At 38.7% G+C, this 144,179-nt stretch overlaps 1 protein-coding gene across 4 annotated transcripts; it reads right to left on the reverse strand.

Moving 5' to 3' along the window:
- Window positions 1-6,429: 6,429 nt before the first annotated feature.
- LOC131036681 (uncharacterized) lies at window positions 6,430-113,233 on the reverse strand. Of its 4 annotated transcripts, none has more exons than XM_057968629.2 (7): window positions 112,774-113,231; window positions 112,411-112,555; window positions 110,014-110,125; window positions 107,721-107,871; window positions 105,963-106,148; window positions 12,432-12,512; window positions 6,432-7,147 (listed from the first exon to the last, which is right to left on the reverse strand). In XM_057968629.2, exons 1-7 carry the CDS (start codon window positions 113,121-113,123, stop codon window positions 7,078-7,080), a joined length of 1,095 nt encoding a protein of 364 aa, XP_057824612.1. In that variant the 5' UTR covers window positions 113,124-113,231; the 3' UTR covers window positions 6,432-7,077. The 4 variants fall into 4 exon arrangements, with proteins under 4 accessions (XP_057824614.1, XP_057824612.1, XP_057824613.1 ...); XM_057968630.2 differs by lacking the exon at window positions 6,432-7,147 and adding an exon at window positions 7,787-8,344 and having other exon boundaries at window positions 112,774-113,232; XM_057968631.2 differs by lacking the exon at window positions 110,014-110,125 and having other exon boundaries at window positions 6,430-7,147; window positions 112,428-112,555; window positions 112,774-113,232.
- Window positions 113,234-144,179: the final 30,946 nt, after the last annotated feature.

Raw genomic sequence — 144,179 nt, forward strand, 5'->3', positions numbered from 1 at the left:
TTCCAAGAATCAATCACCCAATGATGAAGGTGTTACCATAATTTTTTATTTTCCTTTTGAGTGGCTTTTTTCCATCGGATTCAATGCTTTGAATCGGCAAATTTTCAAATTTTTGAACTCAATCTTTGCAGTGCCCAAGCACATCAAAGTATCGTTCACCCGATCTATCCTTGTTCTCGAAAAGTCATGCTATCCATAAAGTGTCTCCCTCCATAGTCAGCTAATTATGGAACCTCGACACTTCTTCAAAAGGTGTTCTCGAGTTCCTAAAATTATAAAAAAACCTAACTACTCCTCGAAGACCTCATATCACCGGAAGCTGGGTGTGGCCAGTCAGTGTTTGAGATCGATATGTCGGGCGATTTTAGAACTTAGAACATCTTTCATTTAACATACTCTTCAGTTCAAAAGGTCATTAGTCACCTAACTTTGTTGGAGTTTACATTTCCCAAGGCACAATCTTTTAGAGGATCTAGAAAGTACGACTTCTTTATGACAGATTGGACATAAAAAGACATGCAAGGGTGTTGGTGCAGTTTTTGAAAATAGGTGATATTACTCCTCATAAGCCAACATTTAATGAAAATGGTAGTATTCCTAGGCTCATTATTACTTAAGTTAGTTGGAGTAACATGTTAGTGCTCACGTGAAGAAAATAGAGAATTGTCAGTCCCTTAATCCCTAATTCTGGTCAATATTTGGTATGGGTTATTCTCTTATTTTAAGTCAAAATGGTGTTACCTCAGGAAAACCAATTTCCTGTAACTCCACTTGATTTAAATTGGCCGCAAAGTGAGCAAAGTGACATCATTTCAAGGTTGAGTGCATTGGCTTGGAAAGAACAAACTGATTTCACTGAATATAGGAGGGTAATTGGTACCTTAAGATAAGAGGCGAGACAAGCAAAAAATCACAATCAAAACCTACAAGAAGAAATTATCACAGCAAGAAATATAGTTTGAAGCAAATTGTTTTGATATTTGGTCGGCAACATATTGTCGAGATAAGAATACCTCCTATCATTGAAAGAAAATTCAATCCTGAAAGATGGTTTTGTTAGGAGACAACATTGCCCCATTTGTTCAACTTATTTATGGAAGACCCACAAGAGGCCATCCTCTCTGGATTAACAACTTTGGCGTGGGACAACAAAACAAGTTTTGTCGAGTATATGAGAGTGATTCTGGTTTTAGAAAAGGAAGAGGAGAACGTTGAATTGCATGATGCGCAACTCCAACTAGTACTTGAAGCTGAAAGGAATCCCGCTTCCATTGATGATTAGTGTCATTAATTTTGAATTATAGTAAATAGCATGGGATCATAGAATTAGTGTTTTGAAACTATGAGCTCTGGTCGGCCATGCATGGTTTAATGAGTTTCAATTTTCTTTGTGGAAACAATTATTTTCAAGAAATCCTTACTTTCTGAGGTAGTTATGATTAATTGCCTATATATGCTAAAAAATTAGTAGTGATGGACACCTTTTTTAACCTTTGGAAGTATCTTTCTCTAAGGAAAGAATTTTGCTAATTTGATAGATATAAATAAAGTTATCTGATCACAATTATGTGAGTCATAAACTTTGTGTTATGATTGATGGGTGTTTATTCTTCTTATGTTGAATATGTTGTTGTTTGGGTGATTCTTTTTTATATCTATTGAAAACTCCTTTCTTTAAATAAATTGTGTATTGATGTGGAAAAGTTGGCTCTGAACAAATAATACAGTAATATTATCACTTGAAAGGAATTTGATGTATAAATGGGAGAACCTTTGTATTTTTCTATTTATTTATGTTATGTTTTCCCCTTTTAAGCTTTCTGGTTAAAAGCTCTGCCTTATTTGCTTTCTAGTTAAAAGCATCCATGGTTTTAAATTCCCTATTAATTATCAGAAGGTACTTGTGCCTTGTAAAATAAGTCGAGAGTTGATGCAAAATACCATTGCATTAGGCTCAATTGGTGGTTACAGTTGTCACTTGTATGGGTGGCAGAATACAGAGTTAAGTGACAAAATCTATCAACCAATAGAAGGTAAGGAAGAGAATGCCAAAATGTAGCAAATCCACACACCAAACTGCAACGTTGATAGAAATTCAAATTTTCTGCCACATCTTGGCTACAAACGACAGTAGCCCAAGGTCTTGGCACAAGTAAAAGGACGAGATTTCCCCTTGGGAGGAAGTGCAATAACACGAGCCAAGCTCTATCCACCAGTAGTAGAATGCCTTGGGGGAGGAACCCCAACACCAGAGGACAAAACACCCTCACAAGTAGTAGCAGCACCCACCACCAAACCGGTAGGAGTCGCATTGACCCAACAACACCACTAGAGGGCACAAACCCAACATGAGAGGCAAAGCACAACAATCCAAATGAAACCAAGGCAGTAGCCACTGGTACAAGAGACATTGAGGGTAACACCAACCTAGCAGTAGCATCGAAAGGCAAAGGCACAATCCTAGCACAAGAGGAGCACGTAAGGGGCGAAGCAATCATTGCAATAGTTGTTATTTTTAAACCAGACCCAAGGGCGAGAGTTGGGTTCAAAACGGATACATTTTCTTCAGCATGAACGAGAGCCTTTTTTTTCTAATTCTTTATAGATGTTTTTGATATTAAAGCAACAAGACAAGGCTATTGACCCAAAATACAACACTCCAGAGGGCGTAAAGTCAACTCGATAACTAGTAGCAACACATTAACAACATATTAATCACAAACTATGAAAATCAAGACTAGCCATAATGACACTTCCACAAGAAACTAACAAGCTGACAAACAAAAAGAAAAAAACATGTCAAGCCAACAACCCAAACCCAACTACAACAAACAAATTTTATTTTATGAATGTGTATATGAAAGTTGAAATAAAGATTTTAAAAAAAAATTTATTCCCATATTGTTGATTGGATGGCATGTTAAGTTTGCAAGATTGGGTAGATTGATAAGACCCCCCAATCTTGACTACATCAATTCATTCCATCATATTTTGTAAAAAGAATATAATCATTACTTATTATTTTGTTAATTATTAATTGTATAAAATGAAGTTGTTATACTTAAAATTATTTAAATATTTAAAAGTGTCATATATATTTTTAGTTGAACTTGCAACTTTGACAAACAAGGATTTGAAGCTCAAATTTGGTGAACAAGTTTTTTTTGAGGCATTTTTAGCTCAAATTGAGTTCGCTATAGCATTCAAGAGGCCTAGTAGGTGAATTTTGATTATAAATTCGATTATTTTCAATTAAGTTTTTGAGACTTTTTTTTAAAATATACTATTAATAGTTAAATTTTATAATATGTTACTATATAATAATATTAGATGGATATTTATTTAATTAATAGATATATTTATTAATATTAAAAATATAATATTATATTTATATTATAATAAAATTTATTTTATTTTCACCATAAGTCTTACAAATGGTTGAAGATTATGTGGCTTAAAAGCAATTATACGAAGCAATGTGAATTTGTATTTATTATCGTTTCAAGCAATTAAACAACAAGATTTGAGGACATACAAATCAAATCTTATAACAGTTTTGCTAGTGGTTGGTGCTTTTAAAAAAAAAATTTCTCGATGGTGCCTTTTTATTCACTATTCTCCAATAACCTTATTTGCCTAAAAATTTGCATGTGTTCCAATTCGACATGTATTAATGTGGTTGAAGGCCTGTAGATTTAACTGTGTTATCTTTTTGAATCAACATTTCGGTTCACGCTCCATGATCCATCGTCAAGATCAATGTTTTTGGATTTATTAATATGGCTAAGACATGCACATGGAGAACACACATATGGGGAAGTTTGGTCCTTGCTAGGATATAAAAAATAATTCACATCCACATATATACATATATAATCCGAGTAAACGCAAACCCCTTGTCTATGTTTTGCATTAATTTATCCACTATACATTAAAAATTTCACTAATAGCTATAATTAAATTTATTTAACAAGATTCAAGGACTAGTTTTCATGTATGCAAATTGCTAAGGTGTTATATTCCTTCAATTGTACTTACACCTCTTGGCATAATTATAATAATAATATAATATTAGATTACAATAGTATATATAATCATAAATCATTTTTAATATTTGTGTGAATATATGAACGTTTTAAATATAATTTAATTTTTAATGCAAAATTACATGTGAAATATGTTTTTTTAGGGAGAGACTTGAATGGTTATGTCCAAACATTTTTCATGGAAAATATTTTACAAATATAAAATGTTAGAAAACATTCATTATCTTGGTGGATATGAAATTTTATAGCATAAAAAATTAGAGATAAAAAGTTCTCATCCAAAGAAGATTTAATGGTATTGGCCCTCATAGCTATGGCACACTTAAGAGAACCTATGTAAAAAATGCACGACATGATTACACACCATGCAAATGCATCAAATTCTTGGCCAGGACATTCCCAAGTATACTTTGTACCTCGAATTGGACACACTGTGTGTCCACTCCTCTAATACCCATAGCTCACCAAACCACCTTCTTCCTTGAGTGATCTTCGTGCTTTTCAAGTCTCACGTAAATGATTTATATAGGCCTCAAGGGTTGGATTTCAAACCATCACACCCATTCACAAAGGTTGCCTTTAATTATCATTTAAAAAATACAATTATTCCAATCTTTTAAAAGACTTTTCAAATATATTATTAATCTTAATTTTAACCAAAGGATCATATTATCCTTTATTTTTATATTTCCTTTTAACACTAACATAATTTTATTTTCATTTGGGGGAAAAATCAGTCCACAAAAAGATGATAAATATATATTTAAATTTTATTTTCTCTAATCTACTAGACCCATATTACAATCAAACTCACAAAAGGAGAAATGAAGCATTGCATATTTCTTATTATGCAAGTCTACATTATAAAATGTTGCACAATGGCTACCATTAATATCAAACACAATGCTTTCAATATGACCACCTACAACTTGAATAGACAATGCACCATTAAGATTTCCGCCACCACTAAAGCTCCAATACAAACTTAAGGTGAGACCATTCCTTCAACCAAGAGGGTTTATATCCTTTGGCAAATGAGATCTTTGGGTTTCTATCTTTTGACCTCTAAGAGATCTATGGGTTTTCATTCTCAAACCTAGATGCTTAAACATTAGGGTTCATAGTGAATTTTGGCTATGGCTTTTGTGTATTTTTTCATAGTAATTATTCCATGAAGCCTCTAAATCCTTAATACACCGAAAAGGGGCATCAAAATCTACAACAATGGCTTCCTACTTAAGGCCAGTATGCAACAAGGTTACCTATACCTATGGAGTGTCTTTTTCCTTCAATCATTGGGATCATGCATACATGAAAAAATGTACTTGGGAAACATGGTGGAATGTCCCTTGTGAGCTACAATAGTCCTCAACACTATTAACAAGTCCTTTTGGGTTTGAAACCTTAATTACCACATTAATGGTAGGTGAACCCATCTTCCCTCTTCGCACAAATAAAGCTACACAAGATCTACATCCTCAACCTTGAATGCCATGTATGTGTTGGTTGGTGCCCTTCTAGAAGACATCACATTACTCTAGGCATTAATGAAGCTCCAAACACATAGTGAGGTAGGTGAAGATGATAGTGGAAAGATGCAAGAGAGTAAAAGTTTGGGTGTTGGTGTTCAAAGATAAGCTATGGTAGAGTGGGGAAGACCAACTTCCCAACAAAGGTTTGTGAAGGAGCCAGTTTTTGGTAGAGGGGTAAGGTGGTATAGGAAACTCCAAAGCCCTAATGGAAGAGAGAATGAAGGTAGGGAATAAGAAAAAAGTATAACTAGATGAAAAATTCCAATACCTTAATGGAGCTAGATAGAAAGTGGACTTGGGAGGAGGCACATCTTGAGGATGGGAACTCTACAACTCCAACAACTTACACAAACTTGAGAGATTTTCTATGCCTTTCATACTTGGAAATTTTGGGGATCTTAGGCAAACACATGATGAATGAAGGTGTAAAAACATACACACAAAATGGGATAAGAGAAGCAATAAAGTTTTTAAATGGGCACTTTGGTACATCACATTAATTATAGAAAAAGGGAACATGGCATGATCCAAGGTGTCCTTTTCATGGAAAACCTAAAAATCCTTTTCCACCTTTTTTTGGTATTGTGCTTGTGTACAAGATACTTGGTTCTATATTCATTAGTTCTTCTTTTTCCTTTAATCGGCTAAATTGTTCGTTTGATAAAATGTCATTCTAGTAAATGGGTCAAATTTTCCTAGCAATCCCATGCTTATAGATTGATGTTTTTTTTGTTTTTTTGCATTTGAAAATATAGAATTTTTTTTATTCTTGCTAATTCTACTATAAAAATTAGTTTTTCTTTTCAATCCAAATCCTTGGTTATCCCTAATATGCTCACATAGATCCAAGCTCACGCTACCAAATTACACAACTTTAACATCTCCAAACTTTGATAAACCATTGAGCAAACACCCCTTGCACAATGGCCAAGGTGCAACTTTTGTTGATCTATAAAAGATCCCCCCACCAAGACGAGATGCAACCACTCAAAGACTTCACACCACCATAAATTTTTTGTCAAAGATCCACCACTCCACCTCCACCATTGCCTATGTGACAACATTTTGGTTAGACCCCTCCACCTCAACTTTTTGTCCATCAAAGTGGATGACTGAAACCTTTCCTTTCCAGGTTAAAGATAAGATGTCCAACAAAAATCATTATTATAAAAGATGCATCCACTTTTTGAATGGTATAAAGGTTGTATAAAGTATTTAAGGCCTTGACCGCTACAACTTTTCCCGTCCTCTGAATTCTAAAGCTATTCCACTGATTAAATCTTTTAGAAAATACTGATTGTTTGACGACACCAAAGCTATTAAAGTTTTCAACAATTTACCTTATTATACAAAATCAGAACTACACAGAATGATTCCTGAATTGGACTCTGAAACTGCATGCTTCAAGAATTACTCTCAACTTCAACAAATTATGGATGAAATATCTCATCTTGCAGTCCCCAAAGCAACTCTGCAAAAGGAGATAATACCAATTTAACTCATTGCAACCAACTCTGTTCTATTAGCCACTGATTTTGGTCCACTGCTTTACCATGAACATATAGGCCCCTGCAACATAAATTACTCAAAAGTTAATGCTTATTTTGAATGTTTAGCACGCTGTAATAGTTGTTAGAAATTAATTACATTATCACCATCATAACATTATTAGGGTGAACGTTCCATAAAAGTAACATGCCCAATAACTATTTGATAACTTGGTGCAGAGTTACTGTCATCATCAGTATCCAATAAGAGAAATGCAACCCAGTTTTGGGAAACTTAAGATAGATAAACAAATCTGCAGGTGGATATTTAAGGTTCAAAATGCTCATTTTAAGACTTTTATTTACAATTAGATTAGAAGACAGAAATTGCTATAGAGTAAAGGTTATTCTCTAATGAAAGCTTTAAAACATAAAAAAATGGCCCTATAAACTTTTGGCTCCTTTTTGCTTTCACACCTTTCCAAAGGTCCGCATAAAGTGATTTAGTTTATTTCCAAGTGACTTGTTTCACAAAAATGAAAAATCCTAATTATTTACTGCTAATGCTATTAACGGGTGAGGCACTTTCTGCTCCATATATGTAAGATTACAGACAGAAATTTTAATATATAGGCTTGATTATCATAAAATAAGGAGTCAAAAGAGAGTCACCATTCTGATATTGCATACTGTTAATTACTGCCCCACCTGAAACTACGGCTACCAAAAATAGTTGTCTGGTTGTCATTCATTCTAAAACAACCAAACATGCAGCAGAAAAGTATTTTGCAAATGAACATGAACAAAAGTGTGTTCCTAAATAAATATAATCCTGTCCGAAAAAAACGTAATACGATAAGATGCATAACTGTTTTAATTCCTGAAAGATTATAATAATAAAATCAAATCACACCTTCCTGGATGATCGTAAATCTTCTGTGGTACATTCTTTTGATTGCTTTTGAACAGTTGAATTTAAACAAAAACAACAGGGCATTTCTTTTCATCTTTTCCTTGAGCTTTCTTTGTCTTGAGTCTTGACCATCTTCTTTTATTTCCCTCCATCACTTCTGTTCTTATTGCCATCCTCATTCATCTTCATTAATCTTTTTTTGATAATCGATGTGCCATCAAGCTGAAGAATTAAATGAAAGTTTCAAATTTGATTTATCGGGGTGGAAGGTTGCCTACAATTCTTTTTGTTTTCTCATATTGAAATGCCATGGAAGACCACCGCTGTCACTTCACCGGATCAACTAAGGATGGTGGCAGCACTTACCTAACCATGCATGAGCTATTATTGGCTTTCTACGAACAAGCATAATTCACAAGGACTAATCTGTAACAATAATAAAAACGAGGAATTTAACGATTCCGGAATTCCACCCTAGTAAATAACTACATAAACCACTGAACAAAGAAGAAAAAAACATGCATCCACTCAAAAGATGCAAATAATCTACACAGAAAAACCCTGTGGGGCAGAAGACATGGCATAATAAATCTGAGGCTGATTTTTTTAATTCTAAAACTATTTATGACACAGTTATGACCATAACTTTGAATGAATTACTGTAATCCGCCAATACAGAATTCACCTCAATGGTCTCCTTTGTTCCTTTACTTATCTCCTCTGTCCCTTACAATGACCTGTTGTATACTGAATAACAATACAGGAGAATAGAATAAAATATTCTGAACAGCTTGTGAACAGGGTGAAAGGCAAGTTGATATAAAATACAGATCAAGGATGCATATGATCTGTCATGTCTCTATGAGGCAACTATTGGTTATTAATGATGCTGATTAGATATATACAACTAACCACTTGGACATGACATCCCAACTGATACATTCAATTACTTTGGACTTCTTGGAACAAGATGAGTAAGTAACCTAATTGAATCCAAAAGATAGACAATTAGTTTTAGATCTTGACTAATTTCCAATCGACTTAACATAATTTGTGTCTGACAAAAACCAAAGCATATTCAGCCAATCTTCTGTTTGAAACTCTTCATTGTTGATGATCATTCCTTCATTGTGGGAATCGCACAGGTGAAAGAGAGAAGAGGATGTATAGCTCTGGCCCAACATACAACGAAGAAGCTTCTAAATTGAATTTGCCACCTAATCCAATTATGATCTGTTCCTATTGGGCAATCTTTTCTATTTTATTACTTAAAATTTTCAGAATGATGTGAAATTGGATCTCATTGTATTGAATTACCCGCTTTAACCTGTATTATACCCTTGTGGATGTACAGAAGGTAGGGCATGATAAATGTGGCAGCATTGGCTGAGAGAAGAATTGAGTCACGTGAACAAGATAGAATTTGATTTTCTCCCTATGGACAGGCATTACCCATGTAGATGATCCACAAAAATGCCAACATTTGAATGGAATATCTTAATAAGAAATTGCTTTTCACAGTTTGATCCATCGATTGAAAGTGGATAGTCTTTTCAGAGGCATTTCAAAGCCTAAACTAACACAAACCCAACAATTTGTATCCATAATATTCTAAGTTGCAGGGTTTGTGGGTTGCAAGGCCCGGTACCGGTCCGGTTCATACCGGGTACAGGTCCTGTTACGGTATGCCTGCGGCTCTGGCCAGGGTCCGTGCCCAGGCGAGCCAATTCATTTGGGGAGAACCCAGATGGCTGCGCACCCAAAACAATTTTTTTTTTGCAAAATTTAATAAAATTTTGACATATGCCACTTGAAAAAAAGAGTAAAAACCCTAAAAGCAAAACAAGCAACATGACTACAAGCAAGGGGAGTCGAAGATGTGGGATAAAAGAGCCAGAGCATACTGCCTTGGATGCTTCCACTTCTCAGATTGTTGCATTTGAGGACTCGGAAAGCGAGAACACTAATAGTGCAAATGCAAGTGGCATTGGTTCATCTAATGTCAATGTCAATGATGAGGATGATGAGAATGATGATGTTGATGATTTAGAGAATCCATTTGATGATTAAGCTTGTAAACTAAAGTTCCAATTGTTGAAAGTTGAAACAATGATATTTGAATTCGATATTAATTTTTTGATATTGAACTTGATGTATATGATGCTATGATGCTATGATTACAAGTTTATGGTGGTTATATATATATAACCTTGTTTTTGTACTAACGAACCCAAAGCCCTTTTCAAAATTTTGCCGAACCGGTGAACCGGGTTCTCGAACCCAAACCCAAACCGGCATTTTAGATAGTATTTAAACATGAGGCCTTTTAAAATTGGAGACATAAGGAGATTTAAAATATTAAATTAATAACAAAAGGCAAAAGGAGCATAGCTTTTGGGGAGATATAAAAGTGAGTTTAATGAGCTCATTTCACATGGCTGATTTGATATTTTGGAAATCTTCTTTGCTGGTTGAACTTGTTCATCATGTGGCTTTGTGAAGACGGCAACCCTTGCAATAAGCATCTTCCACGTTGCTGAGAGACCCAATCTGGAGGATTACTTAGTGATTTCACACAGGAATCATAGTTGGACTTATTTATGAAGCTTCATACACAGTTTTGCCAAAGAATATTGCATATCAGAATGGTAAGGATCAATTTGAAGGGAGTGGGAGATTTTTTGTTGATTATTGCTGGCCGTACTTGCCTAGAGGTGGCATAAGGGATTGGAGAGGAGGTCGACTGGGGTTTGAGGGCAGATTGCTGTTGTTTGGAGGTGCTTTAGAACTGCACGATCAGATTTATCCCTATCGTGGCTGGAGGTGATTCTGGAGAGTGGCGCCCAAGTTTTCTATTGCCAGTTTACAGATTTTAGTGCCAGATGAGACTTATGCACTGCTGGAGTTTATGGGTATGCTTCAAATGTATTTGTAAATCGTTTTAGTTATCTGGGTATTGCCCATTTGGATGATATATTGTACTATCCATTCTGAAAATAAATCTGAGCTATATCATTCTGTGGAGTTTTCTGAATATTGTCATTTCCTGAGTTATTTTATTGCTGCAAGTTTTATTATTGTATATCAAATATTCTGCATATCTCTCTTCTTCAACAAACACATCAAAAACAGAAAACAAAAATGAAAAAAAAACAAGAGTGTATGTTATAGCTGAAAACAAATAAATCTTCACTAGAGTCCAAGATTGTAGTTCTTGATTAGGAATCAGAATCCAAACTTGAAGTAGGGTACCTCCACCATGGTCCCTGTCAACCTTTTTTTCAAAAGATGCCCTTTACCAAAAAATAATGCAATGACTAATAACTACGATCTTTGGATCACTCTCCTACTTCCCAAAAATTTGTAGGGCACCTTGGATATAGTTGTGTTACTAAAAGCTTTACCGTTACCAGATATCATATGGAAAGTTGATTATCAAGATTCTAAACAACCTAAATAGGTTTCATAGTCGTGGAGAAATATCGTGATGCTTTTGAGCAAAAGCTCAAGAATTTTACACCATGTTCCATGGGCGTCTGTTCTCACCAATCAATTTCCTATTTCCATTCACATATTGCTATTTTCCTACTTAAATATCACTCCTAATTTTGAGGGTGCTCTATATGTCCATTTTCACATTCTTGTGTTTACTCCACATGATTGGCATATTCAGGAGAATTACTTGGCTATGCCAAAGCTTTTCATTGGTAGTCTAGGTGACTCAAGGCCAACAAATAATAAATGCTTTGTAATAAAGATACTTATTGATTAATCGTTGAAGGTCCAAAACTCAAGATACTCGTAAGCACCAATAGTCATATTCTAAGTGTATGGCAATCATTAGAGTCTCCAATTGAACTATTTTCCCTCAATGAATGCTTTTGTGTCACTTGAAGCTGATATAACTGACCCAAGAAACACTGCACTCTTCTACAATGGCATACTTGCTTCTGCAGACCATTTGGATATTGTTTCAAGTTTATGAGCAGACAACATCAAAGCCTAGCCATTAGCCATCTCCTGCTGCCAATACATACTCTCAAAAGAAGAGGTTAGTCAGTTCTAAGTCAGCTCTAGGCACAGTTTATCATGGCATTCCTGTACTGAGGGCTCAGCACAGTATGTTAACCTTGTTTATATCAGATGATGGCCATAAATTGTTGTCATGTGGCCTTATGATTGTTATGTCTTCTATAGAATGTGTAATTATGCATTTTATCTGTTTACTTATTTTTGACATACTGTCATTCTGTAGTGATATTCATGCAAACTTGAGATGTGAGGAACAGTTAACATCTTTGTAGAAAGGATTTTGATTAGGCTAGCCAAGAATCAACATAAGATTTATCCGAAAATTCAGAGAAAACCACTAAGCTAAGCATATCTAGAATTCTTTTGAGAACTCAAGCACCAAAATCTTGAACAAAGTAAAAAACAAGTATAAGAGACATACCAATGTAGATGTGGACCTGTAGCTAAACCTGTGTCACCAACTGTCCCCAGAAGGTCTCCAGCTTGAACAACCATTCCATTTCTGCTCACAGTAGATTGCCCAAAATATAAAGGGATGACATTAGAACCAGATTTGGTACTATAAATAATGTTAAAATCAAAATATGTGTAACACTTTTGCTGAAATTTTGACCCATTCTAACCAGAATACAGCTCATATTTAACTTCGTTAGGCTGAACTAGTACAACATAAGAGCAGTAGGACTTTATGTATAATGTTCTCTTTGTTGCATTTACTTCAAGTTTGCAAACTGCTAAAAAATAAAGACCTAATTATTGAAGGGCAAAGAACAATCCTTGTCCAAATTACTAGTTTTGTTGCAATATCTTGACCTCAAAGATTGGATATGTTCTCATGCAAACATCTCTCTTATTACATATTTGTGGCTTATGCGGACATGAGAAAATATACCAAAATCGGTGCTGTAATTTACCAGTTTTGCAAAAATGTAGGTAATGATGATATTATTTAGTTACTCATCCCAAGCTATTAATAGTTCACACCCAAAATTACTCCTGAAAGACATGCAACCTTGGTTAAAATTGCTATGTGGTTGGTACGCATCAAATTTCATTTATTTTACTATTTGGATGAGAAAACACATAATCTCCTCCAAACACATAAAAGTTTCTTGCGTGCCGATTCAGTCATGCAAAGAGGGGTTTAATTAAACACCATCTATTCATACAGCCCAAAGACAGAAATTAGGAACTCACTACAAGAGGACATAACAGAAGCAGATTTCTTAAAAAGAATATTCATAAGAGAATTGACACAAAATCAGTATTTCGTATACATAACACTCTTATAACAGAAGTCTACAAAATTCAGGAACAAGAGCGCCTGCTGCAATGTTACATACCAATAGAATATTGACCAATATTACAATATTTCGGAATTTAGATTGTCTGAAAATTACATTCCTTACTCTCTGCTCTACCTTCTAAAATGGATTAGTTGTTTACTTGCCTCTCTAGACATAAAATTACTTAAGCATAGTAAACTGGTTTATACATTTACGAGTGGTTCATATTAAATAACAGTATATTTCAGAACATTAACAGTTGTTTCTTTATTCATACAATGCTTCAATGCTATTATACAAAAATGAGGAAGGGAATAATTTTCCAACAAAACGGTGCCTTTTCCCGACTACAAAGAAATTATATAAATTTGTCATCGGTTGCCAAGGAATTCCAACTGTCAGTAACTACCCAAAACTGTTGGAAATATTGTCATTGATGTCAAGGGTATATAGACGATTGGAAGTTGTCATTTGTCAAGTGTATGAGCGAAATTGTTGGACTGATTGCCAATGATGTCAAAGAGTTCATAGAGCAAAGATTGATAGATGAAATAGTTGCCATCATTATCATTGGTGTCAAATGAGATTGATGTCAAACGAGAATTAATATCATTTGGATTTAATGAGAGATTACAGTTTACAAGTGTAATGTCCCCTACTCGTAGTAAATCTGTTTCCCATAATTAAACCGTATATCACCACACTTATCATGCCTTCAATCAGATTATTAAAACTAGAGAACAATTAATTATTCATAATACACTCAATAATTATTATATTTAGGCCCCATCATTACTTCTTTCCTAACTCTACTGGAGAACGAGGATTTAATGTCATAGGGTGCTTGGAAACTAGTCTACAAGTAAGCTCCCTAAAGGTTTCAGGACTCCAGAGCAAAATTCCCCATAAACACTATTTTCTTCCTTGTTTAGACTAAAAACCTTGTTCCTTGGACATAGTGGGGGTAAATGGACATGTTCTTGCCTTAGGAAGCGAATGAAAGCATTGAAAAGTGAGGAATTTGTCCAAGATTGGGAATTTCGCTCTTGACCCTTCCAAAGGCTCCAAAGCGAAATTCTCCATAAACCTCATTTTCTTCCTAGTTTAGGCCAACATTTTAGTTCCTTGGGCATATTTGGAAGTGGATTGACATGTTTTTGCCTTAGGAAGTGATTAGAAGTGAAGGAGTGAAGAGTTTTGTCCTAAATCATGAAATTTCACTCTTGACCCTTCCAAAGGGTCCAAAGCGAAATTCTTGAAAAGAACTATTTTCCCTTTAGATGAGGTCAAATCCTTGGTTTCTATGGCGTGGTTGAAGGTGGATTGGTTTATACTAGCTTTGCAATGGAGATTGGAGTTCAAGAGATGAAGAGTCAAGCCTAGAATGTGAATTTCGCTCTTGACCCTTCCAAAGGGTCCAGAGCAAATTCCCAAAATCTCCTTTTTCTCTCAATTTTGTGTCAAGCCAAGTGTGGATCAGGGTGAATTAAGATTGAAGGTGTCCTTAAGCATGCCTTTGAATGGCTTGTGACCACCAAAAATGAAGGTTTTTGAGATAAATATTGAATTTCGCTCCTGACCCTTCCAAAGGGTCCAGAGCAAAATCCTAAATAGGTCATGTCCCTGGCCATGGTTTTGAGCGAATTTCTCCTTTCAAGCCATTTTGAGGTCAAACAAGTGTTGTCTTCGTGAGAGGGGGATCCAAAGTTGAGAGTCAAAGGAAAGCAAGGTATGAAGAATGAATCTAGGTGAAGGAAAACAAGCAAATCTTGGATTTCGCTCTTGACCCTTCCAGAGGGTCCAAAGCGAAATTCTCAAAAACACCTAATTTGCTCATGAAGGCCAAAATGTGAATTCCTAAGCATTGGTGGAGCAAAGATTAATGTATACTTACCTTGAGAAGCAATTTGGAGCAAGGAAGGGATGGAATTGTGTCTTAATCATGAATTTCGCTCCTGACCCTTCCAGAGGGTCCAAAGCGAAATCCTTTGAAACTCCTATTTTTCACCTTGTTTGAGCTAGGCAAAGGGCTAATTTTGAGATCATGATGAGACGAGGTTTGAAGGCTAGGCCTAAGATTATAAAATGATGAAATGAGGTCTAAATTGAGCAAAATAGCAAATTTTGCTCCCGACCCTTCCAAAGGGTCCTAGGCGAATTTTGTTATAGGGCCTATCCCTGGAGAGGATCTTGAGCGAATTTCATTCTAATGCCTCTTGTTGATGATTTAAGGTAGGAAATGCTATGTTAGAATGAATTTATTATTTGTACTTAATCACCTTTTGGTTTGTTTTGTAGATGGAAGAAAATCAGGCCAGGACAAGGACGACCTATTCTAAGCCCATCATTATCAAGGACGTTCCAAATGCATGGAGGAGGACTCAAGGTGCTTCTAAAGTGTTGGAAGACTTCAAGTGTTCGAAGAGTTCCAAGCTATCCTCATAAGACTCCATTCTACCACACAAAGGACCCACATGATGACAGAGAAGAATGACCTTACCAACACTTCAAGGCGAGACATGCCACCAGAGAAAGAACACTTGACAGTGATGAAGCCTCATCAAGCACATGGAAGTCAAGGACGTACATCATTTTTCGCATCAAGGACAAAGGAGGATCAACCAAGATACAAACGTCAAACAAGGTGGCATCCCAGTCACTTTTCCTCCAATCGGATTGGTCCACCTCAGCATGTCCAAATTCAATGTACCTCATTTATTAGGGACGACACAAACTTCGGTGTACCTACCCCTGCTTCCTATTGGTCCACACTCATTGAATGTAATTTTCTCATTGGCTAAGGAAGTTTGTTATAACAAACCCTAATTAGGGTTTCTATCTTGTAATCCTAGCCATTGATTCTAAGTCGATCAGAGCCATCAATTTGTAAAGGGCTATTTATATAAAGCCCTGGTTCTTCATTTGTAAAGGTCAATAGTTGGTGAATAGTTAGAGATAGTCAATAGTCAGTAGTGGTAGTTCAAGAGCAATTAGTTTTTAGGGTAGAGTCAAAAGAGAAGGCAAAGATTGTTGTCAAGACATTGTTGCAAAAGACATGTAAACTTCATTGAAGAAATGGTGAATTCTATGTGTTGATTCAACAATTTGCATGGTCTCTATACTTCTCAAATTTAATTTCATGTTATTAGATGAATGGAAGGAATTTGTATGATCAATGGTGAAATTTGTATATCCATACTACTAGCGGTTTGTTGATTGCAAACTTGCCTTGCGTAGTCAACTGGAATCATTCAGCTTAAGCTTAACTTCAATTATTGCTTCTTCATCGATATGCATCAACTTGGCGGTGTATATGCTTGTAGCGGTGATTTGAACATCATAAAGCTATCCTTAGAAGATCGCACTAGCATTGTGGAGATGATCATAGCATGTCAAAGCAAGACTTAGTTAGAGTTTCATCAAAGGTTATCCATTACTCCTACATTCTTAGTGTTAGAATTAGATTCCTCTCCAATCCTTATCCTTTTTTCCCTTTTTAAAAAAATCAAGGATCAGTAAAGACCCATGTTCCAGTGATATCCAAAGTAAACCAGATGCTCAGGTCATCAAATGTAAGTCCCCTTGTGATTCTAGCAAAATCACATCATACCACAAGAGCTTATCCACACGTAGAGACTCTACATATCAGAACCTTGGAGTTGCTCCGATTGATTCTTCGGCGAGATCTTCAGCGGTCGGGGAAGCTTTGTTCAAGAGAGGATAAGATACCTTGGTATTTTATTCTCTGTTTGGTCGTGTACAAAAGACACATCAACACAATATTATGAGGATTTACTCTACCTCTCCCTACACACACCAACCTATCCTCATGAGGGGCAATAGTGAATGATTAAGGACTAGGCTGTGAGTATACTAACTTCTCATGTACTATGAATATATATGCAAACAATTGAAATTAAGCAAATTGTTATATAAATCTAATTGATAAATATTGATCTTATTTTTCTGTTATATGTATAAATAGGAATAAATGTAACAGCTATACTATTATAGGCCATAGATCTGCCCTTATTCGTAATAGAATTCAGATATAATATGACTATAAATAAATATTTGATTCGTAAGTAAGACACAGCATACCAATCTGTTGTAATAGCAATGATTGCCAGTAATTTTATATTATCTGACTGCAAATTAATACGATCTGCAGAGCGTATTATCTGCCAGTACTTAATAATGATCAGCTCCTTTCCAAATGCTGATCGCTTGATGCTTCCTTGAGATATTGTCCTGGCCTATGTATCCCTCAAGAGGGCATGAAAGGTTGTGCCTCTTGATAGGTCTTACCTTCCCAGAAGTGATTCTTTCCTAAGTGTCCTTTGCCCCTTCATTTTTTAATTTATGTTTGTTATCTTGATTCTTAACAGCACATGCCCTTGTTAATCTTAATCAGAGATCCATTGAGATATTGTCCTGGCTTATGTATCCCTCAAGAGGGCATGAAAGGTTGTGCCTCTTGATCGGTCTTACCTTCCCAGAAGTGGTGATTCTTTCCTAAGTGCCCTTTGCCCCTTCATTTCTTAATTTATGTTTGTTATCTTGATTCTTAACAGCGCATGCCCTTGTTAATCTTAATCAGAGTTCCATTGAGATATTGTCCTGGCCTATGTATCCCACAAGAGGGCATGAAAGGTTGTGCCTCTTGATTGGTCTTACCTTCCAAGAAGTGGTGATTCTTTCCTAAGTGTCCTTTGCCCCTTCATTTCTTAATTTATGTTTGTTATCTTGATTCTTAACAGCACATGCCCTTGTTAATCTTAATCAGAGTTCCCAAACTCGCCGCGAGTCAGGCGAGTTTGCCAAGTTGGCGAGTTTTGCCAACTCGTGACTCAGGCTCAGTGAGTTTTGCTCATAACTCGCCGAGTCCGAGCTCCAGGACTCGTGCCGTGGCATGTCAATGATTTGACTTGCAAAAAAAAAAAAAAAAAAAAGTTTTTTGACATGTTTTTTTTTAATTTCTTTTTCATTTTACCCTAAAGGGTCTTCTAATTGCTAGTTGTGAGAAGAAGAGAGGAAAAGTGACAGAGAGGAAGGAAAACAAGAGGCCATAGGTTTGCAACCAGCAAGGAAGAAGAGCATCAAGGAGACCACAAAGCACATTGGGGAGGCCATAGGCTTGCATTGAGAGCATCAAGGAGTCCATAGCAACACTTCTCAACTCATTTGATAGAGGTAAGTGTTAAACTTTGTAGATTTTGATGGTTTTTTTTGGTATGTTAATGGATTTTTTTCATTTGTTTGTTAAATTTTTTTAATTTAACAGTTAACTTTCCAAATCTTGAATGTTTTTATTTTTTTAGTTTAACTTCAATGAGAGAAGTAGAATAATGATTTCATAATTGACAAAGAACAAGCGCGCTGCAACTAGGGTATGCACATTAGCCCTTGTTGCAGACTGGAGCATGAGCGGGGGCTCCCCAAATTCTTTGGGGAGTCCCCACATTTATTACTCTTCCTGAAGTGTTAAATAGCCGAGGGCGTTTCTATTTGCTCTGAGAAACAAGGGAATTCGAGAGACTCAGCTCCTGGAAGTCTAGGCTCGAAGGAGGCATAACAGAAAACTTTTAAGCAAGCCCTTGAGGGCTGCACAGTCAATCTCCCTCCGGAAGCCTGGTTCGTTGCAGAAGAAGACAACCATGCTACGGCCGACCCCGTTGAGGAAGAAGGTAAGATTCCTTCTACCAGGAAACTCATCGTTTCTCCTAATGCTTCTATGTCTACATCTATTTCTATGAAAATTGATAGGCTTAGGGATTCAACAGTTTTCTTGCAGCCCTAGATGTAGATAGGATTCCATCTAGGCAGTTTATGAACAAATGGTTACAAGATGTCTGGTCTAAGAAGTTAGGGCTTCATTTTACATATTGTCGGATGATTCAAAAGGGACTCTTTTTAATTTTCTTCAGTGACCCGGTTAGCTAGAAAAAAGCCCTAAACAAACAGTTTTGGGTTATAGGGAAATCGAGTTTTAGAAGCATCAAATGGGCCCTTGAGAGCTGTAATGAGGAAATCATAGCCCTCTCGAACCCTAAGTGGATTATTGTCAAAAACGTGCCCCCATTCCTATGGTTGTGTGTCTCTAAAATTGTGGAACCCCTTGGTAAAGTTATTAAAATTGATTCCTGCTCGACCCTTCTTCCCCATTTAGATGTGCGGGTCCTTGTTACCTTTAACTCTGATGCGGGATTCCTTGATGAAATTGTCATTGATTTAGAACACTCCTCGCATTCTTGCCTTGTGGAGTACCTAGGGGATATCAATGCATGCCATATTTGCAAAAGAAGCAGACATTACAAAAAGGATTGTCCGGTTGTCAAAAGAAGAACTGTTCGCCCTACTAAGGATCCCCCGCCTGCCTCTCATAAACCTTCCCCCCCCCCCCCCCCTTTACATTTTGATGCTGCGGCTGTTGGTCCTCTCCAATCCAAGATCGAAACCACTGTTGCTCCAATCATTCCCGATCCTCCCACCCAATCTTGGGCCCCTCTATCCACAAGAGCATCTTAAAATCTCAATCTATTCTTGATGAAGCTTGGAGGGCTTCAGACCCTCCTCGTAGATCTATATTTGATGGTCTGAATAAATCTAGTTCTAACAAGGGGCTGACGTCTCAGAATGCTCAGCAAATTGTATTGGATAAATTGAAGGAAGTGGTTGCAGCTAGAAAACAACTTTAAGTTGCACTGTGTCTAAATAAAGGTGACTCTAATGGTTTCACTCCTATGCCCTCTAATGTGGACTTGAATGAGGATGTTCAGGTTGTGGCCATTGGCCCCAACAGTGCCATTATGGGTGTACCTGGAATTGGTGAGGCTTCATCCTTGGGTTTGGCCGACTTGAGCTTTAGTGGTCAAAATTGTGACCTCGAGATGGTTTTTGTTACTAGCATAGGTAAGGAAGAGGAACATGTTTTGTGCCCCATCAAGACTTCCCCGGAAACATATGATGACTCTGATGGCCCCCAATTGGTTGTGGACACCCCTAGGTCATTACATGGTGACACTGGTGGGGTCAAGGACCCCCTCTTGACCTCCCACACTCCAGCCCACATTAGTGGGCATGATGGCCCCGGTGTCCCTGAAGGAGAAATCAATATGACTTTGGAATCCCCAATTTTTACACCAGGTACAAATGAAAAAGGGGATGGTTTTATTGGAGTTAAATCTAAGAAAGCTAGGAAAAATAGATCCCCTAGAACTGTTAGAGATAGTTCTGGTAGAAAAGACTCCATTGGAACAGACCAATTGTCTGAATCGAGAAGAAAAAGAGGCAGACCCAACTCAATGGTTGCTTTTGATGCTAGCAATCTCAACAATAAGGAAGATTGGCCTAAGTGTTTTGATGGGTTTAAACCATCCATGGATTCTTCCAAATAAATCCTCTAATGATCTTAAATACTATATCTTGGAAAATAAGGGGCTTGGAATCCCCAGATAGGAAATATATTGTAAAGAGGTTCTTGAATATGCATAGAAATATTGACTACCTCATACTCCAAGAATTGAAATCTGTTGGATTCTCCCTAGAAATCGGATTGTAATGGATATGGAGAGATGCTACTTGTGTTTATACTAATCATTCTAAGGGCAAAGGGGGAAGTGCTATCCTACTCAGTCCCAAATGGTCTAAATGTGTGGTTAAATGGGGGCAGTCCCCCTGTGCTAGGGCTATCTGGGTTATACTCAAAGTTGAGGAAAATATTTTTGGAATTTGTTCAGTCTATGCGTCTAATAACTACAGAGAGAGGCTAGCCTTATGGGACTGGATTTCTCAGTTGGATGATGTCCCGTGGTTCATTGGGGGAGATTTCAATATGGCTGAGAGCGCTCGGGATAAAGAGGAGGATCTAAGTTTGAATGGAAAGGCCTTGAAAGAATGCATTGGGATAGAATGATTAATAAACTGCTACTTGTTGATCCAATAGCTGGTCGGAAGGATGAACTAGGCACCGTCTGGTTCAGAGTGTAATCACCAACAACATACTAAGAGAGTGTATTGCAGACTGGATAGATTCTACTCTAACAAAGGCTTTATTGAATTGTTGAAGTATGATAAAGGGGACAATTATTCGGTTATACCTTACACATTATCTAATCATCATCCTATTCACATCTCTTTGAATCTTGCTAGAGACGACCCAATTCTGCCACCTAAGGGTGATTGTTTCATTCTAAATACAAGGCTCCTAGAGGATGAGGACCTCAGATGTGCCATAGGTTTTATCAAGGTTTACAATAAGGTTTGTAATGCTTCTCTTTCATGTTGTGAGAGGTGGAATCTAAATATTAGGAGTTGGAAGAATTTGTGCCAGGCAGTGGGTAAGAAGAAGGCTAAGGATCATAGGAAATCTGAATTATATTGGCAAGGGGCTCTATCCAAGGCTGAGTTTGAGCTACAAGCTAACCCCAAGGATGAGCAACTTAACCATAATCTGATCTATACTAAGGACAAGCTGAAAAAGATTCAAAATGTCAAGGTAATGGGGTGTAGAACTAGGGCCAAACTCAATTGGCTTGATGCAGGGGATAAAGGTTCTAATTTCTTTTTCCAATTGCTTAAAATGAAGGAGGCCAAAGATAGGATTTGCAGTATATGGGAGGAGGATAGAAGTATCACAGATCCTCAAGATATCCTCAACCATTTTGCCCAGTTTTACAAATCGCTCTTTACATCTGAAACTTTGGGGGAAGATCAAAGTAATGCTAGAGACATTATTAAACAATTGCTCCCTAAAAAATTGGGAGAGGAGGACTGTGTTCTTCTAGGGAAACCTATCTCCAAGGAAGAAATTGCACATGCCATCTCCTCCCTGAGTAATGACAAATCCTCGGGCCCGGAAGGTTTCCCAGTGGAATTCTATAAGGCCAATGTTGATTGGATTGTTAATGATCTGCTAGATCTATACGTGGAAGCCATTGGTAGAGGAACACTTGGTAGGGATATCAATCAAGGTCTCATCAAGCTCATTCCAAAGGAAGGTGATAAAACACTTATCAGGAATTGGCGCTCAATTACCCTCCTCAACGTCTCATATAAGATTCTGGACAAGGTTGCAGCTGGTAAGCTGGAGGATATCCTTCCTAAAATTATTAGCCCCACCCAAACAGGATTTGTGAAGGGTAGGTACATCTTAGAAAATCTTCACCTGTTGGGAATCTTTGCTTTGGGCAAACGCTTCAAGGCAAAATAGTGCTATGCTATTGATTGACTTTGAGAAGGCCTACGATAGGATTGAATGGGATTTCATACTTCAGATGCTCCACAGCTTGGGATTCCCAGAGGCATATTGCAGGTTGGTTAAGACTTTACTGTGTGATGCTAATGCAAAAATTGAGGTGAATGGCATGAGGTCAAACAACTTCTCACTATCTAGGTCTATTAGGCAAGGGTGTCCTCTTGCCCCTGCCTTGTATGTTATTGTTGTTGATGCTCTGCATTATCTGATTAAGTGCAATGAACTCACCCCCAAGGTTTAAGGAATTGGTCTCCCCAATAATGAAGAATTGACTAATGTACAGTTTGCTGATGACACAACAATTATGATGTCCCTTGAGGAAAATAACTTGTCTACTCTGCTAGAAAACATCAATATTTTTTGCAAAGCTTCTAGTACTAAGGTGCCTCTACATAAATCTTCTTTGCTTGGCTGAACTCACTCCCCCCTACATGGCTGTCCTGATTCTCAATAAAATGGGAGGCCCCAATCAAATAGTTAGACATTTGGGTATCCCCTTTTCTGTTTCCCCTAATCTAAAAGAAATGTGGGAGTGGATCAGGAATAAGATTGATAAGAAACTTTCTAAATGGAACAAGAATTTACTCTCATTGGCTGGCAGGTATCAAGTTTGCCAGAAGATACTCTCCTCATATAATATATACTTCTCCTTTGCGTGGCTGTTTTGCAATTACCAATTTAATCATATCCAGAAGCAAATTAGGAATTTTATGTGGTTTGATGGAAAGGGCAATCGGAAGCAACATGTTGTCAGATGGGGTTGATGTGTCTTAAACAAAGATATTGGAGGGATGGGGCTGAAAGATCTTAGAATTCAGGGGATTAACTTGGCTTCCAAGTGAATTTGTAGGGCAGTTTCGGGAAATGAGCCTTGGAAAGTGCTTTTAAGACAGAACATCTTGATGTCGACCCCGAAGAGAGCGAAGAAGTGGAGGGATTTACCTTTTTGTGATCTAATTGGAGGTAAGTTTGAAGTCTCCCCCAATGGTTTTGTGATCTTTAAATCCTTATGGAAGGCATGGGAGATGGTGACTCAGTTCATTAGAAGAAATGAATGTTTTAAAGATGATAATTGCATCAGTGCTACCAGATCCATATGGTGGAATTTAATGCATTAGGATAAGCCCCTTGCCATAATTCAAGGTTGCTCTGCTCTAAAATGGCATAACTGTGGTATAAGAACCTTTGCTGATGTGGTTCATAATGGTTCCTTGATTTCTTGGGAAACGCTATCATGCAAGTTTAAAGTGCCTCCCTCTCAATTTAGAACCTATATCCTTCTAAAAGATGCTCTCTCCCCCTGGACCTCCTCACTTCCTATCTCCCTAACCCCTTCCTGCTGTTCTTCCTTTGGCTAGTTAGATGATACCCCCCTCCCAAGCATCAAGTCTAAAACTATCTATAATGCCCTGATAGACTCCTCTGTTGTTGAACATCTAAATGTTGTGTTGAATCTGGATTGGAGTAAGGTGCAGTGGGGTAAAGCTCATAATAGGAGATGGTCTGGGTTTTCTGAACCTAAGAAGAAGTTTTTTGCCTGGAGAGTGCTCTTAAATAGACTTTCCTTTAAAGATCCCAATGGAAATGTCACCCTTTGTCATTCCTATCACCTCCCTGAATCTATCCAACATGTCTTCTTTGATTGTCTATTTGCTAAAGAAGTCTGGAGCCTGTTTGGTCTTCATTTTGACAGATTTAAGGTTGCACGCATTGATGTTATCCTAGGCTTCATTAAGGGCTGTAAGATATCTGCTAACTCCTTTTGGTCTTATCTTTCTTTGGAAATCTTATGGTTGATATGGAAGTTTCGAAATGATGAATTTTTTAATGGTAGAAGTAGGAATCTTACTGAGTCTCTGAGGAGACTCATTTTTCATCTTGTCTCTTTGCAGATTTCAATGGTGATAAAGTTGGATGAAGAAAAATTTGATAAATGGCTAGATGATGGCTCCATTCCTGTTCACATTAGAGAGATTTCTCATGGATTCACATGGGAACAGAGTGATGTTCAGAAGACTCCGCTAGAACAGGCACTGATGAAATTCATGCACCACCTCGAGGCGCGGCAGACTATGGAGAATTTGATCAACAAGGAGGAGGAGCAGCTTTGGGAGAGGGCCTCGCACCCTCACAAGGAACAAATCCTAGATGGCTTGGTGGAAGTTTGGATCATGGCTCCACATAGTGTCGTGACCCCTGTGTGGAGCCATGATCCTCTACATTGGCATTCATTACTTTAACCAAACTTAAACGTTTGCAAAGCGAATTTGTTAGTTAATACTAACTAAATTCCAATGTTAATTAAATCGTAAATAACAAAATTAGTATTCTGTGCACTGATACAAATAGATTTAGTTTTTTGTGTTACGACTGAGACTATAATTTAACACTCCCTCTTAGTCTTAGGAGTATAGGCCTAAAACTTTAATTGAGCTCATCACTAATCTCATAAGAATCACATCACCTAGGTGTGAAGTATCAACGTGTGATACTAAGGATATACTCAAAATATCCAAGTTTAAGTATCAGCCTATGATACTAAGGATATACTCACTTTGATATCCCTGTTATAGTATGTGCACTGACATTAATCCTCTTACATAATGTCTACTATAACTTATCATATTACTGATATTCAAATTGTCTAATTTTCAGTTTATATGATCTTCCAAACATTTATAAGATCGTCACCTTACAATGTTAAAATACAAGTGTTCATTAACTAAAGAATCGTCATCCTTTAGGAATGAACACAAGGAAAGGTTACATACTTCATATACTCAAATATATGACCAAGAAGTTTTCATAATTTTAGACATCAATTACATTTTAGCCATACCAAGATACCTCCTGAAGTGATCGATTTTCACTCTTGCTAGGGGTTTGGTGAAAATGTCAGCTGTTTGATCTCCTGTATTGGCATATTCCAGTCTTATTACCTTTCTCTCTGTCATGTCTCTTACATAGTGACATGGGATCTCAATGTGCTTGGATCTATCATGAAAAACTGGATTCACTGAAAGTTTAATGCAACTTTGATTGTCACAATGAATGATAGTAGGCTTCAGACTTTCACCAAATAGTCCTACTATCAATTTCCTCAACCATACGGCTTCCTTAGCTGCCATGGATGCAGCTATATATTCAGCTTCTGTGGAGCTCTGAGCTACGGATGATTGTTTTCTGCAGATCCAAGATACCATAGCTGATCCTAAGCTAAAACAGCACCCTGAAGTGCTCTTCCTATCTATCACGCTTCCAGCCCAGTCTGAATCAGAGTATCCATGTAAGTTCAATGCAGTGTGTTCATAATGCAGTCCATAGTCCAAGGTACCTTGTAGATATCTCAATATATGCTTTACTGCAACCAAATGTATTTCTTTGGGTTCAACCATGTGTTGGCTAAGTGCATTTACTGCATAACATATATCAAGTCTGGTATTGACTAGGTACATTAATGATCCAATAATCTGTCTGTATAATGTTGGATCTGCAAATTTGGAATCTGCTATAGCTTCTTTTAGTTTATGTAGTTTGTTTCCATAGGAGATGACATTGGCTTATAATTCATCATTCCAAATCTCTTCAGAATGTCAATGGTGTATTTACCTTGATTTAGATAAATACCATCTGGTTTTTGCCATACTTCTAATCCTAGGAAATAATGGAGTAGACCTAAATCCTTCATCTCAAACTCTGAAGCTAGTTCCTGTGTGCATTTTGCAATGAGATGATCTTCGCCTGTAATTAATAAGTCATCTACATATAATATGAGTATCAACATTTCACCTTTGATTATTTTGAAATACAGATTTGGATAAGCAATGTTCTTAGAGAAACCTAACTCTAATAAGTAACTGTCAATTCTTTCGCACCATGCTCTGGGAGCTTGTTTTAATCCATACAGTGCTTTCTCTAACTTGCATACATGTGTTTTAGCATTATTTACCTCAAATCCCTCAGGTTGCTCTAGATATACTTCTTCTTCAATTGTTCCATTCAAAAATGCAGTTTTTACATCCATTTGATGAACATTCCATCCTTTAGATGCTGCAATAGCCAAGATTGTTCTGACAAAAGTGTATCTTGCAACAGGTGCAAATGTTTCTTCATAGTCAATTCCTTCCTTCTATGAGAAGCCTCGAGCAACAAATCTTGCCTTATGTTTTTCTATACTGCCATCAACAACATGCTTAATTTTAAAGAGCCATTTAGAAGATACAACTGATTTTCCTTTAGGTCTAGGCACAATTTTCCACACATCATTCTTTAAGATAGATTGATATTCCTCTATCATGGTATCCTTCCATACTTGTTGTTTAAGAGCCTCTCCGACACTTGAAGGTTCAACATTTATGAGGTCTATCATTAGAGTAACATAGCTAGAAAACTTTGAAGGTCTTTTCCTTTCTCTAAATGTTCCTCTAGGTGCTGCAAAGGATTCTACTTCTTGTACTGTTTTAGTGGCCCATAGTAGTCTCTTCCTGGGATTCTTTGTTGTAGTGTTCTCAAGTTCAAAGGTGTTATCCTCGGGATGCTCCCTCTGAGTTTCAGAAATAGAATTTTCTTCCAAGTTAATGGAATTAGTTGGGATTTCAGGTGTGATGGAACTCCTTGTTTTGTTAATAGCTATATCTTCCTCAAATATGACATCTCTGCTTAGTTCTATTTGTCTTTGACCAGGGATGAATATTCGGTAGGCTTTAGATGTTTCACTATATCCTACAAAAATCCCTTTCTGTCCAGTAGGTTCTAATTTAGTTCTTTCTCCTTAGGTACATGAATATAAATAGGACATCCAAATATTTTGAGATGGCTAATATCAAGTTTAATTCCAGTAAAGACTTCTTCAGGAGTTTTATCACCAATATGAGAGTGAGGACATCTATTTTGAATGTATATAGCGGTATTAGTGGCTTCTCCCCAAAGTGCAGTTTCTAGGTTTTGATCTAACAACATAGCCCTTGCTGGTTCTACTATTGTTCTATTTTTTCTTTCAGCAACCCCGTTTTGTTGAGGATTGTAGGGTACAGTGAACTCCCTCTTAATCCCAACATCTTTGCAAAACTCTTTAAATACTTCTGATGTGTATTCCCTACCATTGTCAGTCCTAAGAGTTTTGATTTTCCTACCAGAGTGATTTTCTGTAATAGATTTGAACTCTTTAAATTTCCTAAGAATATCTTCAGACTCTTTACTTTTAAGGAAATAAATCCAAGTTTTCCTAGAAAAATCGTCTACAAAGATTACATAGTATAATGCGTTTCCTAGTGATGGTTCAGACATAGGCCCACATAAGTCAGAGTGAACTAGTTCTAGAATTTCTTTAGTTTTTCTAGAACTGCAAGGAAAAGAGCTTTTAGTGTTTTTCCCTAGTACACATCCTTTACAAACATCTGAATGAATTGGCTTTAGTTTAGGTAGTCCTATGACTAATTTCTCCATAGAGGGTGGAGCACGAAAATGTAAATGCCCTAGTCTTCTATGCCAAATTTCCGCTTGGTCTATGACTTCATGAAGTAAGGTTTGATTTGGCTCATTACACAATTCATATAGGTGTCCTTGTCTGTAACCAATCACTTGTGCTCTTTTGAAGGTGAATGTTTTTGGCCATGCCATTACCTTTCCTTCTATGAATGAGACTCTATATCTGTCATCCTCAAGTGCAGAGATAGAGACTAAGTTCCTTTTGATGCCTAGTACAAATAGTACCCCGGTGAGTTGGATTGAGATTCCAGACTTCAGTCTGACTGTACATGTCCCGACACCTTTTACAGGATGTGCAGAGTCATCCCCTATTGTTACCTCTTCATTTGATCCCTCTTCCATTGAGTCTAGTAATTCTCTGAATCCGGTGACATGTCTTGACAATCCACTGTCTATCACCCAAGTGTTAGACTTGTTTGAAGCTTGACTTGATAGTGCTGAATATAATACAAATTTCTCATATTCAAGTTCTGTGTTCCTCTCTACTTTGGCGAATGATGCCTGCTGTTTTACTTTTTCAGGACAATTAAATGACATGTGTCCATACTGATCACATCTATGACATTGGATTTTTGACATGTCTTTCTTATGCAAGCTTTTCCCATGATGGGATTTTCTCTTCTTGAAGTTTCTCTTCTTGCCTTTCTTACGGGAGTCGGTATTCAGAATGTGGAGGTCCTCATCTTTTGTTTTGTGATTTCCCCCTTTCATTTGCCTTGACTCTTCAAGAAGGCAGTCATCCCTTAGTCGATCAAATTCTGTAAATTTATCCCTTGCATTTATGCCTTGTTTGAATGATTCCAAAGATTCAGGTAATCCATCTAGAGTAATCATTGATAGTTCTTGCTTCTTCACATGATAATCAAGTTTTTGCAGTTGATCTCTGAGTGAACCTATCCTCATGAAGTATGAGTTTATTGTTTCAACTTTATTTATACTTAGGTGGTTCAACTGTCTTTTTAGAGCTAGGATTTTGCTCAGATTGTTTATCTCATACGTCCTTTCAAGGGTTTTGAACATTTCATAAGCGTTGTCATATTTTAATATAAGTGGTATTAGGTGATCCCTTACTGCATCTATCACGATTTTTACAGCTTTATCATTGCTTTCATTCCACACAGTTTTCTCAGGTTCGTCTGTAGGTTCGGGCTTGTCTTCTTTTATGAATTTGATTACTTTATTCTCTTTTAATACTATCATAATTCTGACTTTCCAAGCCACAAAATTTGTTGCTTCTTTGAGTCTGTCCTCGAATCTGATTGTGCTCGCCATTTTAGAAATCTTCAATTTGCAATGTAACTTCGCTTTTAGTCTATTCGGATCTTAAATAGTTAGGCTCTGATACCATGTAAATGTAAAATAGACTGTTATTGTTTCTGTGCAATCAGATTTGTTGTAGCTTCAATATCTGGTATGTTAGAGTCAGATTGAAGAAATGAAAATCGATTATGTCTCTTATCGATTTGCCTCTGTAGGTACGAAGGCAAATGTATATATATATGTCACCGATATCTTTCTGTTTTTTGTTATCCACATCGAACACTAAGTTCAATAGGGAGGATGGCGTATATATGCGATTGTCTTCATGGAATCGTGCCCCCACAGGGGGTCGCGATCCTATGTGGAACCACGTGGTTCCACATAGGGTCGTGACCCCTGTGTGGAGCCACGATCCTCTACACTGGCATTCATTACTTTAACCAAACTTAAACGTTTGCAAAGCGAATTTGTTAGTTAATACTAACTAAATTCCAATGTTAATTAAATCGTAAATAACGGAATTAGTATTCTGTGCACTGATACAAACAGATTTAATTTTCTGTGTTACGACTGAGACTATAATTTAACACACCTGCATCCGCATCCACATCCGGAGGCTGTGTTGGAGAGGGTTCTTCCATGCCCCTCCCTTTTGTCCTAGTGCTTTTGCTAGTGCTAGTGCTTTTGCTTCTACTCCTAGTGGCACTATTACCTTTGGCCCTAGAGTCAGGAAATCCAAGTTGGATAGTTATTTTGTGCCACGGAGTACTCCTGGGACACAACCCTCGCTTGAGAGCATGGGTTGGAACAAGGAGGTTCATGATGCTGCAAGAAAACAAATTTGCAAGTTTTGGGACTTTTGCAACATTCTATTTATTGCAGTCAGGTAATTCTTTTTGATTTGATTGCTATAAGTTTAAAAGTAAATTTATAGTTTGAAGTTGAACTCTACTTTGTCTAATCATAATCTATTTGTGACAGGTCTCCTTATTGGCAAGGCATGGTAGATGCCATAACCATTTGTGTTGTAGGGTTTAAAGCCCCTACTGATGCTGAGTTAAGTGGCCCCCTCTTGTTAGAAATGGTTGAGGATATGAAAGTTGAGCTAGAGGACCACCGACAGTCTTGGAGCTAAAAGAGTTGCACCATCATGACAGATGGTTGGACGAATAGGAGGAATAGAACACTCCTAAATTTTCTTGTTTCCTACAGAGGTGATTGATCATTCTAATTTCTACTTCCCTAAATGCATTGAATAAATTAAATTTTGATTTGTTGAAACTTGATTGATACGTGATAATTGATAATTATTTTGCTCTATTTTCAGGATCCACCATGTTCTTGAAGTCTATTGATGCTTCCTCACATGTAAAAAATGCCACATACTTATGTGAGGCTATTGAGAAAGTCATACAAGAGGTGGGGGAAGAAAATGTGGTGCAGGTGGTGACAGATAATGCAGCAAGTTATGTTGCTACAGGTAAACTTTGAACTTTTCAAGTCTTGATGGAGAGGCATCTATGATTATTGAAAATTTTCTTAACACATCAAAATTTCTAATTAATTTAAAATTTCTGCAGGTAAACTTTTGATGGAGAGGCACCCGAAAAAATTTTGGTCTCCATGTACGGGCCCATTGCCTTGACCTCATGTTGGAGGATATTGGTAAGCTTGAATGGGTGAAATCAATACTTGAAAGGGCCAAAAATATCAACAAGTTTATCTACAATCATGCATTGGTCCTTAGCATTATGAGGCAATACACGAGGGCAAAAGGAGTTGGCTCGTCCTGGTATCACGACGTTTGCCTCAAACTTCCTCACACTGAAATCCTTGATGAAATCAAAGGCGGCTTTGAGGCGTATGTTTGTTGGTGAGGGGTGGACTTCCTCATCCTATGCTACGACCACTGCAGGGATAGATGTGGTAAATTGCATTTTTGATGAGCCAGATTTTTGGACCCCTTGTGGAGAAATCGTGCAGGTAAACTTATTACAATTTAACATTTAGTATCTACTATTTAGTAATTTACTTTTAATTTATTAACAATTTAACTTTGCAATTTTTCTTTTTCTTATTTAATTTGTGACTTAATTGTTTTTGTTTAACATTATGTGTAGGTCACTGAGCCCCTCGTAGTTCTCCTACAAGTTGTTGATGGGGAGAAGCCCTCTATGGGCTATATATATGAGGGTATGGATAGGGCCAAGGAGGCCAGTAGATCCATAAATGCAGGGGATGAGGATAAGTATGGCCCCATTTGAGAGATTATTGATAGGAGATGGTAGAACCAGCTTCAAAGGCCCATCAATGCAGCAGCCTATTACCTCAATCCGGCATTTCGATTCCGCGATGACTTCAAGGTGGACGAGGAGGTTCTTAGTGGCCTGTATACAACGGTACAAAAGTTGTGCATTGATGGCATAGCCTCAAATTCAACGCTCCAGCTGGATAAATATAATAATCAAGAAGGGGCAATCTTCACAAGCAGCATGTGCATAGAGGCTCGGACACAATTGCAGCCAAGTAGAAATATATATAAACTTAAGATTCTTAAGTTTAAGGCTTATGCATTTTAATTTTTGATTTTATAATCTAGCCTTAAAGTTGGAAATGAGATTGATTTTTTTTTCTTTTCGTTATCTTAGATAGATGGTGGCAAATGTTTGGGCCCTCAACCCCAAACCTTCAAAAAATTGCCATCTGTATTTTGAGTCAGCCATGCAACGCTTCAAGATGTGAGCGCAATTGGTCCATGTTTGAGCACATCCACTCGAAGAGGTGTAATAGATTGTCTGTGCAGAGGTTGAATGATCTTGTTTTTGTTCATTACAACCTCCGTCTTAGGACCAGATAGATTTTGGACACTGACTCCTCTCCGATCACTCTAGTGAAGATCGATCCAGAGTTTGAGTGGATCACTGAGTCTACCGATCCCGTCTTCACTGAGGAGGACCATGAGTGGGTTGACCAGGCAGACAGAGAGGCTAAGGTTGTGGCTATGGTAGAGGAGGATAGAGCACGATCCGACACAAGCACAACTAATGTTGATCATTGTGGCACCTCACAAGTGAAGACTATGGCTACTCAGTCATCCAGGACCTACCTTAGATGCCTTTGTAGGAGGCAGACAGACTACTCTAATGCTGAGGTTGAGGATGAGCTAGAGCCTGAGCCATAGATTTGTTTTTGTTTACAATTACATATATGTTTGGGAACATTTGATGTTATGGATTTTATATACATTTGACAACATTTATAACTCTATATATCTATGTTTTCTATTTCCTGCAGCTACAATTTACAATTCTACGCATGTGATGGATGTATGTTTATGTATGTGATCAAATTAGCTTCTATTTGATGATGTTATAGTGTCTTTAATCTTTAATCAATAATGGGCGCATGAAACAAGTTTTAAATCGTTAAAAATCTCTAAATTTCAAGGGTTTTTTTAATTTTGCCGAGTCATAGCCGAGTCACGAGTTGAGTCGGTCTTGCCGAGTCTGAGCTGAGTCCAAATTTGGGAACTTTGATCTTAATAATCCACGCCTTAATCAATGGTATGAAGTGTTGCACATGGTCTAGTCTTTAGTGATGGGAAGTACTCACTTTTATTTGATTATGCTATCATTCCATGGTCGGCCATAACAACCACAAGTGTGACTTATTCCTTGGGTTCGGCAGTGTTGGTGTGTTTTTTATGACCTAATGCAACACAAAATAAAATACTCAGTATTCTATCCTCTCTTGAACAAAGACGTCTTGGATGCTGAACTATGTGATCAAACAAGACAACTCCAAGGTTCCAATAGTCAGGTCTTGACTTTTTTCGTGGATAGACTCAATGAATAGATGTGATTTTGCTAGAATCACAAGGGGATTCACGTTTTACTTGAAATTGTTGGAACGTGGGATCTCAAATTTACTTGAAAAAAAGGCAAAAGGATAAAGGATTGAGAAAGACTACACATCTCTAAGAATGTAAGAAATGAATGTTGATTAGATGCAACCAAACCAAGCTTTGCTTCGCCATGCTGGAACAACTACACAAAGAAGGTGTAATCTTCTAAGGATAAACGAATGATTTTCATACTGTCCCATGCACACCAACATTAAGAACAATGAGCATACAATGATTGAAGTTAATCTTTTAATCAAGTTCACTTTGACCACGCACTGCAATTTGCAATCAACAAACTCCAAGTGGTATGAACATAGGTTTCACCATTTATCAACAATAAGATCTTCCATCCATCTAATCAACATTAAAACAAATGAGAAGTAGAGGACATGCAAAATGTTGAATCAACACATGAAATTCACCATATCTTCAATGAAAATAATATGTTTCTTGCAACAAAGTCTTGACAACAATCTCCTTTTCTCCTACTCTACTCTATTTCTAACTGCTTCTGCCATCTCATTACTAACTATTATCTATTAACCTTTACAATGAGAGATTCAAGCCTTATATAAAGAGCTTATTACATTCCAACAGCTCAAATTGATTCTCAAATCGATGGTCAAGATTTTACAATAAAACCCTAATTAGGGTTTGCTACAACAAACTCTACTCTAGCCAATGAAATAATTACATTGAATTGAACACATGTCCATATTTGATTGCTCAACCAATAGGAATTGAGGTTAGGTACATAAAATAATATCTGATAAAGTGGCATGTGTCAATTGGTCCTTCCTTGGATAAATTAGGTTCAATGCATCTAGACGTGCTGATGTGGTGATGTCCTTCTTGATCCTTTTGTTAAGTCCTCATTCTCTTTGCCTTCCTTAACGAATTTCTTGAGCTTGTTTTTTTCTTAGCTGAGCAATTTTCCATATGATTGAAGTCTTTATGAATCTGTTAGAATTCATATTTCTCTCCTTGATGCTCCTTGGTTCTTGAAATGTAGAATACGTCTTTCATGCTGATCTTTCTTCATCCCTCGCCATTTTGTCGAATAATCCTTGCATAGCCTTCTTAGCAAGTAGTGAAGTTCTTTGCCTTAGGCATCTCCCCTTGAATGGTGGAATATATCTTTGATGTTTGTCCTTGGAATGTAGACCCATACTTCAATGTGCTGATCATAAATTCTGCATTGATGAATCCTTTCATCCTTCATCAGTCGCCATCATTCCACACCCCTCTCCTTGCATCGAAACCTGAAAAGAGAAGGAAAACACCTTAAATTATTAAAGAAAGGTAAATACGTATGAACATTATTATCAATCATAAGACTTAGTCTACTGATAAACTCACTTAGGTCTGATTTCTGCTTGTGAATCTTGAATTTAAGTCTTAAAATCAGAATGAGTACTTTAAATGATAATTCTAGGATTAGTATCATCAACTTTGCAACATTTGGATATAAAACTCCTCACAAATTATGCCAAAATCAGGCATCTCATACTTGACAAAGATCTGATCTTAAATCTGAAATTCGATTGCTCCCCCTTGGCAACAAAAATGATTAGGCTTTGATCTATGATCAGCCCTCTTTCTCTTCCTTCTTCCTACGATTTTTCCCTCAACTTCACCTTTCAATGTTGGAAAAACTTGATTGAATTTCGACTTTTACTTGCTGACTGAATGCACACTTAGGGAATATCTCCTTAATGCAAATTTGAAATGAATGTCTTGGTGCGAACTTACTTAGCAGATTTGAATTTTCTTTTGAATGAATAGTGCTTCCTTCCTTGTCTTATAGGCATTGAATCCAAAGGACGCATCTATTCCTTGTTTACCTAGCCAACTTTGCCTTAAATCTTTTTTTTCTTTCAATTAATTCAAGTTCACACCTCCTTTTACCTTGCAAAGCTGACTTTACTTTGATGTTTTTGCTTGCAATTAAATTAAAATTCGCCTCCCTTTCATGCTTGCTAAGTCAACACTCTTCCATAAGATTTGTACTCGCAAATGTGGTGCGCTAAAATGGGAACTCCATATTTCATAGTCTTTGTTTTAACTTGATCTCGACTTACTTGTTTGTGGAGGTTGATGTGAACATGGGCTTGAAATCTTCCATGTTTTTGAAGGTAGATTCACACCCTTCCATGTTTGTGAAGGTAAATTTGCACAAGGTGAACTTCCACATTTTTGGAGGTTGATTTTCTTCCTTGTTTGTGAAGGTAAATTCGTACCCTTCCATGTTTGCCATAGTGATCGGTCATGCTCCAACCAGCCATTCCAACCAAGGGAATTCGCAAATCTCTTACAACCAGCCATTTAGTGATTGGTGATTGGGCCCTATCTATTGATTGGGTCCCATTCATTCTCAACTTGCCATTCATTCTTCATGGTTTAAGCACCCTGGGGTGGGTGGGAGGCTAATGTTCATTCATTCTTCCTAGTTTAGGTCATCAACCATTCATTCTCAACCAGTAGAAGCACTTCCCCGACCCATCCCTAATATAGATAGGGGGCCCTCTCCCCCCCTCCCTAAAGATGGGGTGGCATGCTTGCCTTCCTATAGAACAGGGGCATAGGGGCCCTCTCCCAATCACCAAACAATAGGTTGGTGGTTGGTCGAGTGGTCTCCCTCGCCCCTCTAGATAATGTAGAGTAATTCGATGGTTGAGAAGGTTGAGCATAGCTATCTCCCTCAACCAACGGGAAGGTAAATTGATACTTTCACTTAACACTTAGCCGCTTATGAGAGGAAATTTAAATCTTCCTTGATTTTGAAGGAAGACGCTTGATAAGGGAGGTCTAATCTTCCTTGATTTTTGAGGAAGAATTTTCTAATAATTTCACCCAAACTTAACTTCTCAAAATTGCTCCTCCTAGAGATGAAAATTGAAATGCACAAGAGAGATTTCATTTCCTCATTATACAAGGAAGATTTGAATTTCCTTCAAAATTGACCTCTCAATCATTCTTCAATTGCTAAGAGTAAAAACGCACATGATAAGGAAGTTTGTGGGAAAACGCAAGGTTGAAGGCTTAAATTTCCTTGTTTTACTTCTCAATTTCGTACCATATTTTGCCTCCTAAATTTTCCTTAAGAGTGGAAAGTCGATCTTACAAGGATATCTCAAATTTCTTTCTCACATATCATTTATTCTCCGAGGGTGGACAATCGAACCTTAGAAGGAAATTACCAACTTTTCGCTCAATTTGACTTCTTCCTTGACAACCTTGCAACATGACAACATTTGACAATCGTTACATTTTAAATAACGCTTTGCATCTTGACAAAAATGACCTCAACCTACACACCTCTTCCTCACTAGCAAAGGTTAACAATTAAAGAAACTACAGCCAAGCTAAGCAAGCTAACAAAACAACTACCCTAAAAAGCGAAAAGTGGGGGGTCCCCATTTGCAATGGGGCGATGTGTGAACACATCACAACAGGCAATACAGAAAATTGTTGTCTTAAATGTCTCATTTATCTGTTATGTATTTGTTTCCCTTTCAAGGTAGGTTTGAGAAGCATCATGACGGGGACATGACAACAAGGGCAGTGAATATGTTTTAATTATTTTTAACCAGGAAAAGATTAATATGATTGATCACCAAAGCAATACCAAAGACAGAAATAGTATATTGTGTGAAGAGAAGGAACAATTATCATTAATATAAACAAACAAAGATATGTTAATAGGCAGCAATCAAGCAAAGTCAAATTAATAAAGGAAAGCGATCAAAAGAAAACTATACAAGACAAAAACCCGATAAAATAAATTAAGAGAAATACAAAAAAACTAAGGGCAGCGATTAAGTTAATCAACAATTAACTAAGTTGCAAGGTTTGCCGTGTTTAGGACCTGGTACTAGTCCAGTCCGGTTCAGGTACAGGTCTTGGTCCAGTTCATCTTTGGATTCAGCCAGGGTTCGTGCTCAGGCGAGCTGGTTCGTTTGGGGTGAACCTGGACGCCTAGGCACCCAAATTTACTATTATTTTGCAAAATTTTATAAAATTATTAATGAGGATTTCTTGTTTGTAGAGATATGTTTTTCAGATTTGCAGATTTGCGTAATTGTTCTGCAAGTTATCATGCAGGTTTAAGACTTAAAATTATTAAGAACAGCAATAGACAATTGATCGATTTATTCAAATTTTGTTTATGTCTGAAGCAAGATAAAACAGAGCAGCAAACAATTGAGTTCTGACCTCCCACTTGTCAACCTTATACAATGTACTGAAGCAGTGTTCAATCACAACAGCAGAATACCCATGCATTAGCTCATTCTGATTTACAATCCTCGGCTTATGAACAGCAACAAAAATATTCAGTTTCCTGAGCTCACTTATGATTTACACACTTAAGCAATTGGACTAATTGAATACAAAAATCCTTGAACTTGTATCAAACCTTACAATCTGAGATATACACAATACTTTTAATAGAATAGCTGATCTCCACACAGATTTAGAGTCACAATCTTCTCCTAGAGTAAACATAAGCTAAATTGCAATTAGCTTCTTATTCCCATGCCACTATCATGATCATCAGTAATCTAATATGATTTGTATACATTCAACACTTCTTAAGTTGTAAGTCACTGACAAGATCTAACAAGTTTATGGTGGTTTTGTTGTTTATATGATGCTATGTGACATTCTAATCTCAATATATAATTTTTACATTGTTTTTGTACTAACGAACCCAAACCCCTTTTCAAAATTTTGCCAAACCAGCAAACCGGGTTCTTGAACCCAAACTGGTGCCTGAACCCGAACCGGCAACTTAGACAATTAATATCAAAGGAGATTGTAGAAGGCAGTAATTCCTTACAAGGCAGAAAAGTAGCAAGTATTAAAGCTCATAAAAGGCAGCGATTAAGGTAATTTGAAAGGGTGCAAAGGTGACAATTATCTTTGAGATAGCATTTGAAAATAAATAAAAGTATCAACGATTTGTTAACAAAGGTAATGACTTTTGAAAGGGTCATCTCTATTCAAAGGGATGCCTCTCTTCATAGAGGCAAGAAGGTATAAATAGAAATTGTTAATTGTGAGAAGAATATGAGTAGTGTGGAATACAATGGAATATCATTCAATTTTAGCAGATCTTAAGAGCAGATTTATATGTGAAAGATTTGCAGTCAGATTTGTGAAAGAGAGCGTTTGTGTGAAAATGTTGGATCATCTACATGCAGATTTGTGAAAGAGAGTAAATGAAGATTTGAGAAGAGTTCATGCAGATATAAAGAAGTTTATTCAGAAATTAAAGAGGGGTTTATGGCAGATTCGAAAAAGTATATGCATTACATCTGCAAGATCTTAAATGAAGGCAAATTTATTGATCATCATTCATTGAAGAAGTTATCTTCTAGAAGAAACTTTGTTAAGTTAGAGGTTGGTGCCTCGTATTGGAAAGATTGGTGTCTCTCACTAAGCTGGTGCCTAGCAGTGGGTGTTGGTGCCTACAGATTGGGGGGATTGGTGTCTCTAGTGAGTTGGTGCCTACAAAGATAAGTGGGGGTGTAATGGCACCCCCTGTTCTGGTCTAATTCTTTGACTTTACATTCAATGGAATTTTGTTGAACAGTTTGCATGCATGCTCTGATACCACTGTAATGGCCCCTAACTAATCTGTCCTCAATTTTCAGTATTGTCTCATAAGCATTTGGTCAAACAGTTGGTATGTAGAATAGATTAATATTTCTGATTTTTTCTTTGTGCCAAAAACACATTATCAAACACAAACACCTTGTAAAGGAATTTAGTCAAATATTTGTATAACAGTAGAAATCTGAAGCTAGTAAGAAAACATGAACCAAACATGTAGCATTTAAGCATAAACTTCGTCAAAATAGCACAGCTTAATACATCAGCATTTTACCAAACACTTAGAATGAAACTAGTTTCAGACCTCGGTCATCATTTAGTCAAACACGTGACTGATAAATTTCAGATTACCAGTGCATAATAACAGCATATAACAAACAGTTGGCATGGAAAATTACTTCAAAACCTTTCCATTTTATTGTGACATTTCATCGAACATGTAGCCGACCTCTTTCAAACTCAGAGTTTAAACACTAGATTACTTCAGATTTCCATGTAATTGCAGATTTGTCACCAATACATTTCAATATCAAACTTCATGAGTTTCGAGATTTTTAAATACCTCAACACTGTGAACTCTTAGATGACTAACTAATCCAATGATATGTGTTGTCCTCATTTTTGTATTTCAAAAATGAAGGTAACTCTTCAAAAATTCATGTCTTTGGTTTTGGATGCACGCTTTTCGAGGACAATGTCCATTTTGATTAATGTCCAATTTAAACATGCATCTTCTTTTTTATTTTCTCAGTTAATTTTCTCTTGTTTTGAGTCTTGTTTTTACTCTTCTTTGTTCAAAATTGGGTTTTAAAGGTCTCAATGCAAGTTGGGGATCTTTCCTTCTAAATAACAAGTAACTTTATTTACTTGTAATCAATCTTATGAAACCCAATTTTTGGAGTTATAGGCTTTTTGTTATGACTTAACTTGTAATCGGGGGTTCAAAGCCCGATTACAAGTGTTTCTTTGCATTGCCAATTAAAAAGTGCTTTACTTGTAGTTGGGTCTTTAAGACCCGATTACAAGTTAAGTCACTTTTTTTTTGAACAAGAAGCTTTTACATGCACTTGTATCGGGTCATTCATAACCTGATTATGGTATCCTCTCTTTAAAGTTTCGCCTTCATTTACTTGTAGTTGGGAGTTCATGACCTAACCACAAGATCAATGGAAGAAAGCCTTATTTTTTGTTGCATTGTTTGGCGTGAGTGTTTGCCCTCTCGGGTGAATACTTAAAGCATGAAGTACGTAATGCAGAACAATGTCATAGATATTAGACAAGTATCAGATGTGTTATTCCATTCATAATTCGTGTCCTTTACAAGTTACAATGAGGAGTATATAAAGATACCGAGGGGGTGCGAGCACCAACCCTCGCATCACAACTACCATCCCTCGGGTGCCAACTAACAAACCCAATTACGACTTAATTAACTATTCGTATTCCCGTATACAATAATGCGACTAACATCATCCCCCCCAAAAAGAAAAGTCGTCTCCAAGTGACTTACAACAAAATGGAGAATACATGGAGCGCGCAAAATCCAGAAGAAGAAAAAACTAAGGAAGTGCAGAAGGCGTCCCTGATGAAGAAGGCGTCGGTGGTGGTGTAGCAGTGGACGCCAAACGCCCATGGAGCTCGTACACCTGCTCCGTCCTCCTCTTGAGATCCCGTTCCGCGACCATCTGCCGCTCCATAGCAATCTTTACCATGTAGGCTGCCTCGAGCACCTCCTTATCCTTCTTGTCCACATTTTCCAGGGCACTGACCAACCAAGTCTCCAACAGCTCCCTTGAGGCCCTCTCCTCCTCCAACTGTATCAACAAGGCAGACTTCTCTGCTACTAAAATGTCCACCGTTGCCTGGTTCTGTGCCATGGTAGCCTCTAGCTCGCGAAACCTGGTAGCTAGCTCCTCCCGAGCTGTTACGGCTGCCACCCTCAAAGCCTCAACTATAGTTGTCGTCTGTTGTGACCTCCGAAGCTCCACATAACCTTCACGAAAGGCCTTCTCTACCTCTCTCACCAACGACTGCATCTGGGTCTCGCCAACCCCCTCAGTGAGGCGCCAAGCCTCCAGCATCGCCAGGCTCTCCGTGTTCGGCCACCCAGCACACTCAAAACACCTCTCAAACTCAGCTCGGCATCCCGTGCGGGCAAAGGTCAACAACCCTTCCATCCGCTCAACCATGGTCGCATCGGCCTGGAGCGTGGCAGATGACACAAGCCGCTGTGCTCCCAGAGTCATCTCAGTAATAAACTGCTCCAACTCTCCACCCTGCTGACTTCCCATGGGTACCTCCTCTGCTCTGTACGGATTGGTTACTACCACCACAGGGGGTGAAGCAACCCTCTGAACTGCCCTGCTGCTCGGGGAACTCCCTTCCTCGAGATCAATGACATCCAAGGAATACGTGGTCCACCCCGGGGATAGAGTGGCCTCTCCCGGTGCCACGAGTGCCATCTGGTAACGGCTCAACCAGCTAGTGAGGTCATCATGAAGAGTGCCTGCTGTTGTCATTGCCTCCTACATATATCCGGGTAACCCTGGCACATTCTGTCTTGTCACATCCGGCACCTCGTGCACCATGGAAGCCTTTGCACTCGCCAAGGTCTCCATCCGTGGTGGTGTCATGACTATCGTCGCCCGAGGCTGCTCGAAACTAGGAACTGGTACCGTGATAACTACACTCACTGTCCCGAAGGACCGCGGCACCACCAACTGACAAGTCTTTGGTAAGCGGGCTGGTGTAAAGTGGACCTGCACCTGTGATGCTACAGTAGACCCTACTGTACCTGCAGACTCCACTACCCCTTCTTCAGGCAACTGGTCGCCCCTTCTCCCTGTCAGTCGGAAACTCCCTCCACTTACCTGGGAGGTGTCTGCGGATTCCTTCCTGCCACTTTCTGCATCCTCAGCCTCGGACTCTTCCTTGTCGGACTCCGTATCAGACATGGCGGCCTTCTTTCGTTTTGTGCCCAAACGTGCCTCCGTGCCATGTGCCAAGATGTCTAAGTGTGACCAATAGAATATGGGCGGCTGGTCTAGTGCAACACGGCTCTGTGGCTCCAATGGCTGTGAGCCCAGGGTGATCTATGTGCGGACTGCGTCCAAGAATAATCCAATGGCATGATGCGGCATGTAGAACTTCTTGTATTGCAGCGTCATGAACTCGTCTATCCTATCCGCCAATAGTGACGCCCAATCGTATACCACTCCATTGTGCAGCTCGTTCATCAGTACAATCTCTGCAATGGCTATGTCCGGCGCACGGGTGGCACCTGTGAGGCGACTCTTCACCACCGACAACAGGCATCACCATACTCCCTTGGCAAAAAATTGTTTCCTCACTCCCCGACTCTTGCCTGCACTCTTGAGGCTATCTTTCTCGCCTTGGGTAAGGTTATCGCGCAACATCAACTGGAGCAGTGTGGCACGATTCTCTGGGGATATTTTCTGTGAAGTGTCTATTTTCTTTCCTTTTATCCCTGGTATGCCAAATACCCTAGTGAACTCGCCTGCCGTGAATGACACTGTTATCCTCTGATGTTGATAATCAAATACCGATTGGTGGCGATGTCTGTCATAGCTGCCAATCATGGCACGCAAAACCACCTCAAAGTCCTTTATCGAAAAAACGGGCATCTGGACGGCCCAGTGTACCTGTGCCTGGCGAAGGCTTTTCTTTATTAAATCATCCTGAGGTGTCTTTGCCCACCAGTTCCGACAGTCGATTCCATTCAAACCCTCGAACATAATATTATCTGTCGTTATTCCATCTTTGTCCTTTGTCGCCAAGGGTTTGGGACGATGCTTCTTGCTTTTTTGACTGGTGCTCATACCGAGAATACCTGCAATGCGCACCCCAGATGGTAAAATCCGTTTGCCTGTGTCTGCACTGGTTCCTTTTTGCCCTCCCTGCAACTTGTCTTCTAATGGCTGCAACCGTTTCCGCCAATCTGCCTTGTTCCTGTTTATGTCCATGAGTACCAGATTGCTTCTTCAATCCTGCTTTTATAATCCTTTTTTCCCAAAACTAAAACTCGGCTGCCGTAGTGGCACAGACTTGTGCGGCTTGGTGCGTGGGGGCTTGTGCCAGCTGCGCGTGTGGGCTGTGCAGTTGTGTGTGTGGGGTTGCGCGGCTGCAGCTGCGGGAGTGTGCGGCACGTAAGTTGTGCGGCTGCGGGAGTGTTCAACGCGTGAGTGTGCGGGGGGGAGTTTTATTTTTTGTTTGCCATTGTCGCGGGGTTTTATTGTGCGGTTGGCGGTGACCACCGCACGGTGGTTCCACCGTCGGTGGTCCCATCGTACGGTGGGCCCACTTTTTTTAAGTCTTTTAAGCATCCGTCATGGTCCGGGCTCCCTCCGTTCGTGGTAAATTTTTAATTTTGACCCGTTGATGGCATCTGGTATCTCTTCCCCGTCCAGCGTCCACAACTTAATTGCCCCGTTGGTATTGACCTCGCGTACCTTGAATGGTCCTAGCCAACGCACTTTGAATTTCCCAAGTTTGATTTCGTTCCTTCCGTTGAATTTCAATACCAACTGCCCAGGAGTAAACTTCATTCGCTGGAGATGCTTCTTGTGCCAAACCTTCCGTCTTTGTTGGGCTGTCTCTGTCGCCCATTGCGCCATCATCCTTCGTTCGTCCAATTTTTTCAAAGCGTACAGTCTCTCCCTCAGGCTTTCCATGTCGCCAAGTCGATTATCGATGGCGATTCGGAGACTCGGCACCATGAATTCAACTGGTACCACGGCTTCTTGTCCATACATTAGCTGGAAGGGAGTCTGTCCAGTAGTTACCTTGTAAGTTGTTCAGTATGCCCAAAGTACTGACGGTAGGCGCTCCTCCCAGTCATCCTTCTCCACTCCGCAAGACTTATATATCACCGACATTATTATTTTATTGGTCGCCTCGGCCTGCTCGTTCGCCCGTGGATAGTAGGGGCTTGATAAGGAGTGGAAGATTTTAAACTCCGTTGTTAGCAATCGGATTATGTGATTTACAAAATGGCCTCCTCTGTCACTCGTCAGTTGGATTGGAATCCCATACCGTGTAATGACGTGTTCATAGATGAATTTTGCTGTATTGACCGCCGAATTGTCGGGTAAGGCCCGTGTCTCCACCCACTTGGTCAAGTATTATGTTGCCACTACAATGTATCTGCATCGTCGGGCTCTACTTGGTTTTAATGGTCCGACGAAATCCAATCCCCATCTCTCAAACAGTTCCTGGGCATTCGATGGGTTGAGGGGCATAAAATCCCTTTTTAATGGCCGTCCGGCCCGTTGGCATGTATCACAGCTTGTTACCCACTCCCTGGCGTCATTATGTAGTGTCGGCCACCACAGTCCTGCCAACAGAACTTTCCTCGCCGTGCCCCATGTGTCCACCTGCGGGCCCTTCATGTGCTTCCCTTAGGATGCCCGGAATTTCCTCTTCTAGGACGCATCGCCGTAGGATTTGATCGGGCCCCATTTTATACAATAGGCCATTAATGAGTTGGAATGTCCTACTCCTCAGTACCAGTTTCCTTCTTTCCCCTGGTGGCATCTCCCTCGAGAACCGTGATGTCGACAAATATTCCCCCACGCTTGCATACCAGGCGGGGAGAACTGCGATGTGAAATAAGTGAGCGTCTGGAAAATCTTCATTCACTCCTTCGGCTGGTTCTCCTGACTGGATTCTCGACAGCTGGTCAACTATCACATGGCTCTTCCCAGGTCTTACTATAATGTTGAATGTAAATTCCTGCAACAATAGCAGCCATCAGCTGATTCGTCCTTGGATAATTGGCTTGTTTACCAAATACATTAAAGCTTGGTGGTCCACATAAAATGTGAACGGGGGTGGCGAGCAAGTAATGTCGAAATTTCTAGACGGAGTACACCATCCCGAGGGCTTCCCTTTCTATGGTGCTATAATTTTTCTCTGCCTTCGACAGGAGTCTACTTGCAAAGTAGACCGGGTGATCTAGCCCATGGTCGCCAACCTGCGCCAGTGTGGCCCCTATGGCAAAGTTGGATGCGTCAATGTGTACGTGGAACTCTTTGTCCCAGTCAGGATATGTTAGGATTGGCGCACCCACCAACCGTGACTTCAGTTCTTGGAAGGCCTCCTCCTGAGCCGTCCCCCATATATACCGTTCACCTTTCCTTGTCAGCTTGTCCATAGGGCAGGATACTCGAGCAAAATTTTTGATAAATCGCCTGTAATACCCTATGTGTCCTAGGAAGGATTTGACTCCCGTGACATTTGTGGGTGCCTCCATTTCCACTATCACTTGAATCTTGTCTGGGTCAGTCTTGAGTCCAGCCTTACACACTATGTGTCCTAACACCTTCCCTTGAGGCACCATGAATCTGCATTTTTGGGGGTTGAGTGCTAGGCGAGCTCGCCTGCATCTCTCCATGCATTCGCCAAGTGCGACCAAATGTGTATCTTGGTTACTGTAGATGGACCAATCGTCAAGGAACGCCCTGAAGTTCCCTACTAACATCTTTTCAAATATGTGAAGGATTATCCGTTGAAAGGTCGCTGGTGCGTTGCATAATCTGAACGGCATTCAATTATACGCGTACACGCCATCCTCCACTATGAAGGTGGTTTTTAATTTGTCTTCTTCGGCAATGGATATCTGGTTATACCCAGAAAATCCATCCATGAATGAATAAATTTCATGACCGGCCACTTCTTCCAAGATGCTATCCGTAAATGGTATTGGAAACGGGTCTTTTATGGTGACCGCATTAAGGCATCTGAAATCCACGCAGATTTGTATTTGGTTTGCCTCCTTTTTAAGGGATATCACTATGGGCGATACCCACTCGCTAGTCTGCACTTTAAAATAATCCTGGCTTCGAGCATACGTTCAATTTCATCATTCACTCTTGCCGCATAGTTTTTATTCATTCCGTATGGCCTCTTCCGTACAGGTACGACCCCAGGTACAAGTGAAATTTGGTGTACGCAAAGTTCTAGTGGCACCCTTTTGAGGTCCTTATACATCCAAGCAAATACATCCTTGTATTCCATGAATATTTTAAACGCGGCTGCTTTCAGGACTGGGTTCCAGTCGTCGCCAACCAGGATGTTTCTTGGCTCTGCTTCCGTGCCGAGTTTTGTAGGTTTTACGGATTCTTCATACCGGATTGGTTTTGTCATGTCAAACCTGTGTGCTGGTACTTCGTTGACCGGGGCATCCCCTTCGATGTATTCCCCGTACGCTAGTGGAAATTCGTTCTCGTCCCGATCCTCGTCTACCTGCAACATGTTACACCCATACAGCAACTCGTAGTCCTCCATTTGCCAGTGGAAAAGCCCATTAAGGGAATCGGTCTCATCCTCAGAACATCCTTGGATTCCGAGAACGCCTTCCTCGTTCGGTTCCCTTCCGTACTTTCCTCCGTCAACTCTGCCTTCGCCGTCTGATTCCGACTCTGATGCGAGTTCTTCACTCACAAGTTGTGTTTTCAGGTCGATAATAAATTTTCTCTCGGCTTTCTCCATTGACAACGTGTTACACTTCCAGTTGTGATTCACTCTGGCTGCCACCAACCACCCTCTGCCCAGAATGGCGTCATATCCTTTCTTGGCAGGTGGAATCACCACGAAGTCGAGGACAAATGGTTGTGTCCTGATGGTCACTTGTTGCGCCATGAGCGTTCCAAGGGGTTTGATACCATGTTGATCCGCTCCTAGTAAGTTGAAGGTTGACGGCCATAATGTCGTTTTGCCAAGCTGCTTCCAGGTTTCTTCTAGGAGCACATTCACTCCGGACCCGCCATCGACGATAGTGTCAATCAAAATGGTGCCCAGTATTCCCATTTCTACCACCGTCGGGTGCCGGCCACTATATAGTGTCAGGACCAATGGGTCTGTAGGTGTTCTGCCGGAACCATCCGTATTCTGGGTTGCCTGACTATGCAAGGTTACTTGGACCGTACGTAGGAGTGTCGTACGTAATTGCGGCATCGTTTCCTAGAGGTCCTTCATTTTCACCGGCACTTCAATCTGCAGCATTTGCTTCAGGATATTTTCCTCCGCCTCAAATCGGGAAGTACTTACCGCTTCCTGGGTGCTCCTTTGTGCCAACATTTCCTTCGCCACTTCAGCCTTGGCCTCCAGCACTCGCTGCTTCTCCGTGCGAGGGTCCGGGTATGTGGCCTTCTTTGCCTGTGACCATGTGATTGCCAATATTCGTTCCTCCGTCCTGTATATGTTGAGCAAGTTCCGTCATTGTGGTCTCCAGGCCCACACCATTTGCATAATTTTTGTGGAGTTTCTTCTGAGGTGCATTCTCTCGCAAAGTGGCCCCATTGATTGCAGGCTCGGCACTGGATCATTGGCCGTCCCTTTGCATCATATTGGATTCGGCTCCTATTATTATTATTGGTCCTCCCCCCTTGCTGGTTGTTTCGGTATCCGCCAGGTGATGCATTATTGTTAGCGGTTTGCGAAGTTCCGACGGCCGGCTGCTCTTGCGTGAAGAGAACTTGTTGGTTCCTGGTTTTCATATTGTAGGGACATTCCTTTGTCAAATGTCCCGCAATTTGACAAATGTTGCAGAAAGCCTTCTTGGGACAGGACCCCTTGGTGTGTCCGTCACTCCTACAGTCGGTACACCACACGTCATTTTCTTCCGTCTTACTTGTACTCCCTTTCATGGCTTTGAATTCTTTCAGCATTCGTTCCATGTCTTTTTGGAGAGCGTGCACCTTTTTACTCGATTCGCCACCGCTACTGCTTTCCCCGTCAGAATCTTCATCATCGTCAGATGAATATTTATTACTTTTCTTCTTCCTTGATGTTTTGTATTCGCTCTCTAGGTCCATCGCCCTATTATAGGCGTCGTCATATGACGTCGAGGATACAATTTTCATTTTTTTCCGTAGGAAGGATTTCAATCCTTCCACGAACCATCGTTTTTTCAAGCCCTCAGCCGGTTGGCTTTCCATTTTACCCAACAATTCCTTCAGTCTCTTGCTGTATGCTCGTACTGTCTCCTTGGTACTGTAAAGCGGAAAAATCGAACCCTAGTTGCTCTCCCCTCTTCCAACTCCGAGGAGAGAGAAGGGAGGTCACTAGGGTTGGCGGTTTTCACTTAAGGGAGACTTTACATTCAAAAGAGGGGTTGAAACCCACAAGATCCAATCCCACACAATGCAAGATTGGATTCTAAATGAGTTTCAAGGGTTAAGACAGCAAGGCTACCCTCTTTTGTAAAGAATGTGGATAGAATGATTAAGCTAGGAATGCGTGGAAAGTGAGAAAGATTCGCTTATAAACTGAGATAGGGATATAGGATGAAGCTGCGGACCTGGAATTAGTAGTAAAATGTCGGGACGGCGCTGTCCTGCAAATTTGAGCAAAAGTTGACGAGACGATGGCGCCCGGCGTGCACACGGTCCTCTGAAAAATCTGCGAAACGAAGGGGGATCTGTTCGTCTCTGCACAAGGATTCCAGATCTTCAATTTCAGCCGCGTACCTACAACCTACACATAGAAAAGCGAAGATGATTGGGGGGTTAGGGATTAGAGGTTTGCCCTTAGGTCAAACCCCGGTTTTGGAATTAACCAAGAAATGAGAAATGCTGTAAATGTAAATGTCTGTAATGTAAAACAAGTACTAGTACCTTGTTGTAAGGATGTTTGTATCCTTATATGCGAAGGTATAGATGTTGTATGTTGTATGTTGTATGTTGTATGTAGTAAGTGATCTCCTCTTCAATGGTTGAATCCTTGTCTTGAATGCAACACTTAACCTTGAATGGAGACTTAGAATGATCAATTGCTTGAAGGAATGTTTGAATGCTTGAATGCTTGAATGTTTGAGTATCGTTTCCACGCCTTGTCAACATATGTCCTTCCTCTTTCCATCTTCCCAAATGGGAGAGGAAAATGTAGTTTATATACTTGTCAATTAGGGCTGATAGACTGATTTTCAGGAAAGAGTATTTTTCAATTTGCAAACAAAAAGACCCGAAGCCCCATAGGAGACCGGGCCCAAAATAGGGCCAGGGACCAGGGCGCTGGGCGCTCTGGTCCCACCTCCCGGGACAGCAGGGTGCAAAGGAGGATCAGGCCAGGGTGCAAGAAAATGCAGTTTTTGGTGTCGCGGACGAGTTTCAGGGTCTCCATTCAGGTTCCGTGTTGCGTCGCCATCGTGAAGACCTAAATGCAGTCAAAATTGCAAGTGTCGCAATTTTAGGACGCTACATTTAGCCCCCGCTAAAGTGGGAGTATGTGTGCTCATACTTCCGGTAAAGTACAAGGAAACAACATTGAAAGACTTTCACCACGTCAAGGAGGCAAGACACACCAAGCCCCCAGTGGACTAAGGATCTTACAACTTCGATTGACAAAGTAAAAGGGAAGATCACGAGGGAGAACCATGACTGTCAATAGTAAGGTTCCCTCACTATGAGTCATGCAAGAGAAATACCAAAAATTTTCAAGGCAAAGCTAAGTTCGCCAAGAAATTTTCAAGTATCCTGAAGGGATAGACGGGGTGTATGCCCCCCTACGTTAAAGCAATCGCACACGCCTCAACGGGGGTGATTGCTTTAACGTAGTGATACACATAAGAAATGAGAAGGGAAAGGAGCACGTTATCACAAAGATTTAGCCCCCAAGTGTGAGATAAACCCAAGGATAATAGACACAAAGCACGAGGTGACTTCGCTTTCCTCGGGGTCAGTATGCTGTATGATAATTCATGTATATCATATGTATGTATGCATAATTGTTCTTCATTCCCCAATCAAGGAAGGTCACCTAGAAGAAGGGAACACATGTGTCTTTTGAGTCAACATGAGAGAGACCAAAAGAGATCTCAATGCTTTGCATCGTCCTCAAGTAGACAACAATAAGGACAACAAAATAGAAGAATGAGAATAACACATAGGAGAAGTAACAAAAGAGAGGAGGAGAGAATCTGCTATGCTAATGAAACTAGTCTAGCACGTCATCTACCCCCCGATCTTGTTGATCAATGTTTCGGGAAGGCAGGAAACACGCTAGAGGAGGAACATTCAACACAGCAGATGGAGCTATCACAAGATCCAAACAAGGGCTATGTTCATGTTCCAAGCCACGTTGTTCTTGTCTAGGAGCTAGGATAAGTGCTTTAGAAAATTCGTTAGATAAATGGTTATCAATATCAACAAGTTCATATTCACTATCAGAAGCAAGAGGAGTAGCATTTTCATCATGAATTACATCTATATCATCATCAAGATTTATAAAAATAGGATCTTTAACTCGCACAGGATCAAAACCATCATGCATCTTATGTTTAGGAGATTTTGGCTCAATTTCTGGTTGAGGAGAAAATGGAATAATGCTTGTTGAAGGTGTTTTTGGAGATTGCAAAGTTTGAGAACCAGCTGCTTGAGCTCTAAGACGACGCTTTCGTCGGCGTTCACGTGCAGAACGATTTCGTCTAGTCTTAGTAGGAAGTGGAGAAGATTGAGGAGGAGGAATGTTCTCATCCTTATCACTTGGGTGTTTAGGTTGTGGTCTCTTAGGCTGGATAATAGGAGAAGAGGAAGGTCTCTTCTCTCTATAAAAGGAAGGAGGAGGAACTGCTCCATATAAAGGAGGAATATTTGGTTTAGGAAGAAGACCAAGTCCATCATGACGAGGAGGTATAGGCCTACTTTTAGAAAGCTTATTAGACATAGACATAGTCACATCCATAGGGATGGGTTGGGAATCTTCTTGAGGAAAGACATTAGTTTTATCTTTCAAAGGAAGAACTTCCTTCTCAAGAATGATAGGAATATCAAGTTTGGGTGTTCTAGGTTCACTTAGAGATAGGATCATATCTGTTTTCCACTTTTGATAAGATTTGAAAAGATGATCACTTCGTGGTAGAAGAGATTGGAATTGTTTAGGCCAAAAATAATCAATAGGAACGCTATAAGTTCTTTCAGCTGGTTTAAAGAGACTATGATTGACAGTAACAACTTCACCATTATGGGGAAATTTCAAACATTTATGAATAGGAGAAGCAATAGCTTTCATGGAAGATAGCCAAGGATAACCAAGCTTCACACGAAATTGTTCGGATGAAGGAATAATAGCAAAGTTCACATCAAGGGATTTGTTATGAACTTCAATAGGTAATGTAATAGAACCAATTGCAGGAGAAGAAAATGCATCAAATAATTTCACAACCACATTTGTTTTGTCATAGATCACTTGATTCAATTGCAAAGTAAAAAGAAATTCTTCAGTAATAACATTAACCATGCACGAAGGATCAATAAGCACTCCACGGCAAGGTGTATTCTTGACTTTTGCAACTATGTATAAAGGACCATCAGGTGCCCTGATAGTTTCACTAGAATCAAATGTGATGGAAGGTTCTGTAGGGTTTTCTTGCTGCTCTACAAAGTTAATCACATTCGGAGTCATAGACACAAGACCATCAGATGAGAGAGAGGAATCATTAGTCTCAATCACATTAGAGGTATGAGAAGGTAATGGATCAGTAAAAATCTTAAGATTTTGGTTAGGAGGAGCTACAGATGTATTGCCTTTATCATTCACTCCGGAAACAGAGATAGTATTATTATCAATCAAATCTTGAATTTTACCCTTTAAAGAAAAACATTTTTCAGTATCATGCCCAGGCTGACGATGAAATTGACAAAAAGATTTGTTATCAAAATAAGGTGAATTAATCTTTGTAGGATCAATTTGCCTTATAGGAGGAAGAGTAAGCACATTTTGTTCCAATAACTTATTCATAATACTATGCAATGATTCATTCAAAGGAGTAAACTTTCTTTCTTTCTTGAAAAACTTAGAAATAGAAGGCACACCTAATGCTGCATTCACATTGTTGTTGATGATGTTTTCATTGAATTTGATGGAATCTCTGTTCGGTTTAAACTTTCCAAATGGTTGTTAACTGCTATCACCCTTATCACTCGGAGCCATAGGATGTGATTGTTCCATTTGACTCACAATCAGTTGATAATTGTGAAGAGTTGCACACAACTGTTGGAAAGAAGTAAACTCAGAAAATAGAAGTTTGTCTCGAATATCTTTTTGTAAATTAGAAATAAAGATTTTTTGAATATCATTGTCAGGCACTGGAAAAGAAATTTGAGCATACAAATGCTTATATCTACCAATGAAATCAGTCACTTTTTCTTTAACACCTTGTTTACAATGCATTAAATCAATCAAGGTAACTTTAGGACTTATATTGTTTTGAAATTGTTGAATGAAAGCATTTGCAAGTTGTTCGAAAGAAGTAATAGAATAAGAAGGCAACGAGCAATACCATTGTAGGGCTTTATCTCTTAATGTCCTAGTAAACAGTTTTGCAAGCAACCTTTGGTCATAAGCTAAATCGGTACAAATTGTTTGAAAAGTCTTAACATGTGTTAGAGGATCACCTTTACCATTATAAAGCTCCAAATGCGGGATTTCAACATGTTTAGGAGGAATAGCTCGAACAATGTCAAGAGAAAGTGGGCTCGCAACATCAAATGTGGGCACACTAAACTTAGATTGATTCATAGAGGCAATTTGTTGCTGTAAAGAAGAGACAGTTTGTGCAAGATTGTTAATGGTCGCTTCGGTCGAAGAATTCATATTAGATGTGTTAGATTGTGATGGAGGTGTTATGTTATTGAAAGAAGGCAAAGAGTAAGGTGGTGGGACACTATGATAGTTAGTCATAGGAGATGATTGGACAGGAGGAACACTACAAGGAGGAATGGAATGGTTGAATGAATTGCCCCCTTGCGTCATGTTCATTTGTGGAGATATAATAGGAACACTTATTGAAGGAATGAATGAAGAAGTCGGATTGAGTGAAGGAAGAGGATTAATTGAAGAAGAGGGATTGCCCCCATGACTAGTGATCATAGGTGGAATGTCTTGTATTGAAGTAGTCATTATGTTTGATGTAAAGGTAGGTATGCTGGCAATAGAAGTTGTTAAAGGAATAGAATGATTGACTTGAGTAGGAGGTTGTGTATAACCTAAAGTTTCAGCACAACTCTTCATAGGCATCACATTTGAATCCACAATGTGTGCAATACCACACAAAATATCAATTCCATTCTTATCACTTTGAAGCATATGTTTTAGACCCTCAATTAAAGGAAGAGCTTGACTATCGGGGTATTCTTGAGACATCCATTGTCGAAAATCGTCAAATTGGTTATCCAATTTCGAAAGTTGTTCTATAGAAACCTCATGGAGAGCTTCTTCATCATTAAGAGGATTAGAGGAATTACCCATGTCCTCATTAAAAAAGCTATTCAAATTAGGTTCCATCTCCTCGGTAATTAAACCTCGGAAAGACTTAATTCTACGGCTTCGTCTAACGGGAATAGTGTAAGTAGGGCTTATTGTTGTAAAACTCATGCACTAGAGAGGGAGAGAAGATTTTGAATTTTAGAGGTAGCAAATTTCAGTAAAATCAGCCAATCTCCTAGATTTAAGCTGTTAAATGCAATCACGACAATCTCCCGAATTTTCGGAAAAAATGTCAGGGACCGTGGCGCTTGGAGTGCACACGGTCCTCGCAACTTTTTTCAAAATTTTCAGAGATGAAAGTTATGATGATTTTAAAGCTAATCTGAAAAAATTGAGTGATTATACGATCTATAGATAGGCGAAATTAAAGTTGCAATCTCAAAATTGAACCCTACCAAGATTGTTGAAAAATGCAAAATTTGAATTTTGAAAAAGGGAGGGAAACTGAAATTTTGAATTTTATGATTTTAGAGGGAATACCAAAAGCAATGCAAGTTTTGAAATTTAAAAGTTGACTCAATTTCACGCAAAATTCAATTTTGAAAGCGGAAATCGAAGTTGTTGTAATTAAGCACTTAATTTCAAAAGTCACAAATTGCAAGAATTTGAATAAAGCACTGAAATTTCGAATGAATGCCAACACACTTTTCAGATTTAGGACAGTAAAAAACACAATTTTGACATGAATTTCAGTTTCACCAATTTTTGAATGATTAGAAGCCTTAATCCAAGCAATCACTAGACCAACTTTGACCTTAATTTTGAAAGTGTTGTAATTGATAAAATCAGCCAAAATTCTGGATTTTAGCAGAAAAATACAGTAAGATCCAGCTCCCGAAATTTCGGAAAAAATGTCGGGGACGATGGCACTCGGAGTGCACACGGTCCTCGCAACCTTTTTCCAAATTTTCAGGGATGAAAGATTTTATGATTTTGTTGCGGAATCCAAAGTTACAGCTAATTTGGAGATGTTTTGATCAGTGAAATTGTCGGACAAAGGTTGAATCAAGAGGGTTTCAAAAATTAGGGTTTTGACACTTAACCACTTAATTTTCAGAATTAAAGCACAAATATGAATTGACAATTTGTAATAGAAGGGTAGATCTGAAACAAGCATTAACAATTACACATTTCACAAGCTTAATTACTAAAAAGAAAATTTAGGGTTTTTATGCAATTAACCTCTAAAATTTGCAAAAGATCAAACATGGAAATGTAACCAAGGAATCCAATTTTCAGATCTAACCATGAATAATCAGAAAGGATGTTCACGTCGGGTTCACCAAAATGTAAAGCGGAAAAATCGAACCCTAGTTGCTCTCCCCTCTTCCAACTCCGAGGTAAGAGAAGGGAGGTCACTAGGGTTGGCGGTTTTCACTTAAGGGAGACTTTACATTCAAAAGAGGGGTTGAAACCCACAAGATCCAATCCCACACAATGCAAGATTGGATTCTAAATGAGTTTCAAGGGTTAAGACAGCAAGGCTACCCTCTTTTGTAAAGAATGTGGATAGAATGATTAAGCTAGGAATGCGTGGAAAGTGAGAAAGATTCGCTTATAAACTGAGATAGGGATATAGGATGAAGCTGCGGACCTGGAATTAGCAGTAAAATGTCGAGACGGCGCTGTCCTGCAAATTTGAGCAAAAGTTGACGGGACGATGGCGCCCGGTGTGCACACGGTCCTCTGAAAAATCTGCGAAACGAAGGGGGATCTGTTCGTCTCTGCACAAGGATTCCAGATCTTCAATTTCAGTCGCGTACCTGCAACCTACACACAGAAAAGCGAAGACGATTGGGGGGTTAGGGATTAGGGGTTTGCCCTTAGGTCAAACCCCGGTTTTGGAATTAACCAAGAAATGAGAAATGCTGTAAATGTAAATGTCTGTAATGTAAAACAAGTACTAGTACCTTGTTGTAAGGATGTTTGTATCCTTATATGCGAAGGTATAGATGTTGTATGTTGTATGTTGTATGTTGTATGTTGTATGTAGTAAGTGATCTCCTCTTCAATGGTTGAATCCTTGTCTTGAATGCAACACTTAACCTTGAATGGAGACTTGGAATGATCAATTGCTTGAAGGAATGTTTGAATGCTTGAATGCTTGAATGTTTGAGTATCGTTTCCACGCCTTGTCAACATATGTCCTTCCTCTTTCCATCTTCCCAAATGGGAGAGGAAAATGTAGTTTATATACTTGTCAATTAGGGCTGATAGACTGATTTTCCCAACCTTGGGCCGACAAGGAAAGAGTATTTTTCAATTTGCAAACAAAAAGACCCGAAGCCCCATAGGAGACCGGGCCCAAAATAGGGCCAGGGACCAGGGCGCTGGGCGCCATGGTACTGGGGGACCAGGGCGCTGGGCGCCATGGTACTGGGAGCAGGGTGCAAAGGAGGATCAGGCCAGGGTGCAAGAAAATGCAGTTTTTGGTGTCGCGGACGAGTTTCAGGGTCTCCATTCAGGTTCCATGTTGCGTTGCCATCGTGAAGACCTAAATGCAGTCGAAATTGCAAGTGTCGCAATTTTAGGACGCTACAGGTACCTTGTTTGGTACTGTATATCTCTATTACAATTTTGTTGTCATCACGGAGCAACCGAAACTCTTCCGTGAATTCCTTCTGTAGGTTGGCCCACGTGGCCACTTTTTGCTTATCTACATCGGAGTACCAATCTATGGCAACTCCACGTAACGTGGCTGGGAACTGTTGTACCCAGTCATTCTGGTCTGTCACTCCGTTGGCAGACCAAATGGTTTCACATGTACGGCAATGTCGTAGGGGGTCTTCCTTGCCGTCCCCTGTGAACTTTGGTAATTTTTGTTTACTCGCCATCTCGGGTCGTCTTCCTTGGGGCGGTTTTGTCTATGTCTGTGGCCCTGTGTTGCTTCCTCCAGCGGCGTTGGTGGTGTGTCCTGCGTGGGCGACTGGAGGTATGGTGTTTTGCCTGCCATGCGTGGCACCTACACCCGTACGGTTGCCCTCCCCTTCGCTCTCACACGCGCCCACTCCTGGTTCCCGTTGGTGATCTTCACTCCGTGGCGTAAGGGATAAGTTTCTAAACTGATCTCGGGTCTCCTCGACTAGATTTCGCCGTAACCTTGTTTCTTCCAGAAACTCTTCGTGGCTCCACGTCCTACGATGATCTGGCTACGCGTAGAAATTTCCGTCAGCCTCTGCACCCTCCGTGACACCTCCTTGGTTCCCCTCGGGCCACCCTTCAGCAAGTTGCCTTAGCCTCCGTCTACGTTCTACTTGCTGCTCCAGAATCAAGGCCCTCTGCGCGGCCTCCTACTCGTCCGTTTCTGCTTTTTTATTTCTATCTTTATTCAATAGGTTTGGCATTAATTGTCGCACATTTCCATAACTCACAATTCATAAATCAAAACATGTCTTTATTAATTCATTAGCTCAAATACAACTCGTGTCAATGACACTTTTATTTGAAAAATAGAAAGTTCAATGTTCAATTCCCTCCTGACCTGGCACCATCCCGTTCCGTTTCCCGTTGGTTGTTTTCTTCGTAGTGTCGAAGGATCTGTTGGCGTCGCTCTTCCTGGGCAATCTCCTCCAGGTGAGCCTGTTGTGCCAGCGATGCCCGTGCAAGCAATCGGGGGAGGTGGTTCATCAACTGATTTACTGTCGGGCTAACCTCCAGAGCTGTCCACACGGCTCTTGGTGGGATTTCCGCCTCCGCCGCCTCTCGTCGGACGTAGGTCTAGATGGCTACCTGGAGTAGAATTGAAAATTCTCTCATTGTCGTGTCTTCTCCTGTGTAAAGTTCTGTTTGCGTGTCGTCCACCTCTGGGTTTATTTCACCAACTGGTAGGCCCATTGTATCTGTGCGCCATCCGTGTCTTCCATTCCCGAGTACGTCTAGGCAACGACGCCAAATGTTTACCCTCTCGGGTGAATACTTAAAGCATGAAGTACGTAATGCAGAACAATGTCATAGATATTAGACAAGTATCAGATGTGTTATTCCATTCATAATTCGTGTCCTTTACAAGTTACAATGAGGAGTATATAAAGATACTGAGTGGGTGTGAGCGCCAACCGTCGCATCACAACTGCCACCCCTCGGGTGCCAACTAACAAACCCAATTACGACTTAATTAACTATTCGTATTCCCGTATACAATAATGCGGCTAACAGTGAGCCTGTTTTCTTTGGAGGAGCGGTTTTGCATTTATGTTTGAGGAGATTGCATTCTAGTGGGAGTCTTCTTTTCCAAATCTTTTTAAGAGTCTTTGAGAGATGCATTCCTAGGAAAAGTTGCTTATTTCAAGATCGTGTTTTCTGGCTAATGCAATTTATCTTGCAGGTATGGTCTCTATCTCTTGTCATTTCTTTGTTGATTTGTGATAGGGTTTTCTTTTTTGCATTTTATTGTTCGTGTCTTTCCTTGCTCCATTTTTCCTTGATCAATGGAAGTTTTTATTTTGCATCTCCAAATCACGCCTATGACTTTGGCGATTTCTTTTGCAAGTTTAAAGTTAACTCATATACTTGTAGTCGGGTCTTGAAGACCCAATTACAAGTGTTTGTGGTCTTTACATTGAAGATGCTGATCGTTTTTTTTTAATGTATATGCAAGTTCATTTATAGGCAAATCCTTTCCCAAGTTCACCTAAAGTATAGTCAGTTCTTCCATTTTCAAATGCAAGTCTTCATATGCAAATAGACTTTCATTTGTAGTCGAGTCTCCAAGACCCGATTACAAGTGAACCATTTGCACATTTGCTCTCTAAAACTCTTGTTGCAAAGGCAAGCAAACAAGTTTCATGTGTTTGACAAATACTATCCACTTGCAGTCAGATCTTGAAGACCCGACTACAAGTATAAAACATATTGTTTTGCCCCCCTAGCACACTTGCAATCAAGACCCGACTACAAGTGTAAAAATTGTTATTACACTTTAACTTGGTGAGCTTATTTCATTTGCAGTCATATTCCTCCATGCCAAATATGCTTTACAAGAGGTCATGTCACATGTTAGCCATTTGTAATCAGGGCTCCAAAGCCCGATTATAAGTACCCTTCATAATTTACCTTCAAATTTTCCCATTCCACTTACAGTCGAGTCTTGAAGACCCGATTACAAGTGTGAATTGTGAAAGATTTTCCACTTGCAGTCACCTTCCTGGGATCCGATTTTCTTCCTATCGCTGTCCTAGCTCATCCATAAAGCATCTTTGAGTCAGTCCAAGCTGTTGCATGTTAAACACCCACACAAGTGTTGATGGGAGCATTGGTTTTCAAGGGATTTGGCATCATGGAATCACCTATAGCTGCTGAAGATGTTCTTACTCTTCTGAGTTTTCATCACAGTGTTGCAGATTCTTGTTCGATGTCAGAAGAGCCAGCATCACCTCCAAACAAGAAAATGAGGTATAAGTATGACAAATACCAAAATGAAATTGCTTCCACTCAGGTGGTCTCTCTCATTGATGAAATCCAAGGCATAGAGATAGGACATGTTCATATGTCCGAGTTTCTGGAAAGAACAGAGGGTTCACCAACTCATGGGATGCAGTTGCTTATTAAAAGCCATAGTCATTTGGTCTCCTTGTTCCCAGTGGCTGCCTTGGAGCCTGAGTTTGTACTCACATGCGCTGCTCATTTTGTTCAAGAGACCAGAACAATCAAGGACGATGATGGAAAAGTTATAATCAGGTTGGATCTAGAAACAATTGACAAAATCTTCAAAGTTCCAACAGCTCTTGTGTATGCAGACATCACTATGAAGAGTGCCTTGGATCATTATAACTAAAGAAGATCTGATTGTATCAAACATATCAATGCCAAGTGGCTTGATACTCCCTAGACTTGCTTTTCCAGGTGGCCCAAGATGTACCGTTGCGACTTCATTGAAGAGGTTGGCAACAGGATCACTCCTCTCAACAGGATAATTGGTCTAAGACACTCTACCGTGTTTGAAATATGGATGTACAAGTATATTGTGATCATGAGAAAGGGGCAATCTCACATTTTCTGGGGAGAGATCATCAGTGATGTTGTGACCTTTTTCACACATCGCCCCATTGAAAATGGGGACCCTCTCTTTTCCTGCTTTCCAGGGTTTTTGTTAGTGTCTCGTGGCCTTCCGCTTCAGTTTTGCCAAGCCTTGCTCAGTTTTGAATGGTTCGAGTCCTAGAGATTGAAAGCTAGTTTTTGCAAGCCAGGTGATAACAGAGTCCGGATATCGTCAAAGTGCCTAGAAAGGCCAAAGGACGAAGATCGCAATTGATTTGAACGAATTTGAACAACTTTCTATTTTTAGAAAGTTTGCTTTTTTGTTTTTTCCTTTTTTTTAGGAAGTTTCGTTTTTGGCATTTTTAGCCCAATCCCCGATATGGCTATTTTTAGAAAGTTTTCCCTATTTTTTAGGGATGTCTGCTTTTTGCTTTTTCGGAATGGGGACCTAGGGTTTGCACTGGTGGCACTGACCTACTCCGATCATGATAAAAAAAATTCAAGTTTTGACCTAAAAAGCTAAGTTCCTATAGTTTAGGGGGTCATGGCACATTCAAAGGATAATTAGCCCGAAAAATCATCTAAGTCTGGAATGTCATCCTAATCCTCAAATGTCTTGAAATTTGGCTGTCTAGAATGTCATCCTGATCCTGAAATTTGACTGAGTCTGGAAAATTGAAGAATCCTCCAAAAACTAGATCTTGCATTATAACTCCTGGAGGCCCGAAACCACTCTCAAACATCCCGACAATATATATGAAATATAACTTAAAGTATAAGACTTATACTTAAATGTTATATTTCATATATAGTCCGCCCTCTTGAGGTCTTCAAAAACTCTGCCCTTGGAGATACCTTTCAAAGTCCGCCTTGGTGATGAAGAGGGAGCACAAAACTCCGCACTCCTTGGTGTCCTTCCAAAACTCCGCCATATTGAAGAGAGAGCTCTAAACTCCGCCCCATGGAGAAATAGTCAAAGTCCGCCATGCCTTGAGAGGTGTCTAAAGTCCGCCTTGAGGAGGTCTCTGAAAACTCCACCCTGCCTAAAGGTTATCAAAAAATCCGCCCAAACTTGGTGGTGAAGATGGTAAGGTCATCAAAAGTCCGCCATGCATAGTGAAGGGAAGAAAGTCCACCCATTGAGAGGTGCCTAAAGTTCGCCTTGAGGAGGTAGCCTCAAAAATGATGAAGATAGCCATGTCCTTCCTAAACTCCGCCCAAGCAAGATGATGGAGGTGCTTCAAAAGCCCGCCCTAGAAGAAAGGGATGTGAAGTGAACAAGACAAAGTCCGCCCTTGGAGGTAGTCTAAAAGTCCGCCCTCATGGTGAAGTGAAGAAAGTCCACCTTGCCTAGAGCCTCCAAAAGTCCGCCTTGGAAAGGTCATCTCAAAACTCCACCCAAGCAAGCTGCCATGTCTCAAAGTCCGCCCTAGGAGTGGTCATGAAACTCCACCCCCCTTGATGATGTCTCAAAGTCTGCCCTATGAGATGATGGTTGAGTGGTGTGCAAGAATCTCAAAAGTCTGCCTAAGGTGATGAAGGAAAATGCCTATCTCTCCAAACTTCGCCTAGAAGATGGTTTCAAAGCAACACTTAAACTCCGCCCTTGGTGATACTTCAAAAGTCAGCCTTAAGGGAAATGTAATAAAGTTAAGACATGAAGTGCACATAAACATAAGGAAAGTTATAAAAGTCCGACTTTGCCTTGCAACACAATGAGAAATAAACTTCATGAAGTCCGCCTAAGTCAAAGATGAAGCCAAAAATACTTGCCAAGTATTAAGGAAAGGAGAATATTCCTTGGTGATGTCATCCAAATCTTCAGGAAATTTGAACTGAGTTCTGAAAATAGAAAGTTTCTTGAAGGATGAATTTTGGAGATTGAGTTGATTTTAACTGGAATTCAAAATAGAAAGTTGCATTCAAAGGAATTCGAACTCAAGGATGATGACAATGCAAATTAGAAACATTCTCTGCAGACTCAAAAGACTAGGGAAGGATTAGAAACAAGTTTTGAAGAGATTTTCCGAGTTTCTAATTATAAAATCAAACCCTCATACAAATATTCCATTCACTCACTCATTTTTTTATACATGAGGTTCGAATTTCTTGAGCAAGTTGAGAACATTTTGAGAGAAGTTTTAGGAGTTTTGCAAGTTGAAAGAAGATTTTAAGGGTGATTCCAAGTATAAGTTTGAGATTTTCAACCATTTTCAACAAATTCACATGCAGATTGGAGGAGATTCTTGACTGTTTTGAAGAGACAAAATACATATTTTCTGAAAATTTGAAGGTGATAGGAAGTCAAATTTGCCTCCCAAACCTTCAAATCGGAGTGTTCGCAGCTTGTTGAAAGCTAAAGGTGTTGAGGAAGTGGAGAATCAGAGCACACTTTGCCATCAAACCTTCAAAGTTTACGCTCAAAATGAGAATTCTGACTTAATTTCCTTTGGTTTTATAGGTCACAAATGGTAGTAGAAGCGGGATCATCATAGAGATCGCAGCAAGAGTTTCAAGCCAAACGAAGGATTAAGGACAAGTTCATGGGCAAGGTTCATCCGGGCGTGAAGATAGCCAAAATTTGGCTAAGTATGGGAAATGTTTCACAAAGAAAATTTCAATTTCCTCAATTATGACAAAGACATGGAGAAATTCTTCTCCAAATTTCAGGGTATCAAGAAGGAGGGCATGATCACATCAAATGTCTGAACAACTTGATCTTATCATTTCATATTTGCAAGGGGTTATCTAGAGCTTTTACCCTCCTCCCGCGCAACATAAATTGGCAATTGAAGGTAGGATCGTCATAGAAAACACAGATGGAGTTTCAAGCCAAATTCAGAATTGAAGACAGGACCACGAGCAAGGTTCGTCCAAGCATAGAGAGGGCCAAAATTTGGCTAAGTATGAGAAATACTTCACGAAGGGATTTTGCTCCAAATTCGAGGCACTTAGAAAGAAAAGTTCTCAGACTTGGTGAAAATATGGAAAAGTTAAATAAATTTCCAACTTCTTGAAGGATTTCATCTCCTAAGGAAATTAAAAAAAAGACAAGCTCCCAAGCAGAATCAAATGGTGACAAGAAGGAATCAAATTTCCATCCATAGACAATTTCTTGACACAAATTGGAGAAATCAAGGAAGACATCCAACACGTTGAGGTGGCGCCTCGTCATCTTCCAACCAATCAGATTGTTCCAAGTCAGCATGTCCACGTTCGATGAACCTGACTTATCCAGAAGCTTCTAGAAGGGCACACTTTGCAATGCAACAACCTTCTATTTTCATTGATGGTTCATATTTAGCAAGGACAAGTGTCCCAAATGTAGTTTTCTCATTGGTCGAGGATAGTTAGTTTTAGGAAACCCTAATTAGGGTTTGTAGCTTTCAATCTAGGCCCTTGATCACTATTTGATCTTGGCCGTTCATTGATTTTTGAAAAACTATATAAGGCTACCTCCTCTCATTTGGAGAGTGAGGTTTTTGACATATTGTTGTGTAAGGTCATTTCTAGATAATATATTGCATGTGTGCTTTCTCTCAAGGCTTTGTAATCCCTATTGTTTGAATGATTTGCATGGTTTCGATTTCCTCAACACTTAGTTAAAATTAATCTAGATTTGCTTCCATTGTTGTTAATTTGAATGAAGGATTTGATACGTGTTGATTGATGGTGTAACTCCGCTCATACTTTTGATGAATGGATGATTTCCATTTCACTGTGCAAAGTTAGTCTGAGCCCATCCTCTGTGCATCTCAACATCTTAATCATAGGCACAATCCATCGAAGATTGCACCGGCTTTGTGTAGTTGTCCCTAGTGTGGCGAAGCAAGGTTTGGTTTCCCGAGAGCACCCAATTGATATTGTCTCTAGAGTTCGTAGGATTAGATTAGCCTTCTTAAGCCCTATCTCTTTTCTCCTTTTTTTTTGAAAGTCTAAATCCTGGAAAATCCAAAAATAGAGAAGAGCCTAAAATTGCTAAATAAATCTATGTCCAGCAGTTCAAAGACATTTGTTGTCGCAAGTTCCCACTACCCTCACTTTCTCTATGAATTCCTACTTGGTGTATATCGTAGCATCATTCAGACAATTTCCTAGTCTTTCTACCAAGGGTGACAGGTCCCTAGTGCCAATATGGAAGTACTACAATCAGATGACTCTAAGGCCCAACAAAATTCATTATAGAAAAGTGCAGGATGCGTTCTTTGAACACTTCATGTGTCTTTTTGACAAAATACTCAAGAACAAAAGAGTCTTTGAGGCAGCTTGGAAGAAAGTGAATGAGTACGGGTGTTTATTTTTGCAGTTCCCAACTTTCACCTATATGAGAGTTGGATGCTTTGAGGGTCAACCGTACATGCTACCAAGATACCCTACAAACAAGATCATCCTAATGGAGTTGGCAAGACAGCTAATGACAGTTCATGCAATACAACTTGCCAGTCACAAGTTAGGCATCAATATCTCCTCCCATTATCTATTGCAGATTGGAGGATATTCTTTGACCACCTTAGCAAGAGCCAAAGCAATGGAGACCGAACTTCAAGAAATCAAATTGAGGAAGTTCAAGGATAGGAGAGATTTTGATTATCAAGGGATGAAGGACAAAATCAAGAAGACCTTCACTCATGTTCATCATCTCGAAGATATATGGGTTGATCTTCGCACTAAAGAAGATATCAAAAGAATGGATTGCAACAGGCTCACCTTGGAGCAGATTGTAGATCTTGATTTGACCAAGATCCTAGAAGAAATGGTGGATGATGGTAACATCCTTGACCCAGAATACATAGAACAAAGAGTTGTTGAAGCCCCTCTTCCTTCTCCTCAATGGTCAAAGAAGGAATGTGATTCTATCTTTGATAGATTTCAGCCCATTCTCGCACACACCAATGCCTAGCTGAAAAACAATAATGTAAGATTATAAAGATTAAAGGTGGAGCAAAAGGTGATTCGGGTGGACCTGTTGGGTGAAGGTCCAAGGTCAGGGTCAAGTCCAAAGAAGATAATTCCTCCACCAAAAGTGTTACTAAAAGAGAAGGAAAAGCCAGAAGTGCAAATACAGGTTATTGATGCTAACAAAGATACTCATAAGGAGAATACAGCAGGATCACCTCCTTTAGTAGGTTCAGAGTCTCCTCATACAGCCCTTCCCCAATTATCATTGGATGTACCCATGTCCCCAATTGATACGGATGTAGATTCTTTCTCCACCGTTCATGTGGAACCTGTGGAACCAAGTACATCTACTTGTACCAACATAGAAGTACCAGTTGAGACTTCTCATGATGGTCTGGAGAATGTCTTTGATGTGAACCCCTCATATGCCCTCTTGTCTAATGTTTCTCTTCCTGAGATTGATACTTTTGCCATGAGTTTCGATAAGTTCATGACAGAAGCAAGTCATGATTTGTCATCTGAGCAGACGCTTGTTGCTATCCAGACAGAAGCTCCTCCTAGAATGATAGTTGTGGTACAAGTTGAGCTTGTTTCTTCAGAATCCACAGTTGTTGCCATAGCTGTGTACTCATTAGAATTACCCCCTTGGTTGAGTTCAATCACACCCAAAAGGAAGAAGCGGGAGATCTCTCCAAACATATTTGATTTCCAGCAGCTCAAGAGACCAAAGCGAAGAAAGTGAAGACACTTTCGCGAGTGGTGGTAGACAGTAACAAAATGAAATATGCAGAAGTGGCAGAGCCTCTAGTTGAGAAACCACGAGAAGAAATGCAACTGTTAGACTACAGGCTCACGAGGGTGGAATTTGGGAAACAAACACATACAGATATCATGCATGATACCACAAATCCAGTTGCTTCATTGGTCCAAAATTATGATGAGCTGCTAACAAAGAAGAATGAGCTCAAAGAGAAGAATTCACAGCTCATCACAGGGATCCAAAAGATCACTAATTCTTCAAAACAAGTTGATCCTTTAACCTCCTCCACATTTGAAGAATCAATCAAGTAATTAGAGAAAGCTGCTCAAAAGGCTAAGGCAGTTGATTCTTGGATAGATCAGCTGATTGATCAGAGTACACAAGTGATAAAGAAAGCATTGCATGTAATGAGCAATGTAAGAGCAGTGAAATTGAAGCTGAATCAGACCTTGGAAACTTTCAACCAGAGTCTAGGTCCAATTGAGAAAGATCTTAAAATCTAGCATGAGATGGATCACATCAAATTAGAAGTCCTATGTGACAATATGGTAACGCCTGGCAGATAGAGATATGTAGAATTTGATGAACTTTTGTCAAACAAGTCATTGGTTATCAAAGATGTCTAGGCTACACTTGAAATGAGTGACGAAGTTGAACAGGACATACTCTATAATTTTGACAAGATGTCTTGCAAAATTCTAAGTCGTGATGGAGAGTTGCTTGCAGCAGATTTGGTAGTCACTGAAATGGTATCAAATCTTGGCCAAGGGCTAGAGTCAGAACAGTTTACTGTAGATTCGATCCATAAGTTTGTAGGTTATCAAGTGTTTTTCAATAAAATGCAAGTTGTTCTTGAGGAACACATGGAGGCAACAATGAGATATTATGATGTTATCATTAAGACTGTTGCAGTTGCTACGAATACAGCAGGTACGGATCCTGATGAGTTGTGGAGATCCATCAACAATTTCCAGTCTTTCATGGCCAAAGATGGAAAAGAATAAAAAGTGTCTCATGACCATTAATCTTTGTTTTATACATTTTGTTTTCGACAATTTACATGTAATATCAGAATTCATGTTTACAAGTGAATTGTCATTTGTAATTTTGTAAATCATAATTACATGTAAACAAATTACATGTTGGTTAGCAATAGAACTGTAATTTGAGTAAGTCATAGTTAGTTAGTTAGTTGTGGAAAAAGTCTTAATTAGTTAGACTTCTCCCACATTTTTCTCTTAGCCCCTCTCCTATATATTCATGAGGGTGCTCTATGTAATTTTTATCTTTTTAGCAAACAAGAACACTTTGCAAAATTTTGCACTCATAGAGACTTTGAGATTTATAGTTGTAAATTGTTTTCTCTCAAGTAATATCAAAGAGTTGGAATTTCAGACTTTGTGTTGAAGCTATACTTTGTATCCATTATGCTCTTATGTCATATTGGGACATTTCTTTGTACTTGCTTGAAGTGGAAAATTGTTGAGAAGAGCTTCACTCTGAATATTTGCAGACTTTGTGCTGCGAATATTGAAGTTTGAATTAGTTTAGTTAGTGGTTAAAATCTGAGAAGAGTTGCAAGACTTTGTGCTTGTGATAATTCTCATTTGAAGTGATTCAAAAGTGCATCATATTCGCGGACTTTGTGCTGTCATATGTTGTTTATTGTTCTTATTGTATCATTCTGAAAAGGGTAGATAGGATTTTAGAAACTCAAGACTTTGTGCTTGGTTGTTGTTTTCCCGTCATGGAGGAGGTGACAGAAGTCTTTGTGCTTTCAAGAAACTTCATTTCCTCTCTTGGTTTTGTTTTAAATTGTTGTTATTATTTCTTCAAAATTGTTGTTTCTTTTCGATGAAGAGAAAAGAACATAATCTTTTCTGAAAAAGGAGGAAAGGTTGTTGTCCTACCCATATCAAATTAAATTAGTTTTAGTTAAGTGTTAGAGAAGGGGGAGCCTTCCCTAAATTAGGAGAATTTATACTCTCACACTGTGATTGAAACCACAATTTTGCAAATCTTCCCAGGTGTACAAAATTTTCAACCACGAATATGCTCCAGGCAAGGTCCTTGAGATTATGAATGTTTGAACGGCTGGAAAAATGAATGCACCCAAAATCGTTGTCTAGATCTTTGTTTCAAACTTGGTATGACCCCTACCACACCTGTAGGACACACTTCAGCAGCTGCAATAACCACGCAACACTTCATAATTCCTTCCCAAACTGGTACGGCTCAGTTCGATAGTGTTTCAGACTGCTGTGGCTTATCTCTGAGTTATTGTTCACTGATATTAGTCACTCCTGAACATGTATGGCCTGTCCAAAATTTCTCAAACTTCTTTCAGCAGGTACAATACCTCTCACTAGGGTTCTCTAACTAAAACGGCAGCCTTAGACTGGTTTCCAGCAAACAACAAGCTGATTCCCCACACTCAATCACACTCTCCAACTTAAAATACCAAAGTTCGAACACTCCTAGCAAATAATAAATAGAACAAATTTCTTAACAAGCAGATTTTACCTTGAACCCATTCAAAACTCCCAGAATGTGTCTTCCAACAGCGTAGGAATTGCTGGCCAAGAGGGATTTCGTCCTCCAAGCCCTATAATCAGATTCTCCAGCAAAAATCCAATAGAATTAAAATATAAAACAACCAAGCATGCTTAGCAAACACTCGCTGCCTCTATTTATTCTTTTCACCAAGAGGCTTTTACATCTTACCAGCAATGTGGGACTAAACAAGCTCCATATTTTATAATTTTTTAATTACTTGAGTCCCACGTCCCCTCATTAGGTTGACTCAACCTAGGGAGACCACTTTTCAACATAATATAAAGTGACTCTATAACTTTATAACTTTATATTATATTTTTTAATTTTAAAGTCACTTTATTAAATAAACTTCAAGCATTAAAATATATTATCAATCAAACTTAGAATACCATGTGCAATAGCTCTTCGAAAAGGTCTTGCCAACACGCTCCAAATCCAATACTGAGAATTTGGACTCACTGAGCCAACTGATGACTAATTATAAATAGTAAGTTCCTCCAAAACTCCATCAAACAAGCTCGGTTTGGCCTGAAACTAAAATTGCCTAGGCCAAAATCCTCCTACATCCCTTCTATGTCCTAGTTAGCCCTCAGAACCATAGCAAAATGGGCTAACGACATATCATCTAATAACAAGCTAAAATGGGGGAATTGCAGTCCGCCCCCCTTGAATTTGCGTGTCCTCAAGCAATCTCACTGTAACCCCATGGTTACTAGCTCGTATCATGCTGAAACTCAATATAATCCCAGGGTCCCAAATTAATCCAGTAGATAGGTAACACCATCTAAGCTGAGCTCTATCCTGATGATCACCTGTGCCCATAACGCCCTACATAACTCCACCAAAGAAAGTAATCAAGAACTGCATAAACAGAATCATCTCCCCAAGATTCGGCTCTAGGAAGGAATTGCATTGAGAAACCATGGGAGTGAAATCTAGAATGTCAACAAAGATTGTGATAATTCACTCAACTGTTGAGCTGCTAATCATAGTGTTTGCAAGGTCCTGAATCAAACTCTGAACGGACCCATCATGTTGATACTGCGCCACTTTGACCATGGTTGATAAACCATCATACGCGAACTGCACTCCCAACCCCTGAAGAAGATTAATCACCGTCAAAAACCTGCAAAGCGCCCACCAAGGAACATCTCTATTGTCGCCCACTGGCATCATGCCACTTGTTGACATGGCTAAAATCATATTGCTACAATTCTATCCGGCCAACGCAGAATAGAATGTTCTCGCTGAGTATCCTATCCTCTCTTGAAATAAGAGATCCCTAATGATGTTTTTAATTGATCAATGGGGACAACCTCAAGGTTCCAAATGTTAGTTCATGACGAGCAAAATAAATGCAAAATGATAGGGTTAAGAGACCTAAAATTAACAAGACTAGTGTGCGAGTAGACGGATTTGACATAACCAATCCCTGCTTGGACAGAATAACTCACAACCTCACAAGAACGATGCAATCTTCAAGGGAGACTTACAAGATTTTCAGACTACAAGTGCATGCCTAAGCACCCAATTTTGGCGCAGCTTAGACGGACACCTGCAATTGAACTAAGCATGATTTTTAAAGGCTCAGACTAACCATACACAGGGATACACAATCAGCATATCCCCAATGGTATGAACCCAAATCCATCAAATACCTGCACACCAAAAATGATCTATCTAAACCTACTGAAGGAAACCATGCAAACAAAAAATAAAACCAAGATAACAAACACCATACTTCAATGTTCATATATTGATTTTGGCTATCACTACAACAATTTCTGCAGCAGTTCTACTCTATTCCTAACTACTAAATTCTAACCCTCTAACAATCTAACTAGAATCTAACTTTCTACAAAAACTCTAACCCTTAACAATGAGAGGCATCCTGCCTTTTATAGATTTTACAAATTGAACCAGAGGCCAGGATTGACTGCATCCAAGAGTCCTGATCTGCCTTCTAGAACTTGGCAACTTTAACCCATGCCCATTTAATCCTCAGTTATCCTCCCAACCATATTTTCAACTACCTACAACTGTTTGGCATCAATTCAGGTAAATCCGGTAGTTGGAAATAACTGACCTATGTCCCCTCACTTTGAATACATTAGACGGGGCCACAGGTAGTCATGTACACTAAACCATTCAGTTTTGCAATTGATTTTTTGGAATTAATTCCAGCAGTGCGTTTCTGAGAATGCATATTTGTAGCATTATGTGTGCTTTGTCTTCGGTCTGGCTAGTGGACTTCAACTCTGATTCAGTGGTGGCACGCTTCCTCGTGCTTCGTCTTGCGCTCTGTGGTGCGTTCTTGCGTTTCCTCTTCCGGCGTTGATCGCATTCATGTCTTCAATCCACGCTTTAGGTTCTTTCCTGGCTCTTTTAGTGACGTCGATCTGCAAACAATCAATTTCAACCCTGAATTAATTTTTTTGAAAAATTAAATAAATTAATTTAACAAAGATATTTAACTTTAACGTCCCTATGAAATTAGGGTTTTAACGCCACGACTTAAAAAGGCGTGAGTTTTGACGTCTTCTTTCAACATGTGCTAACAAGTTTGGGTCTTTTTGACGTTTTGAGAGTTTTAAATTTAAAACACCCCCCCTTTAACCATTTTCGGCTGTTAGACCCCTTTTGAATTTTGACTCATTTAGCCAAAAAGTGCGAACAATGAGCTTTAATTAACATTGCCTTCTTTTAAAATTTTGAGCTTAATTGGTGAAATGCACGATTTTTGTGGTTAGACACCCCTTTGTTAGGTGAAACTCAGGCTATAAGGACAAAATTCACGATTTTAACTTTAACTTTAAAACGCCCCTGTCTTTGTGATGAAATTTGGCCAATTGGAGGAAAATGCACTATTTAAACTTTATGCCTTATTCCTTTCACGTGATTCGAACTTTTGAGGCCTTTTGCAAGATTTAGTTTTTGATTTCTCTCTTTGTTTATGAAATTCGGCCATCTATAGTCTTTTGGGCGATTTTGTTGTTTTGACTTAAAACGCCTAACTTCTAGAGAAGAAATTCAGCCAATTGGAGGAAAATGCACGATTTTTGTTTTATGAAACCGTGGCCACTCTACATGAAATGTGCAAGCTTATACCTTTGCCCTAGCAATTTTCGGCCTTTTGGGTAGAATGGGTAGAATGGGCGACTTTGTTTGGCTCGATCCTTTCTTGCAAAGATAACAAAGATGTCGAATTTACTAAGTGCAATTTTCCCCTTTAAAATTTCCTCACGAAATGGGAGAAATTCGACCATTTTGGATCATTTACAAAGTAAAAAAAATGACGAACTTCGCTCTTTATTTTCCATCTTAAAAGAAACTTCGGCATTTTTGTCAGGAATTCTAATGAAAATGTGTGATTTTGTAATGTTCAATATCGCCAAACTTTATTAGAAGCGCACTTTGGTCTGAGGAATTCGGAATTTTTTAACGAAACTACACGATCTAGGGTTTTTAGTTTGCCCTCTTTTTTAATGAATTTCGAGCAGATTAGGTATTTGGCGTGATTTTGATCTCATGATTTTTAGCCTGAGAAGGGGTATTTTGGGTTTAACTTGGCTTTTGCAAATTTGGGTATTCAACTTGGGATGACCGATTTGAAGTTTCTTATAATGCTCCTCAAAAAGCCGACCTTCTCTTTGTTCTACTTCGCGTTTTTAATCACTGCAGAGGCATTTTCAGGTATCTTGTAAGTATTGTGCGATCTTAAGTTCTAACTCAGGCTTCTTGATGAAAACATGTGACCCCTGGCTCTCCTTTTCCTATTGGGCAGACTTTCAAAACCACGGGGGTCCCCTGTCCAGGACGGGGTGAGGTGTGCATAACCCACAACACCACTGACACCTAATCTTCATGTGCCAATGGAAGGATCTCGAGTACACCAATAATCCAAACTCATTACTCTCATCCCTTTTTTGTCTTGCAGCCTATGCACTAACAATATGAAGTATCTGCAGTGACTTAACCCCTTCCATGTGGAAACGGAGGATAACATAACTATACCCCAAGATTCTCCTACAAATGTCTGCACAGAAGTCTGGGAGTGCTCCAAATAGTGAGTATGCAAGACTAAAACTACAAACTGCAACATCAAATTGACAAGGAACCAAATCCTTGTAAAAATTTCCCTCCAATCCACCTACAACAGTTATAATGGCCTCCTAAAAATTCTGAAATAGGGGGTAGCAATAACAATACAACCACACTGTGAGTCCCTGACATAAAAAATAAGTCCATCATGCTAGTGCTGGACCACTCTGGTAACCCCTAAAGTCCAATCAAACCAAAACTCTAACACCTGCTTGGGTAGGCAACAAGCTGAATGCTCTTTACTCAATTCACCTTTCCATGCCATCAATGATATAGTCAAATCTTGTGTATGCAGGCTAAAGGCAAACTGATGGACACACCTCAACTTGCAGTCAGAGTGACAATGTGTAATCCCCTTCATGTTGACAACAACAAAAGATGACTCACAATTCAATGCAAAAAGATCAACTCCATCAACATTATCAACATGAGTACCATTCCAACCTTCAAAGATGTCTGAGCCTGTGACCAAGTCCCAGGTGACTTAAGTCATTGATAGTCCAATCCACCCATAGTGGTCTCCTGCAAATATGAATGTCACCCAACTTAGGTGCATAAAAACAAATACCAACCCTGTCAAGCTGCTGGTATAAAACAGAACAGCACCATGTAACCAATAAACCAAATCCAAAATGGAGTACAAGGTATCTCTACAGCCCAAAGAGGGTAAGAACTCATCATACTCCCTTCCTCTAACTCCAAAAAGGCAGTTCCAATCTCTCGCATCCAATTCGATAGTTGCTGCCCTCAAAGGGTAACCTGACAAAATTCTCTAAATGTCTAGCAAATCAGATCGCAACTACATACAAACATCATCATTTTCATCTAAGATCATGGACAAGATGTGGAACATATCTGACTTCACCTTGTCAGGATGGCGTTTCCTAATTTCAGCAATGAAACAATTGAACATTTGCAGAATCAACTTATGACATTGGAGATCCAGCATAAGGACAAATGATCTAGTCCTTGCCAAAATTCAAATTTTAACCCTCTTACCAAACGTAGGGGCTCTAACATCATGCAACCCATGTAAACTCTCCACAATCAGTTGTAGGACCTCCCTCAGTATATCATCATTATAAATTTATAAGGAACTTTAGGAGCTATAATCCTCATAACTTCACTTATGCAAGTGACAACTGCTAGTCTTATCTTTTCATCTTGATGTCTCATCAATTTTGGCTTGACCAATGAATGCACCATTGGAGACCTAGCTATAGCCATTGTTTGTGAAGGTGACTCACTAACCCTGCAAAGGCAACTTTCTGCTTCCTCCAAAATGTTGAGAGATGCTTTAGCCTGAGGTAAGAGTTTGAATTTTTCACCTACAAACTAAAGTCCCTCTTGAAGAACTTCAATAGCCTCCTGTTCTTTGTTCCATTTGTCCAATTTTTCAAACATTAAATTTTGATGTTGCTATATTGATTCCAGCTGTTCCCACAATGCTTCCATTAATTTGCTAAAATAACCAACTGAATTTATGATCTACAAATGATTATCAGAAACAAATCCAATCTACCCAACAGGCTGGCAAATTTTTTAGCTCTGATACCACTGTAATGGCATCCCCTGTTCTGGTTTAATTCTTTGACTTTAAATTCAATGGAATTTTGCCGAACAGTTTGCATGCATGCTCTGATACCACTGTAATGGCCCCTAACTATTCTATCCTCAATTTTCAGTATTGTGTAATACGCATTTCATCAAACAGTTGGTATGTAGAGTCTACACTAATATTTTGGATTTTTTCTTTGTGCCAAAAACACATTATCAAACACAAACACCTTGTATCGGAATTTAGTCAAACATTTGTATAACAGTAGAAATCTGAAGCTAATAAGAAAACATGAACCAAACATGTAGCATTTAAGCTTACACTTCACCAAAATAGCACAGCTTAATACATTAGCATTTTACCAAACGCTTAGAATGAAACTAATTTCAGATCTCGGTTCATCATTTTGTCAAACACATGACTGATAACTTTCAGATTACCAGTGCATAATAACAGCATTATAACAAATGGTTGGCATGGAAAATTACTTCAAAACCTTTCCATTTTATTGTGACATTTCATCGAACATGTAGCCGACCTCTTTCAAACTCGGAGTTTAAACACTAGCTTACTTCAGACTTCAATGTAATTGCAGATTTGTAACCAATACATTTCAATATCAAGCTTCATGAGTTTCCAGATTTTTAAATACCTCAACACTGCGAACTCTTAGATGACTAACTAGTCCAATGATATGCTCCAGGCAAGGTCCTTGAGATTATGAATGCTTGAATGGCTGGAGTAATGAATGCACCCAGAATTGCTGTCCAGATCACTGTTTCAGACTTGGTATGACCCCTACCAGACCTGCACGACACACTTCAGAAGCTGCAATAACCATGCAACACTTCATAATTCCTTCCCAGACTGGTACAACTCAGTTTGATAGTGTTTCAGACTGCTGTGGCTTATCTTTGAGTTATTGCTGACTGATATTAGTCACTCCTGCACATGTACAGCCTGTCCAAAATTTGTCAGACTTCTTTCAGCAGGTACGATAATTCTCACTGGGGCTCTCTAGCTAAAACGGCAGCCTTAGACTGGTTTCCAGCAAACAACAAACTGATTTCCCATACTCAAACACATTCTCCAGCTTAAAATACCAAAGTTCGAACACTCCTGACAAATAATAAATAGAACAAATTTCTTAACAATCAGATTTTACCTTGAACCCACTCAAAACTCCCAGACTGTGTCTTCCAACAGCATAGGAATTGCTGGCCAAGAGGGATTTTGTCCTCCAAGCCCTATAATCAGATTATCCAGCGAAAATCCAATAGAATTAAAATATAAAACAACCAAGCATGCTTAGCAAACACTCACTGCCTCTATTTATTCTTTTCACCAAGAGGCTTTTACATCTTACCGGAAAATGTGGGACCAAACAAGCTCCATATTTAATATTTTTTTAATTACTTGAGTCCCATGTCCCCTCATTAGGTCGACTCAGCCTAGGGAGACCACTTTTCAACATAATATAAAGTGACTTGATAACTTTATAACTTAATATTATATTTTTAATTTTAAAGTCACTTTATTAAATAAACTGTGGGCATTAAAATATATTATCAATTAAACTCAGAATACCATGTGCAATAGCTCTTTGGAAGGTCTCTCGCCGACACGCTCCAAATCCAATACTAGGAATTTGGACTCATTGAGCCAACTGATTACTTACTATTTAAGTCCCTCCAAAACTCCATCAAACAAGCTCAGTTTGGCCTAAAACTGAAATTGCCTAGGCCAAAATCCTCCTAGATCTCTTTTGTGTCCTGGTTAGCCCTCAGAACCATAGCAATATGGGCTAACGACATATCAACTGATAACAGGCTAAAATGGGGACATTACAGGGGGTTGATGCCTCCAATAGGTTGGTGCCTACAAAGTTTGTAAGACAAGTTTATATAAGCAATATTTTGTTGTGGTTTTCTCCCATAAGGGTTTCCAGGTAAATATTGTTTTCTACTTGTGTCATTGTTTCATCTTTATTTTGTTGTCAATGTGCAATTGATATGCTTATGGTATTAAGTTTGAAAAAGTAAAGATTGTTGTTATACTAATTAACCACCCCCCACTCTCAGTATAACCGTGCACTCATCAAAAACTATTTCAATCAGCCAATGAGACATAACCATTCTCATTGAGTAACAGAAATTATAATAAAACTAATAATTAATATATACTTTATTCTATCTACATTAAAGATTGGTGTTATACTGATTCACCAACCCCCCTCTCAGTATAACTGAGCGCTCGTCAAAAACTATTTCAGTCAGCCCATGAGACATGACCATTCTCCTTGACTAACATAAATTACAATAATACTAATAATTAATATATATTTTATTGAATTATTCTATCTACAAAAAAAAGAAAAATTGTCCTCCAAAAACCAAAAAGTAGACAAAACTATCATTGAGGGCTATGTTAGATGTCCCTAGTAGTGTAGACACTCAAAAGGAATGAGTTGAGCTTTGAGAAGCAGCTGGGCACAATTTGTAGACTTCCTCTATTATTTGCTTCAAATAGTGACTTGCCAATAGTTCCCTCTCATGAGAAGTTTTAATCATGTGTACTGTCTCAATGAGTTGAGCTTTTGCCTTTTTCATTATCAAGTTGCAGTTCGGCAATTTCTTTGTCCTCATTAGCAATTTCCCTATCTTTGTCAACCACCTTAGCCCTTTCCAATTCTATGAGCTGATTTTTATATGCAAGCTATGCTTGGAACCGAATATGAACATCCAGTTCTTCCCTTAATTTCTTGGAACTATGCATGAACTCGTCAACTAAGAATGATCGTCAAACAGGTTTGGAAAAACCTTCATCAGCAATGTAAACTTAATTGCCCAACCATACTTGAAGTATAAAATATAAATTATCAACCCTTATTAATTTGCATCATATCTCAAACTATATCAATTCCCAAACAAGGTGTCTGAGATGAACAATCTGATGAATATTTCATCTATAACAGGAAAAAAAATTTATTTTCATTTACTTATGCATGCAAACTGTTTGACAAAATGCTCATTGGGAAAAGGTACAAAATTTGGTGAAAATTTGTTGAAGGTCACATTTATAGGTAATTAATTGCTTCGATTAGAACCTTGACTCAAACAAAAGGGTTATTACTTTTTCAGACCCGTTAATGAATTTTTATACAAAGTATGTCTCCTTTATGTCCATAGGAAGGTACTCATCTCTTCCTATGCTTATGTTGCAATTTTATTCTCTTTCACATAATATGTTTGCTTATTGTTATTGTTGGTGTAATTAAGAGTTGTACCTAGTCATGTCTTCACCTAGGTCCACATTACACTTATCACTTAATTTTACTTAGTGACCACTTTAGGAACATTCCCACTATAAGTGGAACTCCCACCTTTAGTGGAGTTATCACACAATCATTTATCCACCTTACACGGAAGATAGGTTATCATTTGCATAGGATTATGACACTTGTCAAGATTGTGTGTAATCCTTCATTTGACCTTGCCTTTATATGCAAAGGTCATCATGTGTACATTTTCGTGTCCATTAGCAATATTCATCAATCTTGCATTGTTGAAGCAAAATCTTTCTTGCCATTCTCTCTTGTGGAAGTTATTTTGGTCTTTAGAGATCCTAGGGGTATTGTAGAGCCACCAAATACTCTAACATGGTATCAAAGCACTCCAAATATGAAGACTCTTTCTCTTGAGAGGTGTATTTTGGCTTGAAATTTTGCTAGGTGCAGTTTGAGGCTGAATGGACATCACCATTGTGTCGAGGAAGTCATTCCGACAAATTTTAACTATAAATCCGCCTATGTTTGGGTAAAATTGTTTCTGAAGCGAAAAAAAATGCATAGAGAGGCCTTACAGCCTCGCCAAGTGTAGGGTATGAAAATTTCATTTTTTTCGTGAGTTTATTATACTTGCATTTATATTATTCTAGGCAAAATTTATTTGTTTTGTTTATAATCAAATCTGGCCCTTTTAAGGGATGTGGAGGATTTTACTGCAGATTTTATGTTGTGTTGGGAGTACTGCTAGTTGGCAGGCCCATCCTTTATTTGCAGGCCTGCAACATCTTCATTGGCCAAGGTTTTGGTTGTGGGTGAACCACGTGGTGTTACCCTCATCGGCTTTGTCCACAGCAATTTAATCTCAAACAACATTTTGCTAGGAATTTGTCAGGCATATCTTTCATTTGCAAGTGGCTACGGTTTCACTTTTGTAGCACGCGCATATATCTTCATTGCCTGTGCGCTCACATTTACTCAGTGTTTACCTCACTGGGTAAACAGGAAGAATACAGAAATTGAACAGCAATGTACAATGCAAATATAAAAGAAGTACCAGAATAAGCTTTCCATTAATGTCAAAGGATGTTCATACTATATCCGTCGTCAACATTACATGTCCTCCAACACCCGGAGGTGATACAATATATGACTGCCGAAGGGGTGCGACACAACCGTCGCGACTCCAACTACCTACCCGTCGGCTAACTAACTATTGATAATTAACATTACTAACTATACACTTTTTCCCGATAACATCATCCCCCCCAAAAAAGAAGTCGTCTCCGACGACTAACAACAAAATGGAGACAATGTAATATAAATATACAACCAAGAGAAAGTCAAGGAGGGGGCTGAGGAAGCGTCCCTGAAGTCGAAGGGTGAGATGCGGGTGTCTGGGCCGCCAGGCGGGCGCGGAGCTCATAGACCTGCTGGGTGCATGCTGCCACATCCCGCTCTGCCACCAACACCTTCTCTAAGGCCGTCTTCACCATAAGCGCAGCCTCCAGTAGCTCCTTCTCCTTGGTATCGGCCGACTCTGTCATGCGAACCAACTGGGCCTGAACAACATCTAACTCCTGCTGGACGAGACTCCGTGCACTCTGCTCCTCCGAAAGACGGGTGTCCACCACAACCTTCTCTGCGCGGGCTGTCTCAAGCTGTGCGACCAACTCTGATCTCTTGGCTGCCCACGAGGCTTGTTGTCTGGCCATGTCCTGCTCTAACTCAACTCGAGCAGCCTCGCGAACCGCAGACTCATGCTGCGTCTGGCGTAAGGCATAGTAGGCCTCCCTGTAAACCTGCTCAATCTCCCGGACGAGAGTCGTCACCCTACTCTCCACGACGGGCTGAGGCACACGCCAAGCCTCCAACATCGCATCCGTCTGGGTAACTGGCCACCCTCGTGCCTCAAAACATGAAGCGAAAACTGCGAGACAGCCGTCTCGCATAAACTGGAGGACCTACTCTAATTCCTCCACAACCTGCTGTAGAGCTCGTGTCTGAGCCACGGCCACCACTCGCCGACCCCTCGTCACCATATCTGCCAGATAAACCTCAATATCCTCTTCCTCTAGCCCCGATGTAGGTACAGGAAGCCCCCGTGGTAACTCAAAAGTCGCCTCAACCACACCTGCTCCATCCTGCTGGCACAATGGTGTCTCCCCCGCCCCCTCAAGTGTAGCAGTCGCCTGCTCTAGGCCGGTAGGAACACCCTCTCTAGTGATCTGTCCCTCTGCTGGTGCCTGCGTCTCCGCCGAGGAATCCTCCAGATCCACCACCTCAGTGGTAGGCTCTCGCCGAGGTGAGAGTACAGCTGCTCCTACGGGTGGCATCACTGTCATCTGGAATCTCCGGGTCAGCCAACTCCCCATAGCCGCCACAGATGGAGCTGCACTCAACACCTCCGACCCTCTCTCCCCTTCGAAAACATGTCCTGCGATGGGCTCCTCCAACAAGGAGGCAGCAACCGTCACCACTGCGTTGGATCCCACGACGTCTAGTCGCACCTGAGGCTCCGTCTCAACCATCTCCTCTGCCACGCCTCCCTGCGGTGGACCCCACAACTTTGTCGTGCTGTCAGTACATGCCTCCGCGGGAGTCGGTCCTGCGACCGGTATGGCGGAAGGTGCGGCGGCCGGCTGCATGGGCCCGAGTGTAACGGGCGTGCGGCTCTGCCCAAATGCCGGAATCGAAGTACTGCCTGCCGACGACCCCACAAGTGTGCCAAGTGGGAGTGTGGGTGGTGCAAACAACACTCGCTCTCCGGCGGGCTCCATCCTCCCCTCATCTGTGGCCCGACTGCTGCTGTCATCCTCATCCTCCGAATCCTCGAAATCCTCTGCACTGCTGGAAGTTTCTCGCCCACTATCCGGCTCTGCTGCAGTGGTCTCTAATACCCGTTTCCGCTTCGCGGAAGAGTGTCCAATATCCAGGTGTCGCCAATGCATGATAGGAGGCTCACCCTCCGCCAAAGGTCCTTGTGGCCGTACCTCCAACTCAGCCTCTGGCACTGCTTCCCGCGTAGCCTCCAAGAACAGTCCAATGGCATAGTGGGGCATGTAAAAGGTGCGCTGCTCCATCATCAAGAATGCACACATCCGCTCTGATAACAAGGTAGCCCAATCATACACGACTCCGTTCATCAACCCGTTCATCAACACTATCTGTGGTAGAGCGATGTCTGATGCCCTTCCCGACCCTGTCAACCTGCTTTTGATGACGTCCATAATGCATCGCCAATGACCCTCTGCGACAAAGGACCTACGCATCCCATGACCCTTCGTGGCGTCTACGATGCTCGCCAACTCTGTTGGGGTCAAGTCTCGGGACACTCGCCTAATCCAATGTTCCTTTTCTTCCCGTGTCATCTTCTTCGGCTTCAAGTCCACTTTCTTGCCATGTATGCCTGGGATGCCAAATACTCTGGTGAAATCTGCAGGTTTGAAGGATATGGTGATATCCTTCCCGAGATACTCAAATGTGCTCGTCCGTGAGTGGCTATCAAAGGTATCAACCATATATCGCAATGCTCCCTCGTACTCGCGAATGGCGAACACAGGCATCCGGATAGCCCATTCTACCCCTGCTTTGCGAAAAATTGTCTTCACCAAATTATCATCCGGCGTGTTTTGCCACCATTTCCGACATTCCACCCCATTCAATCCCTCAAAGGTGATATTCTGTGAAGTGGAGGTGTTCTTCCCTCGTGCCGTGGGCTACTGTGGTGTCTTTTTCTTTTGCCTGGCTTCCATTGTGCCACCTGCTATTCGAACACCTGAAGGAAGAATACGGGCATCCGGCTTCCTATGGCTGCTATCCTGCAATTGTTTTTTCCAATTTCTTTTTCCCGCAGACTCCATTGACCTGCTGACTACTTCTTGATTTTCCCTAACTACCTCCTGGGAGGTAGGCCGTACGGCTGTAATCCCCAACTACCTCCGGCTAGTAAAAAGCTCAAAGAAAAAATCCTCTTGTCCACCTCCCGCACTATATCTCTCCGCCTGTGCTTGTGAACACCGCACGGTGGCTTTTTGCTCTCTTCTGTAAATATTGATCAAACTTATATCCTTGCAAGGTTTCGAGGGTAGTTGCAGCACACGCCACAAGCGTCGAGCGTCAAGGGAGCAGACGGAATATTAGGGCTCGGCCAGGGATCGATTTCCTTCCCCTCTCAAATCGGTCACTTGTACGGTGACAAATTTTCCAGCCCAACTATGGAATCCTCCTTGCCGCCTTTGAACGACTGGTGATTTACCCTCGCGTCTCCCTCGATCCCTTCGATCTCTGCTTCAATTCCTTCGGCCTTGAAAATCTTCGCCTGCCTGAATTTTCAATCGAATTCGCCGGCGGCGCATCCTTCCGCCCTCCCGTCGGCAACTACTTCATCCACGTTCGTGCGGTGATTGTCCTCCCTTCAGCTGCTTTTCTTCCCTCGGCATGTGCGGCTTTCCCTTCGGTGGTTCCCTCCGTGCGCGGCTTCGTGCGGTGTCCTTGCTTTGTCCTGTGCGGCGTTGTTGTTTTTCCCTTCGGTAGGCGTGGTGGTGCGGGGTTCTTCCTTCGCTGCGTGTTATCTCCTTCGTTATGTGTCTTGCCCTTCGGTGGCCAGCGTTTATAATCCCGCGGCTTCCACCGTCGGTGGCTTCCACCGACCTTCGGTGGTCCCACCGCACGGTGGCTTCCACCGTCGGTGACTTCCACCGCACGGTGGGTTCCACCTTCGGTGGTGCCACCGCACGGTGGTGTCCACCGTGGTGGTGCCACCGCATAGTGGCACCCACTATGTGGCCACCGTACGGTGGTCCCTTTTCCTTTGTTTTTTTCTTCTTTTTTTTTTCAATTTTTTTTTCAAAAAATTTTTTTTCCAATTTTTTCAATTTTTCTTTTATATATTTTTTTTCAAATTTTCATATATATATTTTTTCGAATTTTCTAATTTTTTTTTTTTTTTTCTTTTTTCATTTTCATTTATTATCTGACTGCGACTGCGCGCCTCCTGTCGGGCTGCTCCTGCGCGCTTCCAACCTCTGGTGATACACTTTCAGTTTTGACCCGTTGACGCCCTCTAGAATTTCCTGTCCGTCGAGGGTCGAGAGCTTGACGGATCCATTCGCTGCGACTTCTCGGATCCTGTAAGGACCTAGCCACTTCACTCTGAACTTGCCGGGCTTAATCTCATTCCGTCCGTTATACTTTAGGACTAATTGGCCCGGCGTGAACCTCGCCCGCCGAATGTGTTGGTCATGCCAGTATTTTCTGCGTTGCTGGGCCACGTCTGTCACCCATTGTGCCATCATCCGTCTTTCATCCAACTTATTTAAGGCGTATAGTCTCTCTCGAAGGCTTTCCATGTCGCCTAGCTTGTTGTCAATAGCGATTCTGAGACTTGGCACCATGAATTCGACCGGTACCACAGCCTCCTGGCCGTACATCAATTGGAAAGGTGTCTGCCCAGTGGTTACTTTGTAAGTTGTGCGGTACGCCCAAAGTACCGAAGGCAGACGCTCCTCCCAGTCTTCTTTTTCCACCCCACAGGACTTATAAATTACCGACACAATGATTTTGTTGGTTGCCTCAGCCTGACCGTTTGCCCTGGGATAGTACGGACTTGATAGAGAATGAAAAATTTTGAACTCGGTTGTCAGTAGTCGAACAATATGATTTACAAAGTGCCCCCCTCTATCACTTGTCAGTTGAATAGGTATTCCGTACCGGGTGATAATCTGTTCATAAATGAATTTCGCCGTACTGACGGCGGAGTTGTCTGCCAAAGCCCTCGCTTTGACCCATTTGGTCAAATATTCTGTCGCCACGACAATGTATCTACATCGTCGGGCGCGACTCGGTTTCAATGGACCAACGAAGTCTAACCCCCATCTTTCGAACAACTCTTGAGCATGCGACGGGTTAAGTGGCATGAAATCTCTCTTTAACGGTCACCCAGCATGCTAACATGTATCACAACTTGTCACCCATTCTCTGGCGTCATTATGCAGTGTCGGCCACCACAAGCCAGCTAGTAGGACCTTCCTTGTTGTCGTATCCGGTCCCATGTGTCCTCCAGCGGCCCCTTCATGGGCTTCTCTCAACACTCCTGGGATTTCCTCTTCCAAGACGCATCGTCGTAGGATCTGGTCAGGTCCCATTTTGTAGAGAAGGCCATTTATAAGTTGGAATGTTCGGCTTCTTAATACAAGTTTCCGTCTTTCGCCTGCTGACATTTCCTTAGGAAATTTTGACGTTGACAGGTATTCACCCACACTCGTGTACCAATGAGGAAGGATGGCAATGCGGAAAAGATGGGCGTCTGGAAAATCCTCGCTAACACCTTCTGCCGGTTCTCCAGACTTGATCCGTGATAGCTGGTCGGCTATGACATGGCTCCTGCCAGGTCTGACAATGATGTTGAACGTAAATTCTTGTAACAGCAACAGCCATCGACTAATCCGCCCCTGGATGATTGGCTTGTTCACCAAATACATCAACGCCTGGTGATCCACATAAAATGTGAATGGTGTCGCCAATAGGTAATGTCGGAATTTTTGGACGGAGTATACCATGCCGAGGGCTTCTCTCTCCGTCGTGCTGTAGTTCCTCTCCGCGTTTGACAAGAGTCGACTTGCAAAATACACTGGGTGGTCCAGCCCGTGGCTGCCAACCTGTGCCAGGGTGGCCCCTATGGCAAAGTTGGATGCGTCGACATGTACATGGAACTCCTTGTCCCAGTCCGGGTATGTCAAGATTGGCACACCCACCAACTGTGACTTTAACTCTTGAAAAGCCTCTTCTTGGGCCGTCCTCCAGACGTACGGCTCCCCCCTTCGTGTCAATCTATCAAGTGGGTATGATACTTGGGCAAAGTTCTTAATAAACCGCCTATAATACCCGATGTGTCCAAGAAATGACTTGACGCCAGTGACATCGTCGGGCGCCTCCATCTCCACAATGACCCGTACTTTGTCAAGGTCCGTCTTCAGTCCAGCCTTGCAGACGATGTGCCCTAGTAACTTGCCCTGAGGCACCATGAATCTGCATTTCTTGGGATTTAGGGCGAGGCGGGCTCGTCGGCATCTCTCCATGCATTCGCCAAGTGCGGCCAGATGTGCCTCCTCCGTGCTGTAAATGGACCAATCATCCAAGAATGCTTTGAAGTTTCCCACGGACATTTTATCAAAGATATGGAGGATTATCCGTTGAAAGGTAGCTGGCGCGTTGCACAACCCGAATGGCATCCGGTTGTATGCATAGACGCCATCTTCTACGATAAAGGTGGTCTTCAATTTGTCCTCCTCTGCAATGGAAATTTGATTATATCCGGAGAATCCATCCATAAATGAATAAATTTCGTGACCCGCGACTTCCTCGAGGATGGTGTCTGTGAATGGTATGGGAAATGGATCTTTAATTGTGACAGCATTCAAACACCTGAAGTCTACACAGATTCTTATCTGATCGGCCTCCTTTTTCAAGGATATCACAATGGGTGATACCCATTCACTCGTCTGGACCTTGAAGATAATCCCTGCTTCAAGCATGCGGTCAATTTCGTTATTTACCCTGGCCGCATAATTTTTGTTCATCCTGTATGGCCTCTTCCGTACGGGCACGGCTCCGAGAACCAGAGGGATCCGATGTACACAAAGTTCTTGTGGTACCCCCTTGAGGTCCTTATACGTCCAAGCGAACACATCTTTGTATTCTGTGAAGATTTTGAACGCCGCCGTCTTTAAGACCGGATTCCAGTCGTCGCCGACCAGAATATTTTTCTGTTCTGAAGTTTCTCCAAGGTTTGTAACTTGAAGTGCGGATTCCTGGTACCTTATGGGCTTACTTTTGTCAAACTGGTGCGCTGGTGCATCATCCATAGGGGCATCCCCTTCCTTGTATTGTCCGTATTCTAGCGGAAACTCGTTCATGTCAGGTCCTTCAATCCCCAACATATTGCACCCGTACAATAATTCATAGTCTTCCATTTGCCAATGGAAGAGCCCTCTCAAAGAATCCGTCTCATCCTCAGAGCAGGCTTGAATTCCTAAGATGCCTTCGTCATCTGGTTCCCTGCCCTCTTTTCCTTCGTCGGTATCGTCTCCGTCGGACTCTGACTCTGACGCCAACTCTTCACTGACCAGTTGAGTTTTGAGGTCAATGGTATACCTTCGGCCAGCCTTTTCCATGGACAAGGTGTTCTTCTTCCAATTGTGATTTGCTTTGGCCGCCACCAACCAGCCTCTGCCGAGGATGGCGTCATATCCCTTCTTCAATGGGATGACCACAAAATTCAAGACGAACGGCTGTGTTCCGATCGTCACCGGTTGCGCCATGAGTGTGCCAAGTGGCTTGATGCCGTGTTGGTCTGCTCCCAATAAATTAAAGGTGGACGGCCAGAGAGTAGGTTTACCCAATTTTTTCCATGTTTCCTCTGGCAAGACATTTACTCCCGACCCGCCGTCGACAATTGTGTCGGTCAGGATGGTGCCCAATATACCCATTTCCACCACTGCTGGGTGTCTACCATTGTTGATCGTCAGGGTTAATGGGTCTGCTGCTGTCTCGCCAAGGTTGTCCTTGCCATGTATTGGTTGGCCTACTGGGGTTATTATTGCGGATTGCAACAACGTCGCTCGCAAGTGCGGCATACTTTCTAGGAGGTCCTTCATTTTGACGGGTATCTCGACCTGTAACAGTTGGTTTATAATGTTTGTTTCTCCTTCAGAGCGAGAAGTACCCGCAAGCCCCTGTGCATCCTTGCTCATTGACATCTCCTTCTCCAGTTCCGCTCGTGCCTCCAGTGCCTTTCGTTTTTCCGTGCGGGGATCTGGATAAGTGGCTGCTTTCGTCTTGGACCTTGTTATGGCGAGTGCATCCTCCGTTTCTACATTCAATAGGTTCACGCCAGATTTGGGACAATTGCCATCATCATGGTCCCCCGGACCGCACCACTTGCAAAGTTTTTGTGGTGCTTCCTCCACTGTACAGTCTCTAGCGAAATGCCCCCAGTGATTGCAAGCTCGGCATTGTATCATCGGCCGCCCTTTAGCGTCGTATTGGATTCGGCTTCTATTATTCGTGTTGTTATTATTACCTCTTCCTCGCCTGTTATTTCGATAGCCGCCAGACGAGGCGTTGTTGCTCGCAGGCTGGGACGTGCCGGCTGACGCAGATGGTTCTGTAAAGAGAACCTGTTGGCTACGGGTCCTCATATTGTACGGACACTCCTTGGTAAGGTGTCCGGCAATCTGGCAAATATCACAAAATGCTTTTTTCGGACAAGACACCTTGGTGTGTCCGTCGGTACGGCAGTCCGTGCACCATAACTCCCCTTCGTCACCCTTGCTTGTGCTTCCTTTGGTTGCCTTTATCTCTCTCATTATTCGCTCCATATCTTTCTGGAGAGCCCGTACCTTCCGATTAGAGTCGTCATCACTGCTATCACTTTTGTCAGAAGAGGAATCATCCTCCGACGAGGATTTATTTTTCTTCTTCTTGGACGTCTTCTGTTCGCTTTCCAAATCCATTGCCCTGTTATAGGCGTCGGAATATGAAGAAGGAGGTACTATCTTCATTTTTCGTCTAAGGGATTTCTTTAGACCTTCCACGAACCACCGTTTTTTCAGTCCATCTGCCGGCTGGTTCTCCATCTTTCCTAGCAGCTCTTTGAGCCGCCGGCTGTAGGTTCGGACAGTCTCGTCCTTCCTCTATTTCGTGCCGCAGATTTCGGCTACGATCTCATTATCGTCTCTTAGGAGACGAAACTCTGCTTGAAATTCCTTCTTCAAGTCTGCCCATGTGCTAATCTTAGCCTTATCCGTATCCGAAAACCAGTCGATGGCTACGCCCCTCAGGGTTGCGGGAAACTGTGTTACCCACTCGTCCTCATCGGTAACACCATTCGCTCCCCAAATTGTTTCACAAGTGCGACAGTGGCGGACAAGGTCTTCTTTCCCATCCCCATGGAACTTTGGAAGTTTTTGTTTTTGTGCCATACCTTGCCTTTTTACTACTGGTGGTTGTTGTCCTACTCCTGATGGGTCAGATCCTATAAGGGGTGCTTGACCGCCGTGCCCCGGTGTCCCTCCAACACTCCTGGCAGCCCCGGTCTCTTCTCCCTCTCCTGCCTCCTCCCCACTCCTTGGAGTTTTGCTAGCCTCTGGTGTGTGTGGCAAGTCCCTCAACTCCCTCAACTGAGTTTTGGTACACTCTATCCTGCGGCGGGTTTCCGCAAGTAACTCCTCCCGACTCCGTGGGTGGCCGCTGGCCTCACCGTCCCCTTCGGAGCGTTCCTCCTCTCTTCGCTTATACCTCTGTCGCCTTTCCGCTTGTTGTTCAAGGATCAAGGCACGTTGGGCTATTGCACGTTCATCTATATATTGTGGCTTATTTTTGTCTTTATTCAGTGTATTGGGCATTAATTCCCAAACCGCTTTCTATATACTTGACATAAAAAGTAGAACACTTTTATTCATTCATAATGTGGAAGACAAGTTTATGCCAACAATATGACATAATTATTACAATAAGTGTTCTTTTATTCTGTCCCGTATGGCTCACGGTTCAAATGCCCCTGACCTGGCGCCATCTCGTTTTGCTTCCCGTTCCTCGTACTGTTGCAAAATTTCTTGGCGTCGCTCCTCCTGAGCAATCTCCTCCAGGCGAGCTTGTTGTGCCAACGATGCTTGTGCTAGTAATCGGGGGAGATGGTTCATCAACCGATTTACCTCCGGACTCACTTCCAACGCTGTCCACACGGCACTTAGTGGGACTTCCGCCTCCGCTGCCTCTCGTCGCACGTAGGTCTGAATGGCTACTTGGAGTAGAATTGAAAATTCTCTCATCGCGGTGTCTTCTCCTACGTAGAGTTCCGTTTGGGCATCGTCGACCTCCGGGTTCACCTCACCAACGGGTAGGCCCATTGTGTCTGTGCGCCATCCGTGTCTCCTGTTCCCGAATTCGTGTCGGCAACGGCGCCAAATGTTTACCTCACTGGGTAAACAGGAAGAATACAGAAATCGAACAGCAATGTACAATGCAAATATAAAAGAAGTACCAGAATAAGCTTTCCATTAATGTCAAAGGATGTTCATACTATATCCGTCGTCAACATTACATGTCCTCCAACACCCGGAGGTGATACAATATATGACTGCCGAAGGGGTGCGACACAACCGTCGCGACTCCAACTACCTACCCGTCGGCTAACTAACTATTGATAATTAACATTACTAACTATACACTTTTTCCCGATAACACTCAGATCCGGATCTATAGGCTTTCAATGTTGGTTTGTGCCTACACTATATTGCGAGACTCTTTTGCACCTTGGCCTATTGGCCCGATCCATGTTTGTGGATTCACCGTTCTTTGCAAACGTTTTGTCGGCCCAAGATCTATGGTTGGCAACTTTTTTGCTTGGTCCGTGCATATGTTCTTGGCCGAACATCCATCAGCCAATGTTTGCATTTGATCAAGGAAGCGGTATTTCACCTTGGTTTGGCTCTTCTATTTTCCTCGATTTGATATATTTGCCTTTGGAACTGAAGCAAGCACTTTATCATTTCCTGCAAGCGCACTCAACTTTAACGTGTTTTGGTCACTAGTTTCATACATTTTGCAGCCTGCATACATGATTTTTTGACAAGGTTCATCCATTGGCAAATTCAAATATTCACTATGTTGGTTTGCTTGCAGGCTTGTTCCATACTATGGAGGCCCATGTATTCTGATCGCTGGCCCGTGTTACTCTATCTTTGTTGCAACCAAATTTATGCTTCAGTAGTTTGAATCCTATGCTCGGCTCAGTTTGCATCACATTTGTTGTGGTTGGTGGCTCACTTCTTGGATAGGCATCTAATTTTCTATTATATCCACACTCTCCATCTAATTGTCACCTTCTGTATTGCATTTCTATTTGGCATGGTAGTAACAAGCTAGTCTGACTCACTTGATCCAATTGGTTGACCTGCATACTACATTGGTCAAGGTTAAATTGATTGGATAGTGCTCGATTGATGAGTGGTGCACTTAGCCAATGATCAGTGGTGCATCATTCCTTGGTGAGGAATAAATCTTCCTTGATTGGGCGCTTTCATTTATTTGGTTCGAGTACTTTGAAGACCCATATACTCCGTGCCATTGTTTAGGTGGTGTCCTCATTTGCAAAGTGTCAAATCTCATCCAGCTCGGCAAGGGTTTTTGTTGGCCAACGTGTTTGAGATTGCGTGAAGTGGATCTGATTTGCATTGGCCATTTCAGTCAAAATTGGCGAGTGTATTTCATTTATGATCTTCAACCTATACTTGATCTGGCAGGCGGTTTTGCCCCAGCATTAATTTTTCGCGTGCAAATTTGTTATTATACTGTTGGTGAGCTATTCTGAGCCCTCAATTTGGAGGTTTCTCTACTTTTTGGTTGATATGGTTCATGGTCCTTGGCGTGATTTATGCAAACCGGCACCTTAATCATTGTGTGATTGGCTTTTGTCAGCATGCAGTTTGTATTAAGGTTGGCACATTCATTTCTTGCTCAGGCAGTTTGGGCGATTTTATTTGTGGTGTTAGTACCTCTATACGAGAGAAATGTCGATTCAAACACTTTGTCTACAAGCTTTTCAGATTGGATAGATATGTGGTGATCAGATCTCCTCATTATTGATCGTGGCATCAAATTGGGCTCAATGATTTTCTTGTGGCCTACGCACTCCGTCCTTTGGACAATATTCTTTCTACCGGCATCTTGGCATCCTTTGTTTACACAATCTTGTTTGATCGAGGTCCTTAATCAACCTGTATATTTTTGTAGTCAACGCATCAAATAATAGAACTTGGAGGTGCTTGGCAGGCCAATGATCATTCTACATACGAGTTTCTTCGTTGCCAAGCTTGTTATTCGATTGACATGCCTCCTTTTGGTAGAGTTGGTTCGACATGAATTTATTAGAACCGGAGCATTCCTACTTTATGCAAGTCGTGTCTTTGCTTGGTTGGAGGTGGTTTATTGCTGCTGCATTTATATTTGAAGGGTGGTCATTTTCTTGTGATGGGTGTTTTGTTTGGGAGTAGTTTGAAACTTTGAGGTGTGTATGTAGGTTTGGTGCAAACAACACCCAAATAGGCCTTTTTTCTTTTTGCTTCTAGTGTGATTGCGGTCATGTGTGATTAAGTGCTGACTTGTTCTTTTTAGCCCAATATGTTTTGGACCCTTTATGCCTCTAAAGGGGGGGTCATTTTCTTTTGCTCATAACTTGGGAAAATGGAGGCGGACTTTTGAGAACAAGATATCATTGGAAAGGTGGCTTCATCAACTTTCTAGTGGTGGCAATCATTTATCAAAATTTTGTTGTTTGATCAGTGTTTTGGCTAATTGAAGTCAAATCTTCGTTTTTGGCTCCTGAGCTCACAACTTTGTGCCACAATCTTCGATTTTTGTGATTCTAGCGATGTTGGAAAGGTATTGAGGAGATCTACAAAGCCATACATGCACATTTTCCAAATTTTGTCCTAGGTAAATGTGTGATTCAGTTTTACATTTTTCGCATATCGGAGGATTACTTGGATGTTTTGACAATTGAGGAGGTGCTGCTTTGATCTAGTTACTTCATTTCAGCTATAATTCATGTTGTTGATCTCTATTTATGATTTGAGAAGTGCATCATTGATGTGATCATGGGTTATGCAACACATCCTTCAATTAAAACTTTGACTAAGGACAATTATGAGTCATGGGCAAAAGAAATTATAACACATTGTAGGTCGCTTAATCTCTTGTCTCATCTCTATGGACTCATTCTTGTGCCAAAGACACAATGGAAGCAATCAGTTTGGGGTAATAAGAATGATCATATCATAGGGTTGATTGGTTGTAGTATTAGTAAGAGCTTCATCCATGACATCTACCCCAAGTTCAAAGGTATTTAGTGCCCACTCATAGTTTGGAGTCTGGACCATTATTTGGGATATTTTTGGAGATCCACATATTCTTCCATTCCTAGATGATCCTGCTTCAGATTGCCTTCTTCCACTTGATGATGTTGACAATATTCCCTTTGATAATGGTGCCTTAGAGGAGTTCGAACATGAAGCAACACTTGAGAGTTACGATAATCCAATGACTCTACCTGTAGCTCCTACTTCTCCAATTGAGATCACACATTCATCTTTCGTTGATGATACCTTGAGTGCTACTAGTGATTTATTGCACAAGGTATCTATTTGTCTTCCTGATTGGGATTCTTATTTGTAAGACATTGGTTCATTGTTTGTGGAGTCTCACTTTTCAGATTTGGAGGACACATTTGAGGGTTTATCTCTCCTATTTGATGACAGACATAACACAACTGTTATCACTTCATCTTTGTCTTTGGAGCTTGTTCAAAATCAGTTTTTGATGCAGCCATAACTGGTAAAACCCTCAAAGACAATCAACCGGCTTATGCAGCAAGAGTAACACAACGAAAGCAGCAAGAAAACATAACAAGATTGCATAAACTAAATCATATTATTGATTTAGAACTTCCAGCAACCATCCGGTTATCATCATATAATCATCAAAGAACATCCAGTAGTTAACCGGTTACATGCAGGCTATCAACCAGATACAATCCAACCGGGACTCTAAGAATCAATTGGATCACAAAATGTGAATCTCAATCCCTATTCTCAATTCTACTTCCTATGCCCTTACAAATGATTACATAATGCCATATTTATACCCACTGAAACATATCCGGGTCAGCCTCACAAGATTACATTTACCAATGCAATAAAATGAAACGTGTAACTAGGTTGGCCCTAAGAATTAAAGAAATCTTTCCGGAAAATAACAACCAAGAGGTGCGGTTCAGCGGGAAGGTCGGCCACACGCCAAAGAACATCGAACAAGACCCAAAATAGATCCACATGCAAGAATCGCACCGGTAATGAAGGAAAACCAACCGGTAAGCACAAGAATTGTCCTGGAACCCAGAAACAGTTAACCGAGAGCAATAACTGACTGGAAAAGAACCCAAATGAACTGAAAATCTGGAATTAAGCACATGAACCAGCCAGGAAACCGAAAATAAGATCTGCCACGAAAAGCAAACAACTACCTGTACCAACCGGTAAGAACACATAAAACTGCACAATGAACTAAACAAGAACAAAACTGAAAGGAAATATTTTTGGTTGATGCAAGATTGCTCATCGACCAGGGATGCTCCTGCATCAATTTCCGTTGGTTCCTTGTTTGTCACCTTCTATTGTAATTGGATGTGTACCTGATTGGTTTATGGCATCTTCATCATCCAAGGACTTGACGACATATGAGCAGATTTCAGAGACACCATCATCCTACATTTAGATAAAAATTCCTAATTTCTATCTAGAATGGGAACCATTCTTGCATTTGTAATTGTCTTATCATCTTCCCAAAGGGAGAAATGTTGTTTGTAGGCATTGGACTATGTTTTGCCTTCAAGCACTCACCATTTCTACAGGACATTCTTCATTATGGGGAGGATATCATGTCTCTCTTTTTTCTTCCTATGGGAGGATACTTGATTGTATATACATGGTGTATGTAGTCCTTGGGGGCTCTTGAGTCCTCCATGCATCATCATTTTGTTTCTTTTCTCTCTTTTGGAGAGGAGTTTTGTCCCATTGGATTTTCTCCTTTTCTTCATTTGTGAGAGATTTGCATTGTACATGGGCACCTAATATGGCCTAGTAGCTGGGACCTGTTGTGACGTTTTCACACATCACCCCATTGCAAATGGGGACCCCCTACTTTTTAGGCCCTCCCAGTCTTTTGGCTTGCGTTTTTGGGGTCTTTTCGCAACAGCCTTGTCAGTCTCTCTACTTTGCAAGTGTTTGGGGGTCATATTGATTAAATCTGCCTTTTGTTTGGGTGAATTTGATTAAGTCTAGGACTCGTTTTGTTAATTTTAGAGTTTCTGCCTTCAGTCCTATATTTTAGGGGTTCCTGTTAGGGTTTTGGGAAAACTGAACATACAACTAGAATCAGGACCCTTCAAGGAGCCTCCCAATAAAATTTGAGCCCAAACGGAGCAACTTTCTATTTTTAGAAAATCCCTATTTTTTAGGGATTTTTTCCAAGTCCCTGAATGTCGTCATTTTGCCAAAAATCAAACTTACTTTTTTTAGTAATTTTTTTTTTAATAGTAAGTCATTCCTGCACCCTGTCTAGGGATCTAAAGCTGACACCTTGAAGGTTTCTATTTTTGGAAAGTCGATACTAGCAGGGTCAGTTAGACAAGGCGACGAAGATCAGGCGTTTGCAGATATTTATAATTCCGGAGAATCAGATAGCAAACTGTTGACGTGTATTTTGTACACTGCCTAACACAGAATAAAATACCTAAAGGTACCTTATCCTCTCTTGAATAAAGTCTCCGAATGCTGAAGATATCGCGAAAAGGATCAATCGAGATGACTTCAAGGTTCTGAGACTTTATTCAAGAGAGGATAAGGTACCTTTAGGTATTTTATTCTGTGTTAGGCAGTGTACAAAATACACGTCAACAGAATTGGCGCTAGAAGGAGGGCGATCATTGGCATGACCGCGACATATGTTTGAACAACTGATTCTATCAATCCGCAAGGAGTTATCCAAGAACTTTTTACCCCCCTCCACGCTCGACAGAATTGAATTAGGAGTGCCTGACAGCGAACACGAACTCTTGAATCCAAGGAAGATCAGTGGAAAGCCTTTTCAACACTCGACGGAAGTGATACAAAGAAGGAAGGTGATCGTTGGGTCGTCAGTTGGACTTACGCAAATAAGGAATCAAGCTGGAACCAGTTGAACATTCAAGTTGAATCTGAGATAGTCAAGATCTCTCTTATTCCAGAAAATCCAAAAAAAGTGAAAAATAGAAAATCAAAAAAATCAAAAAATCAAAAAATCAAAAAAGAAAAGATTTCTCATGGAGCAACAACAGTTTCACGAGGAGCAACAAGTTGATTTTCCTGAACTTTGGTGGAGGTTAGATACACAACTTTATCCACGCAGATTGTTCGAGTTTGCAAGACCAGGGCAGTGTCGAGTTCACGAGACAGAGGAACATGATGAGATGCATTGCTTGAAGTACTTATCAAGGATAGAATCGGCAGCACAAGGAAAAATCTTCTTTTGGGATGTCCCTAGGCCAGAAATGGAAGAAAACAATTTCAGTGTCCCAGAAACCAAAGATCCTCTTCTAAGCTTCATGGGGATGATCGAGAGTCAACTCATTTTGGATGGCGAAATGCGTTTAGAGAACATATTGCTACCATTGTGGTGTAGAATTCACAACTCACCTCACTCTGAATTTACTTGCTCAATATGTGAAATGGCTATCAATCAAGTCAGAAGCCAGTTTGGAATGCCAACTTTGTCCGAGGAAGAGTGTATCATGAACAAATCTTGGGGTGCACATCTCGTAGCCGAATTCAGGAGGACCTATGAACAAGACATTGCTCCAGCATCTGAATGTGAGAAGAATCAATTGTACGTTGACGATACCAATGCACTTGAGGAACAATGTATTACTATAGATAGCTTGCCATGCCTTGCACCTGAAAAGGAATACCAGAAGACAAAAGTTGAAGAAGCAATTGAGAATACTCAAACAGTGATAAAGGAAGATCCAGGGGTTGAACAAGCAATTAAAGGAGAAGATGACTCATTCCTTGAAGAATTCTCACTTATGCTACAAAAGGAGATCCTTGAGATTGAATTGCAGGAGGTTTCAAATGGCCTCATTGAAGAAGACAATCAAGTTGACATGTTAAGTGAGCCCAGCTATGAAGAACAATTCAAAGGGGCACTTGAAGATTTCATCCCCATTATGCTATTTGAGGAAACATTGAAGGATCTTGTAGAGGAAACACAAATGGAATCACTGTCAAATTTTTTTCTAGATAAGCAAATTATTGTGAGTGATATGATCCATCATCAGCTCCGACCTCCCGAGGCTATTCTTGAAGAAGAAAGGCCACCTGAGATTATCTTTGATCCACTAGAGGAGATGTTTGAAGCTCAATCCATCAAGGAGACTCTCATTTTTGAAGATATGCTAACAAAATTTCATGAAGATGCTTAGTTTATGCAAGATACCTCAGTGAAAACAGAGAATCTTGAGCTATTCGAAGGGGCGCTGAGCTTGTTTCAAGAACTTCCTAATCAAGATCAACACGTTGTGGATGCTCGTGGAATGATTCATCACCAATGGCGACCTCCTGAAGCAGCTGGTGACCTCGCTTCCGACAATACAGTTCTGTCTGAGCCTGAAATATGCCAAGTTGTTTCTTTCCTTAATCCTAGCCTTGAAAGTTATTATGATTTTGATTATGGGGATTTTGGGAAAACAACTTGCATCTGGATTGATCATGGTCCTAACGAATTACCCCAGTTGATCATTTTGAGTGAAAATTTGCTTGAGTATGAGAGATGCATGGTGAGAGTTTGCCTTTCTGTATTTAAGGATGAATTTGCTAGGTTGAGAACCATCACGTTTGCCATGCTCCTGTTGCACAACCTGAGAAATCATGTAAAGTCATGTACATATTTTGCTTCTTTGAGTCGTGTCGAGTCTAGGACTCTTGTATATAGGTTTAGAGTAGGTTTTCTTTTCGTGTTTTTAGATTAGAGGTCTTTTGAGCCTTGTTCTTGATTTGCCTTGAGTCATTTGATTCATGATTTGGTGTGGCTCAGGTAGTTTAGTTGTTTGCCTTCTTTAGTTGTTTGCTTTTGGTGTGCGTTTTAGTTTAGTTTGCTTTGGGTCGGTCTGTCGGTTGGTCTGCTTTAGTTTAGGTGTCTTGAGTGGGAGTCTCCATCTTGTGAGAAAGGCATTTGTGTTGTTACTCACATACTGGCTACATCCTAGATCTTATGTTAGACTCATTTCTTAGATATTTATTCATGAAGTGCTCGGAATCCGAGGTTGTTCCTCTCCAGCTTTATCATCTGATTAGGACCTTTATTTGACTTGGAAGGGAATCATTTTCTATGTCTTGATGCCGACATCTGTTGATTACTATATCTTCACACATTAATAGACTCCGAGTCATTTATGGTTTTCAGGCAAAGCTGTGATTGGTGAAAAATCTAAAATCTGGCTTCAGCGCCACCGCAATCCTCAAACCCTAGTAAGCTTCACTGCTTACGAGCCAAAGGAATTGACGGAGTGAAAAAGCAATATCAAAATGAAAGAGAAAATGAGAAAAAAAAAAATGAAATGAAATATCAAAATTGGCTAAGGGGAATATGCGAGTAACTCCATCGAGGCTATAGACGCCTGGCTGGCAATGGAGCAATGTTCGTGAGCTTGCAGCGATAACCTCGTCGGGACTATGGACGTCTGACTGGCAGCGAGGCTCTATCCAGGATCCAGGATGCTTTTGAAGTTCAGATAAACTACGTAGCCGATCACAGGGGAACCTGAAGGTTATAATTGTCTTGTCGAGAGGAACAAATAAACTTGCACACACCTGGGTAATCAAAGACTAAGTGTCTAGATTTGGTTAAAGATTCTCCTTCTACTTTGAGTACATTTTCTAATCTCTTGATGAGCTAGGTTGAATTTTCCGAAGGTTCTAGGTGTCGATTGAGTCTTTATCTCTGAAATGTTTCAGGAACATTTATTCAAGGTGGCGCTAGATGTTGTGACGTTTTCACACATCGCCCCATTGCAAATGGGGACCCTTGCTTTTTTTGCTTTTTAGGGTTTGTCTTTTTAGGGTTTTTAGGGTTTTGTTAGTTGGCCTTTGCATTTTGAGTGCTGTCATGGGATCACATGGATAGCAAGTCCGGCTTGAGTGATGTCTTGATCCTGAAATTTGGCTAAGTCTGGAATGTCCTGAAATTTGGCTAAGTCTGGAAACTGAAAAACCTCAAAAAACTAGATTTTGCAATATAACTCCTGGAGGTCTGAAACCACTCTCAAACATCCTGAAAGTATATATGGAATATAACTTAAAGTATAAGAAAGATACTTAAATGTTATATTCCATAAAAATTATCCTGATAGAGAGTTCAAAAAGTCAAATTTCGCTCCTGTCCTTCACTGAGGATCCAGAGCGAATTTCGCTCCTATCCCTCTCCAAGGGACCAAGGCAAAGCGCTCCTGTCCCTCGCCAAGGGTCCAGGGCGAAAAGTCTTATTTGAGCCATTCCTGACCTTGTTTGGACGAATTGAGACATCAAAGGCATGGTGAAGGACAAAATGAGCATGATAGAGCATCCAGACTCGATCAAAGACAATGAAATGATGAAGTTTTTTGCTTAGAAGGTCAAATTCGCTCCTATCCCTCACTGAAGGACCAGAGCGCTTTTCTTTATATGCACAATTTTAGACCTTTTTTGGACATTAACTTTTATTCATAGCATGAAGTAAGGTGAAATCTTCCCTAGCAAGGAAATTTTGAGATGAAAATTGTAGTGATTTGGCCTTGAGGACAAAATTCGCTCCTGTCCCTCACTGAAGGACCGGAGCTTGAATCCCAAATTTGCATTATCCTCACAAGACTTAAATAATTTTGCGATTGGAAGAGGCCAAGGGGAGTGTGCTCTGTCCGTTGAATATAATTTAAGTGGGCCACAAAGGAGAAAATCAACCTAAATGACAAGTTCGCTCCTGTCCCTCACCCAGGGACCAGGGCTATTTTCAAAGGGCGCTCCTGTCCCTCTCCAAGGGACCAGAGCGATTTTCCCTCAAGGCAAGTTTTTGGCAAAAGGAAAGCAAGTTTCGCGTTTGAGGTGGGTGGAGGAAGACACAATCGATCCGTTGAAGATAATTTTCGAAGCTAGCAAAGGACGAATTGGCTTGTAATTGCAAAAGTGCTCCCGTCCCTCACTGAAGGACCGGAGCTTGAATTTCAAATTTGCACTGTTCTTGCAAGATCAAGACAATTTTATGATTTGAAGAGACCAAGGAAAACATGATTTATCCATTGAATATAATTTGGAAGGCTAACAAAGGACGGATAAGCTTGGATTTGCAAAATAGCCCCTGTCCCTCTCCAAGGGACCAGGGCGAAAAACTTAATATCCAGTCCTTCTTGCCAAGTTTGGATGAGTCCAAGTCAAGACACAGGGCGAAAATGCTTTAAAGTGCACTCATTTCAAAGATCGAATAAATTGAACTCGAAATTCTAAGTAAAAATGCCATCTTGGACGTCAAAAATGAGGTCTTGGACGTAAAAAACAAGAAGTGTGAGGTCCAAAAGGTATAATCGCTCCTGTCCCTCACCAAGGGACCAAAGCGATCTTGTTAATAGACATTATTTTCCATGCTTGGGCGCCAAATATCCTTCAAATTACATTAAATGCCAATTTCGCTAGAACTCCAGGATATTTTAAAAATTAAATTGACATTTAATAAGTACGCATGGTATTTAATAATTAATTTTGAGCCTAAAAATCGAATTTTTTTAATTATGAAGGCATTTAAAATTAATTATTATTAATTTAAAAATAAAATTGGAGCGCTTGGGGTATTATTTGATGTTTTTATCAAGTCGGCCTCTTCTTTTATTAATTTTTATTTATCTTTTGGCCTATTTTTCAAGTCGGCCTATGGGAAATAAAATGGTGAGCGCTCTATATATTTGGGGTGTGTTTTTCATTATTCAAATCATTCACTCATGTTTCAAGTGCGATTTGGAGAAGCAAGGAAGGAGGTGCGAAATCTAGCTTGTGTGGAGCGAATTTCTACCAAGTGTGGAGACTAAGGAAGGCGAAATTCATCTTGAAGGCTATTGGAGAGGCGTATTTCTTGCTAGATTGGAGGATAATTTCCAGATTTTTGAAGACATTTGAAGGCGAATTTCCAGATCTTGAAGAAGCTAGTGGAAGATGGAGTTCTTTTCCAAGCTAAAGGGGGCGCATTTTGCTAAAGGAAGTCTTGATCTACACTTTGCCTAGCAAAATTCATCTATTTTTACATCATTTCTTAGAGTTAATTCTCAAGAGGAGGTTGGCAAAATCATCTTGACACCCTTATTCAAGGTTTGATTTTTTTAGACATTTTTTAGAAAAGTCTAAGTATTGCAGGGTTAATTAGGAAATGATAATTCAAAGATTTATCATAAGGTTTCCTAATTAAAATCTTGAATCTTCCTTTTAAAGTTTAATTTTTAGATTTCAAGATATATTACTAATTTTGAAATGTTGTGTAGGTACCAAGATGGCAACTCCCAAGCTCGAAAGATCCACAAGTCGGAAGACTCTCCTCAAGGAAAATCAAGCCAGATCAAGGACGGTCAAGCAAGGACAAGGGCGACCTCCTCCAGCCTAGCATCGACAAGGACGGCCTTCTTTGGACTAACGTCATCAAGGGCGACCTCTTCCAATCCAGCATTCCAAGGCGAGGTACATCAAAGACGAAAGAAGTTAGAGCAAGGGTTCGTTGAAGAAGCAAATAGTTCCAGATGAATTAATTAAAGCTAGCTTCTCAACAACATCAAGTTGAATATTTACCAAGTTACAAGTGTCAGACGAGGTGGCATCCTAGTCATCACTTCTCCAATCAGTGTGGTCCACCTCAGCATGTCCAGATTCAATGTACCTGACTCATGGGAGGTGACACATACTCCGATGTACCTACCCCGGGTATCCATTGGTCGATTTTTCTAGAGAGGACATGTGTCCAAGCAATACAATTTTATCATTGGTCAAGCATTAAATGTTATGTAATGGTTGTAATAAACCCTAATTAGGGTTTTCATTGTAAAATCTTGGCCATTGATCTCGAATTGATCTAAGCCATCGAATTGTATTGAGGGCACTATATAAGCCCTGGCATTTCATTTTGTAAAGGAATAGTTAGGAAGGAGTTGGAAAGCGGTTAGAAGACAAATAGAGAGTAGTTAGCTAGTTGATAGAATAGTAATTAGAGTAGAGTAGAGAGAGAAGGCAAAGATTGTTGCCAAGATGTTGTTGTAAAAGACTTGTAACTTCATTGAAGAAATGGTGAAATTTATGGGTCGATTCGACAATTTGCATGGTCTTTATACTTCTCATATTTGATTTCATGTTATTAGATGAGTGGAAGAAATATGCTTGATTGATGGTGAAATTAGCATATCCATACTACTAGCAGTTTGTTGATTGCAGACTTGCCTTGTGTAGTCAACTGGAATCGTTCAGCTTAAGCTTAACTTCAATTGTCGCTTCTTCATTGATATGCATCAACCTGATGGTGTCTATGCCTGCAGTGATGATTTGAACATCATAAAGCTTCCCTTCGAAGATCGCACTAGCCTTGTGGAGATGGTCCTGCGATGTCAAAACAAGACCTAGTTAGAGTTTCATCAAAGATCAATCATTGTTCCTACATTCTTAGTATTAGGATTAGATCCTCTCTTCGCCCTCATCTTTTTTCCATTTTTCAAATCTAAGGCAGTAAGATCCTGTGTTCCAGCAATATTCAAAGGCAAATCAGAAGTTCAATCATCAAATGTAAGTCCCCTTGTGATTCCAGCAAATCACATCATACCACAGAGAGCTTATCCACACGTAGAGATCCTACATACAAGAACCTTGAAGTTTCTCCGATTGATCCTTTTCGCGATATCTTCAGCATTCGGAAACTTTATTCAAGAGAGGATAAGGTACCCTTGGGTATTTTATTCTGTGTTAGGCTGTGTACAAAATACACATCAACACAAACAGAGAAAGCCAGAAATTGATCAAGTGCTGGAAGCCTATGCCTAAAATGGAAAGCTCAAAAATTCACCAAGGTTTAGGAAGTCATTCCAAAAGGACAGATGGAAAAATCCATGAATCCTTGGCCAGAGGAAAATTGCGCCCAAGTATGCAGTTGGGCGCCAAAATGGGTCAGGCAAGGGCAGGTGGAAAAATCCATGAATCCATGGCATAGTGAAAATTGCGCCCAAGTATGCAGTTGGGCGCCAAAATGGGTCAGGCAAGGACAGGTGGAAAAATCCATGAATCCATGGCATAGTGAAAATTGCGCCCAAGTATGCAGTTGGGCGCCAAAATGGATCAGGCAAGGACAGGTGGAAAAATCCATGAATCCATGGCATAGTGAAAATTGCACCCAAGTATGCAGTTGGGCGCCAAAATGGGTCAGGCAAGGACAGGTGGAAAATTCCATGAATCCTTGGCATAGTGAAAATTCCGCCCAAGCTAAAAGTTGAAATTTTGCTTAGGCATGGAATCCAAAGAGTCAAGGAGGAATAAAAAGCAAAATTCCCCTCGAGCAAATTTTTGAATTTGCTATTTTTAGACACCGAATCTCAACGGAGTGGAAAATTTTATAGATTCGGAATCGGGATAAAATTCTCCATCAAATCAACCTGACTCGTAAATTCTAGGGGGATCCCTAAAAAATAGGAATGTTGAAAAGATGACATGGACAATTCACAAAACAATGGATTCCTTCACAGGAGGAATTTCCGCCCCAGCCTTGTGGAGGGCGCTAGAATGAAGAGTGCATGGAGAAACAGGCAAATTGCAAGAGTCCTTGACCAAGGCATTTTAGCGCCCAAGTGAGAGAAGGAGCGCCAGATAGAGGGATGCACAAAGAGATGAATTCCTTCATCGGGGAAGAATTGTACCCAAGAAGAAGAAATTCCAGGAAGGTAAAAAATTAACTAAGTGTTTGAAATTTCTTCCTTCAGGATATAGTTCTTGGAAATCATGAAAATTGGCTAAGGTATGAAGAATTTCCTTCCTCGGGGTAAGGAACAAATTTCTTTCCAAAGGAGAATTCCTCCACAACAAGAAATCACATCCAAGGATGGATTGAAGATAAAATTTCGAAGGCAAAGAAGGAATCAGAGATGAACTAAACAAGAAATTTCCCCCCCCCAAGGGAAAAATTTGAAAAATCCATTCGCAGGCATCAAATCACATCCAAATTTCAAAAGTTTTACAGATTTGGAATCGTAGGAGAATTCTCTTCCTCCTGGACTTGAAACCCTAATTTGAGCAAAATTCCTAAAAAAAAATGTTGAAAAATCATTGAAAATCTTTTCCAGAGCAAGGCAAGTTCAAAAACTTCAAGAAAATACTTTAGCGTCAGAGATTCTCCCTCTTGAAGTTTTTCTCTCTCCAAGATTTTTTCCACCAAGTGGCAGCCGAGTCAACAGACGCTGAATTAATGAAGCATCTCTTTGCATGCAGCTGTCACATTTATGGCATTATGACAGATTCCTTCTGCATGCAGCCGTCACATTCAGAAGATGATGGTGCATTTATGGCATCATGGGCGATTTTTGCATGAGGGTACATTCATTGCATAGTGGGCACTTCTGGAATCTAATTAATTGTAATGGGATGGAATTAATCGTATATGGGCATGATGGGGTTATTAACTGGAGATTCCCACCTTGTTGCATCTTGAGTGGAGAATCTTTTAGAGAAAACCCTAATTAGGGTTTTGCATGTAGCCAGGGCTTGAAGCCTATTGTTAATTTTAGTACTTTCGGATTGAATAAAACTCAAAAAATAAGAATTAGTTTTAACTAGGTTAATTAAATTTATTGTTTTCCAGATTTAAGCATAGTAAAGGAAATGAATGCATAAAGACAAAACCTCCTAGGAGGAAAAACCCAGCCAGAAAAGATCCTCAGATCTGATTATGGTTTTGAATTCAATTGATAATTACACACTTATCTAGAGTATAGATGTTGCAGTCACAAGGAAGATGAGATAGAAGTCTTCACAATTAGTTCGCTAATGGAGATCATGATTTGCAGTCCTCCTAATCAGACTTGCTGTGTGTAACAAGGGTAGCAGCACCTTTCAAGTAATTTGCAGTCCTTCTATAGGGTTTGTTTGGGCCTTCAATGGAGTTCTCTATCTCTTGGTGGTGATCTGCTGCCTTTGATGAAGTTCGCTGTCTTCTATTAATGATCTGCTGCACTTTAATGTAGTTCGCTGTTATCAACTGCCTTGAATATATATTTCGCTTCCTTAGTATATATTTCGCACCTTCTTGCAAAACTGAATGAATGATGTTATGTGAAGTATATGCTTTATTTATAGGAGTAGTGATACTTCTTAATCATGTCGGCCTTCTTTGCAAATTAAACATATTAATTTATTTAATTCCTTTTAAGCGAATTGGATAGGGTCGGCCCTATCATGGAGGCAAGTTGGGTTTGGATGTAGCGTGGAGACCTTTTAGGTGGAGCCGAGAGGCATTGGGCCTGGCCCTATATGTTGGAGGCGGATTCCAATGTTGCCCAAGGCAATTGGAATCCGCCAGCCCTAATTACAAACAACAACCGTCACATTCAGAAGATGATGGTGCATTTATGGCATCATGGGCGATTTTTGCATGAGGGTACATTCATTGCATAGTGGGCACTTCTGGAATCTAATTAATTGTAATGGGATGGAATTAATTGTATATGGGCATGATGGGGTTATTAACTGGAGATTCCCACCTTGTTGCATCTTGAGTGGAGAATCTTTTAGAGAAAACCCTAATTAGGGTTTTGCATGTAGCCAGGGCTTGAAGCCTATATAAAGGGGTGACCCCCCTCATTTGTAGGGGAGGGAGCTTTGTATGAAATTGTTGCGATAAGTTTTGAGATAATAACAATGAAACATTGTTCTCTGATGGTGTCCACTTAAGTTATTTTTCAAGACTTGCATGGTTTCACCTTCCTCACTTAGATTAGAAATAGTAAAGTGTTCTGATTTCAATGGAGAATGTAATGGTGTCTGATGAATTTCCATGGTTCATACTTTTTGCATCTTGCTGATTGTAAGTTGCAATGTAAAGTTAGTCTGAGCCCCCTAAATTTGTGCTAAGTTCAATTGTGGATAGTCGTTTGGATTGCATCGTTTTTTGGGTATTCAAATGTTCTTTCTCGATTTGAAAATCCTCTAGCATCCCCAAAAGATTGCACCGGTTCTTGCGGAGTTGTAGTTGATCTTGGCGAAGTGAAGCTTGGTTTATTTGGAATTTGTCCACCAAAGCACTATTCATTGTTATCATTGCACTTAGGAGTAGATTTAGATCCTTCTAAACCCTTTCCCTTTTACTTTCAGTTCATTTTAGTCCATTCGAAGCAGAAGCATCACAAAATTGCCATATCTAATGATGGAGTTCCAGCCACAACCAAGAAGTGAAAGAATGATGCAAACGTAAGGCCCCTTGGATTACCAACAAACACATCAGCCAACTGAGTCACGTCCGTAGCATAAAGGAACCTTGGAGTCGATTGTTTGAACTGTCTACAATCTTAGCATGCAATCGTACTTTGATCAAGAGAGAGTGAAGTGACCATTAGGCAACTTTATTCTGTGTTCGACGTAGTCATAAAAAACACGTCAACAGGACCCATCTTCCATATTGCATAATAATGTACTCCCTAAGCTGCACTTAAGGGGGGGTTGTTGGTGTAATTGTGTTGTACCTAGTCATGTCTTCACCTAGGTCCACATTACACTTATCACTTAAGTTTACTTAGTGACCACTTTAGGAACATTCCCACAATAAGTGGAACTCCCACCTTTAGTGGAATCATCACACTATCACTTATCCACCTTATGTGGATGATAGGTTATCATTTCCATAGGATTATGACAATTGTCAAAATCATGTGTAATCCTTCATTTGACCTTGCCTTCATATGCAAGGGTCATCATGTACTTTTTCATGTCCATTAGCAATATTCATCAATCTTACATTGTTCAAGCAATCTTTCTTGCCATTCTCTCTGGAGGAAGTTATTTTGGTCTTTGGAGATCTTCAAGGTGTTGTAGAATCAATCTTTTGCTTCTTGTGCTCTCATTCATCCTTATGATGGATCACGGAGTGTGATCCAAAAAACTCGCACACAATCGATTCCAGAAATTTGCTCACATAAAAATAACCATATACTCTAACAATTATGTTTAGGTTAAGTGTAAGATTGTTTGACTCTCTTTCCCACAATTAAAACATCCATTGCATGTCTTACCAAAGATTATGAAGTTCTCCTATTGCCCAAGTTTGTTAGATGGTTCCCAAACAAAGCCAATGTTGGCATCTCTACAAAACTCTGCTTTTGGTAGTTAGTGGCTATGTCATTTTGGTCATGATTATTAATGTTAGCTAGGTTATTCTTTTTATCAAATCTAAAGCTTGAATTCAAGGCATAACCAATGTGCATACTTGTAATTATGTTAGTTTTAGGTAGGTTAGATCTCAAAAAGGTTTTCCCTGCAATTTGAAGAACAGTCCTATTGTACACTATTCTGGTTTGATTTGTCTTGAGAAGGACAAATTAAAATGCTAACAGTATTGACATAATAAAGAATGCAGAATTCCATCCGCAGCTAAATCTTGGAATACAAGTTGTTGGTGGAAGTAAAAAATACATTAGGATTGCTTCCCACTACAAGAAATGGATTTTTGGAGGTGGATGTGTAGTTGAATGGTACATTTGAGGCATGTTTAGGGAAGATAGGACTCTAAACTCATTGCCCATGGCTTCTGTAGGTCTTTGGAGCCATGAGTTCAACACAAACACCCTTGCATCTTGCCAGCCATCGGATTCTTGTTCCACTACATTGATTATCAGAATTTCACTCATTGGAAGAATTTCTAGTGAAATTGAACTTATAAAGCAACATATACATGTCCTAGACATAGATCAAATCTCATAACTATTTTCAACATTGATTGATCACTCAGGTTGTGGGAGCATATTTAAAACCCTCTTATGTGGTTGTGGGTGCCAGTCAAAACCCTCAGAGTCTTGTTTCTTTGTTGAGGTCCAGCCTGATTTGTAATGTTCTCTGCTGTCCTGTGGCTGGCGTTTCACTGGAGGTTGGCTGTATGTATTCATTGTATATCTTTGATCAGTTGTTTCTTGCTGGGGTCTGGATGTTGGTTCATTCAAGGGGTTTCGAGTCCCCTTAAAACCTGTTGTACGGGGTTTCGGGTCCCCTCAAAACCTGCTTTTACCTTAATCAAAAACATTGATTGATCACAGTAATCGTAGGAGCTTTTGACCCATGCCAGATCAACTTTGCGCTAGAGTTTTTGAGCTCAAAGTTGTCGGTGCATATACCACAACTAAAGAGAATAACGGAAGGAAACATGTAAGGGCTCAACATCCATTGATGGACAAGTGATATCCTAGGAAGTAATATTGAGGATACTGGTGGAGAGCTATCAATGTTTTTCCTGCTCACCAGAGACAACTGAAATAAAAAATCATGTTGGGTGGCAACTTCAGCAATATCATTGATTAAATACAATATTTTTATATACCTTCCAAACTACTATAATCAAATATAAAATTCAAACATGTGATTTACATCTGTCTATCAACTAATGGATATAATGCATAAACTTCGATGGCACCAAATTCTGGAAATACTAAAGACCGCCACAATAATTTGGCATGCATAAACAGCTTCATAGTTGGTTTTTTACTTCTTACTAGAAAAACGGGATAGAAAGTTAGAAACAAAGATCAAAAAAAATAATAAGAGAATAAGTATTTGTCTTTTGAAATCAATATACCATAATGTTTCAGTCATTAATAATGTCACATTCAAATAATCAGAGAGAAGCACATAGTTTGCTAACTAAAATTGGCAAACATTAATAGTAAATTGCTATAGCATCACCCAAAATAGATCTTCCAATATTCTTAAATCCAAGAGCGTACATTTGGCATAAAATAGGCATGTTAACACAACACAATTGTCAGATTTTATCACACAAGCCATTTTTTATTCTGCAAGGAAGAAAGATTTATTTATGAAGGTTGAAGTGACCTACTCAACCAGAATCGTATCAAGATGCATTAAGATGCTTGTCACACCATGTCCATGGTCAAGACCTACACAATTCCCATGTAATGCAAAACCTTCTTCCTCCCTACCCACCAGAGATACACGGGCAGCTGCAGGTGACCACACAGGTTCTCCACGAGGAGCTCCATAATCAATACCTTTATGGTAATACCTGTTTTCCAGAAAGTAGTAAGAGAGATGAATGATTTTCTAAACCTCTGCTTAAAGTAAACCTGTCTAGCTCCCATATGTAACTTAGGAAAGAAAAAAGGTAGTATCATCTTTTGCGATAGATAACAATTAAACCATTTCCTCAAAAATTAAAACATCTTACTATTGATGATCTAAGGTCTGAAACTGAAAATAAAATTAACTACATCTTGATTTATAACCGTGACTTTATGAATTAAGTAACCTATGTATAGTAGAATCTACAACAAAAACACATGCATAAGAACTCTATCTAGAATTCATGCAAAACTTAATTTGTCAATGAATCCGATTTTGATATAAAGCAGCATTGCCATGACAAGGCCTTAGATTCTTCTCTACCTACATCAAGGTCTACCTATTGGTTGAGCCTTTAATTGCTTCCCAAGTTGATAGCATTTCTTCTTGAACAGGGAGAAACCTACTCTACACCACAATGTCTACGGTCCAAAAAAAAGGTCACTATAAGATATTTTTCCATCCAAATTCAATATGAAAGAGTCAAGAATGCTTGAATGGGTCTGTTGACTGTTTTTCCCTACACATAATGCTTCTCCTTGAGGATTCCTTAAATGAATTCCAAGTCTAAATTTTCCACTATAGAGAACAACTCCTTGGCCAAGCGAACCATCAAAACTAGTTTTCTCATTGCTTTGGTTTTCTTCAGCTTATCCATTGCTAATTTAGGAATCCAATGACTTTTAAAATGACATTCCAATTGTTGAAGGCAAATTTCTTTTTGTCTTTTTGTCTCCTCTATTCCTAAGAAAGATGCATTTTGAAAAGCTAAATAGGCTTACTAACTATCAAAAGCATAAGAAAACTTGTCCTAGGGGCTAAGTTTTTGCTTTCTACATCACTTGGCCTCTCATTCAAAAGAAATTGGCTTTAGCCTAAGCCAATCTTTCTCCTCATCTACTCTAGATTGAGAAGAGAAAACACTTGTGCTTGTGGTTACCCTATTTAAAAAATCAACTATTTTGTTCAAGCATAGAACTTTCTATGGTGCTTCTAGATCTACCAAATTGATTAATTAGTTCTTCATACTGTCACAAATGTTGGAGGTATTAAGAGCCCTTCAGATACTATTGATTTACATATAGATGGACACAGATTGCTGAGGCATTGCTCATCCATGCAGCCTACTACAATGAAGGATACTTGGCAACCAACTCTCCTTCTAGCGGTCATGGCTTTATCACTTCTCATTATGGGGCATCCTATCAAATCCCTCTCCCATGGCACAAATCTCAAAGGCAAACCCACATTACATAATTAACGTTATTCTAATACATTTCTCAACATATTCACACCCCATATACCAATTGACTAAACTATTATGTAAATAACATGGCACAAGATGCAATCTTGTAATTCCTATTACATGAATGGATCAAATTTTCAAAGAACAACGAACAAGAGGCTAGTTTTCAATAGCCACTCTACAATTTCAAAGCTATCTATGTCGCCTTGCAAAAAATAATAAGCCAGAAAACTTGTTTTTAAGGTAAATAAGAAGACAATTAAACATTACCCAGAAGCAAACACTCCATTGTAGCATCGTTTGAGACCATATTCAGTAGTTACCTCTCCATGTATTGGCAACCTAAATGAACCATCCCAATATTGTTTAGCTGTCCTATTAGATACCAACACCTTGACTGCGTCTAATTCTTTCTGGGTTCCTGGAAACAAAGCAATCAAAAGTCAATAAAACATTTCATTTAGAGACTTCATTTCTTGAAAACTTTGGTAGTATTAACTGAAAAAATTCTTTGGCAACTTCGATAGGCTAAGAAAGTGAAAATAATGAAAGTCAAGGAATGCATTGTACTTTGTAATCCATTATATATTAACCTCAGTAACCTCCATTTGTCTTCGAACATTGTTTCTATGTTAGAGTGCTAATCTCTTATCTCATTAAGCTTCTTAAAAGACTGCAATTTGATTTGTGTACTTCAAATTCACCACGAAATTAAAATATCAAATGGACTATGAAAACAATATATTAATATGACAAACAAGGCTATATTCAAAGGAAAAATTGAAGTTTCAGCAATCAGTTTTATCTTGAGATTACATGACTTAAACAAACAACAAAAGAATAATCACTCTGCCCTATGTATGTTCTGTCTTTGTTGCAAGAATATCTGAAACAAACTATAATCACCTCAAGTATACTTCATAAAGAGCATCCTGCAGCACAGGGATTCATTTGGTATGACACAAAATGACCATCGAGTAGCATATTGATGCTTGGTTGGATAAAAAAATCTTATTACTCATTGGATAGGTAGTATCTATTACCTGCCACATAGGAGCAACAGCAGCATATGTATTTAAGAAAAAGTGCACTTGGCATCTAAATGTGCATATCTTTTCATCATTTGGTAATACTTGAAAAACATGCTTCTAATTTTTTCTGTTATTCCACCATATGATAGCTTCTATTTGTGCCAAAACTGTCACTGAAATATCATATTGAGAAATGAAATAATGCTCTTCATTAGATCATTTCCACAAAAGAGGAGAATGTATTCTTAGCAGCCCATTGTTCACATACAAAGTTCAATGCTTCTCGATCATTTTACTGGAGATCCTTCGTTCAAGTCCCATAGTGGATTTTTTATTGCCCCCCCCCCCCTCTCCTTATGTGGTCCTACCAGTTGGACTGAGTTAAGCCAGAATTCAAAAATAAAAATAAAAACTATAACTCTAGATTGGTTGATGTTGTCTACTGCTCGTTAATCCGAATCTATGCATACAACAAGTTGATGAGCCAATTTACGATTGAGATTGTAGAACTGCATACAGCCTAGTTTCAAATAGAGGTTAAAAATATATTATGATTAACATAAAATCAGTATTTTTCCAAATTCTAAAATATTTATGCGATGAGTGAGAGGCTAATGCAAAATCCATAAGTCCAATTGAAAATGAGAGGAAATGCAAGGAAAATAAAGCTTGCCTTGCTAGAAGCTACTTGTGGCCTGGCAGTATTGCACAATTCTAGGAGAATATTAAAGAAGAGTGTATCAGCTTGCATGACAGCTTTTATTAGAGTCTCAAGTCCCAACCAGAGGAATTTAAAAAAAAGAAAAATTCGGGAGACGCCTTCTATTATCTCTATGTTGTTGAATAGCACAAAAATAAAAAGTTTCAGAATTATGTTCTATGCATCTGCAATCCCTATTTATGTAGATAAGTAAGATATATTATTTTATTCTGTATTTGTAGTTAAGAAATCCTTTCATGGCCAAAATGGCCTTACAATCATTTTTGTTAATGCTCAACCAGAAAACTAGTGGAAGCAATGTAGCATGTCAATCCAATTAATTATTTTCTTGCATAAAACAACATTGAGAGGAGACTTGTTTGGAGAGCGTGCATCTGTATACATAGTAACAGCAAAATAGAAATTCACGTAAAGAAGAAAGTGTATGCACAGCAGCAAATACACGACTTCCCAATGAGAAATTTAAGACTTGGGGATTATTATTTCGATTGAATGTCTCTAAGACACCCAATATGGTTGGTGACATGTTTTTCTACGTGTGCATACAACACAGGGACTCTTTAGGCAGAGAGTAATTCCTGATCCTTGGTTCTGACTGACAATATTGCTCGGCTTTTTACTAATGTAGTTTACTATTTTGTTTGGGTTTATCATCATATGCTTGCAGTTTGTATGTCTTATACTAAATAAATTATTCATTAATTTCAAATAAGATACTCTTCCAGTCCTATCAACTGCTTGTCATCGTATAGAATAATATATTCTCTATCTTTGTTTCTTTCATATTCATACAATGAAATAGAAAACCTACCATGTATTCCAGACTTGTTTCCACTTAGCCATATGGTCTCTGTAGGATATTCTTTCTCCAGAACTTCTATAACTCCATGGAAGGACTCATGCCTACCATCATTAACATCCACCTGCCATTAATGTTGCCCTAAGACCTTATTAGTCTTTACTAAAAGCTGATAAAGACAATCAAATAATAGAAAGTATTATTTCTTTCAAATTATAAAAGGAATAAACATAAAATGAAAAAGTGATAAAGATGCTGCATCGCCTATTTCAGTTTCATTGGACCCATAGATCTTCCGATGAAGTTATCCAAGGCTATATTTATCATTACTGGTATAGATTACTCAATGAAATGGGCCAAGACAGAACCAACTAAAGATTGTACCGCTCAAACTGCCACGAAGTTCATATATCAACATATGATCACAAGATTTGGGTGCCCATTAAGCATCACCAGCGATCAAGGGAAACATTTTGTGAATAAGGTTATCACAAAATTACTCAAAAACTTTATGATAACCCATAACCGAAGCATAGCATATCACCCACAGGCTAATTGAGCAAGTGAAGTGCTAAATAAGATTATAGGCACCACCCTAACAAAGATGTGTAATGCAAACAAAATAGATTGGGATATCAAGATACCAGCGGTACTCTAGGCTTACAGAAAGGCATACAAAAGATCTACCAGATTTACCTCTTTCGAATTAGTCTATGTAACGGAGGCAAGCCTACCCATAAACTTCATTGTTCACATCATATGTACGGCACTCACCCTGAGGCTAACAAATGAAGTATCAATAAAATAGAGGTTGGAAGATTTGAAGAAATTGGATGAAGACAAACAACTTGCAGCACACCATAAGCTTACAGAAAGGAGACAAAAAGCATGGCATAACCGCAATATTAAATTCAAACAATTCAATATACATGACATGGTTTTACTATATGATAGCAAATTTAATAAACAAGGGAAACTCAAGGTCTAGCGGCTTGGCCCCTATCAAATTGTTGGCATCTTAGAGTTCAGGACAGTCAGGTTAAGAAGATTAGAGGGTACAATATTACAATGCTATGTCAACGAAGCCAGACTCAAACACTATCATACAAACCCAGAATAGAGTTGACTTGAGAACAAGCCCAAAATTTGAAAGGGGAAATGTGTTAGCAGGGTATTGGCCAAAGCTAGAACAACAACGAAATCCCTACCACAAAGAGATTGCGAAGCTCCTAGCTGAAGGGACACCCTCTGGGATAGTAGTGGAATGTAAGGGACGTGTCCTATCTATAGATATTTGTATAAGGAAAGATAAAATGTAACAAAAGTAGCAATAGAGGAGTAGTAGGAATAGTAGAAAACATAAAGAAGTAATAGTAGTAGCAATTGTAAAAGGGATAAGATCCACAACATATGTACATGATGGATAAGAACTAATATAAATATATCTGGAGTTACACTTGATATGTGTAATGGTATATGGCAATTAGTTTTCTATTTATGTTTCATTCTGTTAAAAAGTTAATTTAGAGTCCACGTTGACTTCTTATCCCTCTTGTGCTACTGAGTCTGGGATATAAATACAACATATAAAAATTACCTGGGGCTCAGTACTTCGGTCTGTGTTCCCCCATTTTCTTGCTAACAATTTACTTCAGGTTTCCTAAAGCATCTAGGGTCTGCAATCTTTTCTTGGAAACCCAAGAAATAGTCAGTGCCAACTCTGTCCTTTGCAAAAGCAAAAAAAAAAAGGCAGCTTCTGAGGCAACTAGGGAAATATTGTGCCTCGGAAGGATTCTGAAGATTTGCAGGAACATCAGGTTTTATACACACCTTTCCAAGTTGACAATCAATCTACAATCGAACTGGCCAAAAATCCAATCTTTCATGATCATACCAAAGACATCAATGCAAAATTTTATTTGATTCAACAGCATGTGAAAGATGCTAGTGTAAAACTCAAATATTGTCCCACTGCAGATCAGCCAGCAGATATTCTTACAAAAGCACTTGAAAGAGAGGAGTTTGAGAGATTCCAAAGAATGTTTGGTTTAACAGCAACCCCTTCAGATTAAGTGGGGGATGTTAATGTGTTAATCTTCTAGGTTAAACACATTTTAGTTTTGATTTCAGTTTTTTTGACAGTTTTGTAATTTAGCAGTTCAACTGTTTTATGGCTGCCTATAATATAAGAATGTGATCTTCATTTTTTGATGAATAAAGTTTACACCATTTTGTCTTGTTCATCAATCCTGACGTGACTAAGTGGGAAGTGGTTTAACTTAGTCTAGACTCCAGCTACTTAGAAAATATTAATGCGTCATATTTTATGTTTCTATATTTATGTTGATAAAAATAATAGCCTTGAAACCAAACGAATTGATCGTCCAATGACATACAAAAATGACTTACAATTAGCGACCGCTGACCTGTTGTGTCAAGAGGGCTAAGTGGAATTAGGGTTCTCCATTTGTTTGGGCAAGTGGAAGTTGAAAATGCAGAAAATCTTTCTTCTTCGAAGGTAACTTCAACTAGTGAATGCTTGCAAAAGTTAGCCCTGAATGCCATCGCGTGAAATTCATATATCATAAATCAAAAGACCAAAAAAAAATCACACACAAAGATTGCAAACTGAGATGCATGTGCCACAATAAATTTCAGACAGAGGAAGCGCAAACCAGTAATCTCTATCAAAGTACACTACGAAAGTAGCAGGATTTTAAAACTAGAAAAGATAAAAGGATGTTTTCTTAAGTGTTTTGAAACTGTATCTACCTGAAAGACAAATTTATGCTGTCAATAAAATTTTCTGCAGGAGGAACTGAAACCATGATGGCCAAGGTCTCTCCCTGGACAGGTTTCCAATTTGAGACGGCGATAATCACAGGTCTGCGCTCGAAACCAATCAACTGCATCGTAGACTTTGATACGCTCTTCCATCCTTTCACAAGCCGCTTGGGATCCGCTAATGCTTCAAGAGTGCTCAATAAAATAGCGCTTATACAACCGACCTGGAATACCTTCCCCGGTGAGCATGGGAAAAGATTAACGTTAGATACGGATTTAATTACTGGCGTCTCGGCATCCAGCCTATTGAATATAACTAGTCGCCCATCTTTCCACATGATCGCATGCAACAGCCTACGTCAATACTATCAGCACCTGCACTGTCCAGAATTTCAGTGGGATTGCCAGTAGGGAACATCGACCCGTAATAATTTGAAGTGTTTTTTTAATTAAGAAAGAGTAGATTTTTGAGCTTCTGAAAAATTTAGAGGAAAAACTTATTAATTAATTATCTCACAATTCACAAACTTACTCACTCTATATATATATATAAAATTTAAATCATGAAAATTAAAAATACTAGATTTCATATAATTGAATAGAAATTGTTGATTCAAATATTAAAATTATAAATCCAAAATTTAATTGATTTTAGAGATAAATTTAATTGAAAAGATATTCAACATTATATATTTCTCTCTTTTTTATTTCTTCTTGTTTCTATTTTTGTCTTTTCTTGTTTTACGTACATATACATATACATATACACACATATACATGTGTGTGTGTGTTTTTCTATACATATATGTATATGTCATTCATACATACATATAGGTATAGTCATTTATTTGTTTTTATAAATATATTTGTATATATGTGTGTGTGAGTGCACACACACACACATATTTCCTTATTTTATTTCCTCCTCCTTTTTTTTCTTTTTTTTCTTTTTTTTGTCACACACATATATACATGTGTGGTCGTCTTTATGTGGTGTTTTCAATATTTTTTCTTATGTTAAATTTCTTGTTGTGTCTCTTTTCTTCTTTTCTTTTTTAATTTTTTTTTTTTCTCTATCTTGTCACCCTTCCTCCCTTTATCTTTGTGCCTCATCCCTCCCTCTTTTATCTTTCCTAGTCTGCTTCTTGATCATTTCTCACTCTACATGCTCTCTAGCTATTACATCCTAATGATGGATCACAATCTGAAACGTTGATGCAAAAAATTACACACAATCTATTCCCGAAGCAATTGATTTCTATCTCATGGATTGTGGATACCTAATGTCTATTATATTCAGCATTATTTTCAATAATAATGTATAATTATATTACTATGGAACTTATGTAAATATTTACATTATAATTACTTGCATTTGATTTAGATGAGGTTATGCTTGCAAGATAATATTTTTTAATATTATTAATTGATATAATATGATGTTTGATTATTTGAACTCTTGTAGCGAATGCCAAACAAAGGTCTTATGTTTTACAATGGCATTTGCAAGTCAAAGATCTAAAATAAAATTGCATTATCAATCAAATTCAATCCCTATTAACAAAAGGCCACACACACAAATCCATAACAAATGATAACCACAAGTGACAAAAAAAATTATCATGGAAATTTGTCATCAACTATAAGTAGTATAGTAACATAAAAGAAAGTCTCAATAGGTAGTAAGTAGTACTAACAAACACACATGACTAACGAGCAAACCAAGTGAAATTAGGAGACAGTCACACTTATATAAGCAAGAATTTAAGATTACTATTTAATATTTAAATCTTAAATCTAAAACTTTATTTATTTCATGGTCTTGCACTACTAAATACAAACATGGCCATACCCCACCCTACTCAAATATTTAACTTGTGTCTACTTCAATAGATATACTCTACCACTTTATATCAATAACCTAAAAACAAATATAACAAAAGAAAGGGTTTTGAACAAGAATAAGAAGGGTTATCAATAATGCTAAACCCATCAACATTCAAAGGGGATATAAAAGTATTTTAAGCAATGCTTTTATCTATTGATAAATAAAATCTTAAAATCCTAATCAATTTGATTGTGAAACCCTTTCTATAAGTTATGAAAATGAAGGACAATAGAAGACCAAAATGAAGAAAGGATCTAATAAGAAAGGTGAGCTAGAATTGCCTAGGAAAAGAATGAGCAAGTTAAAGATAATTTAGTGGTGTCATTGGATCTCTTTGCAATTTGGTTTGATTCTCTCTCAAATCGCTAAACATGCAATGTGTAAATTCATATCCACTTACAAACATGTCATTGGTATTAAGGTGTCTCAACCTTTGATTCCTCGCATTGATAATTCCTATAATTAGTTATTTTGATGCAGATTGATTTATCATACTTGTAGGAAGTTGGAATCAAAAGTTTCCTTGTTGACTAAAAAAATGATTTGACAACTTTCTATGAAGACTTAAGAGTCAAGATTTGTGGTTTCTATTCTAGAACAGAAAAAAGGAATAAAGCAATAATTTTATTTTTCTTTTCTTGGAGGATAAGTTAAGGAAGGATTTTCTTTCCTTAAATATTTATGCTCAAGAAAGAAGATGTTTTTATTGAGATAAAAAAAGATGATTTGGAGCCATTGATGAAAGTGCTTTCTTCAACTTTTTTGCTTTGTTGAAGATGGAGGTTGCTTTATTTGGCACCTATCTTGTGAAGCATTATACGGTTGAGTTGTATTTCATTGTAGAAGAAGGATAGGGTGATTTTTACAAAGTTTTTGATATAGTTTGTGTTTCTCCAAAGAAGAGAAAGATGTAGTCTCCATGTTAAGGCTATGAGCCTGCAGGTGTATTGTAATTTTTTGTTCCAAATTAATACATTGGTTCAATGCTTTAGGAAGTGGGATTTTTTACCTGAATAGATTTTTCCCACGTATATTGGTGTTTCTTCTCTTCTATATAATTATTCTTTCTTTCATGTTTTAAAGTATTAATTTACATGTCATTATGTCACTGAAATTTATATAGATTTGTGAGTTGAATTGTCTTTCCTCAAAGGGTTAATGCAATAGGAAATTAACTATGTCTATTTCCACTCTAAAGGCATATTTGTATGTTCTTGTATCATGATAATAAACAGATAATTAAAAGAAACAAAAGATATAGAAGGTTCATAATAGTTCTCAGAGGTCTTTCTACGGTGCCCTTTTCCTTTCATTTGGTATTAAAGATTTGTTCCAAGATTTTTAGATTGTTTGGATGCATTTTTTGTGAGTTGCATGTAATTGCATGGACTCGTATGTTGCTTGCACATTAATGCATGTGAAGATCCTTGGTGTTTCAAGTTTTGGGTATTTCTTCTGTGAAGATTTCTTAGTCTAGCAAGCTTGACAGAATCTAGAGGAATCGGTTGAAGATTGATCCTTTTGTGAGTGGAAGTTTTGTAGTTGCTTTAATTTCAAGAAACAACACACGGTTTGAAGGATGGTGAAGATGAAGAAAATGGAGTTGGTCACATTGATGTTCTAAAGCTCTTGTTTGACAGTAGAATAATTTTGGGTGCATGGAGTGTGCTTTTTACGCTTTGTGGTTGCATGCAACGAAGTTTTCATATTGGGTTTATGGAGAAGCTTGGGTTGTTTCAACTATGGAGTGATGTGCTTATGTTGGGTGCTTGCTTTTTCCTAGTATTGGAAGGTGTTGCTTTTGTTGTCATGAATGCATGGAGGCTACAAATTTAATCATTGATGATCTGGAAGCTTCTAGAATAGCCTCCCTTGAGTGCATGTACTAATGGCAGTTGTAGAGTTGCCCTGCATATGGGCCTAGAGTTCATGAACTGCTTTTTCTTTATGGATGTTTGTACTTGCATGGCTCAGATTCATGTTCCTTGGATTTGCTCGTTTATAGATTTTCCTTTAAAATGTATGGTGATGCTCATCCATGATAGTCCGTTGTTTTGGGTTAAGTTGTTTGGCATTTTTTCAAACTTTTGAGTCTTCTAGATGTGAAGTGGGTATGGATGTACATGGGTACATAGTGGTTTTGTGATTTTGTGCAGCTGTAAAGGAGCTATTTTCTAGACCTCGTTTCCTTTGGGGTGTTACTAGATGAGATAGTTGTAGTGTTGCATGCATGCTTTGTGCATGGTGAGAGGAGGTGTGATGCTTTTTTTGCACGAGGCTTTTGGTATGTGATTAGTTGCTCAACATTTTTATGGTGATGTTTGGTGGATTTTTGGACTATGGTGTTCAATGTGGACATGATTGGCAAATCAAATTTGTGCTTGATCTGGTGTTTGATTCATGTTGTCTACATGATTATTCTCTTTGAGATCTCAGTTTGCATGTCCCTAGTGTGATAGTGGGTTTTCATGTTGCACTGATTGGATCTATGAGTTATGCAGTTGTGTGGGTTGATCACCTATTCAATTGCAGTGGGATAACTTAGATGTGGATTGTCTATATCCACGAGGCTTAATTCAACGTTTATGTAGACTCGTTGGCTAGCTTTGTCTGTGGTCACTTGTGCATTAGTGTGATTGCTTTGAGATGAGATGATGGATCATAAGTGAGTACCTGGATAGTTGGTTATGGGGTTTTGTAGTATGGTGTATTTCCTTGGTTTGGATTTCTTGGTTACACTTAGTGTGATTAGTAGTACACTTGTATGTATGTGGACTTGGATGGTTTTTAAATTTGGGAGATGGTGTGTCATGTGCTTGGAGAGCTTGGTATCATGATTCACTGGGAGATTTAGCAGTGATTGTGTGTTCATTACTTTGTGGTGGATGATCTTCTTTTGTGATGCAGATGGTTTGAAGGGACTTTTAGATCTTATTGTTGCAGTAAAGTTTCTTCACCTTTGCATGTACACTATTTGAGGATGTGTAACATCTTGGAGCCATGGGATGGGATCCATGAAGGGATATTAGAGTGATAAGGATTATATTCCTACAATTAAAATATGTAGTTGTTGTCTCCACCAATTGTTTGTATTGGGAGATTATCATTATTATTTTGGTGTGACGACATATTTTGTGTTTTCTAAAATCAAGGGCTAGTTTAGATTTTCATGGAAAAGTTGAGATATTTTCTCAACTTATTTCTTATTTTAAAAATTGTATCTCTCAATTTGTGGAGGAAGTTTTCCTCTTTAAAACTATAAAAGCTTTTTATTTTATTAATAAGATAGCCAAGTTTCTATTCACTTATTATTTTGTATGAATTGGCTCTCGTGAATTGAATTTCTCACATTGTTAAGAAATTCCATATCATTGGTATTAGAGCATTAGATCATTGGTTGTAGAATTCATATTCATGTCTATATGATTCAGTTTTAGCTTAAAAATAAAAATATATTTTGTTTCACTTGAATTTGTATGGACTGCGATGTTTATAGAGGTTCCAAAACTTCTACAAAGTATTTTATATAGGTTATAATATCTCATTTTAAAGTATTTTATATCTTCTCAAATGGGTATTTTATGGAATTTGATTTTATTCCTTGTTTCACGAGTAATCGCTAATTGAAGTATTATAGCTTTGGAAAATGTGATCACGCCTACCTTGCATTTCACGGTGAATTTTCTCTTTTCAATGGCCACAATAGAGGATGTATCTAATATCAATGGAAAGATCTCTTTGATTCCTCTAAGGGGTCTTTGACGGAGTTTAGTTTCATATCTTGTAACAAAAGTTACAAATGAATTTGCAGCTAGAGGTCCACCTCTCTATAACTCATGTGCTTAACATCTTAGCTTCTTGTATTTAATTTTATCTTTATCTTGTGTTGCTTTGGCAATATTTGAAGATGCAAAACTTGGAATTAGATTTTGAGAATTAATGTTTGGCATCATCTACCAACATTTTGGGGTTTTTTTGTAATACTACTTTTAGTAGTAATTTTTCCCACTCCTCAGGCATTTTCCTTACAAGTTTGCTTTGGTATCCATGATTCTGGGAGTATATTTATCTTTTTTTTTTACAGTTACTCAGGGTTTGAAAGTCCCCGTGCCATATTTTTGTTGAAGTACATTCTACTTCATTTTTCTTGTCATTTGGATCACCACATTGTGTATGGTGTTATAGTCATTTAGCAACTTGTTTGCTGGGAGAATTTCAGTTGATTTTAAGCTCGGATATGGGTTCCAATTTTTTGAATCAACAATTTCATCAGACATCTCTGCCATCAACAACATCAACTATATCACCATTATTTTTCTTCTTCCATGATAGCATTGGATTCCAATGCTTCTATGGTTGGGAGGAATGATAAGGATTATATTCCTACAATTTAAATATGTAGTTGTTACCTCCACTAATTGTTTGTATTAGGAGATTATCATTAGTATTTTGGTGTGACAACATATTTTTGGTTTTCTAGAATCAAGGTCTAGTTGAGATTTTCATAGAAAAGTTGTGATCTTTTCTCAACTTGTTTCTTTTTTAAAATTGTATCTCTCAATTTGTGGAGGAAGCTTTCCTCTTTAAAGCTATAAAATCTTTTTATTTTATTAATAAAGATAGCTAAATTTGTATTCATTTATTATTTTGTATGAATTGGCTCTCGTGAATGGAATTTCTCACTTTGTTGAGAAATTCCATATCATAGAGTCTTTGGTTTGAGGTGTTGGTGGTGCTTGATAGGTGATGTTGGTTTAAAGTATGTTGGTGTTATGTCATGGTATACTCTTGATTGCGCATTAGAGTTTGGCATGATACATTTCTCTTGAGACCATGGTAAGTTCACTTGGAGCATGTGATCTCCTAGGAGGAGATGGTTAGATCACGATGTCATGATGGATTCCTGAGTTAGATGATTGGAGCTTTGATAGTGGTTTTGTGAGTTCTCTTTGTATTAGGTGCATTGGCCATATGCCTGAGAGATTCATGAGAGTGCAAGGATACATTTGGATTTTATCATGGATTGATAATTTACTAGTACTCATGGATATATGGAAACTTAGGTAAGGTTGTAGTTCTCTTGAGATGAGAGACATTTTCCTGAGATGGTTACTCTTGATGAGATTTCAGTTGAAAGTTTGAGCAGCCTACACCTTGGTTGGATGTGATTTAAATAGAGAGCTATGAGGATATTTCTCTTGGATGAGTCATGATGTCTTGGATATCTTGGAGGATCATTTTCATTCCCCGCTCTTGGTGTACTCGACAATTTATCACTTGAGAGGTATTGTCCATTGTTTCTCTCAAGTTCTTTATATTTTTCTTTAATCTTCACAGATCTTGAGCCACAGTCAAATGGTTTTGGAGGATTCATTGTGTGATAGGGATAGCATGGTTATCCCATTGGAATGTGTTTTCTTTTATAATGATCATAGGGGGTGGTAGTGGGTTGATTCCCTGAAATAGGAAGTGGAGTAGTTTGATCTTTTTGGGGAGGCTTACATCCATGTAAATACATGATGCATATGTTAATCTCTTGAGGTTGGATGGGTTTGGATGTAGTTATGGATTTTCTCTTGGGGTTGTAAAGGATATCTTACTTGGCACAATTGGCACTTAGAGGTGTTAGTAGAAGGACATGCTACATGTTTATGGTTCGTAATATCTAACTTTGGTCTTAGTGATCTTCCTAGAGGTTCGAATTCTCTTGACATTGGATGTGAGGTTCTATGTGGAGCTATAGAGATCACTAGTGTATGGTCATATATTGTTACTTGGGTGATAACATGGAAGTTATTGTATCTCTTTCTTCTAAAAGATGTGGAGAACATGGGAGAGTTATGGAGACTTGTTGAGAGAAATGTTTTTTGTAGCAATTTTATTTGTAAGATGTGCATATCTTCGTGTATGGTCCTTGGTACTACATGGTTACACTCTCTATGTGTTGTGATTGGTAGACTCGATGTGGCTTTTATCCTTTTAGTTTTGACATTAATCATGTAGTGGGACTTAATGTATGTGTTTGGTCTTCATTGACTGGAATGTGCATGGAGCTTGAGGTTGCAGTTTTGGGGTTGGTTATGTTGGTGGCATGAATTTATTGATGTTGTATACCTTTGAGGTATAGGTGATTGGATGGATTAGCATTTATCGTGGGTGATATTTTTAGTCGCATGATTTTATTAGCTAGATGGGTGCAGGTAATTCGATTGTTGTTATAACTGGTGTATTATATTGCTTTCTAGAGGATTACTTTGAAATTGTGTTCTAGTTATGGGATTTGAAGTTAATGTTGTTAATAATTTTATATAGATTGAGAGTACAGTGGATGGTGGTAGTATCTTGTAGCCTTTGATATCACTAGGATCTTATGCTTGTGTTCTTTTGACTGGTGCACTTTCACCTTGGTCTGTTCCTTTTCTTTCATAGGTGGCATGTTGGAGGATGATAGGGATTGTTGTCTGAGATGGTGGACATCTTGGATGTTGTTGGGGGTGTCCTGATGGAGCATGAGAGCATGTTTTGGATCTATGTGGTTTTATAGATGATATTGATGATGTGATTTCATCGGGTGGCTCTTAGGAGTGTAAATCTTGTGATAAGATGACTCCTATCATGTCTTTGACAAGTGGGAGAATGTTGGGATTAACGTGTCTCAACCTTTGAGTCCTCACATTGATAATTAATTATTTTGATTCATATTGATTTATCCTAATTCTAGGAGCTTGGAATCAAAAGTTTCCTTGTTGATTAAAAAAATGATTTGGCAACTTTCTATGAAGACTTGAGAGTCAAGACTTGTGGTTTCTATTTAGTAGTTTTTTATTTATCTTTTCTTGGAGGCTAAGTTAAGGAAGGATTTTCTTTCCTTTGAGATTTATGCTCAATAAAAAATATGTTTATATTGAGATCAAAAAGGATGATTTTGGAGCCATTGATGAAAGTGCTTTCTTCAAAAATTTTGCTTTGTTGAAGATGGAGATTGCTTTCTTTGGCACCTAGCTTGTAAAAGCATTATATGCTTGAGTTGTATTTCATTGTACATGTTGATTAATACAAAGTTTTTGATTGTTCATGTTGTGCTCTGTGAAGTGTGATACATGCAACTACAACACAAAATACTCAATAGATCATTACAAGCATGGTTATCAAATCATAAGCAAAAGAAAGATAAAACCGTGACAAAGTGATCTATCGCCTCCTAAGATATGCGAGTATGGATTTCCTCTCAGATCTAGATAAACAATCTCAGTGACTTGACTACACCTAGATGGAGGGTTTGAAATGATAATGATATGCAAAGATGAGATTGATTATGCTAGATTGATCCAAGAGACTAATTAAGCTAATGATATGCATGATTAAGCTATGATGATGATGCAATTAAGCTAGAAAAGAGATCAAATTAAAATAGATCTAAGATGCAAATGCCTATAATAACAATGCTCAAATGATATGCTAAAACATATATGCCTGTAGTAACAATGCCTGAATTGCAAATGAGATGGGATCCTTATTGCTCCAAAATGGGGAATATTTATAGGATTTCCAAGGCCAGGGGTGAGGTGGCAGAAATCAACAGTCAAGATTGAGTCTGAAATATCAAGGGTGAAATTGGAGGAGGTTGGAGAAGAGGTTGGAGGAAGAGACATTTGTCATCTCCGTGGTGACAAGTGTCAAGGAGCTTTGCTCATAAAAGGGCAAGTGTCCAAGAGAGGAGACATGCGGCCAAAGTGCCATGTGTCTCAAGAAGAAAATATCCACACCATAGGAGGTTAGGATGTGCAAGATAGGATAGGGTTGGTTAAACCCAAGGTTAGGTGGAATGAGTTAGGTTAGAGGGATGGTTAGGTTAGGTGGTTAGAAGTTAGGAGGCATGTGGGTAATTTGAATTTAAAAATTCAAATAATAGGAAAAGACTAATTAATTCTCAACAACTCATAAATTGATTTGTTTTAATTAATTAGAGGATTAGAAGAATTAATTGAAGTGGTGGGGGGGGGGGGGGATTAATTAATTTGAATTAATTAATCAAATGGATTATGAAATGAACCTATTAAATAAATCCTTGACTTTTTTTTTTTTTGATAGGTAATAGGCCGAAGCCGCAGTATTTTGAATTATTATTATTATTATTATTATTATTATGTTTGATTAGATTGACCCTAGACCTTCCCCATTTTTTATGGAAGGCCAAGAGTCACAGCTTAGAATTCATTTTAGATGTCCTTATTGGGAATTGAACTTGGGTCTCCACAGTGAGAACCTAGTGTTTTAACCAATTAAGCTCAACCCCTTGGACATAAATCCTTGACTTATTAATAAGTAGATGAAAGGGGGAATTTAATCAAATTGCTTAATGAATTCAATTAAATTAGGAAGGGGGATTAATTAAATAATTGCTTATTTAATTAATTATCTTCAGACCATTTTTAGGTGTATACAGTTTGTGTTTCTCTAGAGAAGAGCAAGATGTAGTCACCATGTTAAGGCTATGAGCCTACACATGTATTGTAACTTTTTCTTATAGATTAATACATTGGTTCGATGCTTTAGAGAGTGGGACTTTTTACCTAAAAAGGATTTCCCTATGTATATCGGTGTTTCTTCTTTTTTGTCTAACTCTTCTTTCTTTAATTTTTGTTATCCTCATTTTAATGTTAGCAAAAATGAGGTTACCCCACAAAATTTTACTCGTTTGTGGTTTTTCCTGCCCTATGGTTCGCTTTTCAAAATGTTTTGTGTAATTGAAAGCGTGTTTTTCCTTGTTTTACCCCTTTTTTGTTAATTGTGAAACTTTCACAATTTAGGTGTAATTCGGGTCCATAAACTCGATTTACACCAAGTTTCACAATTTAGGTGTAATTATGGTTTGTAAACCTGATTTACACCAAGTTTCACCTTTTAGGTGTAATTGGAGTTCGTAGACCCAAATTACACTTCATAGGTGCAAATCGGGTTTATAAACCCAAATTGCACTTATTTAATACACTTTGAGTTATTTGTAGAATTTTTGAAGTGTTGGATTAGGAGTCTATTTTCCTCTTTTAAAGGATAAATCATCTCTTTAATCTTTATTTTAATCCTTCTAGGATTGAATTTATGGCTGGAAGGAGAAGGATTCTCAACTTCCATTTTTAGGTATGAATTTATTCCCTTCGATTTAGAGTTTTTAAACTCTTTTCCTTTTACTTTTTCCATAAATTTATATGTTATCAAATTGTTCTTCATAACTTTTCACTCGGTCGGATCTTTGATCCGAGTCAGGTTTTATTTGATTCATTGATTTAATTCACAGTGGTGTCGTGACGGGGTCGTATGCCTACCACGCACCATTGATTGGTTTGTGGTAGGTCTACAACCTCGTCATGACACCAAGTATTATCTGCACATTGTATTTGTATCACTATGGTGATGTGGAGGGTCGACGGACCATCACACACCACAGTTTGGTGTGTGGCAGGTCGCCTATCCACCACATTGTTTCTATCTCACAATTTTTATTATGGTGTTGGCAGGGCCTTCGGCCTTCCATACACCATGGTGTGGTGCATGACAGGTCATAGACCCTGACCAACACCTCGTCGTGCCCTAGTTTTATTAGAAATACCCAAGTGGTGTTTAGTGAGGTCGTAGGCCTACCATATACCACGAAATGATGTATGTCGGGTCTACGACCCTGCCCGACACCATTTCAAAATATTTTTAAGTGTAATGCGGGCTTATAAACCCACCCTCCATTATATGGTTTTCATGCAATTTTTAAGTGTATGGCGGGTCTATAGACTCGACCAACACTTTGGTGCTTTTTCTTTAATATGTGTATTTCGAGTTTATAAGCTCGAATTACACTTGTTTTTTGGATTTTTCTAAGTGTAATTAGATTATTTTTAAATGAATTCTAATTATGTTTTTCATTCTACACTTTTATAAATGGATTTTTTCAAATGTTTTTGTTTGAAATTCATTTATTTTGCACACACGTAAATGGTAATTTTTCATTACATTTATTTTGGAAATATATAATTATCAAAAATAGGTTTTTGGAAAACCTAATTATCTCAAATGTACTATTGTCTGAATTTGCTTAAACTATATGAACAAAAATGAATTGAGCAAGTGTATCATGTTGATACTAATGAATTTATTTTTCTCTCAATATTGTTATCATAATAATGGTAGAGATATCTCCAAACAAAAGAGGGATGAAATTCAAGAAGCAAGACCTACATCCAATTTTTCCTTCTTTAGTTACTTCTACTATTGATCATATTAGAGACACAGAGATAGGTCATGTTGACCTAGAAGATTTTCTCAAAAGAATCAAGAAACCACCTTCATATCAGGATATGGAAGCAATTATCAATAGTGGTATACACTTAGTTGCAACTTTTCCCATGTCAGCACAAGATCCTAAATTTGTGATGGCAGTGGCGAAGCATTTTGATCCTAAAAGCAGAAACGTGAAAGATGAATCTAGAAAGAAGTTAATCAAGCTTGATGAAGAGTTTTTTGATTCAGTGTTAAAATGTCTGAGTACTAAGAGATATTCAAATATCATTATGGAATCAGTTGTAGCTTACTTTGATAGAAATTCTGACACGTGTAGGTGTAATATTAATAACAATTGGCTTAAAACTCCAAGACCAACTATTTCCAGATGGCCGAAACTCTTCCCATGTGTGGCTTGATTGAAGAAGTCAATGACTTGATAACTCTTTTGAGTAGAGTTAAAGGACTTTCCACTTCTAATACTTTCTATAAGTGGATGTATCAATACACCAATGTGATCAGACAAAATAAAGAGAAGATATTTTGGGGAAAGCAAATCAGTGATGCCATCTTTAAGAAGCTCACCAAGGTTCCCACTACTCTCAAGTTCCATATGACTTCTTACTTGGTGTACGTTGCGGCCCCAATGAGACACTTTCCTAGCTTAACTACTATTGATGACAGAAGGCAAGTTGAGGTGCATTAATACTATACCAAGATGGTCTTGAAAGAAATCCATAGTCATTTCCAAAGAGTCAATGATGCCTTCTTTGGTTATTATATGGTTATGATGGATAAAAACCTATATAATAAGAGGGTTTTTGATCACACATGGGAAGTTGTTAATCAATATGGATGCATGTTTCTTCGGTTTCCAACTTTTACATACATTAGGATTAGATGTTTCAATGGTGAGCCCTTTGTGCTCCCTAGATATCCTTCTGACAAAATTGTGCTAATGGAGCTTGCTCATCAGATGAATGTAGTACATGAGTCTCAATCTAGTTCTAATAAGAGGTTTAAAATTATCTATCTCTATTGGAAGATATTCTATCAATTCTATTTTCAAGGCCAGAGCCATGGAGGATGAGATGAGAAAAGTCACTATGAGATTCTTCAAATCCAGGAAGGATTTTGACTATAGGGGTATGAGAAACAAATAGAAGAAGGCCTATGTGCATGTTCATTGGATCGAAGATGTTTGGGTTGATTGTAGATCAGAGCATGATATAAGGAAACTTGATTATTGTCGCTTGACAGCTGAGAAAATTGAGAACTTTGGTATTGTTGATGTTCCTAATGATTTGGAAGAGGATGGTTATATCTTGGATCCTTTATATGAAAAGAACATGGTTTCTTCTACTCCTTTGTCTCTTATTCAATGGTTGCAAAAGGAATGTATTTCCATTAGAGCACATTTTTCAGAGTATTCTCACAAATACTAATATTTGGTTATCTTTGCATGGTGTTCCCCTAAAACCTTTCTCCTCTGTTTCTGATGATGACTTTGTTGGTCCAATGGGAAAGAGATCTGAGATTAGAACCAAGAAAAAATAGGATGTTGCGGTTCCAGCAAAATCTCCTAAATTTAAATTCATAGTTGGATTCATGAAAGGTAAATCTCAGGGAGAGCCTTCAAGTTCTAATGTTCTGGAGATATCAAAATTGGATACACTAAATGAGTAGGAGGAGGGTGAACTTCCCAATAAAGAGTTAGTTAATAAACATGAGGGTGATCATGAACAAGATGTGTTGAATGTCGAAGAGTTGCCATAAACAGATGAACCTTTACTCCAGGTATCTTCTCCTACATCTACATTGCAAGTTCATGTCTTTACTTTTGATCCCGAGCCTTCAGTATTTGCAAGTGTTGTTTCATCAAGTATTATTCATGTATCTTCCACAAGTGCTAGTGATTCAACCCTAGACAAACCCTGTGATAATATTGAGAATATTTTCTCAGCTTTTCCCACATTGTCTAGAGTGTCTACATCTATATTAGGTGATTTTGATAAGTTCATCAATGAGTCGACTTCTAGGTCAAATTAATCTTCATTAGAAAATCCCACCAATGAGATCACCATAGCCTCTCCTTTTGTGACTACAACTATTCAGGACTCTATCAATCCTTCCCAAGATGTGGTCGTTGGTAGGGAAGATGATTCTACCTCGCCACCTTGGTTGTTTTCTAATGCCCCAAAAAGGAAGAATCAAGTTGTTTCCCCCAAATATTTTGATTTTAGTCAACTTGTTCCTATCAAATCCAAAACTACCAAGAAATCTAAGACTCTGTCAAGAGTCAAGGTTGATAAGAATAAGAACAAGTATGTTGAGGTTGTTGTTCCTCCCCAAGATGCAATTATTGGTCAAGTACAGGATACTAATTATACTATTTAGAGAGTTGAGTTGGGAAAACAAACTCATGATTCTACTTCAAGAGATGCAATATCGGCTTTGGAAGCTCTTGTTGCTAGATATGATGAAGACAAGGTAAGAAATACCAACTCAAAGCAAGGATCGAGCAACTCACTTTGATCTTGATCAAGGTAAATAAGTCTTCTGAGACTGTTGAACCAATAATTTCTTCCTTGGATGAGCAATTTGTTAAAAGAGTTGAGCAAGTGACTTCTCGTAGTAGAGTTGTGGTAGAATGGATGGATCATATTTTGAGTCATGCCACATGACTCATAGGTTCAATTGGTACCTTTGTCAATAACCTTGATATCGCCAGGATAGAGATAGATAGCACTATAGAGGTCTTCTCCCAGGAACTTGAAATGCAAGAAAGAGACTTTGAGGCTTGGTTGAAAATTGAAGATTATGATCCTAATGAACTCATACAAAATAATGTTATTCCTTTAAGATGCGTGTATGTGGAGTAGTGAGAAGCGTTCAAACATAAAATGAACATTCTTGAATGTCTAGTCAAGGATATGAGGAAGACTTTAAAGGAATGTGTTGACAAGAAGGAAGAGATTGTTATAAAGGTCTCAGAAATTCCATGTGTGTTCCTTGATCGGAATGGGAAAGTGCTACCAATAGATGAGATCATTAAAGAATTCCATTTACTTGTAACTATTGAAGTTGACAGAGAGGATTTCTCTTTGTCCTCGATTGATAAGTTGGTTGACCTTCAATTTATCCCAAATTTATTAGATACTGTTATGAGGAAGCATAAGAAATGTTGTACTGATTTAGAGGATTCCATTACTAGAGTCAAGATCATCACCAATAATACCCAAGGACCTGATGGAGTTCAGTTGAAGCATGCTTTCCAAAAGTTTGAAGAATTTTAGGAGAAGAATTCTACCTAAGGAAAGTGACACTTAGTCATTTTCATGATTCTCCAGTGGCTTTTTGTTTTATCTAGCAACACTTCAAGTATTTTTTTGTAATTGCTCTTGTGCACTTGCTGAGTGCACAATTCCTAAGTCAAATCGAACTCTTCTTTTGACTTAGTCATAGAATTAGTTATATTTTCCTATTTTCATGTTGCACCCCTCTCTTATATATATGAGGGTTTTTATTGTAATAAGGATCTTTTTCCATCTTTATTTTATGCAACAAAACTCTACCCAAGTGAAGAACAAATTGGAACTTTGTGTTCTTTTTGTCAATTTACAATTTAGTCAAGAAGGATTGAAGCTTGGCATTTAAACTTTGTTTTCAATTCAATCTTTGTGTGATATTGATGTTCTTATGTCATTTAATATCATATGCTCTCAATTGATAAAAGTTGGTGAAAGTTATTGGTGATGGATATTGAAGAACTTTGGATTTTACAAGTAATCTTTGCGTTACTTTGAAGATTCAATAATTGGGATTTGGTTAATATAATATTGTTTCAAGTCTTTGTGATTTTGTTGATTATCCCAAGTTAAATTTAAAAAGATAAAAAGTGAAGTCTTTGTGCTGCGCAAACTATCTAGTTAGAGTAAAATATCTTTCAATATATCTGTCAATCTTTGAGCTAATGGTATATTTGGGTTACAGTGGTTGATAAGAGTTATAATACGTAAAAAGAATCTTTGAGTTCTCAAGTGTGTGAGTTCCCATCCCTAGGTCATTTTTCGGAAAAGGAAAGTAACGAGAGACTTTGTTCTTTCATGGACACTTACTTTCCAAAATAATTAGTTTAAGTATTACTGCAAGTTTTCAAAATATTTAAATAAGGAAAAATTATGTTATTATAAGAGAATTAGATAATGGTTCTGAAAGAAGAGAACTAAGTTGTTGTTGTACCTTTGATTAGTGTAAAGTTAGCAAGTAGAAGAAAGTAGAATAATTGCAATAGAAAGGGGGAGCCTTCCCTTATAATTAGGAGGGAGCATATCTTGCCTTCTGAGAGATATTATCCCAAGTGCTGTCGTGAAACACTCTTTTTGTAACCCTTTACAAGTTTACAAAATTTTCACCTAACAAATTTTTAAAGTATTAATTATTTACATGTTGTTATATTATTGAAATTTATATAATCTATGAGCTGAATTATCTTTCCTCAAAGAGTTAATGCAATAGGAAATTAACTATGTTTGTTTCCGCTCTAAAGGCATAGTAGCATGTTCTTGTATTGTGATGATGAATAGATAATTAAAATAAACAAAGGATAAAACGGTTCATACTATTTCCCAGAGGTCTTTTTGGGGTGCCCTTTTCCTTTCACATGCAAGATGTGAGTTAATTCCCAAATACAAGCATGCAAGGTGCAAATGCACAAGGGAGTTTATAGGGCATAACAAAGAGCATAGAGTACCAGTACAACATCCCAAAAAATAATGGATTTGAAATTTAAGCCTTTGTATGCAATTATTCACCCTGACTAGCAAGACATTTTGTGACACTAATTTGTAACTAGAAACAACTTTGTAGTACGAGACAATATTTTGAACCATAGTTGGACTCGATAGCCACACTAAAATCATATCAACTAAATAGTTTTAATGCCAAATATAATTATTTTATTTTTTGAATGGGGTCTATATATTACCATTTATAAAGTGTTATCACTAAGGTCTGCACCCTAGCTAAGCCTAGAATCATCTAACCTGTGACACATGAGACTACCTTCGGGTTGTGGGTACCCCATGATGGAAGTAGACCTCTCGAGAGGGCCAATTCCCTTTGAAATTTCCTAAAACTACTGATTCTTAACAAGGAAAAGGGATAGAGGATATCTTAAAAATGAAATCCTACTGCTAACTTGTGATGCATTCAAAATGTTTTATCTGTGTTTTGAAAATAACTAATTACAACATAATCAACTTTGAAAACAATTATTATCATACCTAAGTGGATCATAAACATTTTTTATGAAGGTAATTTGTTCTAGTTTACATGAAGATGATAGATTCATACAACATTGCTTGTTAAAACAAATAATTTACACAACAAACAACCTAATCAACACATAAAATATCTTGCCAAAGAGAATGACATAGATGAATTGAGACTAAAGGATTGAAATTTTCACAATAAATATCATAAAAATCATATAAAATCACATGAATGTCAAGAGAACATGCAGGAACAAAAAATTTCTTATTGATCAAGAAGAATCATTGATTACAATGCCAAAAAATGCTTAAAAGAACTTAATATGTTTGAGTTACAAGATAGATTCTTTGTTGTACATACAAAAAGAAAAGCAATAACTAACTGTACAAATGACTAAGAAATGCCTTTTATTGAAGTGTTTCTCCTATAATTTGAAATTTGAAATTTTGGCTCCTTTTGGCATGATGACTCAGTTGACTTGTTGAGTGTGATGGTTGCTCCCTTGCTTGAAATTAGGTGGCTAACTGATTATGAATTTTGAAAATTAGCTGTGCTGGGCGAGCTGAGCTGAAAATTCCTTGAAAGGTGGGCTAGAACTGAGGTATACAAGTTGTTAACTGATTCAAAAATCCCTTTGACTAATACTTGACCCATGGGGCCCCTCAAATCAGGGGTAAAATTGATGTTTTGCTCTCAACAACCTCCTCAAATCATGGATCTTGTCTTTGGTCGCCCCTTGTGGCTTGTTTTGAAATTTGAACTTGGATACATTAATGACTGTTTTGAATTCAAATATATTTCATGACATTAATCCCTATGAGACTTGTATACTTGTAATATGAAAATGGCATTTAATGACTTGACTGCGGTACCCTTGTAAAATGAAAACCTTTATGATAAAGAGCTAGGCTACTCCAATTAGGTTCTCATGCTTTTGTGACTGCACCGTGTCTTCTTGAAACTTTGACAACCAATCAATGACTACTTTGGACTCATTGTGTATCATTGTATCATACACATTGCTTTGTATTCCCCTATCACTGAATGTTGCACTCGAATTGTTCAACAACATTGTTCATAATCTATCTCTGATCTTTGAGACTGCTTTCTCTCTATCACGTGGTATCTTTGATAGGTTTGTCCTTTATGTTTGATGACCATCATTTCCTGAGTGTACCTTGTATCGAGATGTTGATCCATACTTCAACAATGTCATTATTGCCTATTACCAACTCATCATGATTTCTCTATGAATGCTTTGCTAAATCTTAATGATGATAATGATAAGATCATTGTTCTCTTCTTGTGATAGATCTGCTATGGTTTCATTAGTGCATTGACAAAAAATAGAGGTTTCTTTATTTTATTCACTATCCTCTTTGGGTGATGTTGTGGATCACTACTAAAGCCAAAGGTCTTGTGACACTGCACTTTGTGTAGAAGGTTGCCCTTGAATTAGGTTGTCCTTGAATCTCTCATTAACAATAAATGCTTATCTTCTTATGGGTCTACATAAGTTGCTCACGGTGGATGCATTATAAGACTTCCTTTTGTCTCAATGAGGCTGTGGACTTCCTTTTTTATAGCTAAACCTTTACTTGACTGTCAAGACATTTCCAGGGCTGCTATAATATCTTTTCTCGGATCTTGAATAATTATTATGTTGGTGACTGCTATCTCATTCACTGTCACAACTATTTCTTTTTGTGAAAGTTCACTATCCTATGCATAAAGACCTTCATGGTCTTCACAAATTCTTCTTGAAAAATTACCATTGGCACTTTAATGGGTTTCTAGATGCTTGAACAAACCCTATAGACATTTCCATGACTACTCTCAAATGCATGAAGACTGTGATCTTTGTATGCCATTTCATATTGTCATGTGGCTATAAGTATATTCTTGCTTATAATTGCTCTGAGTTATCTTTTCTTTTGGGATTGAGACTTGTATTTATTTGTGTTAAGCTTTGTGTGCTTACGTTTTCTTTGGACTATGCATTATTTGAACCTATCCTTGGATGGTTGTTATTAAGATCACAGTGACTGTCATTTCCTCCTCGGTCTATAACACTGCCAAATGGGTTGCATTATGGTGCCATAAGGTCACAATGAGTTTATTGTTCATGACCGACTCTATCACTTAGATACCAAAATTTGTATGCACTGTGTATAACCCATCTCTAGGACTGTATTTTCTATCATCCATTATTTTGTGCATGACAATTATTGCTCCAAAAATCTTATCCCTATTGTGCTTGCATTGTGTCATATTCTTAGGGCTAGATTTGAATTATTTGAAGATTGTACTCAATGATTGTTGTTGGATTTGATGCCCTGATCTCAAATTAAACAAACTACTACTATCTATCTCTTCTCTTCAAAGAAACACCCTTCTCATCTTTAATCACATAGTCCCATATCAATATGATTATGACTTTTCATGTCAAAAACAATAATCTCTTGTCTTTATATTACTATGATCTAACTCTTGCAATCATCCAAGACTATAATCCAAACATTCACTGTGACCATACAGTTTCAAAGCATTGCTAATATGGATTAATGCCCATAACTGCTTTGATAGCCTAATGAACAGTCATTTTCTACACTATCACAAAACATTTTGATTGTTCAACCCATAACCATACTCATGATGTAAAGGCTATCTTGTTGTCTATTTATGCTCATATTCTTTACACCTTTTTGTCATTGCTTAGAAAATAAAGAAGCCCAAAACCCTTACTATGTGTAGACTTTAGGTCTCCCCTACCCTTTCGGGGAGTTAGCTTCTTTTGTTTTTCTCAGGCCTTATTCCTTTTCTGCCCGAAGAGTTTTTGCCTCCTCACATCCATGTGGCAGCATGACTCATAGTGTTCGAGCTCCTCTTTTCCCTTTGTCGGGAAGCTGAGCGGTGTTGATATGTGGCAAGTTTTCTTCTTCGTTGTCTTGGTGGGCCCGTGTCTTTGCAAGTTTTTCACTAACAACATGTGGCAGTTCTTCATGAGGTACTCTATGCCTTTTTATTACATCCTCAAAGCACTCCCTCTTGCTACCACGTTGGAATTGAAGCAACCATCAACGTTGTTGTTTACTGATATAAGGAGATGAATTTTTGGGTGCTAGTGGTTTGCGGTTGTGGTAGTGGTTGTGGATTCCTTTAATCTGATTCGTCGTTAGGAAATATGATAGCGATCGCACAAAAAGATGAATCTTTTATGTTTTAGCTCGTGGGAAGTCATTTCATAGTTGCTAAGAACATTTCCAGTGATGCTTGCGGTTTTAAACCCTCTCTCTATTTTCTCCATCGGGGCTGTTGGTTGAGACTTATTTAAGGGATAGATTTTTTCTTTTGTAGGGGTTCATAAATTAGAAGGAAGAAGATAGATAATAGACTCGTAGAATTATGCCTTTAATTTGTAGTTGTGCATTGGAGACTCTAATCAAATTGTTCCTTTGGCCTTTTATGATAATTGTGCTTCTGTACAAAGACTAGTTTTTGTACAATTTTGTAATTTTGTATGACTTCATAAATATATGCCATAAGACACTGCACATTGAACTATATTTTTTATGAACTTGTTATCTAGTGGATGAATGTTATATATTTCTTTATGTCAAATGAGTTATTGTCCATGTTTCATTTTCAAATTCCTATGCATCTAGATTGTTGAATGACCCTCAGAGCTGCATCTTTATGAAGTTATCTTTGTGCCTTAGTTTTGAAATTATCTCAACGCATCGCGATAGTGTAGTTTTGCTTTTAGTTATTCTCTCTATCCCTTTTCACCCCCCCATATGTGAAGAGTCAACTTCTAAAATCCGGGAGCTCACTCAATGGATACACACAGGTCCCCCATCACTGAGTTTCCCATAAGGTTGTATTCATAAAATCAATTTTATCAATCAACACTATGAACACAAAAAATGACTTTAATTCCATAAAAAGAATGGAAAAACTCCAGTGTGATAGAGTAGACCTGGGTTTGCATTATTTGATGGTGACAATCTGTGATGATGATTTGCAAAGATCTCTCCACCGAATGATGCTCTTTCTATGTGAACAATCTCTGAACAACTAGTGAATCTCATTGTTAACTAAAAATACATTGAATAAGTTCCTCCTTCATAGATATACACATGATATATTCATATATCTACCTTTTCAAGTCTTTGTTGGAAATCCAATCTGCTTTGGCCTCCATGAACAACAAAATGCAACTCATCAAACTAAGGCTTTCCTTAAAAATAACTGCAGTTTCACTTTCCTTTACTTGAGTCTTCTTTCTTTGCATACGAGTTGTAACTAGAGATTTGTCTTGAAAAATATTGAGTTGATTTCAGACCTTTTCCCTCCAAAGTATCTTGGAAATTAAGCTTTCATTTGATGTGGACTTGGTCTTCCCACAAACAACATTTAGAGAACTCAAGGATATTTTACAATAGGCAAGCAATATAACTCCCTTTGAGTCTAAAACTTAGAAACATATAACTCACGAGTGATTTTTTTTTAATTCTTTAATAAGGTTGTAGCCTACACAAGACATGAAAATACAAAATGACCCAATAAGCCTAATTAAGGCAGAATAAAGAATAGTATTTATAGTTCATTAACAAAGTAGATGTCATGACATCATATCCTAGGGTTGATTAAAATTTCACACTAGACAACAAGATGTATAGGAATAATAAAAAAAATGACATAACATAACAAAAAAAATCAAATTGGTACAACCAACTTTGGAGAATTTCCTAACAATTAAGATAGATGTTCAAGGATTTTAAAAGAACATGGCCTCTTTGCATGAAATAAGTTTGATCTATAAGTTCTTAGGTTTGAAATTTCCTATGAAATATTTTTACACATGGGATCAAAATAATTGGAAAATGAATAAGAATTTCAAGTTTTGTGTGTATGATATTGATTACTTTATTGCTATCTTTGCTAATGAATCGATTCAAATGTAGTTTTTGGAGGCAAACCCTAATTTTCCCATAATGTAACTATTTATAAAATATTAGAATAAGGATTTTAAACCCATGGATGAAATTCCCTCGATATCTTAAGTATACATATATATGTATGCTCTCCCTCAAGAGTTTTGGTTCCAATATTTCGTTGAAATGATTTCCAAGTCCTTAAGATCAAATAATGACATTTCTTGATATTTCCATAGGCAATATCTTATTTTTTATTTTATAATCCATGTGGAGCTATATCTATCAACTCTTATAGCAAAGTGGAATGGACTTGAGCTCTAGATTATATTTTTTTATAATTCTAATGTCAAGCATGCCATGAATACAAAGCCTCTTTTGAGGGAATTCCCTTCTCTACATGAGAATCATAGAAACACAAGATCCAAGACAAATATGGGGAAGATCAAGATGGTTTATCAAACCCCCCAAAAAACATATAATTAGGAAGAAGAACATGATCAAAGATAAAGAAAAGAACATGGATCAAAAGGTATGGTGTATAGAAATTATATTAGGTTTTCTTAGATGAGTTTTTAGAACACCACATCTATAGATTCCCCAAGGGAGTGTAGCAATATTTTGGATGATTTTGGGTTTTAATTATTCTTGTGGTATAGTAACACATGGTCGTGGTTGAATATTTAGACACAAGGATTTGTTTATTCAAGACCTTGTTGTATAGTCTAGATAAGTTTGGAATTAGTTACCTTGTCACAAACAATATTTTAAATCTTTGCCCAAAAATGAGGCTTGTCATTGGTGTGGATAATTGCTTTATTTATCTCTATTGTTGGTTGTGACCAAAACTTCGGCAATAAGGGCTCTCTTAGTTGTAATCCCCTTATCTATAATTTCATCAAAAGTAGATACCGAATGGATTTGTAGATGAAAGACCATTTTCTCCACATTAAAGGAAGGAAGCAAAATTTTCCCCATTTCATTGTTTAGTGTTAAAGGTATCAAGTATAGTTAACTCATGCTCAATATTGTAGGAGAAACAAGTTACAAAATTCTCCACTAATTCAGCAAATATATGAACGAATCATTGAGGGAGGTGTAAAACCACTCAACTTGACTTCTGAAGTTGAAAGGAAACAATATCATAAGATACATCAATGAAAGCAACCTCTTGGAATGCCATGAAAACTTTTATATGATCACATGGGTCTCCCTTACACTTTTATTTATTGAACTTTGGGATCTCAAAATTTCAAGGGAATGGTATCATGGATATTAATCAATCAAAGGGTTAGGGGTATAATTTGTCAAATTTAGTGTGTGTTTTTGGTGTAAGGTCCTTGTTTGTATCCCCTTGAGAGTTTCTTTAGTTTCCTACAGTTCTTGTGCAAATAGATTCAAAGGAGTTGGATTCAAAGGTAGTGGTAGAGTGAAAAGGGGATGTCTCTTGGTGTCTCTTTTCCATCCTTGCATTCACTTTCCATGCACTCACAAACAATCTTTAAAAAAAAAAACGAATCAATGAATGGTTTCAATTCTAACACCCTAAAACTATTTTGATTGAAAAAGTAAAATATCAATCTATTTGAAAAAAGTTTAGATTGTATAGGGTAACAGTGGGACTAGAAATTGAACCAAAATTTGATTTTAAAAAGCCTAAATACTTTAATAAGTGTGATGAATCTTTTTAAACCGTATGTTTGTTTGTATCTCTAATTGTCTTTCACGTCGAGTCTCTATCTACATCAAATGTAGTTTGGACAACATTGGAAAAACTCTTTGGTAAACAAGATGAATTAATAGGTCATCAATTGGAGAATTAGCTAATAGATTTAAATCCTTCAAGTTTTTATATATTTCAATAATTCTTCACCAAACTAAAGGCCATAAGATTGCAATTGAAATAGTGTGGAATTGAGAAAGATGATGAACAACAGATCCTAAGTATTCTCTTTTAACTTGGTTCTGACTATTCAGTCTTTGTTTCCATTTTCTATTCTACTATAAGTGCCTTGGGAGATACCTATACAATACCTTATCTTGATAACTTTTCTAATGAACTCACAAAAGACCAAGACAAGTTGGTGAAAATTGACACTATCAGATCTTCTAAGCCTCGTTCCTTGGTTGTAAATCAAGGCACTAAAGATTATAAAGATACTAGAAAGAAAGATAATAAATAAACTAATAAAGGAGAGAATAAATCAAATGGATCTTCATTTACTTCTAATAAGGACACTAAACCTTTTTCAAATCAATGCAAACCTAAGAAGGAGAAGGTTAAATGTGCTTATTGTAAGAAACTTGGTCATGATGAACATAAATGTATGAAGAAACAAATTAATGACCTCACACATATTCTTGAGAAGACCAACAAAGGGGTTAATGAATCTCCATCTTCATCAAACTAAGAATTTACTAAGAATAAAAAAGGTCATGTTGATTATGCCTATACATTAGACAATAATAAAGGAAAAGGTCTTTTTGCTTCTACAAGTGTTGTATTAGGGACATGGGTTCTAGATTCAAGAGCTTCTCATCACATGGCTTATTCATATTTCATGTCCTCTTCATTTGAGCTTTGTGTTTTGCCACCTATTTTGATGGATAATAATATATATATGAATGCAATTAGGAAGTGATCTATTGATCTTGGGGATGACACTTTCAATGATGTATTTTGTACCTCGTCTGTCCAATAATCTTCTTTCCATCTATCATATTAGTCATAGGGGAGCAAGGAACAATGTGGAATTATCTCCTAATTCAGTTCTCATCAGATATTTAGAATGTAAAGAGATTATAGCTACCATGGTGGTTGATAATGAATCTCATTTGTAGACCTATTCAGACTTTATTCCTAATGATGGCTTTGATCCTTTGGATATTAATCATATTTATAGTGTGGATTTTTATTTTGATAATTTTGGTTACTTAAACTTGAGAATTCTCACAAGTGATCCAGCTCTTGAACCTTTCATTTCATCTCCTCCACCTACTATTGATACTTCAAAGTTTAGAGTTGCTTCAACGAAAGCTTACAGTGGTTCCTTGTAGCAATACATTCATAGTCTTTCAAATATAGCTTTGTGGGATGACTTCTTGATAAGAATTTTTGGAGTCTCATATTGTAGATTTGGGTAACACTATTGATTGCATACATCTTCTCTTTGATGAGGATGATGGTTCTTCAATTATTATGAGGGAAAACTCTAACCCTCTTGTTCATTCTCTACATGATCATTCCTCACAGTTTGACATGAGTGTGGATACTTTATAAAAACATTTGGAGGAGGTCACTTTACCTTTAGAGTAGCTACTCGAGTCTTTGGATTGTATTCTACATTAGTTTCTTGGAGATTCTAGATTGTCATCTTTAGTAGTGTGGCCTAGAATGACTAATTTGATTGTGACAACTTTCAACATTGACATGGAGACCATTGAGAAAAGTTTAGAGACATCATACATTTTGAGTTTTATTCCTACATATATTCCTTTCATGAATGAGAGGATCTCTCTCTCACACACCTTTGGTATTGTTTCTTCCTAAGGGAAGGAATGTTGATTGAAGATTATGGACCATATTCTACATTCAACTTTGAGCATATATGATTGTATCTACAAATTGTAGGAAGGGCTTCTTAGTCCTTCCACTTATTTTTCTCTCTCTATTTATGGGAGGGGGGTGTAATTATTGTGGCAGGTAACTTCTTCTTCTTTAGGGGGGATTTTTCTATGTACATGGGTACCTAACGTGGATTCATTTTTCAAGATCCATAATCATACTTTTCACCCACCTAAGCCACACTTAAGGAGGGGTCTTAGGGTATGTTTTTATTTTCCTAGTGGGTTATTTATTTTCCCTTAGTCCTAGGTTTTTCCTACACCTTTATTAAGCTTTATTAGGTTCATAAAATAACTTTAAATATGATATGATGTTAAGGTGCCCCCTTCCATAAAAGGTGGTGTCCCCTTCCTTAAAGGGTGGAGCATTCCTTAAAGGGTTGAGCACTCCTTAAAGGGTGGAGCTTTTGCTATTTTTAGACAACTTGGTAGTCACACCCTATTGGTTAGATTTCTCACCTCCATCATATCCTTAGTTCTATATAAACTCACTACCTATCTTGTATTTTGCATTCTTTTACATACATTGTAATGATCTTACATAGGTTGGTATTCATGTTCATGCAGTCATTCTTTTGCAACATCTCTTTGAGCTCCCAATATAATATTGGCATTTGCACGTTTCTTGGAATCCTAGGTTTGTAATTGCTTTATTTCATTTGTAGTTTTATAGCTTATCTCTCTCATAGAAATATCTTATTTATGCATCTATTTTAGATTTCTAACAAAGATTGATGTTGATATGATGGTGGTTGTTGATAAGTGGTATGGGGAGTATTGATAGGTTGAATATTGTTGGTGTCAATAAATATTCATTATGGATATTATTACACTTTATTTAAGTTAACTTAGGATAATGCATCTCTTCGTATTTTGGATTTGAGACACTTAGGAAACTGTGCACATAGGGATATAGCTTGTAGGAGAAATTCCACCTTTTGTGGTCTTATTTTGTTGTTACACTCCACATTCGGTGGGTCATCCACCTTTTGTGGAATATTATATTATTTCTCCTACCTACCCCAGTATTTCTTACCTACCCTTCTTTCTCATTGAGCCACATGTCATTATTGTGTGCTCGTACATCCATATGGTCTTGCCTATATAAGCAGACCTATATTCATTGTATTGGTTAATCTAGTTGATCATTTGCATATTGATGAGAATACAGTTTGTTCTTGTCATTCTTTTGTCTCTCTTTTATACTTTTCATTGTGCCCTTGATCTTGGCAAAATCTCACATGGTATTAGAGCCATTGGGGCTTCAATTGATTTGTTTTTGGAGACATCTTGTAAGGCATCTATTTTCGGATCTAAGGGACATCATTTTTTGGAGGCATCTTAGGGCATTTTCAACCTCACCATTACGTACGGGAGGCCGTTTCCATAAAAATTGAGTATAAACTTGACCTATTTTGGCGAAAATCAAATTTTGGGTGTTGGAAGAATTTGTTGCCCAATTCGGGCGGTACAAAACGGAATTTTCGAATCTAAAAAAAAAAATTCAATTTTTTTTTTTCCAGTTTTGACAGATTTTTTGGAATTTTTTTTTTTTTGGGTCTGTACCTTCTGCCCAGTCTGTAGCGCACAATCAACATTTTTTGAAAAAAAAAAAAATAGACCCCTCTCCGTTGAACAGTTTGGATTTTTGGGTCAACTTTAGAGGCTCATAACTTGCTCAATTTTGCTCCTTTTTTGGTGTAATTTTTTTTTTATTTGGGCTGATTTTTCATGCTCTTCACAGTGGATTGGATATTTTCTAATTTTGGTGCACATGTTTTTTCAGAATTGTTGGATTCTCTCAGTTGTACCTATCCAATCCTCAATTTTGCAACTTCAAAGGTTTCGTTTGAGCTCATACGACCTCCTTTTTAGGTGCCGTTTTTTTTTAAAGTGCATATTTTTTTGTCTACTTTCATAATCTATGATCATATTTCAAAAATTTTGAGTGGAAATTGTACTTTCAGATATTGGTCTTATTTGGCCTATTTGGTACTTGTAAATTGCTTGGATCTTAGATTAGATCTCTTGCATTATTAGTTTGAATCTCTTTTGGCCTTATTGAGGCAATTGTAAAGTTGAAATCAGAAGTCCACTTTGCCATTTTTTGCAACTATCCCATTGTACACGCACTAAGTATAAAGTGCCAAATCATCTTCTTCTTTTTTTTTCGGGGGGGGGGGGGGGGTCTTTGATTGAGTGAATTTGGGGGGCGGTGTCTTGTGTGATTGTGCCTCTCTTTCCTTGTTCTCTTTCATTTGTGTTGCAATAAGTCCTCATAAATTTCCACCTTTAACTCCATATAATTTTGCATCATGGAAAGTTAAAGTATGGAGCAAATTAATGGAAAAAGGTCTTACGCATTACATAGATGAAACTATAGCAGCACCACCTGATCCTAAGGTTGATCCTAATGCTCAGTTAGAATGACTCACTAAGAATTGCATGGCTCTTGGAACTTTGTGTAAGTATGTATCAGATGACATCATTTTTCACATTGAGAAGTGTACTACAATCAAAGAGGCTTGGGATATGTTTCAGAAATTCTATGGTCAAGTTGATGAAATCAGAGGTTACAAGATTGACAATGAGCTCACCAACTTGGAACCCAAGACTTTTGATACAATCCAAGATTATGTAACCAAAGAAAATGAGCTAAGAGCAAAGCTTAAGGATTGTGGAATTGACAAAAAGGATGCTCAATTGATATTCAACTTGTTGGACAAGTTGCACCAGAATATGCAACATTTGTGTCTAGCTTCCAAACTCATCTTTTGACAGTGGGAAGTTCCTACATTATGCCTTCATTTGATGCTTTCACATAAATTTTGATATTGGAACAATCTAATTTGTTGAACATGGGGCTTCTCAAGTCTTCAAAGTCCAAGGCTTTGGTGGCTAATCAAGGGAATCAAGGAAGTCAAGGCAAAGATTCCAACAAGAAGAAGAAGCAATCTAAGTCACAGCCACAGCAGGAAAAAGGACAATCATCCTCACCATCACAAGGTGATTTTTCATCCTCTTCCAAGAAGGGGACACCACCTAAGAAGGATAAGCCAACTTGTGCATATTGCAGGAAGTATGGTCATGATGAGCATCGATGCCACACAAAGCAAGTTGATGAGTAAACTAATCTTCTTAAGAAAAACAACATCAACTTGCCATCCACCTACACAAAGAAGGATTCATCTCCTTCCTCTTCCTCACAGTCTAAGGGAAAAGGGCAAGCATTTGTGGCTACAACAAGTTCTTCACAGCAGTGGATACTTGACTCAGGTGCCTCATATCACATGGGCTCTACAAAGGAGCAGTTTTCTTCATTGGAGCCATCTAAGGTACCTCACATTTACATAGGTGATGATACACAAGTAGAGGTTGAAGGGAAAGGTTCAGTTGACATGGATGATGGAACATTTGAGAATGTTCTTTATGTTCCTAACTTGTCTACCAAGCTTCTCTCTATCTACCAAATCACTCACTATGGGAATGGGAAAAAGGTTGGGTTTACACCTGATTCAGGTGTGGTAAAGGAACTTGATGATGATGCTTTGGTAGTAGTGGGACAAGTCAATGACAATTGAAGGCTTTATTCATTCTCCCACTTTGTGCCAAGTTCTCCTTCTAGGGCCTTGCTTACTCATTCAATTCAGAAAGTAAGCTATGGCATGAGTGGTTTGGTCACCTCAACTATTGCTATCTTTAGAAGCTCAACACTAAATACATGGGCAAAGGTCTACCTCGAATCAGGTTTTCAGAGGGTGTATGTTCAGGTTGTTCCATGGGCAAGCATCTCAAGGAGAAGTTTGATAAGGGGAAAGCTTGAAGAGCTTTGGAAGTTCTTCAACTTGTTCACAACGATGTAGCAGGTCTATTCACAACACCTTCATTTAGCAAGGCTCGCTATGTCCTCACCTTCATTGATGACTACTCCCGCTTCACTTGGGTCTACTTTCTCATTCATAAGAGTGAAGTATTTGACAGATTTCAGGACTTCAAGACTCATGTGGAGAAGCAATCCAGGAAAATGGTCAAGATTCTTCGTGCATATTGTTGGTGTAAATAAATATTCATTATGGATATTATTACACTTTACTTAAGTTAAATTAGGATAATGCATCTCTTCATAGTTTGGATTTGAGACACTTAGGGAAGTGTGCACATGGGGATATAGCTTGTAGGAGAAATTCCACCTTTTGTGGTCTTATTTTGCTGTTACACTCCACATTCGGTGGGTCATCCACCTCTCATTGAATATTATATTATTTCTCCTACCTACCCCAAGTATTTCTTACCTACTTTTGTTTCTCATTGAGCCACATTTCATGATTGTGTGCTTGTACATCCATATGGCCTTGCCTATATAAGCAGGCCTATATTCATTGTATTGAGAATCTAGTTGATCATTTGCATATTGATGAGAATACAATTTTTTCTTGTCATTCTTTTGTCTCTCTTTTATACTTTTCATTATGCCCTTGATCTTGGCAAAATCTCACATGGTATCAGAGTCATTGGGGCTTCATTGATTGGTTTTTGGAGACATTGTGGAAGGATTCTATTTTTGGATCTGAGGGACTGCATTTTTTTGGAGGCATCTTAGAGCATTTTCGACCTCACCATTGCGTTTGGGAGGTCGTTTCCATAAAAATCAAGTATAAACTTGACCATTTTTGGCAAAAATTGATTTTTGGGTGCGGAGGAAATTTTCTGCCCAATTCGAGTGGTACGGTACGAAATTTCGGATTTTTTTTCCAAAAAAAAAAAATTTCGTAAAATTTTTCTTGTTGAATTTTTTTTGTTGAAATATATATATATATTGAAAATTGTTTTTGGGATCCATACCTTCTGCCCAGTCAGCAGCGCACAATCAGCACCCAGTCAGCGCCTAGTCAGCATTTTCTTTGGAAATTTTTAGACCCCTCTTCGTTGAACAATTTGGATTTTTTTGTCAACTTTGGAGACCCCTAACTTGCTCAATTTTGCTCCTTTTTGGGTGCAATTTTTTTTTTATTTGGGCTAATTTTTCGTGCTCTTCGTAGTGGTGTGGTTATTTTCTGGTTTTGGTGCATAGGTTTTTCAAAAAATTTGATTTCTCTCAACTGTACTTGTGCAATCCTCAATTCTGCAACTTCAAAGGCCTTGTTTGAGCTCATACGACCTCCTTTTTATGTGCCGTTTTTTTTTTAAGTGCATGTTTTTTCATCTACTTTCATAATCTATGATCAAATTTCAGAGTTTTTGAGTAAAAATTGTACTTTCAAGTATTGGTCTTACTTAGCCTATTTGGTACTTGTAAATTGCATGGATCTTAGTTTAGATCTCTTGCACTGTTAGTTTGAGTCTCTTTTGGCCTTATTGAGGCAGTTGTAAAATTGAAATCAGAAGTCCACTTTGCCATT

This window comes from Cryptomeria japonica, chromosome 1, assembly GCF_030272615.1.
Source record: "Cryptomeria japonica chromosome 1, Sugi_1.0, whole genome shotgun sequence".
Taxonomy (NCBI): domain Eukaryota; kingdom Viridiplantae; phylum Streptophyta; class Pinopsida; order Cupressales; family Cupressaceae; genus Cryptomeria; species Cryptomeria japonica.

Bases quoted from the DNA above. Each gene is read 5' to 3' on its own strand.
- LOC131036681 (XM_057968629.2), bottom strand. From the start codon at position 113,123: ATGTGGAAAGATGGGCGACTAGTTATATTCAATAGGCTGGATGCCGAG. The intron at 12,513-105,962 runs GTAGGTCACTTC...TACTGTGAGCAG, and splicing joins CTTGATACGATTCTGGTTGA to AAATGGAATGGTTGTTCAAG. The intron at 7,148-12,431 runs GTATGTCTCTTA...TTTATGTTGCAG, and splicing joins ACAGGTCCACATCTACATTG to GGGCCTATATGTTCATGGTA.